A 128829-nucleotide genomic window follows, 5' to 3' on the forward strand; every position below is an offset into this window, starting at 1 on the left:
CCCACCCAGCCTGATCAGCCTAAGATGAAGTTAGCAGTGCCTGCCCCGTACTGATTACATGCCTGGGTACATCATTTCACAGAGATGGCTCTTTATCATGGACAGAGTACTGCTGGCTCATTCATTCATCATCAGTGGAACTCTGTTTGGCCTTCCTGCAACACAGCTCAAAGCATTCTGTATGGCTCTTGCTCTTTTTTGGAAAGCTTCGACAGAAGTCTGTCTTGGTGATCAAAAGCAAGCTTTATTTTATTTATGATTGCATTTATATCCCACCTTTCCTCCAAGGGTTCTCCCCTTCCCCATTTTCTCCTCACAACAACCATTAATCAGAAGATTAAGCTGAGAGACCACGATGGGCCCAAAGTCACCCAGTAAGACTTCATGACTGAGTGGGGATTTGAACCTTGGTCTCCCTGGTCCTAGTCCAACACTCTAACCCCTACACCAAATTGGCTCTCCAACACTTTTTCAAGTCTGTAGATGGATAGAACCTTACCATAGGAAGAAGGAGCAGCTCCTTGAGCTTGTTTCTCAATTGACATATTCTTGTTTCATGTTCTTATCAGTTCAGTGAAATTACCTAACATCTGCAGATTAGATGAAATCTCTAGCTGAGCATCACAGATTCAATCCCTATTTAAATAAATAAATAAACTTCAGGTACCTTGCTAGGTACACATATCATGTAAAAAGGTAAAGGGACCCCTGACCGTTAGGTCCAGTCGTGGCTGACTCTGGGGTTGTGGCGCTCATCTCACTTTATTGGCTGAGGGAGCCAGCATACAGCTTCCGGGTCATGTGGCCAGCATGACTAAGCCGCTTCTGCTGAACCAGAGCAGCGCACGGAAACACCGTTTACCTTCCCGCCGGAGCGGTACTTATTTGTCTGCTTGGACATTGGGCATTGGGGTGTATTAGTTCCTCTGAAGGGTGTTAGGCAATGAGGTCTAGCGGTCCCTCTGCCAGATGCTGGGCCATGGTTTGGGGATCTCTGACCTTTCTGATGATATTGAATTCCAACTCCCATCAGCCTTAGTCAGCATTGCAAATTGACAGGGATGATGGGAATTGTAGTCCAACAACTTTGGGAGGGCCACAGGTTAGCCACCCCTAGACTAAGTAATGAAAAATATCATATATTTAGGATTGATGGCTAACACATGTGTCAGCAGACTAGTTGAGAAAACCAATCAGGCAGTGTGTGATATTAGCAGCCCACTATAACATGGCACAAGAGCGTGGATAAAGGATGCCCCTTGCTCCTCTCCACCTTCCCTGAAAATGATTGCCTTAATGAAAAGTTATTTTCCTCCCTGCAGTGACTCAGTATGTTTAATGCTGTCTGATAACTAGAGTCCATCTCTGAACTATGGAGGGCCTGGAGTTTATCTGTTGGTGGCGATGAGAACTGTAGAGGATAATTATTTAGGACAATAGCTGATAATTTCAGCTAAGCTCAGCATTGTCTTGCCTGGAATTATGGCTATCAGTTGCAAGGTGAAAGGATGGAGAATATTGGCCGGGGGAGAGGGGAGGGGAATGGAAGACTTTCAAGGCAAGGCAATGGCTGTTTCCATGGCAAAATAACCAGATATCTTAAGGAATCAACAAGGAGCTTAAAATCTCAATGAAAAGGAGGAATTATAAACAAGACAGGCACTTTCTCAAAGACTGAGCTCTTTGGAGCTCTTGTAAAACATGTTTGGGGAAAATAGAACCCCATGAAGGGAGAAAGAAGCTGGGTGGGGGCAATTTGGATCAGGGAAATAATGAGCACCTATTTTGCCCTCTTTCTCTGGTGCTCTCAGAGCAGACTTTCATGGGGGGAAAGAAGGAGGGTTCTAGGTTCAGTGATATGCATTAGCTAGTGTGTAACATGTAGTTTGGCCTTAATGTATTAGAACATAAGACAAGCCTGCTGGATCTGACCAATGAGCCCATCTCGTCTGGCATCCTGTTCCCACAGTGGTCAAGCAAATGCCTGTGGGAAACCCGCAAGAAGGGTCTGAGCACAAGAGCATTCTCCCTGCCTGTGGCCTCCCGCAACTGGGATTTGGAAGCATTATTGCCTCTACCTAATAGCCATTGATAGCCTTCTCTATGAAATTGCCCAATCTTCTTTTAAAGCCATCTAAGTTAGCAGCCATCACTGCCTCCTATGGGAGTGACTTCCAGAGTTGCTTTCTTTTATCTGTTCTGAATCTTCCAACATTCAGCTTCATTGGAGGGCCATGAGTTCTAGTGTTATGAGAGGGGCAGAAAAACTACTTCCTCCATCCCATCCCATGCATATTTTAAACTTCAGTCATGTCACTCCCGCTTGCCTTTTCTCTGAACTGAAAAGTCCCAAATGCTGCAACCTTTCCTCATCCCTTTTGCTCATTTTGCTTGCCCTGTTCTGAACTTCACCTTATCCAGTAATATCCTTTTTGAGGTGAGGCAACCAGAACTGTACACACAGAGGCTCTCTGACTGCCAAGTGCAAGGCTGACTTACATTGCTTTGGCTTGTATCTGAGGAACCAAGCACAACACACATTAGTATGTGTGTTTGTTGTCCCCACAGAGGTCAGGAGTGCAGTGTTTGTAGCCCAAATTTGCTCTCCACCTCACCCTTTCCCGCCACCTCATGGACAAGCTCCCTTGTGCCTGACTACATTCAAGCACTATTTGTGTTCATCGATTTCACAAGCCGGATGTTCTTTAAGGTCATATCACTTGCCCTTGGGCACACACCCCATGATTGAGAACATGAAGGTTGAAAAGTGTACATGGCACACATTGCTGGGCCTGCTTCTCTCAGTGGCTATTTTAAACAAACAAACAACAACAAAACAATATGGCAGGCTTCAGTCTTGAGTGCAGGATGTAGGGGGGGGGGGAGTCTGCTTACCCTTACCCTTCCAGATATTTTTTTTTTCCTGTTCCAAAGGAAACAGGTCCCTGCTGGTAGAAACGGAGCTGATTTAGAGCAGAAAGAAAAGCAGAAGAGGAAAGGATTTTGCAGCCCTATTCCAGTCAGAAGTGGCAGCCAAAGTGCAGTGGTTTGTCTATGCAGGCCCCATCACAACACTGCCCCGCCCCACCTCCACTCTGATATATGCAGCTGCTGCTGCTTCTTTGGCGATCACTTGTAGCCGTGTAAGATTGTTTTCCATAAACATGGTGACTCCGTAAGTGACTGTGGAGGCCAATTCTGGATCCACACGACCTTCCACAGTGGGGACATACGGTAGGTTTCCGGGTGGGAATTGATCACAGCAAGGGTTTGCTCAACGTGCCTTCCTCTTAGCACATTTCTCTCTTTCATCCTGAGTTCAAGCACCTTCAAAGCCCATGACACCTTTGGTAAAGGCTGTTCTCTAGTTGCAGCACTTGCAGGCCAGTGTTTCCAATTTTGGGGCGTTTATACTACATTTTTAAAGATTTGCCTTCAGAGAGTTTTTAAACCTCTTTTGTTGACCACCAGCATTACGCTTTCCATTTTTAGGTTTGGAATAGAGTAGTTGTTTTGGAAGATGATCATCAGGCATCCGCACAACATAACCAGTCCAACGAAGTTGATGTTGAAGAATCGTTGCTTTGACACTGGTGATCTTTGCTTCTTCCAGTACACAAGCAGCAGCAACACTGCTGGGAGGGGGGGGATTAACAGAGCACCACCCCTACCCCACCAACTGCTCCTGAATCTCATCCCAAGATGGCTTTCAGCAATTGCTTTTGGTTCAAAATGCCTCTTGGCAAAAACATATATGTAGCAGTATGTGTGTTGTACATGGTAACAGCTATTGATTTAGATGGCTTTAAAATGGGGAGTCAACAAATTCGTGGAGCATAAGATTATCAGTGGCTATTAGTTGTTAAGGCTATATATGCCATCCTCCATTAGTGGAAACAGCATCCTTTTAAATGCCAGTTGCTGGAGAGCAAAAGAGGGAGAGGGATAGTGCCCTCCTGTCTTGCTTGTGGGCTTCCCCAAAACTGTGGCCACTGTGAGAAAAACAGGTGGCTGAACTATTAGGCCTCTGGTCTGATCCAGCAAGGCTCTCCTTATGTATGTCCTGCAGCAGTCCCCAAATCTAGATTTATACAAGTTATTTGACAGTGGTGATAAGTTGTCTGGATGTGAAAGGAGTATTCACAAGATCACAGAATGCAGATTAGTTATGCCTAAACTTAGTAATGCCACTGGAACTCATGATTAGCCCATTTGTACAATGAATCCAGTGTGTTCATAATGCCAACGTATGCCATGAGTCCTGAGTCGGATGCACTGAAATTGTGTGATGTTTGTCCTTAAAATGGGATGCATGACCTACACAGCTTGCATAACTAAGGCTGGGTACACATTGCCAGCTTAACATGCAGCCAAGTCATTGTTTTTCTCAGTTTTGATTGAAACTAGGGGGTTTTCGGGGGAGGGGGAATAAAAATGTAGTATTTCATAAGAAACGAGAAGATAAATACAGGATAGATATGGATTGTAGCTAATGTTATGTGCACTTCACTTCCCCGGGAGTGTGGACACAGGCTAAGCTGAGAGACATTCACTTCCTTCGTTCATGCTCAGATGGTGTTAGATACTTTACACTGATGTAGTTAATTTGCCAACAGAAGAAAATGTGGCAATGGCCAGAGAATGCTACACGATGACACATTTACGTATTTTGTTATTTTTTATTCTGTGTCAGCATCATGACACATGATGCTGCGATTTATTCCTAGTAGCAGAAAAGGAATCTCAGACACTTCAGTATCACACTTGCTGCAGTAACAATAAAGACATACCCAAGCATGACCTGAAGGCTTGCAATAAAGGAGAGCTCACTTCCAAGTAAGGTAAAGGTAAAGGGACCCCTGACCATTAGGTCCAGTCGTGACCCACTCTGGGGTTGCGGCGCTCACCTCGCTTTATTGGCTGAGGGAGCCGGCGTACAGCTTCCGGGTCATGTGGCCAGCATGACTAAGCCGCTTCTGGCGAACCAGAGCAGGGCACGGAAACGCCGTTTACCATCCCACCAGAGCAGTACCTATTTATCTACTTGCACTTTGACTTGCTTTGGACCTGCTAGGTTGGCAGGAGCAGGGACCGAGCAACGGGAGCTCACCCCGTCGCAGGGATTTGAACCGCCAACCTTCTGATCGGCAATTCCTAGGCTCTGCGGTTTAACCCACAGCGCCACCTGCGTCCCCACTTCCAAGTAGGACATCCTTATTTTCATTGGAGTAATGTTTGGGTGTCCTTATTTTTGTCTGAGAAATGTTGGAGGGTATGAGTTTTTATTTAACTGGGATTGTAAGTCATGGGTGGTTAATTAACACAATAGAGTCACTTTGATCACTGCTACTCTGACCACCAGGGGCGCACAAATTTGTGACCTAGCAGGCCAGACATGGCCTACCAGCCATGATAAACTCACCAGTGGCTTGTGGAAATGCACATTGTTGTGTACTGCTGTGGACTATTAAAACAGGGCAGGAAGTGAATTGACTTATTTACTTAGCACCTGCCAGAACACCATAAGTAGTCACTGGGCTGTGTTCAGTTTGGCTGTTACAGGTTCACCTAACAGACTAGTTAATTATGCTAGTATCTGTGTAGTCAGAACAGTCTTTTCCTGTGGGCCCATGTGCTAAATTCTACTAGTGTACAGTATTAGTATCTGTACCTACCTATGAGGATGCTGTTTTAAAAGTAATGGGTATGGTCCAGATAGTTGTACTTTAAGTACATCCACTGTTCCATTGTTCTCCAAGAAATACGTAGTTTGTCTGGGAAAGGAAATATCGCAAATACAACAGTCATGTTATATATTCCCCATGTATAGACATTTTACAGGGATCTGAAAGAGTATAAGGAAAATATTTCAGTCAATGGCCATGACTGACTCTGAATCCAGTCTTATGTGCTGATGCTTCTGAGGAAGGTTTCCTGTATACTCTTTTCTATTCGAGGGATATATGAACATGATTGCCATCTTTCCTGTCCATGTAAACTGATCTTTTGGAGAATGGTGGAACTGGTGCAAGGTCTACATGAGAAAGAGATGGGGAGCGTTACAAAGATTTGGCAGTGGCCCTATCTGTACCAGGCCTCCCTCTACAATGTGAGGCTGAAGGGACAATCACAGTTTAAGGCCCCCTTGGAGAATCCCAATCATTCATTGTTTACAGCTGATTCCCACTTCTTTGTGGGAACACCTTTGGCCCACACAGACCATTTAAGAGTGGTATGGAGTTGTGAGATCGCCTGTGTTAAGCCCTGGGCTTTGCTCCTCCTTCTCTCTCTCTCTCTCTCTCTCTCTCTCTCTCTCTCTCTCTCTGTGTGTGTGTGTGTGCAGCAACCTGCACAAATGTTGGCAGCAGTTTTCCCAGCAAGATAAAAACATCTAAGTCAAAGGTGCAAGTCCAATCTACAGAATAAAATTAAATTGCAAAACTACCTTGTTTAATCATTTATCCATGAACCTCAGAAAGCTCAAAAGGTTTTGTGGGGAAATCGCAGCAGAATAACAATAATATGAACCAATAACATGTTTTCTGTTCTGGTTGCTTAGATTATAATAATGAAACTTAGGCCGGCATCCACACATATCTCCAGAATGCTGAACACTCTCCCCAGTGACATGTAATGAAATAAGTAACAAAACTGTTTGAATGCATTAGAGGAAGCCAAGAGAAATCCATTAGGTTTTCTTTCCCTCTTCTTCTCCTGCATCAGAAGAGGAAAGTGGAATAGTGGATTCCTGTGATGGGGATCTTTAAAAGCAGGATTCTGTGAAAGCTAAATTCACACAGTGTGTTCACTGAGTAGTTAACAACAAGATGCAGCTGTTAAGAGATAGTTTTATCAAATGTCAAGGCACTTGTTAACGACAATAAGATGATCATCACCATTTAGTCTTAAACTGTAATTTTTAAAATTTTGAACGAGGGCATATGATGACAGGTAAAGTCATCTGTGGTCAGGGTATTTGGCATCCCCAACTAAAAGAGCAACAACAAAGGACTCAGTGTATCAATTGGCACTTTATAAATATGTAACTAAACATTGGCTCCTTCCCCAATCTAGAAGTAACAGTTCTGGGCACAAACAATGCAAGTTCTGTTGAAATTGGTCGGCTTTTAAGCTTCCACGTAGAAACAACAGGTGGTTACTACAGACAGGCGATCTGCAACATATTGATTCCAGAGCAATCCAATTTATTAATTAACAGGGTAACTCTGCAATAAATGGATTATAGATTGCTATGAATAAGGTCAACAAAATAAGCATATTAGATACAGGATCCAGATATTCTAAATGGCATAGGAGCAGTGCCAACAACAACAACAGACAACCTACAAAGATCCTTTTAAAAATGCCAGCAGACTGGAAGGAAGCTGACCACATGCATAAGAGGAGGCACTTCCTGTATCTTTGCTGGTTGTACAGAAGTGAACATATTGAAAGGTAAATTGGTAGATAAATCTTGTCACAGAGAATGGCTTACAATGTTTTTGAAAGTGATGCTAAGAGAAGCTGGACACGGTCAAATGCCCTCTCTTGCATCTGATCACTTCAACTACAGAGTTATGGACTCTTTCTCTTGTTCTGTAGGTAACATGAATAATGATTTCTGTATCTTAACCCGTTTGCAATCTTTCCATAGGAAATAATGGCATGTGCTTTGTGCTTGGGTAGCATTTAAACACGCTATTGACAAGAATAGCTTGGAATGGTGCTGAAATCTGTAATTAACTAGTTAAGTATGTTAATTTGTCAAGCTAGTTATGCTTGCCTGTATGAGCAGCATATCATCTAAAAGTTCTTCCCTCCTTCTTTTCAATTCTCTGACTCAGAATTGAAAAGATTATTTGTACGCCCCGTCAGTGTCCAGCAGACCAAATGCTATAGGGCTGGCCATAGCTCAGTGGTCGAGCACCTGCTATGTAAGTAGAAGATTCTAGGTTCAGTCCTTGGCATCTCCAGGTAGTGTTGGAAGAGAATCCTGCCTGAAATCATAGAGATCTTCTGCCAGTAGACAATACTGAGCTAGATGGCTCCCAGTACATTTCTGAGCACAATTCAAAATGTTGGTGCTGACCTTTAAAGCCCTAAACGGCCTCGGTCCAGTATACCTGAAGGAGCGTCTCCACCCCCATCTTTCTGCCCAGAGACTGAGGTCCAGCTCTGAGGGCCTTCTGGTGGTTCCCTCGCTGTGAGAAGCCAAGTTACAGGGAACCAGGCAGAGGGCCTTCTCAGTAGTGGCGCCCGCCCTGTGGAACACCCTCCCACCAGATGTCAAAGAGAAGAACAACTACCAGACTTTTAGAAGACATCTGAAGGCAGCCCTCTTTAGGGAAGCTTTTAATGTTTAACAGACCACTGTATTTTAATACTCTGTTGGAAGCCGCCCAGAGTGGCTGGGGAAACCCAGCCAGATGGGCAGAGTATAAATAATAAATTCTATTCTATTCTAGATGGACCAATGGTCCAATTCAATATAAGGCTATGTTCCTATGTTGCTTGTTGTAAATAGACTACCCAGGGCTAAATGATGGTTTGGCTTAGCATTATGTCTGAGCCCAAGCTTGTGGTTTGTTTCCCCTAGACAAACCACAAGTGGTATACAAAAAACAAACCTTGGTTACAGCTCAACATTTGGAGTGAGATAAACCACAAGCCTGGGTTCAGATGTAAAACTAATCCAAACCATGGGTAGCTCAGCAACAGCAAAACCAAGGGACAAACACTGAACCTGCACATTTGCTCATTCGTGGTTAGCCATAATTTGGCTTAGTACTAGGTGTAAACCAGATCATTGTGTGCTACAAAATGCACCCACACCCACACCCACACACCCCTAGACCAGTGTCATCAGATTAATGTTTGTGCAGCTCTGAAGACAAACTTCTCAGTCTGGTTCCATTACACATACAGCGTCCAGGGAATACTGTACTGCAGGGATGTTTATTTTCAGTGACAGTAACATATCTCTCAGTCTGCAAATAGCCACTGCAGCAGTTCATTCTTAGCTGCGTGTTTGTCCTTTGCCTTATATCTGAGTTGGGTTTCAGAGCTTGTGGGATGTGTAGCAAGGTGTGTGCAGGTGGAACCAGCAGGCATATTCTGGTGTCATTGGCAGGAATTCATAAGACAACATCATTCCCCTGCTTCTACTTAATGTGTGAGAGGGAGCAGCTTTGCATCTATCTGCTATCTGCTGGCCAGTAGCTACACATTCAGCATTAATGTGAAAGGGTCCTACATGCATATCAATATGTGTAGTGGCTGCTGTATGTGAATGGGAACCAGGGTGGGCCAGAGTTGCTGCTTGCATTGAGGAATTGCATATGCATATTGTTGTGTGCAGTGTCCCTTCATACCAATGCAGTAGGTACAGCCACAGGAGAAGAGGGCCCCCTTTTGGGGTGTTGCCAGTAGTCATGATCATGTTGTCCTTGTTGCATGTATGGGGAGGGGTCATTTGAACACCCCTTAGTCCTCTGCTCTTTTTAGAGTAAAAATTCAGGAAGGTGTGTCCTGTTTCCTCTAAGAGCTTCTATCAATTTATACAAATAGTGTTACCTCCAAGCTCCACCAAGCATAGCAAAATCCCAGGTAGTTACAGGCACTTACCCAGGGTTGTGTTTCAATTGGGAATTCAAGGCATGGTGGAGGCTTGTGTCTTTAAGAAATATGGTTTACTTTACACATATTTACACCTAAGGTTTTCAGTAGAGAGTTGCAGAGTTTATAGCATTCACATTTTGAAGGGCTTGTTCCCCATAGTATCGGATTCCAGTACATCTCTGTGCCTCTGTCCCAGCCTGCCTAGATGGTTCTGACCTTCAGCACCTGCATGGAGTTCTACTTATTTCCCCCTTCTTGTTCCCAGAACACTTTGCTCCAAGAAACTCCTCCCCATCCGCTCACTCCCCTATTCCAAGCCTAGTTTTAAAAGGTGAGAATTTTAAACCGATTACATCATTCACCATAACTTTGGCAACCTCTGCTGGCCCAAGGATTTCTCTGTGATGAGCCACCAAGACCTTTCATCATGTTAGTGATCTCTATCCCACGTGAAGCCCTGGCCTGTATTTTTCCACTGGCCTGGAATCTTCCCTTCAATACTCCAAAAATTATCTAAATTCTGCCCTTTTACTAATTTCTAACATTCACTAACTCTAGATCTGTAACAAGATTTATGATCCAACCTTGGCCTTGTGGTTCCTGGTACTGGAGATGCCTTCATTAATAAAATAATCGATGGGAGAGGGAATTGCCACTGCTGTCCTTTTTGGGGAGCTATTAATTAGAAAATGCATTTATGTTGCTTTTTCTGAGAGATGTTACAAGTTGCTTCAATCTCGGCATATGATGAAAGCCCATACATCTCCTCTGCCCGAGATGAATGATTTATACCTGTTTGGGATCAAAGTTGTGAGAGTTCTCTGTGGTTTCTCATGTTCATTGCTCAGTAGAAGCAGGACTGGTCCTATCATTAGGCTGAATGAGGTTGCTGCCTCAGGGCAGTGGGCAGTGGCCAGGGGTAGCAGCCTGCACCTTCCACTGTTCCGCTTGAGTTTCCTTAGAGAACAGAACTGTGTGTGCCATGCACCCCTGAGCCTGTTGTTCTTAAGTGGAAGGTGCAGTCCCATTTCCAGGACTGAAGTAAGATTCAGCTGCAAGTCTTTACAGATTCTGTAAATGGAATTGAGGGGGCTGGGGAGAAGAGAGTGATATCTAGGGCCAGCTCTGATATATGGTTCAAATTCATCAAACCAATTTGGACTGGCAAAGTGTGTACAGGAAGATTTAAAGTGCTGTGGAATTCTCTACCCGTGAGGGGCTTGTAGACAGATAGTTTGACTCCTTCCTACACACGGCATGTGCAGAACACAGCTCACCAGTTATATATGACAGCCCATTCGGAGCCAGATGAACTTGCTGTTTATGCTGCTTGCTTGGAACTCTAAAAAATAAAATAAAATGGGACTGTCAAGCAGCTTTACATGGCTGGAAGTTTGTGTTTGACTCAGAAGGTCACAATTTGTGCAGGGCTGCACTAGAGTAGGGAGAATGGCCTTTGACTCCTTATGCTTCTGGTTTGAGCAGGTGACCTTCAGGTCCATGCTAACTCCATGTTTTTAACTGAGAAGAGCCCTGGTGAAGGAACAAACGGCTTCCTAACAGTGCTCTTACCAGAGTATCAAAATGCCTTGTGTGCCACACTAACAACTTGATTTCCTTCATGGGCAATCTTTTTACTTTCCAGGCCACGCTCTCTCAGGGGTAATGTGTCAGGGGCTGCATGCTGACAGAGTGGCTAACTACAATTGTAGGTGGTGTTGGAGTCAAAACTGGGTGGAACCACTCCATTTTTTTCTCCCTCTTTCTATTACTCCCCCTCTTCCTCTCCCTACGTAGTGGGCCGCTGGGGGAGGGAAAGATCACATTTGCCAGAGGCATGAACTGATCACTTGCAGAGAGCTTTTGAGCCTAGGCACAAGCATCGGGCCAGCTCTACATCACTTTCATACCCTCCAACATTTCAAATCTGGGAATGTCCCTGGGAAATAGGGGCACTTGGAGAGTCAGCACTTTCCTGGGTTGAGAGATGAGGCGTCAGACTAGTGGTATCTCTCCCATTGTTCCCTGACTCTTTTTCTATGAGATGCCAAGCTCTTGAATGTGATGGAGTCTACCTCTTGGGTGGCTTCATCCCACCCCCACCAAAAAAGATCAGCCCCAACTTGAGACCCAGACCCAGCAACAGCACAATAGCCACGGCTAATTAAAATAATGCTGTGCCCCGGCCTGAGCAGAGCTTGGCTTTTACTGCAGATGACTTCATCAGTGATAATGAATGTGTGAACCTGAATTCTTTTCCACTGCACTGTTTATATATGCAAGCATGCTGTTGACACAGATCTCTTAATCCCTTCTCTGTGTCCCATGGACCATGCTTGTACAATAGCAGCCCTCGGCCTATTGCTGGCATTGCACTTTACTTCTCTGCTGAAACCCCTTTTACCTCAGACTCGCTGACCAGTTGCTGACAGGGTGTTATTGGCAGGGGAAGCAGAGAGTTGTTTTGCTGGGAATGTGAACTGTGCAGAGCTGTTTAAGAATGAGAGGAACAGGACAGGCAGAACATAGACTTCAAAATATGGACAGGGAGAGTGTAGACTCTAAAACAGGATTCAGAAATCCAGGAATGTTCTTGAGAAACCCGGCTGGACATCTGAATTGTTATTGCTTTCTGTTGGATTTATCTTTTTCACATGGAGTGTGTGTGAATATTTCATATCCATTCCAAGAAGAAAGATGGATGTTCCTAATTTGAAATGCTGTATTTGTTATGTGCTAGTTTAAAACATTTCTAAACCAGCCCTTAATCTTATGGATACCAGGACAGTGAACAGTAATAAAATATGAAATGGTATAATGTAATTTAATGAAAACGACAACCAGTCTGGGGCTGTGAGGGACATTAGCAGCAGCCAGCCAGTAATAATATCCTGGTCTGTGTGGGACTAACATATAACTGCTTCAACAGTTATTTGCAGCCCAGGAAACTCTTCTGCAGAACGGCAGGGAGGTGCACTGGTGTAGTGTCTATTGTATCTATATATTTCTATTTTATTGTGTTTTTAATATGTTGTATGTCTCCTCAAGAACTTTGATTAATAAGTGGGGTATACATACCCCAAAATAAATAAATAAATGGCCATGATTTCTGAAGCTAATGGGATTTGGGAGTTGGGAGGTGAACAATATGTGCAGTGAATCATGTTGGCTATCCCCGCCGTACAGTGTAGAAACTGGCAGTTCCACAAATGAAATAAAAAAAATACTTAAACAGCAAAAAGGAAGAGAGAAGGCCCAGGGCACAGGATGGACAACAAAGGGTGCCTTTGTGGCTGCATGTTCTTTCTGTATTGCCAAATGACTGGGGAATCTAATGAGTTCCTTCTCTTTCCCGTCAGCGTTTGATGACTACTCCAGCCTGTTACCTAAGCATGGAGAAAACTGTCATTTTTATAGTTCTCTCAATTTCTCATTTGTGTTTTTCTTATCTGGAGAAGCACACTGCAATATTTAAGTAAGTGTGAATTATGAAGGATGGCTGTGTTTCCGTTGGTGCATTCTTTTGGAATGTGTGAATTTGGTAAATTCACCTTTAGATGGAAATGGAATTTCTAATTGCACCTGAAAGGCTTCCTTTGGGAAACTGAAGCTGAAGCAGCTTGGTGTTTTCACAGATTTGGCATCTGCCTGCCCTTTTGCCTGAATTCCTCAAGGAAATATCACTACCGGTGAAGTATGCTGCACAAAGGTGCTGTGTGCAGGCTCTAGAGGAGGAGGGAGGGTGTGGAAGAAGAAGAAGAAGAAGAAGAAGAAGAAGAAGAAGAAGAAGAAGAAGAAGAAGAAGAAGAAGAAGAAGAAGACAGGGCTGAGCAGGAGGACACCTTGAATATCCGGTCAAAGTAACGCTAAAGGAGGTAGGAGTGATTCAGGACCTGCCTCAGACATTTTGGCACCTGAAGTGACACACCAAACAGTGCCTGTCCCCTGCCAGGGAAGAAGGAGTGGATGAAGATCTACGCCAGGAGCAAGGGAGGAATCTGTTGCCCTCGTGGATCCCGCTGCCAGAGGCAGTTGCTGCACTTAACCACATGAGTGGGCCAGCCCTAGAGTGTCTCCCCATGGTAGAATGTATAGGGACGTGGGTGGTGCTGTGGTCTAAACCACTGAGCCTCCTGGACTTGCTGATTGGAAGGTTGGCGGTTCGAATCCCCGCGACGGGGTGAGCTCCTGTTTCTCTGTCCCAGCTTCTGCCAACCTGGCAGTTCAAAAGCATGCCAGTGCAAGTAGATAAAGGTAAAAGTAAAGGGACCCCTGACCAACCCTGGGGTTGTGGCGCTCATCTCGCTGTATTGGCTGAGGGAGCGGGCGTACAGCTTCCGGGTCATGTGGCCAGCATGACTAAGCCGCTTCTGGCGAACCAGAGCAGCACACGGAAACACCGTTTACCTTCCCACCAGAGTGGTACCTATTTATCTACTTGCACTTTGATGTGCTTTCAAACTGCTAGGTGGGCAGGAGCAGGGACCGAGCAACTGGAGCTCACCCCGTCGCAGGGATTCGAACCGCCAACCTTCTGATCGGCAAGCCCTAGACTCTGTGGTTTAACCCACAGCGCCACCTGCGTCCCTAGTGCAAGTAGATAAATAGGTATAAATAGTGTATAGGAGTTCCTTAGCATATATACCACATGCTAAGTGATTTGCACCAAAAAGTGAGCCAAGCCAAGGGCTATACATGCAACTCCCCATTTACATGCATTCAAGGCACATGCGATTGCACATGTGCGCATCACTGCAAACTTGGAAGTGGCACAAAAAGGGGCAAAAACAGCTGTAAAAGAGCATGAAAAGAGCAAAAATTGTGTGAAAACAGCAACTAGCAATCCAATGAGCCTTTGCAAGTACAGTCCCAGGAGCCCTTGCACCGACCTTTGAGGCCTGTGGAGAGTTTGAGTTTGAGCAAGAAGGTTTGGTGGGTGTTTGCAGGCTTTTTCAATGGTGTTCCTGATATATGCGATTTCACTTAAATGTGCAGGGCCTCAGAACATAACCCCCATGTAAATGGGGAGTTGCCTGTAATTGAAATTAATGCTTTGGTACAGAAATGGAGAAAGTTCTGTTTGCTTGTTTCCTAACTCAACCATATCCCTTGTGCAGAGGCTCAGGGCCACAAAGGAAACAAGGATTTATGTTTTCTTCCAATTCAGCCTTTTCTGGTTATACCCATAGAGGGATTTCACAGTTTCAGAATAACCACGAACTGCTCACTGTCCTATCAATAGAACTTCTAGGTTAAGAGAATTTACAGGCATTCCTATGCAGAAGGACACTGGCGGATTAGGGCACTTCTGGGCTTCCACTATTTTCACATTCTGGCAAATGTAGGCTGCACATTTATAGTTCATTAGGAGGTCTTCTGCAACACACCTACTTCCCCAAAAGATCGGGCTTTTCGCAATAAGCAAAGTGATGTGAAAATACACTGGAAAGCATAGGATAACATTTGCATCCTGCAAATAAATCAGAATGAATGCTCATTAAATAGCCAGCATCTTCTGATGTCACTGCAAGCAAATCAGGAGGAATGATCAATAAACACAACCTATTCCTTAACAGGGCTTCCTTCCTAGTTAGTGTTCTCAGAATTGTAGCCCCCAGAGATCTCTGTGGAGCATCTTCAGCAGTTCCTGAATTAGGTGTTTGTTGTTAGGCAAGTTGCTGGAATCTGAATTCTGGTGCAGCCAGGAAACTTTCTAATGCAGGGGTGGGCAGAAGGTTGATCCAGATCTACTGGTAAATCTCTGAGTGTTTTGCAGCAAATATGCAAAGATTCTGACAAACAACTGATTAGCAACACCAGCAACAGAAAGTTTTCTGCTCCTCCCCCCCCTAAAATAATTAGGCTACTGAGATAAAGGACACTTGGAAGGAGGAAGGGACACGACCAGAAATAGGGTTTGTGTGTTAGAACACTAAAACTTTGCTCACTGTCCTATCTGTGTTTTTATATTTGATTTTAAAAGTTTCTTATGTTATTTCTATTGTCTTGCTTTCGTAAGTTGTTCTGAGACACTCGTAAGTGTAAAAAGCAATGAATAAATGCATTAAAAACAGTACTGAAAAGAATATTGAGATCACACACCCACACCCCTGACCCTGTTGTAACGAATAACAGATCAAAACTGTATCTTAGAACTTTTCCAGGAACAGAAGAGCTTTACTCTGAGTGCTGTGTGCCAATGCAACATCAGTAGTGCAATATTCTGCTTTACGTAAGTCGTTGTGAGAAGGGAGACACAGAGGCGCACACAGCCTCTGAAAAACGAAATGAAGGAAGGAAAAATGAGAAGTTTTCAAAAATGGGTGGGGTATGGCTGTGGCAAGGGAATGATAACACTCTTTGGGGGGTGGGGACTTTAAAAAAAAGTTTTGGGAGTATTTCTCATACAAAATAAAAGAAGAAGATGGCATGAGGAAAGCAATGGAGTTGGTGTTTACCTCCAGTAATGTGATGGGCAATATTCAACTGCTGTTTGCAACAGTTTATAGAATTGTAGACTTGGAAGGGACCTTGAGGGTCATCTGGTCCAACCCCATGCAATGGAGGAATCCTGCCCACAGCCGCCCCTGGGTAGGCTCAAACCACCAACCTTCTGGTTAACAGCCAGATGCACTGACCCATTGCAGCACATGATGGATTGAACAAAATCGAGGAGCTCTTTGTCAACAACAACAATAACAACAACAAAAAGAATTGCCAATCCCTGGTTTAAGTTCCCAGAAACATCACATATCAGGACCTTAAATTGTGTGCTGGAATGTATTAGACGTCAAAGGAGATTACACAATAATAGTGCAGCATTTCCCCACCAATCCCCTCTCTTAGAAGTGAGGCAGCACATTTCAAACCTGCTATATTTTCTGAATGATAGTCAATAGCAGGCTCACATAAAGCACAATAGAAGCAAGGATGCTTCAACCGTTGTTAATGTGTTCTGTTGACTGGAACAATGTGGTCCGAATTCATAGGGCAGATGAGCTTGACAGACTTGTATAGTCAATATAACTAGGTTGAGTTGATATCTGGCATTGGACCAAACGATCCATGGACACAAAGTCAACTTCACACACTTCTTCATTAGGCGAAATGATCAGAACAAAATACAAAGAACATGGACTGTGCCAGGTTGTGTGGGTTAATTATTAGTACATCAAAACTTCTGGAACAAAAGAGAATATTCCCAGCAAGAGGGCGTCAGTTTACCAGAAAGATTAGATCAAGTGTCTAGGAGCATCATTGTTGAACAAGGAGGTCACTTTCAGAGTTTATCTATTTTGCTAGAAGTGTAACATTAATGAAGATTATTTTAATAATGGAGCAGATGTCAAGGATCTGAGGAATATAAGGGTTTTTCCAAGTGAGAATCCAGTTTACTGTCTTGTGTTGCAATATTAGATTTTTAAAAATCCAATAGTGAGATGCACCATTTTTAATATTTAGAATCCTTCATGGGATTTGTTAAAGAATCTGAGGGCCATCCTTTTAGACAATTTTTGCAAGACTGTTACTAAAAGGCACAAAGGTGGGTAAGATTATTGTGAATCTGCCACTACTGTTCACCACTCATATCTGTCTGTTGGAAATACAGTGGTACCTCAGGTTAAGTACTTAATTCATTCCGGAGGTCTGGTCTTAACCTGAAACTGTTCTTAACCTGAAGCACCACTTTAGCTAATGGGGCCTCCTGCTGCCGCTGCGCCGCCGGAGCACGATTTCTGTTCTCATCCTGAAGCAAAGTTCTTAACCTGAAGCACTATTTCTGGGTTAGTGGAGTCTGTAACCTGAAGTGTATATAACCTGAAGCGTATGTAACCCGAGGTACCGCTGTACTGCTGTTTAGTTGTAGCTGAGGATTTTCAAGAGCTAGCAGCCATCAGCTGTTGTAGACTGTAACTCTTGATTTCTTGCGTTAAGCGAGAGGTTTAACTGGATGGGCTACAAGTCCTGATCCAACATCTAGTCCCAGGACAGGGTCACCATCAGTTTGGAGGTTTGCTTATGGACTCCCCCAAGGAGACTTCAGGTTCCAGGGTTGAACCCTCATGGACCCCTGGATTTTTGTGCTGTGATAAAATACATCCCTGGCCCACAACCAGGCAAACCTCTGAGGAAAACCTTCCACAGATAGGACACTGCCACTGAGAAGGCCATCTCTCTAGTAGCTAGTCACATTACCTCAGGGCAATGTTTGGTTAACTGATCCAATTTGCATATTTAACCTCCATTCTAGTGGCTTCTGTATCACTTATCTTCTATATGAGGATTATGTACAAGACACTTGTTTAGAAAGTAACAATTGAAACCAACCCTGAAACTTTTTCCCCTCTGTGTGAAAATTCAGATTGACTACAATGTGTTCAACTTGTCATTAGTTCTTCACAAAGCAATCTAACAACAAATAATCATGATTAGAGAATTCAATACATAAATGCATCGTACTGCCTTGGTCCCAGGCATCTCAAGGAAATCTGAAAGGGAGGCAAAGTCTGTAAAACTTTTAAAACACTCCATTTTGCCTCACAAACATAGCACAGTAACTCTGTGTTACTGATTCCAGTTGAGTAATTTTATCAATTTTCAGCCAAGAAACCTGCATGGAGAGGAGAATGTGGGAAGTAAACCTAGCAGAAAAGAGGTTGAGTTAGTATGTAGGTTGCTAAGCTTCAAGAGTGTTTATACTACAGTCTGCCTTTATCTTTTGTCAGTGCCGGCCTTCTTGCAAATAAGTACAACCTGGACAGTGTTTGCGATTAGTAAACATCCCCCCCTTAAAAACAAACAAACAGTGATGCTTTAGACAATAGCACTTGCAGTAAGGATGCAATCCTCTGCAAACTTACCTGGGAATCAAACCCACTTAAATTCTATGAGTTGTATCTAATATTAGTCCAACTCATAATAAATCAACTGAAAATAATGAACACGACAAATTTAGGCCCATTAATTTCAGTGGGTCTGCTCTACCTAAGTTGGATACAACCCTAAGTCTGCAGTTGTATACACTCTTACCTGGAAGTAGGAATGATGGAGAAATGTGATTCCATTAACATTTAAAGGAAAATCTAACAAATTTAAACTTTTCAAAACAGTTTGAGAACTGAAACATAGCTGTCCTTCAAAATGCACATTTATTCAAATTTTGCAATGCAGTTCTCCAATCAACCAGTGTTTACAAAATGCATGTTAGAGGAAAGTGCACATAAAAATGAATATATTAGTGAAAATAACATACAAATGTGCATTATATTATAATATCATAGTAGGGGGATTTTTTTGCAAAAATATGTACATTAGTCAAAAGAGCATACAAAAATGTGTTTGTTAGAAGAAATTCACATTAAAATGCTGGTGCATTTTCATGAAGATTTTTGTTTAGAAAAAATCCAGAAATATGAAGAGCTGAATTTAAGATGGGGAAAAATAAGGAAATGAGGGAACCAAAATCAACAATCTTTTCCATCTTTGAGAGTAAGCTCCACTGAATTCAGCAAGACTTACTTTTGAGTACCCGAATGCAACTAAGTAGTCTAGAAACAACCCCATGGGATTTACTCCCAAGTAAACATGCATACACTTGTCTGGACACTCAAAAATTGTATGAAGATGGGTAGTTAGATCCTGTGAAGTAAGTTCCGCAACCTTGAAGAAATCTTACTCTCAAGAGTAAGAGTGCATGTATGTAGTTGTGAAGCACTGGATTGTCTCACCTTTATTTTTGTGGTGTACATCTCTACACCTTGCCTTACCTTTATGGTTTCATGCCAGTGGCACTTGAAACAAGTTTCCAGTCATTAGGAAGAAAGCTCTACTAGAACTCTTTGAAATGCATTTTGTTCATTCTCTTCTTTTCGTCTATGGAGCTAAAAGATCTGCAGGTTGCTCTAACAATTTACTCTTTCTTTTTCTGCATTCCTGTTGTTGTTTGTATAGTCATTAATATTATATGCTATCCCCCCTCCCTGAGAATTCTCAGAAGGGCTTGGTATAAAAAAAGTTTTTTAACTAGCCATTCAAAAGAGCTAAAGCATACAAAAACAAGTAAGAAGCCACAGCAACAGAGAAGTTTAATAACCTTGATCTGTACGTTTAGCTGCATTCCATGAGGTTTCTGCAAGGATGAAGTCAGCTGAATCGACAGTAATAATTGTATGAGGAACTTGAAGGGAAATATGGTCTTAAGAGGTTAGGAGAAATGCAGACATGTCCTGATCAGCCTGTCAAACTAGTTCATGAGGACCACTGATTTCTTTCAACTTGGACTCAACTCATTTGACTTTCCCTTTTATTATTGGCCTATTAAGTGTGGAGATGCAAATTGGTGACAGAACCATTGTGCTAACATACAATCAACTAAATTACAAGGCACTGTGCATTTGTAATTATTGATTTATTCCTATTGTTGTTATATGGCATGCATGAGTCGGTTGAAATGTTTGTGCATATTATACTGTACACTATATACCTGGTGTGTGTGTGTGTGTGTGTGTGTGTGTGTGTGTGATTTTTGACCTCCAGGTATTGTTGCACTCCAGCTCCCATCAGCCCCTGTCTGATGGCCAATGGTCAGGGGTGATGGGAGATTGTCATGCCTTAGCCAGGGGACTTCTCATCAGAAGACCCGCCCTTACACCAAGCCCTGGGTCAGGCTCTCTGTCTGAGGGCCAGGATCCTGTGATGATGCTGAGGAGTGGCCATCCGCACCCAGGATGAGTTCAGTCTCTGGCCTTAAGGCTGAATGGGTCCCAAGGGAAGGGAAGGGCCTTAAGTACCAAAGGGAAACCTGGCCAATCCAAACAGGAGTCTGGCCACAGGCAAGGACTCATCAAAAGTAAACATCTCCTCAAGAGTGAAGCTTGGGGGAATCGCAAGGTTTGAAGAAATACAACAATATTTAAGTAAGGAAAGGAAGGGGGGTATTATCCAAAACCAAGACCGGACTGAGTGAGCTCAGTGGCCATAGAATGCTGACTAACTTTGGGAATAGGAATAGGATGGAGTAGCTGAGACCCCACAATATAGGCCCTGGAAGGTTGCCCCTAAGGGAATATGACTATTGGGCTGAAAAAGGTTCTATAGATTTAGTTCAAACTTGCTCCTTTATAATTACAGATATGTCTCAGTAGCACACAAGCATTAAAATATGGGCCCAGGGCTTCTATTTTCTTGGGGAAAGGCAACTGCAATATGTACACAGTGGAACTAGAGTCAATGCAGTTCAGGTAACGGAGCACTGGCAAATCTCAAGACAAAAATTGACCAGATTCAGGCATCTGAAATAGAACATTCACAGAAGGGAAGAGGATGGAGAGAGAATAAAATCTAAAATAAAATAAAAATGGTCCTTTAACGCATCCTCTCTGTCAAGTTTTCTGCTGAAAACCACAATCCAAAACTGGTTTACTTGCATTGCACGTGTGTGTGCAGGGAAGGGGAGGGAGCGAAAGACATGCAGATACTCATATCCCTCTCACCCCCCTATAAATCATCAGCATTAGCATCAGCATCTGACAACATAAAGTTCACGTCAGATGAAATGGATATTTGAATTCACCCTATAAAATATAGATTCAGAGCTGACCATATCAAAATGTCACTTTTGGGTCCCCCCCTCCTTTTCAAACTACTGTACAGTGATCAGGTTGTTCTGGTACAGATCCTTATCTTCTTTTGTTAAATATACACCTAAAAATTGAACAGGTCGTTCTGTCTGGCTGAACTTACCTAAATAAATAAATAAATAAATCTCTGGATTGATTTTTTTTTTTACCTATTACTTCTGTTTTCCCTAATCCAAATTAGGTTTTAAAAAAACCAAAATAAATTCATAGGTCTAAATAAGAGCATTCAAGACTACTTCTGACTGTTCTACATTGGAAAGACATAAGAATGTCATCTGTTTGTAATATTAGTGCTGTCTCTCAGATGGTTTAATTCCCTTATTGTCACAGAGGCTATATGATATCTATAATATGAGTGGGAACCCTCAGGCTTGGATGGAGGGCTGAATATGGCCCTCTAGACTTCTTCATCAGGCCCTGGGAACTTTCACCAGGCCACACCCTCTATCCCCAGACCACACCCCTCACCACTGGCACACTTTTCCAATTGTTGCTTTTCCTTGGTTGAAGTGTGTCCTTAAATGCCTTTTGCTTGCCTGAATGGTGATAGGTGTGTGTATAAACATCTCACTTATGTGTGACTGAAATGTAGTTTACTGTACAACAGTAGTGGCCATACTTTGCTCCACCCACTTTTGCCTCTGGCCCCACCCACCAGAAGATTGTCCATCAGGGAACATGGTGCTTGGCTGAAAAAGGTCTTCCCACTCCCATCTCTCTATCAAGTCATAAAGCTCATCTGGGGGTTTGGAGTGAGGTGTCAACAGCATGCTGATGACAACCAGTTCTAGATTTCTGTGATCAAGCACCTGGAATCTGCCATTTCTGCCTCGAACCAGTGCTTTGTCAGATGGATGAGGCAATCAGGTTGAAACAGAATACAAATACTGTGGGCGAGTCATCCTCAGACCCTGAAAAACTGCTCTTCCTCTTAGAGCAGGTATAAACTTTTCTCAACTCCCAGATCTCTGATAAGCAGATAATTATCTCACCAGATGCATTTTATCATGTAGGTTCTGCCCTTTCTTGGACAGAGGTGATCTGACTATGTGATCAACTTCAAGGCTTGAATGCACTTTGTGCTCTTGAAGGCTTCAGTGGATAGAAAATGCAACTGCCTGGCTCATTTGAATACTGAGAGGTGTGAATATGTTTAGCTAGCATTATATTATCTGCATTGGCTGCTAGTGTGTTTTCAGCCAAATCAGTACAAATTTGGAGAGCTTTGAACATATTTCACCTATATCATCCACACTTGCTGCCAGTTTGCTTCTGGTTTAAACCTTTAAAGCCCTTCAGGGTCTGGGACTCATACACCTTAAGAGACCACCTCTCCTGTGTCAATTCCACCCCAAATGAGTAGATCAAATGAGGGTCTGCTTTGTATTCCATTAATAAGTGAGACCTTTGGCTGCTGGGAGCAGGGCCTCCACAATGGTGGTTTTGATGCTGTGGAATTATTTCAATCCCAGATTACAAAGTTGTATGTAGCTGGTTTTAGGAAGACGTGCTGATTCCCAATGACTTTTTAACTGTCTGATAAGGGTGTGATTTCAGCCAATTCAGTTGGAAGCCAGTGGAGTCTGTTATCTTTTGTTGTCTTACATAAATCTTGCATGCTTTGTTATTTTATTTTGCAGTTTTAAATGCTATTTTAAGTGTCAATTTATTCATTGAAAACCACTTTGAGCTTATGGAAAAGCAATGTGTAACATATGCATCTCTTGTTTTACACCTCTCTGAAAGTTAAAGTTTTAATATGTAGCTATTCGTCAGCAACCTTGTTTTCAGAGTTGTGTAAATACTGACCCACAGTATACAAATGTTTCATTTACTATTGTTGCTGGTAGCAGATGTAAAGCAAGTTTGTGTGATGCTTGTCAGTTACTCCACATCAGGAAATAGTCATTTGATGACATCCTTTTCTTCCCAAAGGTGGGTTTCTATGGGGCCTAATTACTGCAACTGACAGATTATTCTTGTTACCAGACTAGAGATGGTGTGTACATGACAGGTAACTATAAATGAACTGCCAGAAAGAAGCTAGAATAATTTGTAAATGCTGCAGGCATTTTTCATAGTTTTGTAGTTCTCTTCTGATGGATGTCTTCAACAGTCTAATTTTTATCTGAATCAGATTTTGAAATACGAGCTGTTTCTATAGGTATCAGAATGTAGGTGTTGCTTGTCAAAAATTGCTGTTTGATGCTCCTCCTTCATTACACATCCCAGAGTTTTCATTAAGGTTATAAGGTGGTTTGGTCCAAGCAGCTACCTTTACACTGAGACATAATGCAATATTGTGTTGAATCCATATTGCCTCCCTTATTTAGGAAACGGACTGGTTAGACTAGCATATTGATATTCAATGGGAAAGTCATAATCTATCAAGTTGGCCGTTAAAGCAGAAAGAAAAACAAACACGGATAAAAAGTGAAAAGTAGGAGCTATGTTGTAGACTGGGATTAAAGGTCTCCAGTTTGAAATGTCTGTGGTCAACTGGCTTAACTAAACTGTTTAATTTACACCTAGTTCTTACTGATGCGGTAAATCCATGTCTTTGTGGTACCACTGCAGGGTGATGCAGAAATTTCCCATTATGTTACTCCTTTATAAAAAAAGAACAAAAATATTTCCGTCAAATACAGCGCAAAGATACATTTAGCAAACTAATAATGTGGTTCCGGCATTGTTATATGCTACTATGTACGTAATAATAGTTTGTCGGAATTAAAACAATTGTGAAATGGAGGCCAGAAATTCACTGAGGCAAAATTGCATTGTAAGTTTTTAGTATTGCACCTTCCCTTTATCAATTTCCTTCCAGATTTTCACTAAAAGATTGTTCATGTCATTCATGGGATAGGTGTAATCCTGGAAACCAGATTCTGAGGATCTCTCTCCCCCTCCACCACCTCTAGTAGGTTATCTGCCTAAGTTCCATTGATGGACAAAGATCCAGTAGGGCCAGTTAGAATTATGATTTAGTGTTAAGACTAGGACTGGGGAGACTCAGGCTCAAATCCCCATTCATCCATGAAGAATGTCAGGCTGTGTACAAACCAAACAATTAAAACACATGACTTCCCCTGAAGAATCCTGCACATTGCAGTTTGCCTGTCACAGAACTACAGTTCCCAGGAGAGGTTGATGGATCCAGCTAGTTTTGCAATTGGAAGACGCAAAGCTAGACGAAGTTTGAATGTACAGAAGAGGGGAAGATGCTAATTAGGAGGATAAAGGAAAGTGGGAGCCAGTAGATTCCCCTCTGTGGCTGACGGCTACCTGCTCAGAGCCTTAAATGGCTCTGAAGGCTGCTACCGAGGAAAGAAAGAAATGCAATCCTATGCACAAGCTTTTGCATTTAGCGGGATCTACTCCCAAAAGGATCCATAGGATCCGGCCATTCGGCAGGCTACGTTATTTGGTTACTCCCAAAAGCAAACAGCTGGAAGGACTAGCTAGCTAGAGCTTCGCTGGAGCCGAGCAGGCCGTGCTCTGCCTCCCGAGGGCTAGCCGGAGCCGGGAAGCAGGGTGGCGGCGCCTGCGCAGAGAGGCCCCAAGTCGGCAACCGCGCCTGCTTCGGTCCCTTTAAGGAGCGTCTCCTCTTTCTCGCCGAGTTGCATCAGGCACGCGCGCGTCCCGTCCCCGGCGCACCCACCGCCCTGAGCTCGGGCTACCTGCCCGCTCGCTCGCCGCCCCCAACTTCCTAGGCGCGCTCGTGGCCGGGACCGGCGTGCGCGCTCCCGGGGGCCTCTCTAAGGCGGAGCTGGCTGAAGGGCGCGCGCTCCCGCCCGGCCAGTCGCGTGGTCTCCTTGCTTCTCCATATTGCTGCGGCGGCATTAGAGGAGACGGGGAGGGGGCACGCCGGGGTTGGGTTTCAAGGGTGGGGGGAGGAAGCCGGCGGCTCGAGCCCCCACCCCGTGGCTCCGGGGTGCGCATCTGACTGAGGAAGGGGTTGGGGGGCGCAGAAAGAGAGAGAAAGAGGGGAGGCAGGAGAGCTCCGGGCGAGGCGAGGCGGTTTTCGGGGGTGGGAGGGGGAAGTCGGCAAAGTTTGGGGCGGGCGCGTGTTGTCCGGGGAGAGCCTGGAGCCGGGGGCACGAGGCGGCTCCGCGGGGGCGCAGATGGCTACCCAGGTGGAGGCTCTCCTGCCCGCGAACCCCCTGCTGCCCTCCGAGGAGCACGGGCTGGTGATGAAGAAGCCTCCTCCGAGGAGCACGGGCTGGTGATGAAGAAGCCTCAGGAGAAAGGGGAGCAGCACCTCCTGCACCAAGGAGAGAAGGCCAACGCCGACGAGGGCAAGGGGGGCGGCCCCGACAGCTGCAGCAAGGAAGGCGGCGGCAACGTGGGGGAGCAGCATCTGCGCCGAAACGGGGCGCTGCTCAAGCCCCCCAGCATCAAGCAGCAGAAGGAGGACAGTAACAACCAGGAGAAGGAGAACCTGCTGCACCAGAGGAGCGGCGGCGGCACCGACTCGACGCGGCTGCCCAGCGAGGCCGGTAGCAGCAGCAGCGGCGGCGAGGAGGGCGGCGAGCCGGGAGGCGTTGGGCGCAAGGAATTCATCGAGGCCCCCCCGCCCAAGGTGAACCCTTGGACTAAGAACGCCCCGGTGGCGCTGGTCACCCTCAACGGACAGTCGCCCCCAGGTGGGTAGCAGCGGGGGACCCGGGCGAGGGAGGGAGGGAGGGGCGGTGCTTTCGGTGATGGTGGTCTCGTTTGGGGCAATCGGCGAAGGAAGAGCGTCGCGGCCACTGGCGGAGGGCGATCTTCCCTCCGCAATATGGTGACATTTTCTCTTCTCCACACACACACACACCCGCCTCCCCCCCCCTGACGGTGGAACTCCACCCCGTCTTTGTCCATCTGCATCCACCCTGCTTGTACCTCACCTCGCCCTCCGCTCCTTGATCCGCTTCGTTGTAAGAAAAATTAATGGGGGAAAAGAGCGAGCGCGGGATCGATGGCAGGCAAATGGAGGGTGGATGCAAGCATGGTGGGACGGGGCTTGCGAAATCGAGCGTGAGACGTCCAAGGCCTTGCTCGCTGGGAAACACGCCCGCGCTGGGCATGGGTGGAACTACCTTTATTGAAGGGAAAGAAAAGAAGGGGGGGAGAGGAAGGGTGCCACCCCCGCGTGCCTCCCCATTTCCCGCGTGAGTGCTCAGGGAATCGGGCTTTTCCTGCGGGAACTGAAGTGAATAAATATTTTAAGACTTAATCGGGCACGGAAGGCACCCCCGCCGTTGCAGCATTGATCGGATCGTGAATGTTTCATGAGCGATCTCCCCCCCCCCCACACGCCGCTTCCTTTCCCCGAATAGCCTCGCTTTTTAAATGGCGTGGTGGTTGGTTGGCTGAGGGGGAGAAGAGCTCGTGAGGCTTAGACGTAACCCCGACCGAAAGTCGGCAGGGAAGCCCGGCATATTTGGGGTGTGTGGAGTGTGACTGTGACCTTTCAAAGTAGCCGGAGAGGATTTAAAAATGCAGGTTGGCTGTTGTAGTTTAAAACTGTCGAACGTTTATTTGTCTTCTACACGGTGGGGGGGGGGGGACCGACAGCTGGGGGCCCCTTTGGAGAAAGACCCCTGAGGAGAGCATGTTGTATGCAAATAGGCATAGGAAAGGGAAGGCCCCAAAGGCTGGACGCGGCCCGGCGGCGGCGGCGCCGTGAGGTGGGGAGCGGGAGGGAGGGAGGCGGTGCGTTTCCGAAGGTTCTTCGCCGCGCCGCTCTAGGCCCCGGTGCAAACGTGCCTCTGGCGACGGTTTGAAAGCTCCCGTCGCTCAGCGCCCCGCCGCCCAATGGCCGGGCGTGGGTGTGTGTGTGACTCTGTGCGGCGCCGTGCTCGGCGCTTCCTCCCTTTCCCAGCATTCCGCTGCAGCAAAGGCAACGTGGTTTTTCTGTCGCGGAGAGCATGTGATTTCTCTTGAGCTCGCCGTGGGGCCTTCCCGTTTGGACCTCTCTTCCTTTCACTCCCCGCCAGTCCAACAACCCCCCCCCCCGGGCCGCCGCTCGCCTTTCTTTTGACAGGCGGCTCCGAAGAAACCCCCACTCCACCCCCTTTCAGGGCCTCAGCGCGTATTTTTCCGAGGGTGACAGTGAAACCCTCCCCCCCCCCCCGTCAAGCGGGTGAGCAGGAAAAGATGAGCTAGGCCTCTGGTCTGTGACCGTTTTTAATAAATTTGATTTGATTTGAGCTAGGCCTCGCACATGGAAGCTGGGCTTCCCATGTGCGGCCCCGTCCTCTGCAGTACCGCCGCCTCCCTTTTAGTAACCCCGAAACACTCGCGGACACGTGTTACAGTGCTACTGGAGGATCCATATGGTAGTGGATGTGGGACAAAGGTCTTCCAAAAGTCCACGTGGGCTTATATCCTTTGTAGGTTAATGCTGCTGGGCCTTTTCACCCTTTGGCGTTTGAACTGGGCCAGTACTGTGACATTTAAACCTTCGGTCTGGGTTCTCAGTGTGTTCATAGTTGGAATTCAGATGACATGCTCTAGCCCTCTATTTCTAGCTTTGAAACCGGGGGAAGAGTGGAATAGAGAGGCTGGAGACTTGCCTGTTACACTGAGGCGGTCGCTTGGAATGTTACAGCAACTTTCTCTCCACCTTTTGACATATATAGATGGCCTTGGAGAAATTCAAGAGAGTATTGCATAATCAGACCACTACCAGAAAGCTATTTCTTATATGCCACTTCCATATGTTCCTGGATGATATGCAGCGAGGGCGGGCATAACTTATTACAGGAGAGATAGCTAAGCTCATGTTTAGCTTATGGAGGTGAAATCTGAGCTGCTTTTTGAGGAAACAACAACAAAAGGAGCAGTTTTAAACTACTAGCTTTATTGAGTCCAAGTCTTCAAAATTGTTTATATTATTGCCAAACGTAATACTAGATTGCTCATGAATGCTTGTACTATATTATATGATGAATCATCAAGTTTTACTGACTCCTGTAAGACGCACTGCTGTGCAGCACCTGGCTCAAATGCTATTTTTCTCCCTTCAAAATCAGGGAGTGGTAGTGCTTATTATCACAAATGCAAGATCATTAGAATAGATTTAATAATACTGTCCAGTCTGTTCAACTGTGTCAGCTTAAAGGTAAAGGTATACCTGCCCGTACGGGCCAGTCTTGACAGACTCTGGGGTTGTGCGCCCATGTCACTCAAGAGGCCGGGGGCCAGCGCTGTCCGGAGACACTTCCGGGTCACCTGGCCAGCGTGACAAAGCTGCATCTGGCGAGCCAGCGCAGCACACGGAAACGCCACCTCACATATCCCCATACTGATATTCTATCATCACCTGATGCAAGCGCAGCTAACTTGCAATGCATGGAGAGGGAGGACTGGACAGGGATATTGGAAGTACTTGCAAATCTCCCCCCACCCAATTGACTTGTTCACAAGTGCCATCTCATGGTGCAAATGGATCATACCCATAGTGTTTCAGTAATCCACCTTTTGTAGGGCTGTCTAAAAAGCCCCCTGGTAAAGCAAATGCTGCAAAGATTTCTGCTTCTTGGCAGAAGTGGCCATAATTTGTACAATACTAGCTTTGGCAAATTATTCCGCTCTCGTAGCACTGTTTTTTCTGCTGCTTGTTATTTTATATATAATTTGCAACATAAACATGATGTAGTTGGAGAATACCAGATTGAACCATGCAGTGATTGAGAACTATGTGATAGGCTTTGGTTTATGGTGGCTTTCTTTTATAGCATGTTGCACAAATTTAAAAACTTAATATGGGAGTTTTCTCTGTTTAGTACTTTCTGCTTGAAAGTATATGTGTAAGCATCCTGAAGTTTCTGTGCTAAGAAAAAGCTTTGTGCGTTGTAGTAATGATTTCTAAAGCTTAATATTGGCAAAGGTGATGTGGCAGCTGTTTTTCTATATTTGGGAAATTTGCCCACAACTGATTTGGGGGGAAATGCTACTTGCAAATAAGTCTATAACTTGTACCAAACTGCTAGTGTATAAATATATATGTATAATTTTCAGCAGCTTCTGGTTTTGGCACTGACTTAGTCGCAAAGTTGCTGCATCATGCCCCTCTGGAGCATGCCGGAGGCTATGTTTCAGTGTAGCCATAACACCAACTCCTGGTTTGGTTCCACAAGAATTTTGCTTGACTTGAATCCAGGTTGCAAACCTCAAAGCAGACTTGTAATCCTGGTTTCAAGACAAGTGCAAAGCATAATTTTCCAGCTCCCACATAATTAAAAATAATGGTTTGTGATAAAAAGAAAGTCACATTGACTTAGCACGTATAGGGGGAGGGGAAGTGTGCTAGCACAAGGCTCATGCATGGAATACCAAATCATTGTTTGGCATTATGTGTGAACCAGCCTTGTTCTTGATTACCCAGAACAATGGATATGACATCCTAAAAGTATAATTGAGCTTTTCAGCTTGCTGTTTGAATTTTGCCTGTAGTATTGGGCAACAGACTGAAGGGTTGTAAGATAGAAGTGCAACATCAAATGTGATGCCAAATATAATGATATTTTAAATTGTGCTGCTTACAGGAATGTCTTTAAATAATGATGCTACACTGAATGGCACAAACAAGATTTTATCTGAGGAGCTAAGTTCAGTCCAAGGGTGCATATTGAGAATTCTGAAAAGCATTTGTAGGTGGATTACAATAGTTTGTGGAAGGTACAGTTGTAGATTATTTATTTTGACAACCTGGTATGGTCAGTGCATGTTTGTGTAGAATCCCACTGTTTTCAATGGGATCAACATCCAAAGAGCATAGTAATGGACTTGCTATTAAGGCTGGTGGCAAGTAGACTGGTGACTCTCAAACATTGAACGTATTTTGATTTTAAAAAGCAATTTTCTGCATGCAGTTAGGACAAGCGAAGGTGCTGCATGTCAGAGCTTGATTAGCTAGGAGGAAGTTGTCTTATATCTGAGCTTTGCAATAATGGGATATAGGCCTGTCTGGGAGCTTGCTGGTTTTTGAGAAAAAGTTGAGAAAGCAGCCATTGCTTTTTGTACATCCATGCTTTGTTTTATGGTAATACAAAAGTAACATAAATTCAGAAAGCGGTTGAGTATTGTGGTTTCCCCCAACAAGTCCTGGAAATGTGTGTGTCTATAATCTCTGGGACTTTCATAGTTCTACATTTGGATGGCCGCTACAGATTAAGTTACAGCAGATTAAAGTGGCAGGCCAATGCATGGTTATTCAGTAGTCAGTGAACAGAGCTTGTTCACAAACATGCTAATGATCAGAATGTAGAGAGTGATCACTGGAATAGGATAGTGTGATAAATCATTGTTTGACTTGTGAGGTAGTTGCAGGTTCACTTAACACAGATAAGTAATGCTTTAATTGCTGTTCCATCCCAATATGGTGATGTGCGAGATGGTCTTCTGTGTTGTTGTTCCCCAAATCTGGAATGTCTTTCTCACTGAAGCTCAGACAGCAGAAACTCTGGTAGTTTCCGCTGACTTGTAGAAATAACCTGCTTTTCCAAGGCATTTGCAGTAAATCAGTAAGTACTCTCTGGTTTAATTCTCATGCTGTTTCTCAATTAATTATTTTATTATTGGGCTGTTTTAAAATCATGGTTAGATTTTTTGCTTTGTTGGAAATCACCCTTGGATCATGTAGATGTGATGAAAGCTGGCCTATAAACTGGAGGACTAAATAAATAATAAACAGAATATTTGGATCTTCTAGTCTGGAAAACAGTAGACCGTGCAGAGGAGGTTTATGTGCACTTTACTACTATTGCAACTGATATATAAAAGAAACCGCACAATTTTGGATTCTATATTTCTGAGAAGAGCCGTTTTGTGTTGCCTCTGAGGTTGCCTGGTGTATGAATCTGATATGTCACAGTTGCTCAGTCAATTAGCCAAAAATTTTAAAATCACCTTATGGTTTTCCATGAGTTGAACAAACACACTTTTGTGTCTTGTGGTCTTATAAATTAATATATGAACTATACTTCTTGAGAAGGTAGCCAAGTGTTCTATTCTCCACCCCTTTTTGCATGATTTTGTAGGATAAGGTGTTCCTCCACAGGGACACACCTTTATTCACCCTAATCTTAAAAGTTTCCATCCTAATTGTTTTCTGTTTGAAAAGGTTATTAAAATAACATGTGACTCAGCTGACTGCTGCAGAAAAGTGAGAGCTGAAGCACACTTACTTCACTTCAGTTCAACCATGAAACTAATTTTGCTAGTTGTGAGAGAGCTGACAGCAGCATGGTTCCAACCTTTTTTCTGCAACATGTCACAGCATTGTGGGTGGGACTAGATAACATATCAGCAGCATGTTTTGCCTCTTTCTGTGACATACTGCAGTATTGTTCGCTTTGATTAACTCTCCAGAAATCGTAGGGCTGCAACATCCATCATCCCTGACTATTGGCCATGCTGGCTGGGGCTGAGGGAAATTGTGATCTTAAAACATCTAGAGTAGGCTTCCTCAACCTCGGCCCTCCAGATGTTTTGAGACTACAATTCCCATCATCCCTGACCACTGGTCCTGCTAGCTAGGGATCATGGGAGTTGTAGGCCAAAAAATATCTGGAGGGCCGAGGTTGAGGGAGCCTGAACTAGAGGGCACCAGGTAGGGAAAGATGGTTTCAGAGTAAGGGCAGAATTGCAGTGTTGGAATTCATCACCAAATGTACATGCAGCTTACTCCAAAATTAAAGGATATGTTATTTAAAAAGTTGGTTTAATTATCATCTACTACTCAGGAATGGTTTTTCTTCTTAATGTTTGACAGAAGTCATTTGGGTGGAATTTCTCCTTTTGAAGTGCATCAAAGGTCATTTATTCCCTTCACTATGCCCTTCAGTTTTATTCTAGACCTTTGCTCTGTGCACTGTTTGTTCAAGAGAAGCTGTGGAATGTAATGTTTGAGTGAAAACTGATTCACATCACATTGTCTGGTCCTCCCTAGAATAATCCTAAATCTCTAGGATTTCCAACTCTAAAGGCTCTAGTTGCCTCTCATTCAAGTTTTCTACCCTGTTCTTTGGTTTGTTTTAACTGGAACTGTCTGGGCACTTGCATCCCAAGCCTAAATATGTTTGTTTGGAAGTGAGTACATTCATTTCTGTGTGATTTCCTCCCAAAGTAGCTATGTTTAGGGTTTTAGTCTTATGGTCATTTTAAGATTAATGTATGAATATATTTGGGACGCGGGTGGCACTGTGGGTTAAACCACAGAGCCTAGGACTTGCTGATCAGAAGGTTGGTGGTTCGGATCCCTGCGACGGGGTGAGCTCCCGTTACTCGGTCCCTGCTCCTGCCAACCTAGCAGTTCGAAAGCATGTCAAAGTGCAAGTAGATAAATAGGTACTGCTCCGGCATGAAGGTAAACGACGTTTCCGTGTGCTGCTCTAGTTTGCCAGAAACGGCTTAGGCCACATGACCCGGAAGCTGTACGCTGGCTCCCTCGGCCAATAAAGCGAGATGAGCGCCGCAATCCCAGAGTCGGTCACGACTGGACCTTATGGTCAGGGGTCCCTTTACCTTTATGAATATATTTCCCAAGAACAGTATGCAAGGGTGCTTAATGTTATTTTAAAAGGAGGAAAATGAAGGATGTTCCCAGTTTAGAAAACATTTTTACATTGAATCTTAATGATAATCAGGGTGGATTGTGACTTCTGCAAGCCCTCTTCAAGTCTCAAACGTAAATTACTTTGAATGTAAACAAACTGATAATCACATGTTCTGTTGGTGATTTTTACATGGTAAGAATTGACAGATTTTTGACATTAGATGGTGTAAGATGCATTTTTCTTTAAAGCAGCTTTTCCACTAGGCGAAAGTGACATAAAGACAGTAATTGTCTTGTGTAAGAATAGGAATTCTTCATTACCTGCACCTGTATGAGACTCAAGATTCAGTCTCTCGCATTTTAAGTTGAGAATTTTATTAATAGTTATATGGCATTTGTTGCTAAATAAAAGTGTATCATATGCCCCTTTTTAGTAATTCTTGTAACACCTGTAAGATAGGCCAAGGTCTCCCATTTTGCTGATGTAGGGTGTTCGCTGAAATAGGGTGTATCCAACTAACACATCCTGTCAGCACATGCATTTACATTTGCACAATGGAAATTCCCCCTCCTCTTCCCACAACCTCCTCAAATTTCCTTTAAGGGTTAGGAGAACCCCTAGAACAGATTTAGGGATCATGCAGGGGGAGGAGAGAAGTTCCATAGCACTGATGGGATACATCATAGAATCATAGAGTTGGAAGAGACCACAAGGGCCATCGAGTCCAACCCCTGCCAAGCAGGAAACACCATCAGAGCACTCCTGACATATGGTTGTCAAGCCTCTGCTTAAAGACCTCCAAAGAAGGAGACTCCACCACACTCCTTGGCAGCAAATTCCACTGTCGAACAGCTCTTACTGTCAGGAAGTTCTTCCTAATGTTTACGTGGAATCTTCTTTCCTGCAGTTTGGATCCATTGTCCGCTTTTCTGGAGCAGCAGAAAACAACCTTTCTCCCTCCTCTATGTGACATCCTTTTATATATTTGATTAATATATCCTTTTATTATATATTTAGTTGGATATCTCCCATAGTTGTTTACTTAAAAACACTTAAGTTGAAATTTCAATTGCTGTGGATCAGCTTTTCACTTCACCATATCTTTGAAGGAGCAGGATGGGCCAGTAAATTGGATTTTACATTCCCACTCACCCCTGTGTTTTCTGATTGGCCTTTGGCAGGATTAGTGGAGTTGGTGACTCATGAAGCCGTAGCATGTACTATGCAAGTTGGATTTGTGTACATGCTAATAAATATCTCTGCCTCGGTTCTAGTCAGCAGGACAACAATATTAAGGTGTGACATTTTGAGGAAGCATGTGAGGTGAAGATAATTTAATGTGTCTTGCCGACTAAAAGTGACATAGGAATCATAGAAATTTTATAGTGAGTTTGTAGAAGACCTGACTGAGACCTTGCAGAATTGACTTCAACACATCTCCCTACTCTGAATGCTCCTAGTCAATACAGTTGTACCTCGTGTTGCGTAACCTCCAGGTTACGGAATCTTCGGGTTACGGCCATTGCAAACCCAGAAGTGGGTTTGCCGCTCTCACATGCGCAGAAGTGCTCTGTGGCGCCATGCACGTGCACAGAAGCGGTCCTCCAGTTACGGAATTTTTGGGATACAGCCGGGCCTCTGGAACAGATCCCGTTCATAACCGAAGGTACCACTGTATTTTGTCTTGGCACAAGATTCCTCCTTCTGGTCTCTTGGGCTACTTGTATGGTTTTCTTTTTTTATATAGATAAGTCTTATGATGGGGAGAGCAGGCCAGTTGTGTTGTGTACTGTGATGCATATTATACGTTATAGTTACGGGAAGCTTGCTTGTTAATTTGGTCATAATTTTGATTTTTCTGGCTTGCTGTGGCTTCCTCAGTTTTGTATTTGAAGGTGCATAAATAAATCAATAATTAAATCACTGGCTTAGGAATCCTGGTATAATGCACCTTTTAAAAACAGAGAAATAACTGAAATCCTGGTGATTGGCTTCATGCAAATGATAGAGGCCCACATTTTATTGAGTAGTGAAGGGATTAATAGTGAAAAAACGGCTTCATATTGTGGCCCTGCAGTGCAGTTGTTTAACCAGCAGTTTCTCTGGTCTGAGCAGAGACAATAGCTGATAGGACCTGGGAGCTGTGAATTTCACTGTTGAATGAATTGATTAGCTTAGCATTGTGGAATTACTGGTTTATTTGCATAGGAATATATTTTGAAGTGCATGGAGGGAGGCATAGGATTTTTCACCAGGAAGAGGGGACTCAACTTTGAATCATTTGGGGGATTTAGTTGTGTCAGTCATAGTTCCCTTTGTGTGGGACTCCACATATGCTAGTGAGTTTACATGGCAATTGGCTACATTTAAAATATTTTCAACAAAGAAGGATGGTTTCCCAAAGCAGCTGCCAGTTGTCCAATCTAGTGTGTGCAGTCTGTTTTAATAGGGTGATCTTGTGTGGGTGGTTGTTAGAACTGCATGTCTTAAAATCCAAGAGGCTTGTTCTTGCATCCATAGGGCTAGCTGGTGTTTTTAAGCTATATGGGCAGTATCTTTGGTGAGAATTTGATAGTATGGAAGAGTGATTGGAGGACAATAATGGTAAAGAGGGTGCAGTTGCATAGATATTCAGTGTTAATCTGTTAACAGTTTATACTAATTGTTTTGAGCAACATCCTGGAAGTTGAGCTGCAGTTGACCTTTCTTACACTTTGCTTTTTGAAATACTGTTGGCACTCTAAATGGGCAAGAGTCATTCATCTTGTAGCCATAGCAGGCATTTTTGTCTTACTTATTTTCTGTGTATTCAGTAGTGTCAGTGAAGCACTCATATTTAATCAAGTTACTTCAGACTTTAGTTTTGTTAGTTAGTTCACTTGCATATAAAGTTCTCTGAATAAACGTTGCTTACTTTATATGTGGCTTGTACCTAAAACAAATGGCTCTCATACTCAGTGTTAGAGACTCAAATATATAAGCTAATTCTCAAATGGCACCTTAAACTTGCGTTATGGTTGCCACAATAGAATGTCTAGGTGCCTTTTTTGCATTGAAGTTTATTATTATTAATTCATTTTTGTACCGCTTTGTATTTTAAAGAACAAATATCAAAGTGGGTTACATTACAACACATTAAAACATCAAATAAAACAATCCAGCCTAAAGCGGATTCAACCTTGAAGGAAAATATTTCAGATCCTTTTCTAAGTGACATTTTGCTTATCCTATATTTCTTTACCTACTTAATTTATATAGCAGCCCCATAGCAAAAGTACCCTAGGAAGCCAGTGTAATGTGGTGGTTAGAGTGTCAAAGACATGGGAGATCAGAGTTCAAATCCCCAATCAGTCATGAAGTGCACTGGTGACCTTGGGCCAGTCACAGCCTCTTAACCTTCCTCATGGGGGTGAACCATGTACTCCTTGGAGGAAGAGGTGGCCTATATGGTAAATGCAATAAATAAGCTCTTCTGCTTACTTGCTTGGAAAAACTGGAGGGGCCAGACAGATGGAGATGTCAGTCGGCAACCTGGCACCCAGAGATCTCCACGTGATCACAGTTGGACCTGTGCCAGTTGCAAAATGCACCTGGCTAATTTCTGACACCGATCCTGAGCATTTCAAGTTCCTCATTAGCTCCGTAAGGGCCCCATGGGCACATGGTGTATATGGCAGGGGTGGAGGAACTTTTGGTATTTGAAATGCAGGGTTCTCTCAAGGCCCCACCTTTCACCTTGAGTGCTTTAGCCGTTCTTATCTATGATAATGCCTCTTGCTTGCTTAGGAGGATAGAAAGAGTTGTGTGCAAAAAAACCCCCCACCTTTGACTTTTACTCTTCATAGAGGCTGCTCTCTCTCTCTCCTTGAATTTGTGCACAGAATCCCTTGTTAGTGTGTAGTAAGAGCCAAGAATGTCCCCCAAAATTTCCTCAGTTATGAATTTACTGGATGGACTTGCAGAGCTGTAAGGAAGGGTTAATGAGATAGTCTAGGTAAAGAATGGGCCCGCATTTTGTTCATTCAGTGTCATAAAGCAGTTTAGTAAGGCTAAAACCTGTCATTCTCCTTTTAAGAACAAGGTCCACATTAAATGGCATAACAGAGCTTCACTTGCAGTTTCTGTCACAGGTGAAGGTTTGTCCTTTTGGAAATATTTGCTGGTGAAAGAGCAAGATAATCTTTTGCTAGGTGTGGGACTTCCTTGTCTATGAATGTCACAACTTCTGAAGAGGAACAAGGGCCGACATCTTGCTGCAAAATAGCCCCAGTCTTACTAATATTTGTGGTGCAGTCTGTGTGAGAAGGTGTTTAGCAGAATGGCTGCTTCCTGTGGAAATCCATTGGAGTGCCCAGTACATATGGCAGGCATAGGCAAACTCGGCCCTCCAGATGTTTTGAGACTACAATTCCCATCATCTCTGACCACTGGTCCTGTTAGCTAGGGATGATGGGAGTTGTAGTCCCAAAACATCTGGAGGGCTGAGTTTGCCTGACATATGGCATATGACAACTTAGTCTGCTCTCTGCAGGATGTGAGGAGAGGGCGCTTTATGCTAGAGTGAGTTCTTGTAGCATTATAGGACTGATACTTTGTATGTGTTCAACAAATGTATCTGTGGGGCTTTCTAAGCATCTACAGTATGTCATGCTTGTGATAAAGTGTCTGGACATTGCTGAGCTGGTATGGTAGCATGGACATTCTCATTATTCAGAGAGCAAAGCTGTCAGTTCTTGCAGTCCTAAATCTGTGAAGGAAGAAAATGTCATTGATTGGGTGGATTTAAAACCTTTTAGACTGTGTAGGCTGTACTAGCTTTGTAGGGTAGACCGAAGTGTGAAGGAGGTCCTGGGCTGTAGAGATGCTAAGTCAGGTTGGTTAGTGTTGGACCATAATCAAACCCCCCACTATCACTTTGAAAACTCAAAGTCCTTCTAGCATAGCAAAGTCACATTCCCCTCCCCCAAGGCTCACTCATGATAACTATCCATCTTGTAAAGATTGAGTCCATGCACCCTTATCAAGTGCATTAGTGATTTCAAGCAATCATTAACACCACCATATCTGGCTGAAATAGGGGGAAATAGAGTTGGAGGTCTGCATACTGGTGGCAGCTTACTCAGTTACTAGACAGCTTCTCCCATTAGTTCCATGTTGAGACAAGATGTGGAACTTTTAGAACTCCTTTGACCCGGTTATTGTAACTGATAATACACTGCCCTAAACTGTCAAATGTTGCTGTGGTGCTACTACTGTAGTTTAATGGTGGCACCATAACCATTTTTTTCACTTGGAAAAATGCAGCAGTGGTGTCTTACTGCTTATTGAATACTATTTGTCTAGAATTTATGGTGATCTGACAAAAATTGGAAACCTTGGAAGCTGCCTTACAGAGTCAGATCACTGGTCCATCTACCTTAATTTGGCAGTGGCTCTCCAGGGTTTTAGAGAGGGAGTTTTCCCCAGCCCCCTAGCTAAAGTTAATAGGGACTAATCCTGGGACCTTCTGCGTGGATAGCAGATGTTCTGCCACTGAGCTGTAATTGGCCATGGAAAACTGCTTCTTTTGATTGATTGTTCACTCACAGTGAACTCAGCAGAAATGAAGAATCTGCCCAATGAAAAGTTATTTGAAATCCAAGCTTTTGTGTATCATAGTTTAACTTTTGCCTCTTTTTGTGGTACCAGCACATTCGTCAGAATGTACGTGCTGCCAGGTTTGTATTATACTCTTTATAGTGATTCTGCAATTACAAAGAGATTTCTGTCAGATCTGTGCATCTTACACTTCTATAGAAGATAATTATATTAAGCAGGGTTTTGTTTGCAAATATCATGACTTGAAATGACTACAGTGGTACCTCGGGTTAAGAACTTAATTCGTTCTGGAGGTCCGTTTTTAACCTGAAACTGTTCTTAACCTGAGGTACCACTTTAGCTAATGGGACCTCCCACTGCCGCTTCACTGCTACTGCACAATTTCTGTTCTCATCCTGAAGCAAAGGTCTTAATCCGAGGTACTATTTCTGGGTTAGCGGAGTCTGTAACCTGAAGCGTCTGTAACCCGAAGCGTCTGTAACCCTAGGTACCACTGTATTGTTATCAAACTGTTTCCTGTATAAAAGAGTTCTGTATACTGTGCTCTAAAATACCCTTAAGCATCTTTTTTAAAGTTTGAATATTAGAGCAGCTCAGCTATAAGATTCCCTTATTTTTTTAATTTCTTGAGGAAGCAATAATCTTGCCACCTAATTTACCCAATGACTGTGATACCAGTAGGAAAACAGCACAAAAACGAGCCTCTTAAGGAAGCAATTAAAATACTCTTGCCCTTAATTTGAAGGAGCTGCTATTCTAGAATGCTATTCAAAAAGAGCATTGAAAATAAGTATTGCAGGTGTGATTGCTTACCCTGTTCCCACTTAGCCTGTTGGAAGCTGGCACCTGCAATAGTCAAGGCCAGCTGGGATGGGATAAAAAAAGTCATATCCATGAGCACAGTGGGTACTGTTTCCCTTTGTGCCTGCCAGAAGAGAGAGTATGAGTGCAGTTAGATACAGAGGCAGTTGGAATGTTCCTCTGTTTTATCTCAAGATCTGTGGTTTGTGTGTATGTACTCCTCCCTCCCATATTTTTTTGGTGGGGAGTGAGAGGAGTATGGGGGCTGGAGGTCACTTTTACTTGCTGCACATGACCAAATTAAAAGGTTGCTCTAAATTACCATTCAGAAGTTATCTTTTGTGGTCACAGTAATGGCACACTCTTGGAGAATATTAATAATTCAGCCATCCTAGTAGTAGGTAGAACTCCTGAGAAGTATCTTTGTATGTTTTGGAGAGAAGTTCTACATTTTTCAATACTTTTGGAAGAAGCATTAAAAAAGCATGTGATTAAAAATGATACTGACTGGAATAAGTTTTAATGCTGTCTTTAGCCAAACAGTTGTTGTGAAGTAGTAAGTTAGGTTGAGAGGGGAAAACATCTGGCCCAATCATTGATGACATGGAATTCTCTTTCAATATTTGTTATATGAGGGGGAAACATCTGGCAGAACCATTATTGGGACAATAAAGTACTGCAAACACTCCACGTGTGACCAGCATCAAAACAGGACAGTGCTCAGGTGCTGTAGGATATCCTTAGAATAATCTATCTTGTCCCAGTTTGTCCTCCCAGTGGTACTTTTATGTGGCGCATGGCTACATAATGAGAAAATTCAATAGGACTGCTGCATTTCTTCTTTACAGATAACTGATTTGTACAATATTGAAAGTTCTCCCTGTAGTTAGTTACAGGTGTTGTGCAAACGAAAACATATTTCCTTGTTTGATTGCAGTGCCTTCTTTCTAACTGGAATGGCCATTGAAAGGTTTAGCTTAAACTGAATGTCAAGTCTGTTGGCCCTCTGTATATCCTGTATTGCCTACAGGTGACAGGTTTCCTTCATTTGCTGGCGGAAGGGCAGTGAAGCAGTATATCTGGCTCATTGTATCTCCCTCCCCATGGCTCTGTGTGTCTAACAGTATCACTTAAGGCTTACTGGTGATTAAAAGGCAGAGCACAGGAGCTGGGTCACCAGCTGCTTCACTGGACTGATAAATGGGCATTACTTTTCTCTTGTTCATTCTTAATCCACCTAGTACTTTCTCCACACTGACAGTGGGGCACTTGGTCTTGTGGATCAGGCAAGGATTTTGCTACTTATCCAATTTGCACAGTTATCAGGAGGGTGGGGGCTACGATAGGGAATGTCCCGTTCTCTCCAGGTACAGATAAGTCGCTGAGAGAAAAAGCAGCTGTGACCTTTTATTTTATATATACCTGTATATATGTTAGCCTTCTTAGTAAGTTCCTAAAAGTTACTAGCCTGCATTTTCTATTTATTTGTCTGCTTTACCTCAAATGGGGAATTTCCCTAAAAATCAGGCTGGGGAATTCCCCCTCTCCCCAGGCTGGTCTGGAAATGCAGCAGGTTAGTAGAGGAGGCATGGATTGCTACCTGTCTGCTTGATTTCAAATTGGACGTGCAAGAAGGGGCTTTGCTTCCTGTACATCCAGCTTAGAAGCACAGTTGGCTGGTGGATTGCTCCATTCCTCCGTATCTTGAGTGTTGTGCTTCTGCTTCTCTTCCTTTGTGGCCTGGGCGGAAGCCAAGTGGACTTGTGAAAGATGGACAGATTGCTCTGCTCCTCCTTTGCCAGACTACACACTGGGGTGTGGAGACAAGATTCCACGTTCTCTCTAAGGTCGCCAGTGGCATCCAGATGAGTGGTTAAATGCAAGACTGGTGTATATGTTTTATCACAGTAGTAATTGTTGGAATAAATCTTTTCATATTTATTTTCAAATCTTAGAGCCAAGTTCAGCAGTTTGGCTTTTGTTGCAGGTTGGGTCAGGTTAAAACTGTAGCATCTTTATGGTTTACTGTTTCATTGTGTTTTTAAATGTTTGCTTGCAGGTAAATTTACTCAAATCAAAGTTTGGACATAATAGCTACCATAGCTTAACCTCTCAACCTTCACTCTCTCTCTCTCTCTCTCTCTCTCTCTCTCTCTCTCTCTCTCTCTCTCTCTCTCTGTGTGTGTGTGTGTGTGTGTTAAAATGAGCTAAAAGCACTGCTGTTTTAAAACAAATTGCACAAGCCTATACTTGAATTGCAGCATGCGTGAATGTCATATCACTTGATTATAAACTGAATCTTAATGCACTGTATTGCCTAACACAAAATAAGAAGGGATTGTGAGGCATCTTTTGATCTGTATGTGTTTAAAATTGATATTGTACCAGCGGTGTTGGAAATTCGCTGGGCACCAGTCACAATTTGTGACTGCCAACCGGCATTTTGCAACTGGATGGAGATGTCCGGATGCCATCCTTGGTGCCTAGCATCTCCCCCTGCCTGGCTGCAGTCAGCTGGTCTGCCAGGCACAGTGGCAGCAAAAGAGACCCGTCTTTTGCTACCACGCTATGCCGCCAAATGCCTGATTTGCCCGGCAGCGCAGCAGCAAAAGATGCATCTTTTGCAGCCATGCCATCCTGCATACCGCCTGATTCACTTGGCAGCAATAAACAAGTATTTTTTTTTCTGCTGCTGTGCTGCTGGGTGAATCAGATGTTTGGCAGGGTAGCGCGAGATGTGTCTTTTGCTGCTGCGCTACCCTGCAGACCATCTGATTCGCCCGGTAGATTAATTTTTTTCCAGCAAGGCTGCTTGGTTTCCACCCTCCCCCTCAAAAGGCACCTAGATATTTTGTTTTGGAGCCCACAACCCAGGTCCCAGGAGCCACATGGCTCCTAACATTCCTATCCCAGTTTCTAATACTGTGTACCAGGCTATTGCAAATGAATCAAAAAAGGCAGAGAGCAGTGTTAGAAACTGAGATATGAAAGCTAGGAGCTAAATAGCACCTTATGTCTAGACTACCACTACATAATGCTTTATGGGGCTGCCCTTGAAGGATGTGATTTTCTTTGAGTTTTTTTCTCCCCTCATCTTCTTTTCTCTGCTCTTTTTGTGGAAATGAGCGCTTGATGTCTGCTTAACACTGGTGGACATAATAATTTTCAGAATAAATAATAACTTGTTGTACTATAATGTGCATGATTTCTGCTTTTATTGTTTTTTCCTACTTCTCATAAAATGGCAAAATCAAAGAGTTGCTAGGTTCCTTTACAGTTCAGTGGCTTTTAGCTCCATCTGTAAGAAAAACTTGAAATAATGAAATCAGTTTATAATTATTGTCTGAGTAAACTATTTTTAATACACCAGACATGACCATTCAATAGTAAATCAAAGTATGCATAATGCATTTTATGTTCCTGAATTAACAAAATGACTTTCAATAGCAGTCATATTTCCCTAATGTCAGAGGTTGAATAATATGGAGATCAGTGATGTGACTCACTGTTGAAAAGTTTGGTGTAAAGAGAGATGCAAAGCCAAAGCCCCCACAATTTCCATTGTCCTGACAGTGTCTTGCTTTGCGAGCCTCTTAAGAAACTTGAGGCAATCAGGTTGCTGCATTTGAGGCAACTAAAACAAAAGTGATGGAGGTTGTTTACTTTCCTGAAATGGGCTCGTTTTGATTTTTTTACATATGCTTTTGCAGGAGCAGTTCTTAACAATCTCCCACCTGCTCAGCTAGTGAAGGTGTGTCCTTCAAGCAGTCACTTGAGGCCTGTTGAATGTTACTATTGTGTGTCTTTTGTTGACTTTTTTAAAAACAAACAGACAAACAAAATATATTGGCTATGTTTGCCAGCATCTGTATTTTCCCATCACCTTACACGTTTTTCCTAGGCAGGACTAGCCATCCCTTCAAGTAAAATGAAGCAGGTGCTTTGGCAGCAGATTCCAAAATCAGTGTAACTATAAAAGGGATGTCATCAAAGTTCCTGGAGATTGACCTCTGGTGCTGACTGGCTTAACTGGATGATTGAGGTCACACTTTTCAGTGTTCAAGTGTAAGAACTCCCCTAACAGAACTACTTTGCAGATAATGTTTTAAAATAGGTGGCTGTCATTTAAAAAGTGCTAGGTCCTGGTTGGAATATTCTGTTCAAGAAAGGGAAAAAAACACACACAACAGGAATATTCTGTGGGCTGACATTTGAAGTTGATGTTTGCTTAAAGGTGCTGATAAGCTTGGGCTCTCTGTGCTCTGTTGCCAAAGGACCTCTGGCTGTATGTCAACCTCGCCCATATTCTTTTGAACTTCCTAAGGCAGGCTTTCAAAGGTTTTATTACCCTTCACAAATGCTACTTGTGTAGCCACATATTACCAAGAGCAGAAGTTTAAATGTATTTAGACTGTGTTTTTGTCACCCTGAACATGTTGCTTAATCCTTTTCCAAAAGTGGTTTCTGTCTGTTCAATAAATCCTAGGTACGGTGTGCATACACATACATGTTCACTTTTATATTAAAATACCTGCATGCTTTCTGCAGAATAAAAGCTGTGGCCTTCAGGAGTGTAGAACTTGGTTGTGTAGCACATGTGCACCATGTACAGAAAGCCGTGGGTTAAATTCCAGGCATCTGTAGTTAAAAGGATCTTGGATTGCAGAGTTGTGAAAGCCTTTGCCTTAACCTCTGTTTTTTGTGGCTTTATTTGTACACATCCTTGAAGGTCAACTTGGAATACTTGTGTAACCTTAATGCAAAGTCTAATCCCCCCCCCCGTGTCAGAGCCATTATCCCTGGAATAAAAGTGTGCATTAGGGCTGGGCAGTATATCAATATAATTGTTCACATCGTGATAATTTTATATTATTTGAGCTGGCAATATATTGCAAATCACAACATTTGTAAAGACTAGGTGATATCTGGTTTTCAACACTGCGATAGCTCACCAGCTAAACATCGCAATGTCATAGTGAATACAAATAATCTGGGACTGCCATCAGGCCTGCTAGGAGGCAGAAGCAGCAGTGGCAGAAACAGCTCACCCTGACCGTGATACGTATCGGCAGAAGTGGCAACAACCTGCAAGGCCTTGTGCTGGTGGCACAATCAATGGTGGCCAGCGAGTACTTGTGGTGGCGACAGGAGCTGGTGACACAAGTGGTGACAGCCTGTGAGGCTTTGCGATGGTGGCACAAACAGTGGCAGCGATAGAGAGTGACAGCAGTAGCAGCAGCGGCCTGCAAGGCCTTGCAGGGGTGGCAGGAGGTGGGGGCAGTAGCAGCGGCCTGCGAGGCCTCGTGGTGGCGACAAAAAGTGGTGACAGTAACGGCAGCAACCTACAAGGCCTCACAGCAGCGATGGGAAATGACAGCAGTACTGGTGGCAGCCTGCGAGGGAGTGATGGCATTAACTGCACCCTGCAAGACTTTACAGCAATGGGAGGTGGCAGCCAGTAAGGCCATGCGGTGGCGGCGACAAAAAGTAGCAGCAGTAATGGAGGCGACCTGCGAGGACTTGTGGTAGTGATATTGTGGATTCTGCCGCCGCCGGGCTGCTGGCAATCTGGCAGTCCCAGATTATTTTTATACACTGTGACTCATCACCATACTCTGGATTGTCCTGAATACTACAATTTGGTAGGCAAGTCCAAAACCAAAAGTCTCATTTGGATGCCTTTTGGCTTGCCTGTTGATGAAAGTGACCATGAGGTGATTGATAATATCAGTTTTAGACCCTTAAGTAGTAACAGTTGCTAGGACATTGTCCTGTTCAGCTCTGCATGGTTCCTTCTTTATTTCAGATATCTTGATATATTGATAATATTGTGACATTCAGCTGGTGATATATCACGATATTGAAAACCAGTTATCGTTCAGCCATAGTGTGCTATTGCAAGCTGACCACATGGATTTTGCTCACCTGCTTGCTAATCTTTCTCGTGGCAGAAAGCTGGTCAGGTGGAAAAGATCCACATGATCGGTCTGATCGTATGGATATTTTTTTCCAGTGGCATGGGAATGCATTATAGGGATGTTGCTCACTGTACTTAGAGAGTATTCTGGATATCCTTTGGCTTTGAAGGAGTAAGGATTGGGATTATTTCTGGCTGGGCAACAACTCTAGACCCTGCTGGTTGTCCTTGCTTAATTGTCCCTTTTGAGTTTGCAGCTGCTTGCATGAGCCAGAAAGCAAGCAGCAGTTTGTTCTGAGAATTTCTTTTGTCTGTCTTTGCAAAATTTAAGAGTTTATTTCATGTTTGTTATCTTGGTAACATTAAAGCTGCCTCACTGACAAACTGCTCTGATGCAGTTTTTTGTGTTTAGCCTGGTTGAATAGTATCCATCTCAAATGTTAGTGAATTTGAGGAATAGGTTGCTGATGCTGATGACACAGTATGGTTATTAAAGTTTCTTAAAAGGAGAAGGGGTGTGGATGGTTTCTTAAAACAGGTGGAGAAACCAATGGTCTTCCAGATGTTGTTGGACTACATCTCCCACAATCCCCGATCATTGGCCATGCTGGTTGGGGCTGATTCAAGTTGCAATCCAGCAACATTTGGAGGGCTTCAGGTTCTCCAACCCTGCTTTAAAATACATTTCAAAAGATGTTAGCTTTTTCAAAGTGGAGATAAAGAGATGTTTATTTGAGCTATACCTAAATTCAGTTACTTTTGCTTGGACATAAATGCTGTTAGAAATCTTTACTCTCTTGTAAACAAACAAAACTGAGCTTGTATTATGGTTTGGGCTCATAGATAGCTCCTAAAGCTGCAGCTGGTGTATTGAGAGAGACAAGCCAAATGCTATAAAGTGCCACATGGTTTTAAACCACGATTAGCGATGTAGGCTGACTCAGCAAAAATGTGCAAGGTTCTCCCTTTATCAGTAAAATGGGCTGTTTTGAAAACTTACATTAAGCTCCTTTTCATAGTTCATTGTTTGTTGCAGATAAAACGTTGCAAGCCTTACAAAAATAATGGCCAGAAAGATTGCTGTTTTAGTCTGCCGCATCAAATAAAACAGACTTAAAAACTAACAAATTTGTTGTGGGATAAGCTTTCATAAAGTCTGCTTCATCTGATGTATGAGGTGCTATCATAAATTGACATGTAATTATAATAATTTGTATAATGAACGACCCAGTTAACATGATTGTATGGGCTCCTAGAGAGGAGATTGTAGCTGTTTTGCTGCTCTCTGGTCACCAGTCCAGATGCTAAACAGGCTTGGAGCTGGCCTCAAACCATATCATTAAATATTAGCTATTTGTATACTGTTTTTGATAAGTGATGTACAGCACAGGTTCGATATATCTTTTTAAAAAGATTTTCATATTACCATCAATGGTTCCCAGGGTGGCTAATGGTATTTCTGTGCATTAAGATATAATAAATATAAAGCAATAGTGTCAAGTACTGTCAATTATAGGAATAGGGAGCTTAAAATACCAGATATATTTTTATAAATCCTGGGCAAATAAAGTTTTTGCATGGCACTTAAAAGATAAAGATAAAGAAGGAATTAAGTGGGTTTCATTGGAGGGAATTCCAAAGACACTATAACACAGCCATAAATGTTCTTTCTCTAGTTTCCATCTCCCTCTCAATTGGTGGAAAATGTCACTAAATATTGATATATGGGTAGTAGGGAGTAGGTGTTCTTTTAGATACCTGGATCCCAAGCTGTGAAGGGTTTAAAAGTGAGCACCTTGACTTGACATTGGAAGTTGATGAACAGCCAGGAAAGGTCATTATTATTATTATTATTATTATTATTTTTTTTTTTTAAAAAAATCATATTTCTAATTAGAGATCCCAGTTTTTCTAAAATGTAGCTGCTAGAATTCTAACTGCAGCTTGCAAAATCTGTTCAGGTCCCTCCTAACACATTGCAGCAAAGTATGGATAACTGGATAGACTGTCTGTGTCCAGGTTCATCAGAGTTCTTCCATTTCTCTCTTTAAAAACCCTGGTAATTTCCATGCTAATCTGAGGAAAGCTTGGGAGATCTTCCCCATCTCTAGTAATTAGCCATGAGTGGTAAAGATCAAGTGAACAAAAAGTAGGTTACATAGCCCCAAGCACCTTGTCTTGCATTTTCAAGCTGCATCAACTGAAATTCATCCCACAATGCTACATCAGACAGTGCTTTTGACACATCCTCGGACTGAACTGCCATAATTGTGGCATCTAGACTCTGATGAAGCTGAAGGTAAATGATTTTGTCTTGACAACATGTTTAGCAAACATGTTACAGCAGGTGCTGAAGGTTTTTTGAATCCTTTCATGTGGTACTAAGCCATGAGCTGCTTGGAATATCTCTGCCGGACACCACTCCCAAGCATGTGATGGTTAGCAGAGAAGTGTTTCCTTGCTGTTATGGCCACAGAGTAGGCTCAGTAGTGAACTTTTACCTGTGTTTAGTCATATTCGATGTGAGCCTTCTACCACCTGCATTCTAGTAGTCTTGCTGCCTGCTTCCTTAGCTAAGTTACTAGGTAAACCAGGGACCAGGCTCTGCCCTGTGAGAGAGAACCCTTAGGAACAATTGTGCTAACTTCCTGAGCAATCAAGACGAAGGCTTGGTGTGCTGGACATGCCAACAGGACTCCTTGAGGACTTTTTGGAAACCACTGAATTAAGTTCATTTTTGGACTGTCCTACTGGATTTGCTGCTCCTACAGAGGGTAGTAGTTGCTGCTGGCTTAAACCCAGCAGGAAGTGGTCTGAACGTGACTGGGGAGGTACTGAAAAACCCTCCACAGCACAGTGCAGTTGAGAACTCTAGGTCTGTAGTGTGGTACACCATAGTAAGTCGTCCTGCCCCAGAACAATTTTGGTGCTGCATCAATACGGCAAGTGGGTGTAGCTGAGAGAGTTCCCTTCCTTCAAGAATAAATAATGAATAGTAGTTTAGTTATAATTTACCTGGTATTTAACTGGCAGGTCATCTTTTGCAGCCTGGGTGGCCAGCCTGTGGGACAGCCAGCAGTTCTTTATTGCATGCAGGAGTAGAAGAGGGTGCCTCTGGCATAAGAGTCCATCCAGTATGCCTGCCACGTTGCAGTCAGATCTCTCGCTCAGTATGCTTGAGGCAGAATTGCAATGAGGCATGGAGGTTGGATCTGCATTGAAGGCTTTGTCATTGGGTTTGATGACAAAAGTGGTTGATGAACTGTGTTTTACTATTTGGGTGTCGAAGGCAAGAGTGGAAATTGTCCAGAACAATTAAGTGAACCTGTAGGTGAGCAGAGAATTAAGCCAGGTGCTTCAGAGTCAATCCAAAATCTATCAGTTTTGTATTTTTAGATTCCACTATTAATCTCCAGATTCTCCAAATTTTCTGTGTGGTCCATACAGTAAATAGGATTCCTGTTCATTTGAATTTGCAGGCTGTGCTAGCTTGTCAGAAAATAAAGGTTTACTGTGGATGAATGCATCTGAACAGTGTTGTTTATAATTTCAGGGAGGGGGGAGGATAACTGGTAAAAACAAATTGCTAAAATTTCAAATCTATTTTCAATTCTTAATTGTAGTATGTATTCTTCTTTTTGCTTTGCTTTACATACTCCTAAACTGATTGACCTCAAGACTACCTAATCATTTTGAGAAATACTTGCTACATTCTAATTTTATTTTTTTGTATACTGCCTAGGGAATGTGATTGAAGGGAGGTCTACTCTACCATAATAAATAAAACAACATCGTAACTCGGGACTTCCACACAGTTTCCTCATTTCAAAGGCATCTCATCTCCAAACTGGGTTTTCTTAGAAGTTGAAAAAAGAAAGCAATGTGTGTGAAAATCAGCACACAGAAACCATCCTAATGCATAGTTATAGTCAGTTTGGACATCATGGTCAGCCATAGTTGAGAATGCTTAACTACAGTCTAGCATGGTTTCTGAAGATTTTGTGTGGGCTACCAAAGTAGAATTAGAAGCCATGGGTTGAGGTGGGTTTGCAAATCATGATGTGGCTTGCAGAGAACCAGCTCTGGGGTAGCCAGGTTCAGATTCTCCTGTTTGGCCATGAACCATGCTTTCTGATCTTGAGCTGGTTGTGGTACCATCACAGAATTGTGAGTGTAAAGTAGAGACGAGGGTGGAGTGAACATAAAGCTTAACGCAGAGTAGATAGAAAATGCAAGCACAGAAGTAGCTCTGAAATTATTTTATATATTATTGGGCTACTTTGTGTAAATCGATTGAGAGGAGTTTATGTAATAAAATCACAAAATATAACAATAAAAAACATAAGCAAGGCACTAAAAATTGCAGCAACAGCAATTGGACATCTGAAAACTGCAGACCATGAAACATTAAAAGTTGTGTGAAACTTAAAAAATGATAAAACTAATCTAAAAACAGAAAGAAAAGAGGCCATTTATCCTGGGTTTCTGACCCTTCAATGGAACATTTAACAGTAGAATCTAATGCAGGTCTACTCAGATGTTTAAGATTGCAGCCTAAGGCTCACAGACCTCAAATCCCAGATCATGGAGTTAGCCAACCAGAATTAGCAAGTTCAAAGCATATTTTGATTCCAAACAACCAGGCATAATGAACCACCTCAGTCTTTAAGTTCAGCTAGGGACCCTGCTTTCTGTCCTATTATTGTGAGAAAACAGGTGGCAAGTATACGAGACAGGGCTTTCTAAGTGGTGCCACTAAAGCTCTGAAACACGTCCTTACATCAGATTTCTTTTTGGCAGGACTATAAAGCTGGAAGATGGATATATAAAAATACTGGCACTTGAGAGGTTAACTTTGCAGTGATGGTTGTGTTTTGTCAACTATCCATGTTGGATTATAATAGATTTATATTTCATGGTATATTTATATTATATATTTGTACCAAAAACTTTATTGGTTGCTACACTAACTAAGTTTTGTTGCTATTGATTTAGAATTTTCCTTTTTAGTTCTAGGACACATACTAGATAGTACTTGAGCTACAGGCACAGAGGATCTCTTTCGCATGCCAAAAGAATGCAACTTTCTCAGGCTTTGCTGCTTTCTTCTGCTTTACTTTTTTGTTGTTAATCCAGTTAACCAGTGTTTAAAATTAGAAACATATATTATTGAACAGTATAGGTTTCTACACTTATATCATTCAGATATTTGAGTGAGTTGTGAGTTGTGTCTTGTGTCGTTAATTGCTTACACCTAAGCCATTTTAGCATGCTTCAGAGCTATGTTTTGCTCGTTTCAATGCCCTAATAGCAACTGTTCAAAAAGAACGTTGTAATAATGCATCCGGGGGTTTCATCTCTGTTTCTTTCCAGGCATGGCTGACCTTTGGACGGCCCTGTTATGGGATTTTAAAAATCTGTCTGTGACTAATGTAAGTTACGCTTTTCTGCTCGAGTTCTTTATTTTTGTACAGTTTTATGGTACCCTTCCTGAATGGGAACTGCTTGTCTTTGCATATTAAGTTTTCAGTTTCCAGCAGTAAGTAGGATTGTGTCTGGTATGGAATGCTATCTATCTGAAGAAAATGAACCTGCATCAAAACTGAAACCCTCTGCTACAGGATCTGTGCTTGGACAAGCAGCTAAGGCACTGCTAAAGGTAAAGGTACCCCTGCCCGTACGGGCCAGTCTTGACAGACTCTGGGGTTGTGCGCCCATCTCACTTAAGAGGCCAGGGGCCAGCGCTGTCCGGAGACACTTCCGGGCCTGTCACGTGGCCAGCGTGACAAAGCTGCATCTGGCGAGCCAGCGCAGCACACGGGAACACCGTTTACCTTCCCGCCAGTAAGCGGTCCCTATTTATCTACTTGTACCCGGGGGTGCTTTCGAACTGCTAGGTTGGCAGGCGCTGGGACCGAGCAACGGGAGCGCACACCGCCGCGGGGATTCGAACCGCCGACCTTTCGATCGGCAAGCCCTAGGCGCTGAGGCTTTTACCCACAGCGCCACCCGCGTCCCGTTAAGGCACTGCTACTACATTGCAAAAGGGAGAGTGGTCACTCTGGCTCTCTGAGGCTCCGAAGGGAACTGCAAGCATTTTAAATTAGATTCTGGAATTCGGCTGCCAACCCCTCTGCGCTTTTTGCTCTCCTTGTCACGGTGGCTGCTGCAGAACTTGTTGCTCTCATTTGCATGGGCCAAGAAGTAGAACAGATCGCCTTGTGTTGCTGGATTGCAGCCTGTCACTCATATGCAGAGTGCACCATTCTCTGCAGAGTTGGGCACAGGCCAGTTACCTTGGCAGAAGGGGATGAAAGATATCTGACAAGAGGGAGGAGATTGGCTTTCCTTTGGCGTGGGACAGAGATAGGTGGCCTCTTTGGGTTGTCATGGAGGGTTGAGGGTGGGAATGTAGGCATTATTTATAGCACTAAATATAGTTGACTCTGCTTTCATAGAACAAGATTTGGGTCATGTGACCATTTTCCTCCTTCCTTGGCTGCTCGGCTGTGCTGAGATCATGTATCTGAATAGGTAATAATTAACTGTTAACGAGCTTTTCATTAGAGGCCTGACTGTATATGCTCAGGGAGGCAGAGCTAAGGCTCTGTGGAAAACCCTGCTTTCTCTCTCAGGACAAGGTTGCAATGCTTTTAGGCTGATGCCCCCTCTTTGAATGCTCGCTAGCGTTCATTCCCTGAATAACTTGTGTGGCAGTTACTCCCATACTGCAACACTGTTTGGAGGTACAACTTCTCGACAGTGAAGCTTCTTGGCTTAAGAGAGACGTTGCTTGTAAGAGGTGCTATTCATTTTGAGTATAAAGAAAGCCTGACCCACATACCTTTCAATTACTTTTTTGCTGCTGACTTGTTAAGCTGCTGTAGCTATTGGGTGAACTTGAGCATAGCTCTGTGAAGTTGCCCAGGTGAGGATAGTTGTTAGAAGCCGGCATCTTGTGTTCATGGAGGTGCATTGTGACAGCTGAAAAATATGTAGTTTTTCCCAAGAAATGTCATACAGTCCCTGCCCATGGTCATGATAGACAGGCACAGGTGGAAGGACTAACGTGGCATTCAGCTGGGTTGCAGGTCTCTTCCGGAAGTGACCAAAACCAGCCCACTCTTGCATTCCCTCCTCCCTCTTTCCTATGTTAACAGCTTCTCTTACCTTGAGTGTGTTTCCAGATTAGACTACAGTGGCAAATGTAGGGTTCTGATATGGCATATAGCCTATAGATATAGAGAGCTGCTAATTGATTAACTTACCTGTTTTTGGAAAGGCAATCAACCTTTGGATTTCCCACTGAATTGTTTTCCAGTTTAATATGCTGCAAGTGAGGAGGTACATTTGTCAAAAAGCTGTTATTTCTTTCTCTGTGTTTCCGTCTCTAGCCTGATTTGAAAAGACACAGTGACCTAGCCTAGCTGAATTTAAAAAGATGTTTGTGGGGGGTGCCCTTTGAATTAGAATGGGAGTGAAAACCTTTGAGCATATGACCTTGAGGATGTAAATTATTTGCCTTCCCTTGCTTTTAGCTCAGAGGCTGTGTGTGTGTCCATGCATGTGTGCTAAATATGCATTTGCTGCTAACATCAGACTGGTTTTTATAAGCGTCCCTCTGTATCTTTCGGGAACTGGTGTTTTTTTAGTAGATCTGCCTTGTTAGTGCAAGACTGAAAGGGCTGGTAGTGCATTTACAGTATGCTGCCATCTGGTGATAAAAGGTCTATAGATGCTTTTTGTGAGCTATTTTGATGGCAAGTTAGAACTTTAGAATAATTCACAATAGAGGTGGGCAGGCTTCAGACTTTCAGAATCTATTCTGTTAACTGGATTCCTGAGAACCCACCACCTGGAGCCAGGTGCAGCATACTGGCTGAGGTGGAGCCAGAGGCAAAAAGATGGCTCAAGGGAGAGCCTGCTGCCTACTGCATTGGAATATTTGCATTTACCACTAAAAATCTACATGAGGAGTTACTACAAATCCTGGTATGGGGGTGGCAGAAAAGCTTTTTTTCTTTTCTTTTCTTTTTTACAAATGTTAACCATTGCAAAATGGAAATCCATTACATTACATTCATGAGAATTCTAGCACTGGGAATGCTATCAATATGGCTTTCACAACATCTAAAGCAAACAGCTATGGCAAAAAAAATTACACTACACAGCAGTTGCAGGATACTAATACCCTGTAAGGTGTTTTACTGAATGCCATTATGTAGGCTTTTTAAAAGTCTTTTTTTAGGTTATATTTGTTTAAAGAACTGTGATTTACAGAACAGTTCAAACCACTGATCTGCTATACTGGAGGGGTTTGTATGGTGTGGAAATATCTATCCACCTTTGCTTTGCCTGGCTCCAGTGCAACTGGACAGTAGTCACAAGCTATTCTGCAGCAATAGCCAGTGGAAACCCCCAAAGGGGGTGATTAGAAGCTGGCACAGGATCTGCTGGATCTTGAATAGACTCTGCTGTTGCCCTGTCACCGAAACGGGCCCAATCCAGGCCTCTTTGCTACATCAGCTTGGGAGCAGGTGCGACAAAGAAGCATTTCTTAACCCCTCCCTTTCTGCCCTAGCTGGTGTGAGCAAGCAGCAGAGATATAGATGTGGCTGTGCTACTCCATCAAGCCCCACTGCTGTTAGCAGGAGTGGGGTGGAGCGGGGTTGGGATAGTAGAATCATAGAATTGTAGAGTTTAAAGAGACCACAAGGGTCATCTAGTCCAACCACCTGCAATGCAGTAATCTTTTTGTCCAAACGTGGGACTCAAAACTCATGACCTTAAGATTGAGTCTCATGCTCTATCGACTGAGCTATAGCAATGCAGCCTTAACAATCAGTCAAAAGTGAGACAGCTCCTGCCCCCTCTCGCTTACAGTCCAAAATATGCAATACAAATGGAAGAAGTGATGGAGAGGGAACAGGAAAGCAAGCAAACTCAGGTATCAGTTCTTTATAATGTTACGTAGTTCTTACAATGAGAAACTGGGGGAGAAACAGTTGAAGGAAGAGGAGAAACCAAATAGAATTGGTCTTCCAGCAGAATTGGTGGGAGTTCGGCTGCTTCCCTTTTCTTCCTCTGCTGCAGCCTGATGGAATGGTTTCTGCCAGATGATAGTTGTTTTTCCTTAAGGGTGGAGCTACAGCTTCCACTCATCTGCCTAATTTTACTCCCTTGCCTTATGCTCTAATCTCTCATTTCATCAACAGCACATCATGCTTTGAGAATTAAATTAAAAGTGAAACTAGAAGCATAGTAAAAAAAAAAATCCACTTTGGATTTTGGGTGCATGTGTTTGTTTACAATCAAGTGGTGTATAAATATAAGGAAACGAAATGGAGTCCACCATTGCACAAACCTTCTACTATAGGAGAGCATCGGCGGAAAAGATGGACCTGAACCATCTCTTCCTTGGTGGGGATATGAAAACATGAAAGTATTGGACCAGTAGAAAAGTAGTAAAGAGTAATAAAGATAAAGTATTGTACCAGTAGTAAAGAAGTCCTTAAGTTTTTAGGTGCTTTGTTATAAACAAGCCCAATATAAATGAACATAAACTATAATATATAGGTAGTGATGGGGAACCAGTTTTCCCCAGCCCCTGGCCTACTTTCATTTGACGATACAGCTGTTGCAGACCAATGTTGGTCTTCAATCAGCCCCTCTGGGAACCGCTTACTTTTATGCATTGTGGCTTGCAGTGAGCTGTAGGATTCGGGGAGCATGAAGGGAGAGAGAGAGATGATGGGGGGGCAGGGATGGAAATGGGTGGAGTAAAAATGAATGGATTGATGCAGGTGCGCATATTTCAACCCTGTGCTGTTGGAAAAGGTAAAGTGCGAAGCGTGAACCAGATATAAAAATGGAGGAAATGGGAACACAAATAAAGGATGTTAACCTGCAGCATTGCAAATTTATTCTGGCTCTACTCATTGCTGGCATGTGGCCCTAAACATGCTCCCCCTGAGGGAATGTAACTGGAGACAAATTGTTACAGCTCTGTGTACTCTTTTTAGGTAATAGAATCCCACATAATGGCTCACACAGACATTTGCATCACTTGATCGCTTAACACTTTGATTATCTACACAGATTTAAAACAATATTAAAAGTTCTGTCTGTACGCTTGTATATGCAATTGCTCATTCACACATGCAAATTGTTCTCTGCTTCAGAAATCAAGTGATGAAATCAAGTGCATGAACTGGTTATGAAAGTTATGAGTTCTCCAGCAATAATGTGCTCTTTTCTCTAGAGCAGAGTGTTTCCCAACCTTGAGTCTCCAGCTGTTTTTGGATTACAACTCCCATCATCCCTAGCTAGCGAGACCAGTGGTCAGGGATGATGGGAATTGTAGTCAAAAAACAGCTTGAGATCCAAGGTTGGGAAACACTGGCTAGAGCAGGGGTCAACAACTTTTTCAGCAGGGGGCCGGTCCACTGTCCCTCAGACCTTGTGGGGGGCTGGACTATATTTTGAAGAAAAAAATGAACGAATTCCTATGCCCCACAAATAACCCAGAGATGCATTTTAAATAAAAGCACACATTCTACTCATGTAAAAACATGCTGTTTCCCAGACTGTCTGCGGGCTGGATTTAGAAAGCAATTGGGCCTTAGTTTGCCTACCCATGGGCTACAGCATGAATTCCTAGTGTGGTGCCTGACAGTAGTTGCTGGGAGGCTTTTACCACACTAAGTGGATTTGGTTCCTGGAATCTCAGCAGAGAGTTGCATGCCAAACAGGAGTTGGTATACTATTGCGTGGCGAGTTCCTGCCCCCCACCAGGATAAATAAACACACGAGACACCATAGTTAAGGTTAATTGGGCGAATTAGGCCACAACTTTATTGAATTCAGGAATGAGAGGCATTGGTCCTAACGACTATCCGGCTCCAGCCCATTTGCTGGAGACATGGGGAAGGGTTAACACTATATTGGGGGAGTCTCCCGCCGAGGCACGTCGACTAGGAGCTCCCCCGGGTCACCGCTCTGGGGCGTGCCTTTGGCCCACACCTCCATAGGCTTCGGACAGGGCCACGCCCCCCGGAGTCCTTTAAGGGACCACCCTTCACTCACTGGGGGGAGGTGATGGCGTTCCTCCCCCCCCACACACACATCCTCTTAACCCCTTCTTACCAATGCCTACCGCCACACAAGCGCATCGCTCGCCGCCAATACTCTCATGCCTGAATCCAATCCCTTATCCGCTTCGCAATTTCCATCAACCAAACATCATTACCAGCATCCGAAAGATGCACGCCATCAAACCGGTAGAGGGCCTCATGGTTGAAACGAATGCCCGGGTGTCCTATGACCTTCCCCCCCAGGGCTGCCACTCTACGCACCACCGCCCGATCCAGGGCTTTCCTAGCCCTATTCATGGCCATCGGGCACCTGCAATCTCTCCAGACCCGCCTCTCCATCAACGAGGCCCAAATAATTGTGAGGTTCGGGTAAGCGGCCTTAAGCTCCCCAAAGTCACTAAAAATGTGCCACTGCAAATCAACTGCCTTTCTGTAGGCTAGGTCATTTTCTCCTAATTGGATCAACAAAGCGTCTGGGGGACCCTCCGCCGCTGCTCTGGTCTTAATTGCGGGCAGCATCTCAGCCCAGCGCATTCCCCTCCGGGAGACCCAGGATATGGTGATGCCAGGTGGTAAGCCCAGGCGCGGCCCGAGACCGGAGTTGATGGCGCGGACCCTGGCCCAATGCACAATGCTGTGCCCGATAATCCAGACGTGCACCCCCATATCTCCTGTAAGAAATTGAGAGAACAGGCCATGGTCAGTCACCGTCACAAATTATTCCTCAGATAGCATTTGTAAGCGTCAGATTTCCAGCGACCTAAGTCCCTAATCCTCTCCGTAGTAAGGCTGAGGTGCAATGCTGTGGTGGCTGCTCCTATCCTGAAAGAGTGTGCTGTGAAATCAGCGGGGGGGGGGGGAGGCCACACGCTGCCAGTGTTAGGCGCATAACCCGAGTGAACTGGTGCCGCATCAAGGGTAAGCCATCTGCATGAATCAATAGCGGCCCTGCCGCATTGACCCTCAGGGATAAGAAGCGCCTAGTGTCCTTAACTGGGCAAGGGCCTGGCCTATCGGTAGCCAGGAGCCGAACCAGAGCCCCCCTCCCGTACTGGTCTGTTTTGGAGCTACGTATCCGTAAAACCAAATCCTCCCGTGAAAGGGTAACATCGCTTAGAAGCAAGCCCCGGGAGGAACCATGCTGACCCTCTTCGTATACTACTTCAACCACGCGCATAGCGCCAAAAAATGCGATGGAGTATGCCGCTGAGAATAAGCGGGCCTCATATTTCGACCAACAAACTGTTCTCAACTTTTTATGGATTTGGAGAAGGATGTCGAATGATATGGGCCTTCTCCTATCGCAGTTAGAGGGCTGTAACCTACGCCAGCCTTCTAAAGTCCTACGTATAACAAAATCGGCACATGGGTCTGTGGAAAATACTGCCTTGGAAAAGAATGAGATTGCTGCGGCTTGAAGGTTAAGGGTTCTAGGGGCGCGGCCCAAACGCCTCAGGTATACTAAGTAGGATAGCACCTCTGGCTTGACGGGAGGGGCGTTGCTTCTGACGGCGCGGGTCTTACTGCGGAATTTTAAGAAATCCGACCAGGCCTTCTTATAAGATCTCAAAGTGGAAGGTGCCAATGAGGCCAATACTCCCTGAATCACTTCTGGCTCCCAAGACTCTGGTCCCCAAGACTCCACAGATGTTCCGGGAACGGCTGGGGAAGCAGCTGCGCGTCCGGTGCTAATGAGCAGAAGCGGTCCATCTGAAAGCGAGATAGGGTGTCCGCAATGTCATTGTTTACACCAGGCACAAATTTTGCAGAGAAGTGGATATTGAGCTCTAAGCACCGGAGAACAAAGGAACGTAGGAGGGCACCTACCATTGGGGACCGTGCAGCCTGCCTGGAAAGGACTGCTACTACTGTCTGGTTGTCGGTGTGGAAGCATACCCTACGGTTACTAAAGGCCTCAGACCACAGATGCACCGCCACTACAATCGGAAAGAATTCTAGGAAGGTTAAATCTCTGGTAATGGGGCCCCCCTGCCAGGCAGCGGGCCAGCGCTGGGCACACCATTGCCCCCTAAAATAAACGCCGAACCCTAGATAACCTGAAGCATCTGAATGCACCTGAAAGTCGACCTGCAGTGACAAGTTACCCTGCCACAGGGAAATCCCGTTGTAGTTCTCCAAAAACTTCAACCAGACCTCCAGATCCGACTTTACTTCCTTGGATAGCCGAACCCTATGATGAGGGGAACGCAGGCCTGCTGACAGCTTCGCGAGGCGGCTGCAAAATGGGCGGCCCGGGGAGACCACGCGGCAAGCAAAATTTAAGTGGCCTAGCAGTGACTGGATTTGCCTAAGTGTGACCTTTTTTAGGGGGAGTAGCTGCCGAATGAGGTCGCTGAGTGCGATCAGTTTTTCTTTGGGAAGTTTTGAGGTCTGAGCGACAGTGTCCAACTCAATACCTAAATAAACCATGGTTGTGGAAGGGCCCTCTGTTTTATTGGCGGCTAGAGGAACTTCCAACTCCCCCGCTAATGACGTGAAAGCTTCAAGGAGCTCTGAGCACTTACGTCTGCTATCGGCCACGAGGATAAAGTCGTCCAGGTAGTGCGACACGCCCTCGCAGCCGGTTCTAAAGCGAAGCGCCCAGTCTAGGAAGGTGCTGAATGCCTCAAAGGCTGCACAGGCCACTGAGCAACCCATGGGCATTGCCTTGTCCACATAGTACACCCCCTCAAATTTGAAGCCGAGCCACATGAAATCCTCCGGATGAACTGGGAGGAGTCTAAAGGTTGACTCGATGTCGCATTTCGCCAGCAGCGAGCCCTTGCCGAAATTGCGTATGAGTCTGACCGCTTGGTCGAAAGTGGCATATCTCACAGTGCAAAGTTCCTGAGGTATCGCATCATTGACGGACCCTCCCTTTGGGTAGGAAAGGTTGTGAATCATGCGAAACTCGCCAGGCGCTTTTTTAGGAACTATGCCTAACGGGGATATGTGAAGGCCTTCTATTGGGGGAACTGGAAAGGGGCCGGCTACCCTTCCCGCTTTAATTTCTTTCCTACGGCGGAATTTACCTGGTTCTCTTGAGCCGACATAGCTGCAATCAAGAGTCTAGTTTAATCTAGTTAGCTAAAGTCTGTCAAACAATATCGCCGTAGTTCAGTGTTAACTGCACCTGGCAAGTTTTAATGAGAACCAAATTGCACGCCCAACCAACTACGTTTTATGCTGCAAGCAGTATCACAGTGTAGCTCAGTATTGTCTGCACTGAATGCCTGCACCACGAATGAAGAGCACACTGGGGCCGATGCGTGTTATAACTCAAAGGCGCCTTTATATACTCAGAGTACTTCGCGTCAAAAAGTGTCTATTATGCTAGACTATAAGCAGCTACTATAGTGTGGCTAATTAGTAAGCATCCAACCACCAGCAAATAAGAAGCTTTTATTTATTTATTTATTTATTTTCTTATTTTATTTTATTTATTTGTTATTATTATTATTATTATTATTATTAAACTAAATTCCTGTTTTATTTTATAATTTACCCTTATTATTACTGAAGGGTAATTGCGCCTAATAATGTTAAAAGAGGCTAAGCAAATGAATTGTTAATGCTGCTGAAAGCACTTGAAATGCAGCTAGGCGTTCCTGCAAAATTAATTGAAACACCCTATAAAATAATTATTTAAATTCACACCTCAATTAAAATAACTTTCTTTAAATTCAAGGCGAAATAAGTTGCCCTGTGAATTTAAATGCCAGATAAATTGCCTTAACAAAGCCAAGCACTTTAATTAAACCGGTCAAATTATATTTCTGATGAAATATCACCTTGGAACACACAGCCTTTTATTAAACTGCTGTAATAAAATAATTGGGCCGGATCTATATAAGCTACCAGTTATTGCTGATGTAGCCGGGTTAAAGCTTGTGAGTCTGGCAGACCACAACGATGGAGACCTCAAGCAGCCTACTGAGACCAAGCTCCTCCCACGCTCGGCTGCCTCTGGCAAGATGGCGGCCCTCGCAGTTGGCCACGTGGGCTATTAAGATGGCTGCTGGGATAATCCGGAAATATGCGGGATGGAACCCCCCCCACACACAAAGTTGTTCTCAGTAACAGGCTCTACACACGTGTAATGCCTTCCCAAATTTGCAAAATTAAAGGCTGCTGCTGCCTATGGCAAAATCGCTATTACAACCCCAGAACAAAAAGAGAGGGGGGGTTGTGGAAAAGGGGATTCCCACGCTAAATTGCCTCTGGTAAGATGGCGGCCGCCTAGGAGGCCACGTGGGCGGTAAGAATGGCGACCGTGGGCGTCCCGTCGCCAGGCAACGGCACAGACGCTCGTCCCAGCGATCCCTACTGCGTGGAACAAGAAAAGAGTAGGCAGGCAGAGGCTTGAAAACACAAAGCTACTAAGGACAACACCAAATATAAACAGCCGCAAACGGAAGCAAAATTAGCCGCGACGTATGCCAAGGAAAAAACAGACCGCTGAGGCGCCTCAAGCCTCCCTCTTTCAACCCTGCAAGCCCCTACAGCCCCTTGCAAATACTTTCCCTAAACCCAAACTCCGCGCTTAAAGCAAAAGCTACTGAGGAAACCTCCACAAGAGCCGGTAAAGCAATGAACCCAAATGCTAGCACTTCGCCTTTTGAGCAGCTATCCCACCCCCCTTACGATCGGAGGATTTCTATGTCCCAGAACCACTCTCCGATCCCTCAAGCGCGCAGGCAATTGTGACCGCGTTCTCCACCAAGCTTTCAATACGTTACCACCGAAGCTTTAACGAGAAGCTGAAGGATGCTCCGCTGAAAGGAGATGTATCCGCTTTACAAAGGCTAACGCTTGCTGATAGGAAGCTCCACGAGGTGAAAAAGAGAGCGCTCCGAAGAAATCCCTAAGATCCAAAACGTGGGGGCTAGCCGGCGAAGAGAGGGCGAGCCCCCTCAGTGCCGGCCCTAAATAGGGCAGGCCACGCCCCCCAAGCCAGCCGATTGGCTGGCTGGGGGGCGGGGGCGGCCGGGATTCCCCTGTTCTCATGGGGGCTGAAGCCAGCCCCCGCTCACGTGGGGTGGGCGTGAAGCCCGCAACCCCACCTCCTGGGCAGGCCGGAAGTGGCTTTGTTCATATACAGTACTAATCACTGGATTTTGCTTATTGCTAATGTTATCATGCAACATTTACATAACCATACAAAATTGGTGAATGCAATATCATTCCCTAAATTAAAAAGTAAGTCTTAATTAAAAGTTGCTAGGCTTTTGATAGAAGTTCCTTGACTTTCTTATTTACTTGGGTTCTTTTCAAATTCAAACCTGTTCAGAGGGGTGAATGGCAGTCTTTTTCTACCGCTGTAGGTTGTTGTAGTTTTACGTTTAGCCCAGTGGTTTTCAAACTATGGCTTTCCTCTCCCCTCCCTTGGGGGAAGTTCAGAATGGATGGAAGGGGAAAGAAAGCTCTAGGGAGCAAGAGGTTCTTGTGACTATCACAGCCTTTATCTCATTAAGCCAGGTGATATGAAAGATTGTATGCACTTTAGCAGAAGACTGTTTAATTCATATGATTTTTGAGGGTGAATGGCCGATTGCTCCTGTCATTGCCCCATAAGCTCAGTCTGCTTTTGGGAAGAAGTGCTACATTGTTCTTGACAGACTAGGAAAACTTGCCCATATTTTTTTAACGCTTCCTAGAAAGTGATCCTCAGCAGTGGTTGTTGGAAGTGGCCACCCTTGGAAACCAACCATTGGAACGTTTTTCCATCCACCAAGCAAAATCTGAATTTTTGCTGCCTCAGCTTGTTGTGAATAACTCCCTGCAAGTTACTATATCATTTAGGATCATCCAGAGTCTCGTGTGGCAGTGTCCCGTTCCATTTTTGTGAAATAGTTTGGCAGAATGACTGGCTGGTTCTGAGTGCCTTCTGCTTTTTCTCGTTTTGAACAGGGACTGTTAGCCTTTTCATTGTTAAGGGAAATTAGCTGTTCCTCTAGGTCACTTTGTGGCATGTTAATTGGGGGTTTGCTCCTTTGTTAGCCCTCGGGGTTCTGAGTTCTTTGGGATCAGAAAGCAGATTTTCCTTCAATCATGAACTCCTTTTCTGTAACCCATGAGGTGGATTGATTTGTTCTGTACTTTAATCCTCAGAGATACTCACATAGTTTAGAAACAGGCGCACGTGGCAGGAAGACAGTATTGACAGTGGAAATGTTAATGAACTTTAATTAGTATAACTGTTTCTTCATGTGTAGAGTGGCACTTTCCTAGCTGCCTATGAAAATCCACATAAACATGTCGTAGAAGGAAAAGCTATATATGCTGAATTTGTATAAAACCAAGCCACAAGAATTACTACAGTGTCAAGTTTTATGTTGTAAACAACTTTTAAATGAACAGTAACACTGCAGTGAAAAAATGAGCAACTGTAGCAGTGTTGGTCTGTATGAAACAAACCCTCCAAAATCCATAGTTGGGCAGTACTTTTATTGCTCCAGTGAAGGTATTGTTCAGCTGTGGGTTTTAGCATTCTTTCTCCCTCTACACTAGATTCTCCCAGCAGCGGTGCTGCATATAGCTGTTCCTGATCTGTAACCAGAGACTTTTGTATGGTACAAAGTCAAAATAGCAATTTATTTTTCATGCACTGGTCTTTTCTGATTTAGTTTATTTGTTGCAGGTTAAAATTGGTGGGACTAGCCCATGTGTACATGGGGGTAGGGGTTGCTGAAATCTGCTATGTGGACATTTTAATCACCCTGCAAACACACACCGGCAAAAATATCCCCTTTATGGTTGGATGTGCTGAATAGCAATAGAGCTGGCTTTAATTTGAGTGCTTTGAAGGGTATCAGGATACTGAACAAAAAGCCAGTGCCAGCCTCCCCACTTGCATGCCCTTCTCAAATTTGCCTTCCCTGCTTCCAGTTCCAGGGCCATAACCAATCACTAAGAAACACAGGAGTGATATTCCTCAGCTATGGTCTCATTTCATGCATACAATAATAGAATCATTTCTGCTCAACAATGTAATTTTTAGTAGCGTTAAGTATCTATGCTAATTCAGATCTTTTAGCTGACACCCTGCTTTTGGAAAGCCTGGAAGTGAGTTCCTTTTTTCACTTTAAAAAATTGCCTTCTGTCCATGAGGTGCATATTGTGGATAATGTTGGCAGTCTATACGCTATCCCTTCATTAGCACATGTTGCATACTAGGATTCTTACAGCAATGGTGATTTTGTGCTACTAGCAAAGTTCAGGAGAGACTCTAGTATCATTCTGCCTAAAATCTTTCTCAGCATTGGTTGCTGATCCACAAAAAAGTGGTGGGCCACAGTAAGCTTCTTACCAACCATTTTTCCCCGTTGGATGAACAAAGCAAAACTGTATGCTCCCTGTTTAAGGATGTATTTCTGAAGACCCATACACAACCCAAATACTGGGAAAACCATACTAAGGGAATGTAATAGAAGCTGGCAGGAGAGCTTGGGAGAGTACTCTGCAACTTGCTGTTTTATGGCTTCTACTCAGCTAGCTTTTGCCCTGCTTTGGTGGGGAAGCCTGCTTATTTTGAGATTTTGATTTCTAGGTAGTTGCTTCTAATACGTTTTGTTGCTGCTGCTGTTGTATTCAGCAGCTTTAGGGGATTTAAATTATTGGTCTCGTGGATTATTTTACTAGTGAAAGAAAGGTATTCTCTCAATTTGGCATTGTCCAGCTACTGGGATGCTTTGTCACACCCTCCACTAGGGGGCAGGCTCCTCTGAAGAAAGAATTGAGAGAAGGTAGGAAGCACTGCCTACTCCTGCCCACTCCTGGGTAGTGGGCAGTACCTCCTACTTCCTCCCAAGAGTTGGCATTTTTCCTTCCTTTGCAGTGAATGGACACAGCAGGTTCACAGCCTGGCCTTCGAAGCCAGTTATAGCTAGTAATAACTCCTCTTCATGCCAGGCTTGAAAACACAGGTATTGCCTATGGGTGGGTGAGAACTATTTGAAGATAAATGCTGTCCATTTACTCTCAGATGGAACATTGAGCGTTTTCTGGGTACAGAGTGCTTAGAGCAATCTATTAAGAAGGGGGGGGGGGAATCTCAGTAGAGTCATGGCTCTACATATTGAACTTGAATATCATGTTTCAGTCTACTGATCTTCCCAGTTGTTATGGAAGAGAGACTTGATTTTCTTAGAGACTGACCTGGTCGTTCCTTGGAAGGTAGATGAATGTTAAGTGTGATTGCATGGAGTGATACAATAGGGACTAAAAACCGCTTCAGTGACCAACTTAGCATATTAATTTTTTGGCTTTTCTTCCCTTTCACTAGAGCATTCAACCCCAGCCAAGGTGGTGAAAGCTGCAAATCCAAGGCAACGTAAAGGAAGCAAGGCAAGTACTAATGTTCATATTTGTGAATACTCCAAAGTGTGGGAAGAGGTGGAATGTGACACTCAGTTGTGTATCAGAATGCATTTGTGGGACTGTTTCGGTTTTATTATGTGGGTTAACGGTGGTTCTCAGAGATATCTTGCTTTTGGTTTCTTGACAAAACTTGAAAGCAGCTTTAGGGGTCTTTATTTTTTGTTTCCAGCTCTAACTTTCATGATCAGCACCTTTTTAGTGTATCTGTTCCTAGGTTTTCCTTGCTTGTGCACCGTCAGTACTTGTGCACCTGTTCTGTGCTTGTGGCACTTAGTGGTCTGCAAGTACATGGCTTAATCTGTGTGCAGCTGCTGGTGAATGGATGTTTCTGTCTTACGACAGGAGATTTATCTGGAAAGCCTTTTGCAAATACGTTTTCAGCTTTGACTCAATTTGCCTGTTATTGGTTTGGTAACAAACAACTCCTGTTAACTGTTTTTGGGAAGATGTGTCAACATCCTTCCCACCCTCCATCACTGGCTGGTTTCTTTAACCCTCTGGGCTTCTCTGCTGTTTATTCCTTGACCATCAGTACAATAGGTTGCCTTCTGCTACACTTGGTGCCCACAGAGCATTTTTAGTCTGTGGTAAAAATGCTTCAGTCTACAATGCTGCACATCAGAAAAACTGATGTTTGCTTGTTGAAGTTGCATGTCTGGTTTTAGCTACTATACCTGTACCGAGTAGGCTTGGGTTTATGCTGCTATTTTTTCCTGGGCACTAGAGACTGCATTATAAGAACAGACCTGTTGAATCAGACCAGAGACCCATCCTGTTCTGCACAGTGGCAAACTAGATGTTTATGGTATGTCCACAAGCAGGATGTGAGGGCAATAGCACATTCCTGGTGTTGAATGCAATTTTTGGTCCTGGAGGCCAACAATACTAGTAGCTGTGTTTAACTTCATCCCACCATTAATTTATCCAATTCCCCATTAAAGCAAAAGATGGGGTGTGACTACTTAAATAGTCCCCTCAGGCACATGCACTAGAGATCCACTGCAACATTTTGTTGCAGGGGGCCCTCTTTGGGATAACAAATTAATAACAAAAATAGTTTCCCTAGTATAACAAAAGTAGTTTCCCTTGTATGTTTGCTATGGGTGGTAGGCAATAAAGTTTCATTATTAATGAAATGCCTTCCTTCCTAAAAGTGTGCTCTCGTGTTGTTCTTGTCCAGCTTCATTTGGCCTCTCTGCAACCTTTTTGCTTACTTTATATGTAGTTTTTAAGGGGACTTGACACCTTACATGCAGGTTCTGTTCTAAATTTTAGAGAGGTCTTTAAGGTGACATAATTCAGGCTAGATCAGAAGAAATCTCAATGGAATATCAAGGGTTAGAAAATGAAAACAGCTGGAAGCAGGATATGCCATTGATTTGATCTGCAGTCGCAGGCTCTGCTAGAGGGCAAAGCTCAAGATGTGCTTGCAAATCAAGAGGCTCTGCTAATTTAAGCTCAGTCAGTCATGGCAAAGTTCATTGAATTATAACATTTATGTGACATCCGGTATTCCTAGGCATAGACTGTGATGTTTAATGAATAAAAATATTACTGTTTGAAAACATAATGGCAGTAATGCAGTAAGCAACCTTGGCTCAGTAAGGGAGAGAGCTGGTGATGGTTAACTTTATGCAGCCAATTTTGCAAAACAAAAAATGCCGTGTCATGTGTAAGGCTAGCAAAATCTTCCCCGTGTAAGACTAATCCATTGTACAATATCATGCAACTTCCTCTGTCTTGTAAGGATATCATTGCTTGCTATTTCCTCCTTTTTCTAGTGACTGAATTCCTTCTTCCCATACTTACTTGGGAAGCAGCATCTGTCCTTGCTCAAACCTGCTTCTCTTTCCACATCCCATATCCCCATCCACATAAGAATAAAGTCAACCTTTTTTAAAAAAGAAAACCTATAGTATAAGTCAGTTTTATCTTAAGGTGATGTTGCATGTTGCAGACAGTGTGGAGAAACAGATGCACAAATGACTTGGAGATCCACTTAATTATTCCAGGGCAGCTGGAATTATTCCAGGAGAATATACAAATGCTCCTTGCATGTGCATCTGTTGAGCTTGTGTGTATTTGCTGAAATGCACACACAGGAATATGTGTGAGGCACTTGCATATCTGCTTTTGGCGCTTTCTAAAATATGTGAAACTGCTTTTAGGCCCCAGTTGAAGTATCCTTACAAGGCAAGAAATGTGGGCCAAATCGATTAGGATTGGCCTTTGAGATTTCTCCTTATTGTATGTATGAGATTCTTGTCATTTAAACCCCAAATATCACTATTTCTGTTTATTTATTTAATTTTGTTTTTTGTTTATTTGCAACATTTAAAAATATGCCCTCCACTGAGTTTTAAAGGTGTGAAAAATGCATTTGAAAACCAAAATTAACATAAAATACAGCAACAACCATATAATCTAGACTACAGTCACAGAGCAATAAAGCCATGGAGCAGCAACAACAGCAAAATGAAGTGCTAGCAATACCCAATGCACCTCATCTCTCCTCAAAGGCCAAGGTGAAAAGGTGTGTCTTCAGTTGCCATTTAAAAGAAAACTGTGTTGAGGTGAGACACAACTCAGAGGGGATGTAATTCCATAGATGTTGGTAACCATAGACCTCAATGGGTGTGGGAGCTCCCAAAAGGGTTTCCCCAGAAGATTTTAAAGACCAGGCCAGTTGGTATGAGATGAAGTGTATTTTCAGATATTTGAGTCCAAGTCATTTAGAACTTTGAATCTTGCCATTCGCACCTTAAATTGGGCCCAGAAGATAATCGGCAACCATTGCAGTTGTTTCAAAATAGGTGTTTTATGTGAATGGCTAGCCACACCCCCAGAATTAATTATCGTCCCAACCTTTCATAGCACCTGTGTTGCTAGTGTAAACAATGTTCACTAGGTGGCACTGTGTTTGCAATGACAACATTTAGTCATGCCTTAATTGCTGAAACTGAGTTGAAGCCCCTCCTTCCATTGCATTTTAAGGAGGAACACAAGACTGTGGAAACTGCAGCATTGAAATGTGTCAGGAACAGTTCAGATGACAAGAGAACAAGAATTTAAAGAAGGCAGATTAAATGTACCCAGCAATGCTACAGCAGACACACCTGCTCTTTTTAAAAAGTGTTTTGTGCAGTTTTAATTTCTAAAATGCTTGTGTGCATTTGTATTGCACTCAATACTTGATATAAATAGTCTTAAGAATTACTCTCTCTGGCAATTGGTGTCACAGGGTAACAAAGTCAAAGATTAATGGGCCTCTAGAGAATGGGTTGCTTTCCAAAGTTGGATTGCAGCTTCCATCAGCCCAGCCAACATAGCCAATGGTCAGGGATGGGGGGAGTTGTAGTCCAACAACGCCTCAAGAGCATCATGCTAGCTACCCCTTCTCTAGAGAATGTAAGATTAGGCGCTGCCCATTTACTGTACTCTGTCATGGCCTTTGAAATCTGAAATGTTGTTCACCATGAAAAAGGACAGAAATAGTAGGTGCTTAATATGGATTTTTAAAGGAGGTGAAAAGTTCTCCTGCTGGAAAAATATTACAGTTTTACAAAGGGGAACTCCTTGTTATATGATACTCCGTTGATTTGATATCTCTGCTTGTTTTACTAGGTTGGTGACTTTGGGGATGCCACAAACTGGCCAACGCCAGGAGAAATAGCTCACAAGAGTGTCCAGGTAAAACACCCATTCTGACTTGAGAAGGAAGGTGCTTCTGTTCTTTGGCATGCTTGTGGATGACTAGGGTTCCTGAATGAATAGTGTTCTGTGCAAAAGCAAATGATTCCATGGGCCTTTGGGAATTTCCTTGTAGTGAAGTGGCTTGCTATGATGGTAGCATTACAATCCTATTCATGTCTACCGAGCAGGAAGTCCCATTAAATTAAATAAGACCTACTCTAGGTAACTGTGTTGAATTGCAGCCTTGATATATATCTTTCTTATGCCTAGGCACCAATGTGAAAGTTTGCCTAGTTTAGAAGTAAGGTTTTTTAAAAAGGTTTTTAGAGTCAGAGTTATATCCAACTAAGTGATTGTGTGTGCAGAAGAACTTATTGCACTGTGGAACCTCCTATTCTCTGTGTGTTCCCACAGCCCGAAAACTACTCTTGGCAGTTCCCTCATCCCTCTAGAGCAGATTTGGGGATGATGCAGGGGGAGGAGAGAAGGGGAAGTTGTGTTGCAGTGACCCAGAATAACTTTAGGCTTAAATTTCTGCAGTGCATCAGGATTAACATTTGCACCCTTCTATAAATGCAGTGTCTATTTAGTCTTCCTTAAATCCTGCCAGTTAAATAAAAGCTGAGAAGTTTTTTTTAAAGAATATATAGAGTAAGAAATCCCTTCAGATTATTTTGTGTGTGTGTGTGTGTTTTGAAAGGGAAGTAACAGGGTGGTAAGAACTATGTCCCCTTACACCCAGTAATGAAAATTGAGAAAAATGGGGGGTGGGAGGGAATGGTACCTTAATTGCCTTAATTGCCTCCAAAGATCAGTGTTCCCTCAATTTACTGTTTGAAAGTGTTTATTGGATTCAATAAATCACATAATTATGAATGCTCAATTAAAATGGTGATTTAATGTACACACAGATAGATAAACATACAGTATCCATAGTTGATGGAAAGAGGTAGAAGATTACATTGTTGTGCTTAAAATGAATTGGCATTGTGGAAGCGGGCTTTATACTCGTACAAAATTATTTCAGTAACCAACAGTCCCTGTTAGGTAAAGGCAGTTGTTTATGTAACCTGAACCTAAGCCTTTCAGGGCTTTAAAGTAGTGGCTAACACTTTTTATTGGGGCTGGAAATGCACTGGTAACCAGTTCATCTAATACAAAATTGGTATAATGTGTTCTGATCTTGTGACCCGCTGGACAACCACATCCCATACTAGTTGAAGCACCTGTGCTGTCTTCAAAGGCAGTTCTGTATGTACGACACATTACAGTAATCCAATCCATATATCATATAGGTGGATAAATGAGGTGAAGTCTGATCTCTCCATATAGGGCCACAGTTGGTGTACCGGACTAAGTTGGTAAAAGGTATTCCTGAGTACCATCAGGACCTGAACAGCAAGGAATCTAGCAGCACCCCCAAACTGGGAACTTGATTCTTTAGGAGGAGTGCAATCTCATCATGGACAGGTTGAACACCTCTATTCAAGATTGCCAGATCTCCTACCCACAAGACCTCCATCTTGTTTGGATTAAGCTGCTGCTCAGTCTTCTTCCTGATCCATCCTCAAAAAGTCTTCAAGCATTGGCTCAGAAGTTCCACAGCCTCCCTAGGTTGGATAGATTGAAAATAAGTGGTGCATCATATTAATGCACAAACAAATGACAATTCAGCCCAAACCTCTGAATAGCTTTCCCCCATTGCTTTATACAGACATTAGATAGCATGAAGGACAGGATAGAACTGTGAGGCACACCATCAAACATGGGGTAGGATATTTGTTACCCAGGCCAGGGTAGTAAAGCCTAAGGCCAGTGTGAAGCTGAAAACTTTTTTAAAAAAAATGTACTAGGAAAAATACCGTATTTTTTCGCACAATAGGATGCACCTTGTTTTAGAAGAAGGAGAACAAGGGGGGGGGAAATCTCCCCCTCTCTGCCCAGTGCCCCTTCAGCGAAGCGGCAGGAGGCGCTGCGCAGAGAGGGGGAGAATTTCCCCCCTCTTGTTTTCCCCCTCTAAAACAAGGTGTCGTTTAAGGTGCGTTCAGTCGCCTTCAGGCGGCTACCTTGGAAGCCTGGAGAGCGAGAAGGGTCGGTGCGCACCGACCCCTCTCGCTCTCCAGGCTTCAGGTTCCTTTCGACCTGCTCTTTGGGGCTGGCGGGGGGAAGCCCACCACCAGCCCCAAAGAGCAGGTCGGGGAGCAGCGGAAAGGCGCGTAGCGGAGAGGCTGCTGCCATAGTCACGCGTCACATCTCCAGCTGGGAGAGGGTCGCGGGGCTATGGGTTCTTTAGCCCCCCCTCCCCCGTGCTCTCCTGGCTGGAGAGGTGACTCGCAGCTAAAGAGGCTCCTGCCATAGCCGCGCCTCACCTCTCCAGCCGGGAGAGGGTCGCGGGGCTATGGCGTCTTCGCTTCATAGGACGCACACACATTTCCCCTTCATTTTTGAAGGGGAAAAAGTGCATCCTATAGAGCAAAAAATATGGTATATACCACTCAAACACTTCTTAATTATTTTAAGATAAGAAAGACCAAGAAACAAACCTCCCCAGTCCCTCTTAAAGGATTATGACTATCTTGTACGCGCTCCCCCCCAAAAAAAGACTGTGGACCTGTGTATCTGCAACTTGGCAGGCCTAATCTGCACTGCAGGAACTCTTGCATCTGTAAATTTCATCAACTTGGTCAAAAGGGGGGAAATATTGCCATATTTAGATTTTCCATTATAGTTAATTGGCCTACAGAGCTTCATTTTATATGGAGTGACTTGGAACCTGAGACGTGGATTCAAGAAAAATATCATAGAAACAGATCAGAATTTATTTCTGAAGTGCACAGGTGATACAAGGTGAAACTTGGCCTGTGTACACATCCTAGTTTTTGTCTTCTTTCAAATCCTGTAGTGACTAAGGATGAGGTTGAATGCCTTGAACTTGATGGTTGTTTTGTTTTTCTAATGGTTAGAGAAATGACCTGTGTTTGTTCATCTAAAAAATCTAGGCTTTAGGATATAACTTTGATCATTTCTTAACTTAAAAGAAGGAAAGGGGACAATTTGAATTCATTCCAATTCCTCTGTAGGTTGTAGAGGTATTTATGCCTACTCACTGAAGGTTTTTTTTTTTAAATAAAAAAGATACAGGAAATCAGTTACAAAGCAGGTTAAAGAATAACCCTTTGTTCAGTGGGCAAAGTGTCACTTTTCAATAACAGATTCTCAATTGCTGGGAATTTACCACTGTCTCTGCTTCTGTTAAGTGGAGAAAGCCAACTGTCCTTTGGCTGGTGTTGCGATAGCAGAATTGCAACATGGTGCTTTGTACAAAATGACAAAGATTAAAGGATGTATTTTCTTTTTCCAGGGAATTCCCATTCTCTCCACAGCATTTATTTATCTAGTTCTTTTTAGTCCTTGAAAGTGATTTTCAGTTTGGTTTTACAGGTGGACCAATTTTCTGCATTTTCTCCTTGAACTTTAGTTTGGTGCTGCATAAGCTGCCCAGATAACTTGGTTATTGGATGGCATATAAATATTCCTGACAATTTGTTTAAAAACACAGTGGAATCACCAGGAAGCAAATAGGGTGTAAATTGTGGTATAAATTCCAATTCTTCCTATTTTATGCATGAGCACAAACTGACCCGCCACTGATACAGTTCAGAAAGAGAGAACAATTAGTTTACCTATCAGGTAAGCTACAATTTTCTAGGAGTCACATTCCATTCCCTTCTTGGTTGCGCTCTTCCTTCTGAGTGCTTCCTTGTTGTTGCAAACCCTACAGCATTGAGCTATTTGAGCAACCCCCAGTATACTTACGAAAAGTATTGAAGTTCATCTCCTTTAAAAGAAAAAAGTGCTATATTTTTAAAGATTAAATTGAAGGAAGGCAAGAATATACTTACTTTTACCCCCCCCAAAAAAAACCCTGCACGTGCACACACATATGCAAAAATGTGTTTATGTTCGATTTTATCTGTATGTTCTTACTCTTACTTTAACGTAACCAACATGTCATAAATTAAAATGATATTCCCTACCATGAGCGTATTTGGTCAAATATGCCTAAAGATGTATGCATGGGTGAATGTTTGAAGGGGTGAAGAAGTGTGGAAACATGATAATTCATGCTGCGGCACAGAGTCTGTTGTTTCCCCCCATATTGCTGAGAGTTCAGTTTGAGCAACACTTTTTGGGGGTGCTAAATCTCTGCTTAGGAGAAAGCCAGGAATAGCTCATTACAGATCCCAGGCAGATGATTTCCTTTTAGGGTTTCCCTGCCCACTATGCTCCCTAGCTCAGCGGTGCTATTCTGGGACATCAGCTTGGAGCCCATTCTAAAATCTGGCCACAACGGAGAAGGTAAATTTACCAAGTCTTCAGGCAAACCTGGGATTGTTCTTACGAGGAGATGAAGCAGGTGGGCTGGTTAGCACCAAGCCAGGCTTCTGGAGCCGGTGCCTTGTCTGCTGTATGGCTTTATGGTGGGTGGGATAAGCACTCAAAGAGGGACACAGCGCAGATGCAGAAGTGCTTAAAGCATACTTCTATTTTTGGGCTTCCCTCCCCTTTGGCAGTAGCTTTCCAGCATCATTATCTCTTGTCAGCCAGCCCCTTCTCTGGGTCTGGTGTCCTGCCTTGTCTTCATTCACCAAATTTACCATGTCTGGTTTCTGCATCATTCAGAAATCATTGGGATTCATTCTGCAGTGCATGTGCCTGAAGTACTCACTTGCCTTCTAATTTGACTAAAGTCTTGCTCTTGTAACCTTCTTAACTTCGGAACATGCTGCTCCTATATAACTATGCAATAACTACTTCGGCTTGAAGTTGTGCTTTATCAAGAAGTTATTGCTCATGAATTGGTGCTCTCTCTTGAGGGTAACCAATTGTTCTTGGTTTCTAGACTCTTCAGGTGGGCTCATAAGAGTGATTGTGAACGCAAGTGTGATTGTGAGCACATCAGGCAGCTAAATGAACTTGTTGTGTCAGTTGTGACCCACCTTTGCTCAACCGCCATTTTGATTCTCAGCTTGCATGTCTGATTGTCATTTTCAGCAGCTGCCACACAAGCCTCAATCTCTCCGGAAGGTTCCTATTAAGAAGAACATGAAGGAGCAGGAGAAAGGGGAAGGGAGCGATGGTAAAGAGAACATGAAAGCCCGGTCAGATGAATCGGGGGAGGAGAAGAATGGAGATGATGACAACCAGAAATCAGCTCAGAAGAAGAAGGGTGAGAAGAAACTATTTGAAAGTGCTGAAGCACAGTGGTCTGGGATCTCGGGGACTTCATCAAGCTGATGCCCTCCAGATGCTTTGGATTACAACTCTTATCAGGCCCCGCTGTGCTAACTGGGACTGATGGGAGTTCTGGTCCCAAACTTCTGAAGGGCACCACGTTGGTAAAGGCTGACGTATGGTATGTCCAAGGTACGATCTGGCAGAACTTTTATTATGTTCTTTACACTTTGTGCTGGCTAAGGTCAGTTACGAAGACCGGAATGATGTGCCTTCTCTCCTTGTGCCTTCCTGGGTGAGATGTTTTGTACTTCCTCATAAAGATTTGTAACAGCCGGTCCTTGATGCCTTGCAGGTAGCAGACACAAATGGGTCCCTCTGCAAATAGACATGAAGTCTGAGGTTCCAAGAGACAAAACAGCTTCTCGCAACAACAGACAGAATGAGCAGCACCGGCACCCTTCCAACAACCGAAGTGACTCAAAAGGTATTTTTGGTAATGTATTTTTTAATTATATTTTTCGTAATGTTCAGGCTGTCATGTTCCTTCAGCTCTTTCATAGGGTAGGCTTCTAATTTCCACGTGGGCTGCAGCTTAGCCTCAAAGGCTTAGCAGTTTGACTGGGAGTTCCCTTACAAGTAGATGAGTGCATGCTATTGATACTTCTGAGTGGTGGTGTTGACTCTTTTTAAAAAATCAAAATAATATCCCAACTGAATTCTTGTGTACTTCATGTAAGGAACTGGTTTGTTCTCTGGCTAAGCCTCTGTCATTGTCTGCATAATGTGTATGAGGGAGATAGAATCCACCAGCCCTCCATGATTCAACCAGCATCTCCCAAGCATTTCACAGCTCTTAGGGGTATGCTCATCTCTAACGTTCTCTTGCAGGTTGGCATCTGGATAACAAACATGAACAAAGCTGGCCTGACCATGATGAAACCTCTAGTGTCAAGAGTGAGGGAGCAACTGTACGTGGTTCCTTCCGGGGCAGAGGCCGTGGTCGGGGACGAGGGAGAGGGCGAGGAAGAGGAGGTACTCGCTGTACGTATAAGACCGTAATATTTTTTATAATTGTGGCTTTGTGTACAGGATGTGGTTGTTGCTATAGAGCTGACAGACAACAAATTTCTTCCCCCACTTGGAATATCAATGGCTAGGGATCAACTGCATTGTTTTGGCTGGACTGTGACCCAGCACAGTTTGAGTAGATGCACTAAAATAAATGTACCATTAAAGAGCATTGTTCATGTTTGTGTAAATTTTGTGTAAATTATTGCCACTGGAAATGCAACCATACTAGCTAACTGAGTATTTTGAACTAAAAAGCTACTACACTAAGAAAACAAACTTTTTGTAGATTCTCAAATATATATTGCAAATATAATACTCATTCAAGAAGTGGCTAGTTGTGAACCTCTGTTATTATATAGTGCAACTTTGTTTTGCTCGGCCAGTGCTAGATGCACATTTTCTGTGGATCTCGCATTGCAATTCTGTTTAAAACGGTCTTTCCAAAAGAAAATGTCAATGCCTTTTCCAGTTCCTAAATTAGGCTGCTGCAAGCCTGGTTCTCCTAATCTGTGGATATTGACAGCGTAGAGTGGTCTTAGAAAAGTTGAGGTCTTAAGAAATTTCCTTTTGCTTCTTTCCCCCTGCAGCTCACTTTGATTATCAGTACGGTTACCGGAAATTTGATGGCTCTGATGGCTCACGCACTCAGAAATACACCAGTAATATCACTTACTATTTTGACAACATCAGTAGCACTGAGCTGTACAGTGTTGACCAAGAGTTGCTCAAGGACTATATCAAACGCCAGATGTAAGTGTCAGTTTTGATTCTAGCAGTAGCTAACCAAACAGTATTTGCCTTTTGAAGAGTTGTAGCTAGTTTTATACCTTTTTGTAGTAGATTAAAAGTTGGGAGTTGTGCTTGCAAAGACAATGGTCTTCATCCTCATTCTTGCTGTTCTACAAAGTAAAAGTAGATAGAATGGGGATTCTTGTACCATCATCACAGCCTATGAATATGTGCCAGTGGGTACACTGGCACAACTGTTTATAACAGGGTGGCCAATTGGAAATATGCAAGATTTTTGCTGGCCCCTGAATCAACGGTGGCAGTCTCCATAGCCATGCCCTGCACTTACAGTTAAGACTCTAGCAGGAAAAGTGAGCAGCCTCTGACATAAATTGCCTCTCTAGAAACATATCATTGTACTTGATGCCCGCTAATGCCTCTGTTGAATTGGTGGTAGTAGTGCCTGCTTCCTAGAAAAGGAAAGCTTGCCTTTTGGTGGAAGTTGCACCCTACACCTTCAGTATCTGCACTCTGTCCTGATGTGCAGAGGAAGAGAATGAATCGCCTTTTTCATGTGTTGAGACCTGGTAGAATTGAGATTGGCTGCCCTGAGGAGACTGGTAGCCTTGCTTTCCCCTTCAAGGGGTAGCCTGGACTCCCTGGGCACTGCATAGCTAAACAGAGATGCCCCTAAGTGTTTGGTTCCCATGAACGTCAGAAGTTGGCAGCCCATTAGTTAGAGCATGACATGCAAGTTGGACTACTTACCAAATCCTGGAACAGCTGAGTTCAGGATTTGCATCCTTCAGGTGTTTTTTATTATTATTATTAGAATGTCGTTCAGCTTCTTTTACTCATGTATGCAGAATTAGCTTAGTTTGAGCTAGTGTTAGTTGAAACTAGAGAAGAAAGGAGGAAATGATGAGTTTTCTTTTGCCCACATGAATACATTCTGCAAGGCTGAATCAATATTTTTATTTGTATTCAGGGGATTTTCTGCTGCTTGTTTGATATTTTATTGTTGATAGTAAAGGATTCTGTTAGAACCTTTTAAAATGATAGATGTATTAGTGTGTATTAGATTATGTTGTTAAATGTTGCAGTTTGTTGTTCAAATGGTTTTAATTATTGTATTTCATATTGGGAAAAATAATCCTGAAAGGGGGCCTAAGAATATTGAAAATACAGTATAAAAATATATACTTATTCATGTGGACATGTCTTGTGCTATGGTCCTGGAATTTTTCCCATAGCATCCAGTGCTGAAAGAGAGCTTGGGTATTACCTATTTTTGTAAAGTATTAGTAAACAGAAAGACGGGTCAGAGGTATTTCTTCTGTTAAGTGTTACCTGGTGTGTGTGTTTGTTTCATCGTCTACTATTTGCTGTGTTCAGAGAGTACTACTTCAGTGTTGACAACTTGGAACGAGATTTTTTCCTGAGACGGAAAATGGATACAGAAGGCTTTCTTCCCATCACCCTGATTGCCAGTTTCCATCGGGTGCAGGCCTTGACTACAGATGTTGGCCTCATAATTAAGGTAAAAAATTACCCTGTGTTTCTTATTTGGGCGACTTGTAGTGGAGTGCTGGGCAGTCAAGACTGAAATGTGCTTTTCAGACCCTTGGGCATGTCCTGATATACCTCAGAGCAAGATGATCAAAGCAGAGTGGCAAATGTCTCAGCAGGCTTGTGGTCTTTGCAGTTATGCAAAAGGTAGTTCATGCATTCTGCCAACTGCATGCTTGCAGTTTTCAGGATGCACTTGCATTTTGAAGACTGAGGCTTTAAATAGCTGTAAGACAGGGCTTGCAGCTCTGTTCTGCATTGATATTATTTGCATACTTCTGCAGGGATTTCTTTGTCTGCACAATCAAGGGTGTTAGAGAAATTTTTTTGTAAACAAACAATGGTCTGAAGAAAAAGGAAGGTGAACCTTTATACGCAGTATTAAATATACGTCTCTGTTTCTGTGGGGAGTAGGGACTGGGGAGAGGGTGTGGGAGGAAGAGAGGGAGAAGGGTATCTTACTTTAGTATTAATGCTGACAGTGATTGTTTTTCAGGCATTGAAAGACAGCAAAGTGGTAGAGATTGTGGACCAGAAAATCAGGAGAAAGGAAGAACCAGAAAAATGGCCTTTACCTGGCCCTCCCATGACAGACTATGCACAGACTGACTTCTCTCAGCTCATCAACTGCCCAGAGTTTGTGCCCAGGCAAAGCTTCCAAAAGGAAACAGGTTTGTTGATAGTGTTTTAGAAACTCTATCCAAGCAGTTTTATTTGTGTTGGTGGTGGTGAATTTGAGACCAGGACACCATTATGTATCTTGCATAATGGTTAGCAAAACTTCAGCTTTACTTAACTAAGACGTGCACACAAAGTTGACTGCACTGTTCTATCAAGACTTTCTTGAACATGTAATGTGTACATCCTGTTTTTTAGTTCTCAAATGTTTTGGCTCCTGAACGACTGAAACCTGGAAGTGACTGTTCCGGTTTTCGAAAGTTCTTTTGGAAGCCGAACATCCGATGGGGCTTCCGATTGGCTGCAGCCAATCAGAAGCCGCACTTTGGAAGCCGAACGGACTTCCGGAACTGATTCCGTTTGACTTCCAAGGTACGACTGTATTGCTATCCAGTCATGTAGATAATGGGTGATCTCAATCCATTAGGAGATAGATTCTTCTAAGAAAAATAATGTCTGATTCCCTTTGTGTTGGCTTTGAGAGCTTATTGGAAATAAAATTGATCAAGACCTTGAAAGGTACAGCCCTATGCCTCACACTCAAGTTGAGTGTGTTGTGTGTTGCTGAGCAGGCATTGTGTTCTGTTTTGTTCTTGGTGTATGCCTGATGAACACAGTATTGGCCAGCAAAGCTGTTTTAAATGGTGAAGGGAATGTTAAATACTAGTCCCCAAGGTAAAGAGGAGGAACCTTAGGCAGCTCGCTGTGGCCAGTTGACAAAATAATTTGCCAATAAAATTGCTTATATCTGAGCTGAATCTATAGCTCAGCAGTTCCCAACCTTTCTGGGGTTATGTACCCCTGTGGGAATCTGATGAAAACTATGGAACACCTCCCCAGAAAAATACACATACGCACAAAACAATGTATTTTTTGCATTGGAATTTTTGTGTGTTACTGGTTCACCCCCTGAAGCCCTCCATCGACCACCTAGTGGTTCCATGGACCTCCACAGGTTAAGAACACCTGATCTAAGACGTCTGCTATTTTAGTGACTTAAATACTGAGCTTGAGGATGTGGACAAATCGCTTTGAAGATAGGGACACGGGTGGCACTGTGGGTAAAAGCCTCAGCGCCTAGGGCTTGCCGATCGCATGGTCGGCGGTTCGAATCCCCGCAGCGGGGTGCGCTCCCGCTGCTCGGTCCCAGCGCCTGCCAACCTAGCAGTTCGAAAGCACCCCCGGGTGCAAGTAGATAAATAGGGACCGCTTACCAGCGGGAAGGTAAACGGCGTTTCTGTGTGCGGCTCTGGCTAGCCAGAGCAGTGATGTCACGCTGGCCACGTGACCCGGAAGTGTCTCCGGACAGCGCTGGCCCCCGGCCTCTAGAGTGAGATGGGCGCACAACCCTAGAGTCTGTCAAGACTGGCCCATACGGGCAGGGGTACCTTTACCTTTACCTGGTTCACCCCCTGAAGCCCTCCATCGACCACCTAGGGGTTCCATGGACCTCCACAGGTTAAGAACACCTGATCTAAGACGTCTGCTATTTTAGTGACTTAAATATTGAGCTTGAGGATGTGGACAAATCGCTTTGAAGATTGAGACCAACCACTTGTGTTTTAAATCCATATACATCTTCGCTGAGTAAAAGTGCTAGAGGAGGGCTGGCTGTTTGGATTGCAGAGACTGTTAATGCTTCTCTGGATGAGAGCTGCTTTCTAACTCCATTAAAGGAAACAGTTGTAAGGTTTTTATTGACAAAGCCCCCCTTGGATACTACCACTCTTGGTAGTTATTGGTTAGTCTAACTTAATTTCTGGTGCTCATTTTTTCTGACCATTAAAATTGCACTTCCTTTCAGTTGATTTCTAGGTCCAGATAAAGGTGCTGGCTAATAACTGTAACACCTTAAGTGACTTGGGGCCAGGATATTTCAACAGCTTCTGTATGAACCTGCCCATCAGTTACAGTAATCTTTAGCATAGCTCTTCCATGTATTGCACCACCAAGGCAGGTGCACTAGGTGGAGATACAAGCTGTTGTTGTTGTTGTTCTAGCGCTCTCATTTTGGAACTGCCTCCCAAGGATGGTTAGACTGGCCCCTTCTGTGTTGTGCTTCAGGCAGGTGGTGAAAACATTTTATATATTTCTAGCATTCTTCCCTGTAGAGAAATGGGAGTCTCAGCTGGTGAAAGGAAAGCCACTGAATATCATAATTAGCCAGGGCTATGTAAGGCTCAGGCAAAAATTCTAAGGATCATATAATAGAACCAACAATTTTTCATGAGTGCTTAATACAAATTAAGTAGAAAATATGTAAATAGCCAAAGCTCTTCCACTCATCTCAGATGTTCATGATAGCTCTGTAAAGGGAGGTGAAAGTTGCCACCCATACTCGGTTGCAAAGCACATGCTATTCACAGCACCAGGCTTATCCTTGTGAGTGTTTTGTAAAGGGCTGTTGCCTGCATGTACAGATATTTATCTTTTACTAAAATACCATGTTACAGAATCTGCTCCTGGGTCTCCCCGCTCTGCTAGTCCTGTGCCAACGAAGACAGAGGAAGTTAGTAATCTGAAGACAATGCCCAAAGGCCTTTCTGCCAGCCTGCCAGACTTGGACTCTGAAGCATGGATTGAAGTGAAGAAGAGGCCTAGGCCTTCTCCAATCAGACCCAAGGTAGTTGGTGAATTGCATTAGCTGACATCCTCATGTATGTCAGACCTGCAAATGGACACATTTAATGCTCCTAGACATAGGAGGTTCTGGAACAGGGGTCAGCAAACTTCTTCATCAGGGGGCCAGTCCACTGTCCCTCAGACCTTGTGGGGGGCCGGACTATATTTTGAAAAATAGAAATACCCTGCAAGCCGGTCCTGCAGCTGCCTCAGGACCTGGAGGAGGAACACACACTGCATGTGCTCAGGAGCACGTCTCGGCACCGCCCGCTCACCGGCATTGTTGACATGCAGCAGCTGTTCCATCAGCCTGTCCCTGCGGAGCTCCCAGGCGGTATGCACCACATGCTGTGGCCCATCGTCCGAGGCCAAGTCTGTGGGCAGGCAGCGCATGCAGAGTGCCGGGCAGGCAGTGTGCAGCTCATCCTCCAGCTGCTCCAGCTCGGCTGCCAAGCATGCCACCAGCAGCAGCGCTGAGCCAGGCACAGGGCCAGCATGCGTGCCAAGCTCCAACTGAAGCCCCACGACGCGCTCGTCACAATGCCCATGGCACGGCCCAGACCTGCCGCCCGCCCACCAGCCTCTCCATCCATGGCCGTGCCAGATTTACCTCAGCGTGCGCGTGGCAAGGTTTCGGATTGGCTGCAGGAACTTCCAATCTGAAGCCGCGCCAGCGTCACTGCCCGCCCAGAGGTGTCCGCGGCTTCTTTTCAAGGAAATGCCACACCGGTTTAGCTCAGTGCGGGGACTGACTGAGCGGGCGGCAGGGTCTGCAAGCTGGATTTATGAGCCTGGTGGGCCGCCTCCGGCCCCCGGGCCATAGTTGCCGACCCCTGTTCTAGAACGTTTATGTGGCACTTTCTCCCCTTAGTTGTGTCAAGGGAGGTGATGTTTCTGCTCTTTCCCAAAAGAGTTATTCCTGCACACAAACTACATCATAATTCCATCTATCCTTTTTCTGTAATTTGTACTATTGAATTTTGTGAGGTTTAGATGCTGGTTCACGTCTCTTGGAGTTATAGCTGTGCAGGGTTCTACTTTAAGGCCCCAAGGCTGGTTTGCTATGCTTGAAGGATGAGCATCTATGGAAGGGTTGCTGTGCCTGGAGGATCATGATGGGTGGAAGATGGTCATATGGTGGGCTGGGCTTTATGTGACTAGGGTGTGTTTGGTTTGTTAGGCGTTGACCTTTGTTTTGAGGTTGAACCTTTGCCTGTCTTGTTTTGCTGCCTAGGATCCCCTAGATAAGTCTTCTGTGATCAGTGTCCCAGCAGCTTCTGTCTTAACAGTATTATCTATTTTGAAACCAGAAACCAGAAGAATCCAAAACGCCAGTGAAGCAGAAAGATCAGGATGAGCCTGAGGAGCTGGACTTCATGTTTGATGAGGAGATGGAACAGATGGATGGCCGAAAAAACACCTTTACAGATTGGTCAGATGAGGATTCAGACTACGAAATTGATGACAGAGACGTGAATAAGATTTTGATTGTAACACAGACACCCCCTTATCTGCGCCGGCATCCAGGGGGAGATAGAACGGGCAACCACACATCCAGGGCGAAGATGAGTTCAGAGTTGGCTAAGGTGATCAATGATGGGCTGTACTACTATGAGCAGGACCTGTGGACAGAGCAGTTCGAGCCAGAGTACTCTCAGATAAAGGTGAGAACCAGGGGTGCACCACCTTAGCGCAAACAAAAATGGTTGTGTTCTGAAAGCGGGAAAAGGAGTTGTGTGTACTGTGTCTTAATCATATTTTTAGTTCAATGGTGGTTTAATTTTCACAATTTATGAGATAATATTACTTGTGCCTTGCGCAAAAAGTATTAAATCACTTGCCAACCCACCTGTATGTAACTGAGTTGGGAGCATTGCAAGCAGTGGATCTGACAAGCATCTGTTTGCCCTGGGAACATGACTAACATGCAAGTTGTCTCTGCTACCTTTTTCTGCTTCCTTTGTGTGGGAGTGACTGATGAAAGAAGATAGAATTGGAACCAGCAGTCATTAACTATGTTCCTATATGCTTGTATCTTGAGTATGAAAGTATTGTTCAGTTTCTTTTATTGTATCCTTTTCAATATATGTATAATATATGATAACCCTGGTTATGGATTCCAAACAATAAGTACCACCACCTATTTGTAAGAAGTCTTCACACGACGTAATTGTTTCCTTCCACCTTGCATCACACCCATGCCTTGCTTTTTTGTTACTTAGGCCTAGTTTTAAACATGATTCTGGACTTGCTGAAAAATAATACATGTGCAGTTTTGAACAATGTGTTGTTTAGAATCTGAATTGACAGTACTTGGGCATGCCATGTTATCATGCTTGCATTGCAGGCTTTCTGGTCCCTGACAAACTAACATGTTTTGGCATACTCTGTTTATATACTTCTGAGTATGTGTAGTACCAAACAGGTAATATTCTCCCCTCCCAAACATTTCTGATGTATTGTTTAAACTGGCCCTTAATTTTCAGCCTTTATTCTGCCATTGTGCTTGCAACCTATTATGCCTCAAATGCTTTCACGTGCTGTCTTGTCTTCCTCTCTGGAGCAATTGCTTTTAAGACTTTCTGTTGTGCTGTTGTCTCATCTTCCCTTGCTTGGGGTGGTGAATTTTGGCAAAACTGACTTTTTAGGTGCAAAATTCTATGAGTGTAGTCCATAGGCACATACTGGATGAGGACTTTGTCTCCTTAACCCCTTGCAGTTTTATGCCACTTGTTTGTTAAGACTTTATTTGAACCCTGCTCGTTCTAGCTCTGGAATCTGTATTCACTCAATGAAACAGTGCCTCTGAGCACATGTCAAATGCCATTCACTTTTCCACTGAGTAATCCGGGTAAGGAAGAAGGGCTTTCAGGCTTACCAGCCAGCAGATTGTGGTGCCTCTTATTTTCAGAAATGAATAGCTGCCAGAGGTAATTGCTCAGCTGCTTCCCAGAGGGAGCTCTTGCAACATTTGAGAGCATGCAAAGATCAGCTACTAAACACAGACCTACAACTTAAATATGCAGTCCTTATTAAGGCTGGCCTTGGATGATCTGGTGGCAGATGTTTGAGATGGGAACATAGAGTTGCTGCTGAAGGGACTGCAACTGTTCAGTGCTGGCTGCAGCAAATCAGAGAATCCTTCTGTATTTCCTACCTAAGGGCTTACTTTACAAAAAGATGTTCAGGATCAAGCATACTATACATTTGCTTCACAGAGAGGAATTATGTTAGGTGTGACTGCCTAAGGAGGCTTTGTGGAGCATTTACACATTACTAGAAGGTGTTTCCTAATGTGCAATTTGAAATTGCAAGTTACCATAACTACAGGCCTCACTGGCCTGTGGATGCAAGGCCTTCTTGTAAATGAAAAACATGGGAGAGAAATATGCAGAACCATCTCTCCTCCTCTGGCTCAACTTCCCATAATTGGTTGCTCTTGCCCCCCTTCCCCTGTCTGGCTCTGGGTGTGTATACACACCAGACTTTTAAAACACATGGTTTCTCCCACGCAGAATCCTGAGAACCAGTTTGTTGTGGGTGCTGGGAATTGGAGCTGTGGGGGAGGGGTAAACTATAGTTCCCGGAATTCTTTAGGCTAAGCCGTGTACTTTAAATGTAGGGTGTGGTACTGGAAGTGAGCTGGAAATAAAGAGGAGTAGTAGAAATAACAGCCGGAGGGAGGGCTAGGCTGTGCGCTCCTTTTACGAAAATAAAAATGTGTCTACCATCTCCATACCTATTTTGGCTTGGTTATGCTTACCAAACTCTGCACATGGGGGTCTGTATTTCTGAGTTGTAATGAATCCTCCTACAGGCAATGACTTGTGGTCATTCAAAGCCCACACAAGTTGCTGCAACTCGGAAGTGGTCTTAAAAAGTGGTGGCGCATAACAGAGCAGACTTGCACGCGCTCCACAGATGTGCGCAGGGCCGAAATACAACCTCTGCACAACACGGTTGTTGTCTGTATATTCTCTATATATTCTTCAGTCAACTCAATATACAGTGGCCTCTAGTATGTCTGAGTTCCACATATAATTATTTGTAATCTGCACCCCGTTTTTATTGTTGGGTCTCGGCTGACCGACTGGTTGTCTCCATGACTGGGATTGTTAATGAAAGTTTTGCCTTCCAATGAAGAAAGCTTTGCCTCAGAAGAAGTTTTGTGTGATGTGGGTGGCTGTTTCACCAGATTTTTTTTAAATGTTGCAAACATCTAGTGGACTGACTTGTAGATTTTGTCACACTTGAAACTGGTGCATTGTTCTTCAACACATGTAGCCTGTGATTTGCCGTTTCCTTGGGTGGTGGGTGGGGAGGGGAAAAACACGAAACAGAATAATAAGCTATATTTTATTTTATTTATTATTATTATTATGTATCCTACCACCTCCAGATATAAGTGTTTCATTTCTCTGTGATTCCTCCTTCCCCCAAATGCAGCAAGAAGTAGAGAACTTCAAGAAGGTCAATATGATCAGCCGAGAACAGTTTGACACTTTGACTCCTGAGCCTCCCATTGATCCAAATCAGGAAGTTCCTCCAGGACCACCAAGGTTCCAACAAGGTAGGAGACCAAACCCTTTGCAGAATGCTTGGTGTTATCTTTTCACTTTTAGGAGGGTCTCGCCCAATAACACTTCCAACCATTTAAGTTACATTTCCATATTCTCTTATCTGCTCTGTTATTCCAGACTTTGGACGTGTTAAGTCTAGCAACTAGAATTACTTCAGAGTTGTGAGATTTGCAGTTGCAGCCCCAGAATTGAGGGAACATTTATTGAGGATAAATGTAAAGATTTAATTGGGACTGTAAAGATTTAATTGGGAATGAAATATAAAAACCTGTATGTATTTGTGTGTGTGTGTGTGTGTGTGTGTGTGTGTGTGTGTGTTGGTTGATACTGTGTTTTAATGTTGTATCTATGTATATATTGTACAGGATGTGTGCGTGTGTGTATATATGTATATATTTCAGTGGTTCATATGACCATGCTGGTTAAAATAACAACAAATAGGAAGTTACTCTAGTATGTTTCTTATCTTTACAGTCCTTATCCATCGTTTTGGTGGTGCTTTTATTTTTTATTTCTAAAGCACTCCCCGCCCCCCGGAAACGTACTATAATCAGTGCTATTTTTCTAGAAAAAGACGTGGCAGAACTCACCATGAACTTCCTCCCTTGTTCTCTTACAATGGTAATGGCACCCACCTGAGAGGTGCCAGAACTGAGTTCCAGTGAATTCCGGCTGGAAAAAAAGCCCTGACTATAATTTATTTTCCCTTGTGGCAGGTTATTAAGAGTCAGAAAGAAGTGTGTTTATATGGATGTTGGACATATATGCAGGAGAAGCTATAGAGATTTTGGTGTTGTTTTTTTAGTTCCTACAGATGCTCTGGCAAATAAGCTCTTTGGTGTGCCAGAGCCTTCAACCATTGCCCGATCTTTGCCAACAACTGTGCCAGAATCCCCAAACTATCGCAATGCCAGGACTCCCAGGACTCCTCGCACACCTCAACTGAAAGACCCAACACAGACGCCCCGTTTTTACCCAGTGGTTAAGGAAGGCAGGTTGATAGATGCCAAGGTAAGTCTTGCATACCAAAAGCTTTGCCTGTGCCAAATGCATGTGATTATGCTCAATGTATTTGTGATTCTTCTTGACTTGGAGACCATAAGAAATACCAGTCTCCATTATGTCAACTGAGCCCTTGCTTCTTGCAGACGCCCCGGAAGAGGAAGACACGGCACAGTTCAAATCCTCCAATGGAATGTCATGTTGGTTGGGTGATGGATTCCCGGGAGCATAGGCCTCGAACTGCATCCATAAGGTACTACAAAGACAGGCAGTTGATAATTCTCAGTGAAGTTTTAAAACAGGTGGCAGGGGGCATTAGATCCAGATGAAAACAGATTTATTTATTTTTTTGCAAAAGTTCTCTGTTTTGTTCACCCCCTCTTCTCCATATTGACTTAGTTTTCAGCATTTTCTCAGAAACATGCTTGCAGTCAGAGAAAATCCCCTTTTGAAGTATAGTTGAACCTTATGTCATTTCTGTAGCTTTCTGAATACTTCAGTAATGCTTCTGAGTGCTTCTCTGACTCAAGTGTTTTCTCCTTGCTCAGTTCCAGCCCCTCAGAAGGCACACCAGCCATTGGCAGCTATGGCTGCACTCCACAATCATTGCCCAAGTTCCAGCATCCCTCCCATGAACTCCTCAAGGAGAATGGCTTCACACAACATGTCTACCACAAGTATCGCCGGCGCTGCCTTAATGGTGAGTTGTATAGATACACTTGAAGTTGTCTAGATACTTGGCTTTTATGCAGGCCTTGATAGCAGTCAAGCTGGTGCTGAAGACAGCAATCATTTTTCTTAGTACAGTCAACTCGTAACTTAACTCATGCAATTTCAGCTTTATGCAGCTGGAAGCCTGCCAGTTGAAATCACACAAATTAAATGCACAGAAGGCAGGGAGCTTGAAAGCTTTTTGTGCAGGGTTTCCCAATGTGAAAGTAACTTTTAAGCGCTCTGCCCTGCTCTGGGAGGCTCTCGTGAGATCTTGTGTGGCTGTCCAAGATCTTGTGAGAGCCTTCTGCAGCCTGGAAGGGCTGGGGGCATGGAGGATGACCTGTTTGGCATGCTGGCTCCAGAAGGTAAGATTGCTTATGCAGGAGCGATTTCAAGGGGTTATTCTGACTATGCCCCATGCGTAAGATGCGAGTTGACTGTAAGGCAAATGCTAGAACTGTATGTTTATGATATACCGTATTTTTCGCACCATAGGACGCACCGGACAATAGGACGCACCTTGTTTTAGAGGGGGGAGAACAAGGGGAAAAAATTCTTCCGCTCTCTGCCCAGCGCCCCTTCAGCGAAGCGGCAGGAAGCGCTGCGCAGAGAGTGGGAGAATTTCCCCCCTCTTGTTTTCCCGCTCTAAAACAAGGTGCCGTTTAAGGTGCGTTCAGGCGGCTACCTTGAAAGCCTGGAGAGCGAGAGGGGTCGGTGCGCACCGACCCCTCTCGCTCTCCAGGCTTCAGGTTCCTTTCGACCTGCTCTTTGGGGCTGGCGGGGGGAAGCCCACCACCAGCCCCAAAGAGCAGGTCAGGGAGCAGCGGAAAGGCGCAGCGGAGAGGCTGCTGCCATAGTCACGCGTCACTTCTCCAGCTGGGAGAGGGTCGCTGGCTATGGCTTCTTTAGCCCCGCACGCGCTCTCCCAGCCGGAGAGGTGACGCACGGCTATAGAGGCTCCTGCCATAGCCGCGCGTCACCTCTCCAGCCGGGAGAGGGTCGCGGGGGGCTGCTTTAGCTCCGCGCGCGCTCTCCCGGCTGGAGAGGTGCCCGCGGCTATGGAGGCTCCTGCCATAGCCGCGCGTCACCTCTCCAGCCGGGAGAGGGCCGCGGGGCTATGGTGTCTTCGCTCCATAGGACGCACACACATTTCCCCTTCATTTTTGAAGGGGAAAAAGTGCGTCCTATAGAGCGAAAAATACGGTAGTATACTTCCTGAATGGGAATGATAAACTCACCAGAGCAGGAATAGCGGGTGCTCCTCTAGCAGAATGTGAGCAGATAATCAGATGGCATCCAAAACTTGCATTCTTGGGTCTGTTTTGCAGCACACTGTCTGGTGCTGAATTTAGCTGCTTTTCAGCATTTCTGAAGAAGTTTAGTGATCTGTGAGCAGCACATCTGCATGATCTACAGCAGACATGGACTCTAGTAATCTGGAGGAAGGACATGTGTGTTCTACACAGTTCTGTGACAAGAATGTGACTGAGTTGGTTATATTATATGATGTTTGAAGCCTTGCAAATCTAGTTTCTCCTTAATTTTAAAGCCATTCTATTTCCAGTAGTCATAGGATAGTTTCAAAGGTAGCTAGTCTTTGCTCCTTGCAGAATGATGACGTAGACTCAAGGAATGTCTACATATACTTGACTCCAATATGGAAAAGGATCGGGCATTCCCTGTGCTAAGGAATAAATAGAATACCAGTGGTTTTTTTGTTTGAAAGGGGAGATACTACGATGGAATCGTGGAGAACCAGGGGATTTTATGATCCCCACTTTCAGGACAGGATGCAGTGTTTTAATTTGGGTGTACCATAAGCTGCTTCTTATGAGGTTTGCCACTTTCCCCTTGAACAGAGCGGAAGCGACTGGGCATTGGTCAGTCCCAGGAGATGAATACGCTCTTCAGATTCTGGTCGTTTTTCCTTCGTGATCATTTCAACAAGAAAATGTACGAAGAGTTCAAGCAGTTGGCCTTGGAAGATGCAAAGGAAGGGTACAGGTAGGTCCTTGTGTCTTCAGAGCACCACCAGAAGGTGGCTTGCATATTAAAGGATGGAAAGGAGAAGTGTGGGCTAGCTTAAATTGGTGAATATGGGGGAGCCCTTGTCTTCTGCAGGAAACATGAGGTGTGTAATTTATCGGGACTTAATCAGGAAGAGAAATGCAGCGTGGAAGGCTCTTGGGGAGGAAAAGGGTATGGTTGGAGGCAAATGTTGATGAGGTGGATGTCATGGTCTTGCAGGTATGGACTGGAGTGCCTTTTCAGATATTATAGCTATGGACTGGAGAAGAAATTCCGACTTGACATATTTAAGGATTTCCAAGAAGAAACTATAAAAGATTATGAAGCTGGTAAGTGGGGGGTCTGACTGGCTGGTATTCCAGGGGCTTCCTTCTGTGCCATTGCGGTGGCAGTGATCTGTGAGGAATGATGCCTTCAATCGTTCAGCCTGTCTTTCGACTAAAAACATTCTTCTGTGATTCCAGACCCCTAATATAATGGGGGTTCTGAGGACATTGCGTGGTATCCAAATCTTTATTAAAGGATCTTGAACATGTTACAGCAGCCTGTCTTGTGGGGACATGATCACCCTTCTTGCTTTTAGAGAAGTCTCCCTTCCAGCAAAGGACTGGCACATTTCTTGACCCTCTTCTTTCCCTTCAGCACCACTGCTTCTAGCACTCTTTAGATACTGTTAACGTTCAGCAATTTGTAGTTGCAGAAGAGTTCTATTCTGACATTTGGCTAGATTGCCATTGTTTATTCATTCCAGCTTTTTCCCGAAACTTGATAGTTACAGCTTTCCTCCTTTTCCCTTCCACTGTTGCTAAATGAGAGATTTTGGAAACTTCTTTGATGACAGGGTCTGACTTGTGTCTGTTTTGCTCCTTGTCTTAATAGGGCAGCTTTACGGGCTTGAAAAGTTTTGGGCCTTCTTAAAATATTCCAAAGCCAAAAACTTGGACATTGATTGCAAATTGCAAGAATACCTCAGCAAATTCCGACGCCTTGAAGACTTCCGAGTGGATGTAAGTAGAAGTAACTGTTTCTTGTAGTTTTCTACTAGACACTTGTAATGGATGCATCTTGTAGACCTGCAGGGGTCCATGGTGAATGTATCTTTTAAACAAAAGTTTACCTTAAATTGAGGTGTACCAAAAAATATAATCTCAACTTTTATAATCACATATTATAAACAATCTCAGTAAAGCCACCTATTTAAATCTGCTTAAAAGTTAGTTTGTCAGTTAATAAACATTTTCTGAACCCTCAATTTTTATATTTATAACTATTTATGTATCAAATAGTTATTGTGCCTATCCTTTAGCACAGAATGCATATTTAAATGCACACATTTTACAACTCATTATAAGTGTGAAATTTGAAGGATATTTGTGTTTTAATCAGTATATTGATCTATGAGGTGTGAATGAGATCGGTTCTCTTTAAAATGGAACAAAATTCTCATCCAACCTTAATGCGCGGACACTACTAAAATATTGTGTTTGAGGTAACAGACTTCCATATAACTTGATATCTCTGATGGCTCATTCCTATATGAAAGTTGGCATTCATTGTTGTGATCTTCAGGTGATTGTGCATCATTGAACAGCACCCTAAGTCTCTCCCTGTGGTATTGCACTGAAGGGGGAGAAATTACTGCTTGAACCATCTCTTTGCTGTCTTACTGATTAAGAAATCATCTCTGGAGCCATGTGCTCTCCCACCCCCCTCCATTTGCCCAGTTTTAGTATTGTGACCATCTTACGATTTGGTCATAGTCCACGTCCACACCAGAAATAAAAATGGGTTAATGATTCTGGCTTGAAGGCAAACTGTGGTTTATGATAACTGTAGTTTGTCCAATTCAGACACCACAGCAAAATCTCTTTGCTGCAAACTGGTAAGTGAGGTAGAAAATCATAGTGCAAAGAATGCATAAGCTCAAAGCGCAGTTCCCAAGGGCAAACCTGAACCCGACTTAATTCTGTAGCCTGTGGCTAGAAGTAGTTGGTCAGATTAATTGGAAGTACAGTAGCAGCAGCATCCACTGGCATGGGGACTGATTACAGCTCTGTTGAGAGGCACAGTCCAATTCATTTCAGTCACCTCTCACATTCATCCCCTCTCTCTCTCTCTCTCTCTCTCTCTCTCTCTCTCTCTCTCTCTTTCTCTCTCTCTCTCTCTCTCTCTCTCTCTCACACACACACACACACACACACACACACACACACACAGTCCACTCCTTAAATTTCACCTCTAATATCTTCATATTGTCCATTGCCTTATATAAACGTTGCTTTAGAATCTCAAAAAAGCCTTCCTAAAAGAACACACAGGGCAGTTTGGTTACTCAGAGAGGTGTTCTTCAAAGCCTTGTATTCAGCTGACACAACTGGAGCTAATTGTATCTGGTATTCTCACTTGCTTACCTTCTCTCCCTTTTCTATCTCTGTATGGGAGAATCTTTCATCTCCTGTACTTATCCCCAACCCAAATTGTATGGTACTTTTGCATCATTACTTTAGCTGCTATCCACATTGTGTGTTACCTTTAGTTCAATTCCTGCTTGTTAGCTATCTTCTATTTTGTTTTTGGTGAACAACCAGGATTTGGGGAACCTTTACTTTAAATGAAGCATGCTTGAGAGGGATGCCCAAGTGTTACATAATTATTTATTTTCTGTTTCAGCCCCCTATAGGGGAAGAAGGTGGCCACAAGAGATACCCAGCAGCATTGGGAGTCGATGGAAGGAAGCGATACCCATCTCAGTCTTCCAGCAAACCTGTCACCCAGACCCCATCCCATCAAGTCTCTGTCTCATCCAACCAAGTCCCCACCTCATCTAGCCAGCCTGTGCAGGAGGATGCCAAAAACCTGAGCCAGCCACATGCAGTTTCTACAGCGACTGTAGAAACGCAAACAATAGGGAAATAAGACACACCAGAACTTCCAATGGAAAGGGGGCAGGGACACTTGAGGGAGTTGGAAAACCAGGCTGCTTACCAGAGGTGGGGACTACAACGCACACAATTTCTCTTGTTGGCTGGGAAAACAAGACGAAGCAAGCTGAAAGCATCCTTTTCTTCTCTGTGATTAAGTTACTGATTGGAGCCACATCCACACATTTTCACGTCTTAGCGCCTTTCTGGGGTAGGGTTGGGAAGGGGGAGATTTTTATAAATATAAATATATATATATCTATATCAAGTTTTAAATTATTGATAGAAGTTTGTTTGGATAAACCAAAACAATTCTGCATCATGCGGCGACATGATCCAGCTCCTCTTCATCCCACCGATCAACTATGCAGCCCACTTGAAAGAAGCTGGAGGCGGTGGGCCGGACAGTGTGGTTCCATTTGGAATTTGCCTTCGGCTTTCTAAGTCCACCAGGCGCCTGTCATTCAGGATATGACAATGCACAAGGAGTCCCTTTACCACCATCACAAGTATCACTTCTGTTACGGCTTCCCTTCCATGCTGCTCACCTTTTCCATCACAGACTTGACTACTGGAAGTCAACCAAAAGACCCTAACTGAACATGGGCCCACCTCGCATTGGGCTCGCCCAGTTCCTTTGTGTGATGGGTAGAACATAAACTCGCACAGTGTCTCCCCTCACATAGGAATGCTACTCTCATGATGAGACTTCGCTAAAACAGCTTTCTCTTACAAAACAAAACAAAACAAAAACAAAAAACCCCACAAAAAACTTGTTTTAAAAAAAAGTCTGTCTTTGCTTCCTTCCTTGAAAATAATAAGTTGCCTTATTGTGGAGTTGGGAAATTGGAGGCATCCCTGACTTCTCTGAGCAAATTTGGAACATGGCATCTGCTTGGGACTCATCCGGGCTGTGATAATACCTACTGTTTCCCTGTCCAGTAGTGACTCTTGTCTGCAATGGCTGGTGATCTCCCCTCTGACCCAGCTGTGATTTGCATCGACTGGAACAGTACTGTTGATTTCTAGGTGAATGTTGTCTCAAGCCACCTAGACAGTTTATCTCTGGAGAAGGGGGTACTGGAGCACTAAAATCTAAGACTTCTGCTATTGTGTAGTTGGTGCTGATGTAAATGTGTCAACTTTTCTAGTGCCCTTCCTGCTACAGCAACTACACATGCTATTGCCTCACTCAGACCTCCAGGTGCACTGCCATTTTCCTCCCTCTCCCACCAGGGCAGGCCAGGCCAGGAACTAGCCTGTTGATCTCATGAACTCTTCCTATCCCATGGCAGGCAGGCAGATGTGCCAGGAATAGGTAATTGCACAGAGAAGATCCACTGGCACACATCCTTGCTCTTTAATATATATGGTTGAAGAATGTGTGTACAGAGAAATGAGCTTTAAAGCAAACAAGGTGGGATTTTTGTGTGTGGTGGTTTCCAAAAAAGAGGTGGCTTGCTAAGTGTTAACTTCCCTATGCAGGCCCTCCCTTTCTGTAGACTCTTGAATTACTGGCATGCTAGCCTGCCTGCCTGCCTTCCCTGGGTTGACCATGTAGCCACGGAGGACCCAGCTGTGTTTAGACTCTTCTCTAGCTACCAACACCTTGACTGTCTTGCATCATGAAATCACTTCATGTATTGGAACCATGTCCACTCATCCTGTGTCATAGAACTTTATACAAAGCACCATGATTGACTTAACTGCTCTTGGGTTAACTGCTTGGAACTAAGTCTGAGACTATTGGCAGTGTGTGACTGCATGGCTCTTGACATCTTAAAAGCAGCTGGTACTGGAGCTATAGAAGTGAACTTCAGAGAAGATGGAAGCATATGTGTACAGACAACTTGTTTCTGACAACATGCTTTATTGTTTCCTACATTTTGTTATATTGCCTAATGTACTGTCCCTGTTCTGCAAGCCAGAGATTTTAGTAGGAGATGGAAGAGCTGTGATTGCTTGGTCATTATGCCACCCAAGCTTGCCCTGTGACTCTAAAGAGGGTTGAATGGTGGTGGAGATGAATGGTGGTGGCAATATTTCTATGTGGTCCTACACACAATGGCCTGGCTCCAAACAGTCTCCACCCTTCTTTCCCAGTAATGCATGATGCTGGAGGCACTTCCATGATGCTGGAGGCTGATACCTTCCTATCTGCAGCCACTCACATGCTCTGCTCTGGAGGATCCCACAGCCTTTTCTGGGTGTGGAGACTTATTGCCATAAAGGGTGCGAAGGAGCACCCTTACGCTACTTTGGATCCTAGACCATTGTTAGGGGTGGGGAGAGGAAGAGAGGTGTGTCATCAACACACATTTTAGAGGTTACATTCTAGGCCTGTTTCTCAGATTTTTAACATGCTGCAAAGACTGTGGCAATGAGGCCTGTGTCAGGTAAGGATGTTTTTATTCCCAGCCAGTTGGAGCAACACTTTTTTACTTTAGGAATGCAGGGGATATGATGCTAGGGCGGTTGGTTGATTTCTGTCACTCCTCTTCTAGGATGTTGGTACTGCAGATGTAGATAATTGAGGACATGGGCCTTACTGCCTTAGGAGAGCCTGATGTGTCTAGCTAATGTTATTTCATTTTAGCTGTGTCAAGCATGCTATTAATGGGAGTTTGTTATGGAGCAGTCTTGGGTGACCATGCAGTTAACTTGTGCCCTGTGGTTCTAGTTTTTTGCTGCATAAGTTGTGATCCTGTATTATATCAAACCCTCAGCCTCTCATTGTGGTACCATTAAAAGACATGAGCATTTCACCAGGTGTGGCAGAATACCCACTGTGAGCTTCGCCGAGTGCATTGCAGTGGCAGAACCATGTTAACATGGAATTGGCAATCAGAACTACTGCTGTCTTCTAATTTCGCTAGTACAACATGGTGCAATGAAGCTGCTTTTCTTGTTTGGCAGGATTTCAATTGGTAATGGGCTGAAATCCTAACTTTTGTAACTTGATCACAATTCAGTTTTGAATAAGGCAAAGCATGTATTGGGGAACTGCTGCTTGTGAGACAGGAGTATTTGTTCAGGCTTGATGACATAGTGAGATTAACCAGAGCATTTTTGTGTAAAGGTTTCATCTTTGAAAGGAAATGGTCTTTGAACTTTCATCCAAGTGGCGATGAGTGCTGAAGTCTTGCTCTAAAAATGGTTTGTCTGTTTCATTTCAGTGATAAGCTGCTTGTCTTTGCTGATGAAGAACTGAAGGCAAACAACTGTTGGTGGTGTAGAAAAGCATTCTGGTGTGGTATAGGAGATCAGTTAAGGATGCAGGGTTAGTTTGTGGAAAGAGGAGATAAGAATCACATATTGATTCCTCTGTGGATGTCCCAGGATATACCATGAAATTGGACCACAAAGTTCTTACCTACCATTCAAGCGACAAGCTGAAGGTACTTGCTTACTTGAAGGGAGCGTAGCCTTTTGGAACCTTGATGGGTCAGTCTCCTGCATCATCTTGACATGACAATGGCCGCATGTGTTTGTAGACACGTTACTGTTAGTATGCACATCCAGTGCCTTGGCTGTTCAGTGCCAGAAAGTCATAGCATTATTCCTATAAGGATGGTATCCAGCTTTCTGTGTGGGTATTGGTACAGTCAGTTTTCACCACCCTGGTTCAAAGTTTCCCTACACTTTGGGAAGAGAGTATAGTAACGATTTTGTTTCAATGTTATGTCTTGGTTTTTAAAGCAGACCAAGTCAATGGACAGTGGTATCCTGTCCCTCAAACATATGCAGTGGTAGTTCTAGTCGTGTTGTTTTTAGGAAGCCACCAGCTATTGCCCAATGTATGAGACTTAGGTTAAAACAGAGAGTGTTTCCCAGTGGGAACTCAAGCAGTCTTATAGGTAAGCAGTATCTTTAAAGAAGTGTCATCCTGGGGAGCTGACCTCTGGGCAGGGTAATAGGGTGGGGGTCTGAAATCTGGTTGAGGACATACAGGGAAAGTAAGTGACCTTTATTAGGTGTTGGTGCTCAGTCTGTCCTTAGCCCCTTTCTGCTCCTTCCCCCACTTTTGCAGCTGTTGGGTTGCTCCAGTTCTGTACTTGTCCATCTTGCTTCTAGTTGGTTAGTTGAATGTACCGTTACACATGACACAGTAACCTCAGTACTCTGCCATAACATTTGTGTTGTTGTTTTTAATAGAGTAATGGGATGGGAGCCATCTTTCATGCCTTGCTCATTTTTCTTTTAAGCAAAAACAATCAAATCTGTTAACGCAGCAAACTCTGCCGTGCTCTATTATCTCTCCATATGGATCCTCTTCTGAAACTTGGATTTGTCAATAACTTTTTAAAAATCAGCTAGGTTTTTAGAAGGGATGGGTAGCTACATTGTTAAATGCCTCAGTTATTTTTTTTAATCAAATTTCATATATGAGTGGTTTTATGGGGGGGTGGCGGGAAATTTCATCTCAGCAACATGGGTTTGGACAAAGTGGTTTTTTAAATTAAAAAATTCTAAGGATAACATTTCTGTTAGTTTACATTTTAACTTTCTGAAGACACTTGAACATAGGACCGATGTATCTGTGATGAGGACACCCTATGGTTGGAAGCATCGAAAGGGCATGGGTTTAACCATCCTTTTTTGGTTTTACAGACTTTGTTCTTCCAAGTCTGGCCTTCTGTTGCCCTTCTTTTTTGTTTATTTCCTCAATGGTATTGTTCCTGTATCTATTTGTCCTCCTTCCCAGAATATAGATCTTGGTACAACAGGGTGGTCTGGGTCACTGATATCCTTTGGAAAATGGATTTCAATGTCCTTGGCAGAAGCTTTTGCCCACCAGAGCCTTCCTGCTGTAGCATTGCCATGTGCTATAAAACAGGAATGGCTGAATTCTCCTATCATCGTTGGCTTTGTCCCTGCAGTGGTGCACTACCGTGGTGGTTGGGATTTCCAGCCTATGAAACTGTGACTCAGAAGTCAACACTGAGCTTTAAATGGTGGTGGTTGGAGCTTCCTTAGTGTGAAGTTGTGTTAAGCTGCTAAAAAAAAAAAAACCCTTCAGATGAGGAACCTGCAAAAAGATGCAATGATTGTTTTGTATAGATGTCTGATAACGCCATCACAGTAGGAAAAGAACCATCAGTTTGTTTGGTTTGCTTGCTCTGCCTGAGCAGGCTTGTATGTATTCATGCTCCAACCTTGCCCCTTCTGCTAAAACAAAACCCCAGAAGTGTTTGTAATCACTTTCAGCTGTATTTATTATTGAGAGAACTTTTAAACCAACTGTTACCATATATCACCTGGGAGGAAAAGATCTTGTTAATATGGCCCACCATACACAATCCCATCTGTTAATAGTATGTAAATCTTAACCCATGTGCTAGGATCATCATCACATTGGGGGAGGGGGAGGGGGGACAGGGGAAGGAAGAGGAAACAAATTGTAAAATACTTGAATGAGAGCCTGTATTATAAACAGTAATATTATTCAGAGTATCTGCTTTCTAGGCTGATGTGACTCATTATTCTAGTAGTGCTTTAGTCCTTTGTAATTTGTGGTAATTATGCTTTTTCCTTTTTAATACAAAAATGTATAAAAATAAAAACCTCAAAAGACCATGCAATTTGCACACTCTTGTTTCTACCTTGAGGCTATTTCTACTAATGGCAACCACATGTGGACCAGAGAACTGGGAGATGCAAGATATGATGATGTAATGGCAGGATAAGTGTGCTAAAAATGTTACTTTTCAAGATGAATGTCCTTTTTCACTTTCAGTTTTATGTACTCTAGCAAGATTCCTGGTTAAACTGTTCTTCAAAGAATGAAAAATGAGGCAAAGAAGCAACCTGTGTGTATGCCACTTTTGATTATAGACTCAAATGACTAAATGGGCCTCCATACAAAAATAAGTATTACTGCACACCGACAGCTAAATATTTGGAATAGATCATTGTACTGTAGCATTCTCCAGGAATGAATAATTAAGCTCTTAAGTTTAGGGATGTTTTATTGTAGGACTCAAGCCTCTTGTATGTCTTCTGCCTAGAGTGGCACCTTGATATTTATTGCCTCATTTGCTGTTCCTTGAGGACTAGGCCCGTGTGGAAGTAAAACAAGAATGGTGGTGTTTGCTTTCCATTCCAGGGTCACCAAACAGCTAATTTTTCTAATGAGTTTTAGTGAATATAAAAGAAGATCATCATAATGCTCTCTTTGGCTATGTTAATTAACTCCACTATCTCTTTAAAAATCTTCAATTGTTACTTGGAGAGGCATGGCTTACAATGATATTTATTTATATCCACATTTTTCCCTGATGGATTCAATGTGCCCTACAGCTAAAATAGAAACATCTGCAAACATAAGGAAAAATAGAAGTAAAAAAAATCAATTAAACATAGATAGAAATCTTTAATAGATCATATAGAGTGATAAAACTTTACCCCCCACCGCCTTTTTTACAGTTAAGCAGCACAAGAATTTCTTGCTATACAACAGCATGATGCCTTACATTGTACTGTTCAGTAGGACTACTCATTCAGCTTGGTACTCTGGGAGAAGGCAGATTTCAGTCCCCTGCTTTCTTCTGAGATTAGGAATACCGTATTTTACCGTGTATAAGACACCCCCATGTATAAGACGAGCTCCATTTTTTAAAACCGAAATTAAGTTGTTTAGCTTTTTTGGGGTGTGGGGAGGGGGTCAATTGCTCACCCGCCTGCCCGCCACTGCCAATCACTTGCCACAACCACTGCTGATCACGCACCTTGCTGCAGCCAATTGTCTGCCCACTTGCCGCAACTAACAGCCCACTTGCCACAGCCAATTGCCTGCCCAGTTGCCACAGCCAATCGCCAGCAGGCCTTGCAGCCACCAATCACCTGCCCAATCCCCACTGCCAATCTTCTGCTTGCTGCTTCCATTAATCACACGTCCCCATCTGCATTCACTATCCATGTATAAGATGACACTCAATTTTTGCCTATTTTTTTTAGCAAAAAACCATCCTCTTATACACAGGAAAATACGGTAAATGCTCTCGAATGTCCCTGCTCTTGGTCCTTTGTTGAGTCGGGCTGAAATTCTAACTTGGAATTCTATGAGAGTTGGTTGTTTTCTGTAAGCCAGAAAGTATATTCTCTCACCTCCAGCACCCTTTGTTATACAGTACTTTTAGCTTTCCTTGGTCAACCACAACCATTTCTGTAGATCAGGGGTCTGCAACCTTTAAGACAAAAAGAGCCACTTGGACCTGTTTCCGAAGAGAAAAAAAACTGGGAGCCGCAAAACCATTGCGACATTTAAAACAAATATATCTCTGGAGCCGCAATCTGACAGCAGGCGGGAAGGTGACGTCACAGCCAGTACAGCGCCCGCCACAGTGGGGAGTGTCGGGGCGCACAATGCGCCTCCTCCCCTCGCTAGTATCTGCCCCGGAGCCGCGGCAAAGGTGTAAAAGAGCCACATGCGGCTCCGGAGCCGCGGGTTGCCTACCCCTGCTGTAGATGCTACCATTCATTCATTTTCTGTCATGGTGCTCTATAAACATGAGTGTTACCCTGATCCTTTTCAGAGGCTGTGTTATAGGTCAAGCTGTCTCTTGCCAATGAAAACATGAAACCTGCCACAACACTCTTGTAGAGTGCCTTGCGAGAAAATCTGATATATCCTGATTCTTGTGATTATCTGGATGATGGCGAAGGAAATAAGCTGCACTTAAGGGTCACTCTGATTTCTTAGGACAATCAGGAATGCTTTCAGTGAGGGGGGTGAAGCTCAACAGAACTGTGTGTCTCTCGTAGGCCTTTGATTGCCTGAACAACAGATCTGTTCCATGCAGGCGGTCCAGCACACCCAAGACACCATAGCACTGATTGAATCTGGTGAAAAATAAAGGGAAATAATTACATACTTTTAATGGTGAACATACTGTAATAATGTAAGCGTTTCCCTTCCATTCAACCCTGACTTAATCATTTAAATTTTGATCCTCCATATTGTTTTGTACCATATTGTTGCTTTGAAGCTCTCTGTCATCTGAAAGCAGGATGAGGTGGGGCGCCTTGCATGTTTAAATTTTCTAGTTTTTTAGTATCATTTATTACGGCCATAGGCCCATACAGGTAAAAACAACACATAAGTGACAGCTTGTGCCGTAGGGGAAAAAAAAACAAAAAAAACCAGTCGCTAAAACACCACTATAACAATAAAATACTATAAGATGGGAAGGCATACTACGCCTTAATTAGCTTGTAGTGCTCCTTGTCGTCGCTTTTGGGAAAGGACAGCGACCAGGAACCTAGCCACCTTCAGGGTCGTGTGGGCATCCTTGTCCTGCAAGATTTGGGCAAGGTGGAATTTTGGTGGGGTACCCTCTAGTTTCTGAATGATTGATCCCAACAAATTTGCCCGTGGCACATTGAACAAGGGGCAAAAGAACATAATGTGCTGGAGCGACTCCGGCGTCACCTTATCACATTCGCACACGGCGGGGGCTTGGCCCTTTGAGAATCTATGTCTCGGGACATTGGAGGGAAAAACGTTAAACCTCGCTTTGGTGAAGGCCAGTCTATGGGCAACAGTCGAAAGGGAGGAGAGGTATGATGGAACGCAGTAAGTTAAAGTGATACCAATGTTCTGGACTAGTGAAGTTAAAGTGATACCAATGTTCTAGTTTTAAATAGATATGTTTGCACAATAGTGACTTATCAGGTTTGTGAATGTTGTATACGGAAGGTTTTTTAATTTAAAAAGCCCAAAGTTTTTTTAAACACCCCACCCCACCCTGCAAAAAACAACACCCAACCCCATAAAACTGCTATTTGCATTGGGAGGGAAACTTTCTATTGCTGCTTCCCCCACCCCCAACACAAATAACTCTGGCAATGGCTTTAGTTGCAAAGAGCATATTGGAAGAGTAAAACGCTGCTGTTATTGAAAGTAGAAACACTACACTTAACTGTAATGTGACTCACAGAGCCAGAGTAGGAAATCAGTGGACCTCTAGATATTGTTGAAGCTCAATTTCTACCACCCCTGATCATTGGCCATGCTGGCTGGTGCTGATGGGAATTGGCAGTGATCTGGAGGGCCACAGATTGCCTTAGAGGTAATATTTATATGAGTGCCTGTTGGGGAATATTTCATCCCATGGATAGCAATATAGTTTGCCTAGACCAAATTCATTTCTGGCAGCGTGAGACCAGTTACATAAAGCCACAATAAGTAGCTGAGCGCAGAAGAGTATTTCCCCCACCCCCACCCCAGAAAACAAGATATGCCTGAAGATTTTGAGTACTTTCATATGCTAGGATAATAGTGGGTTTGGGGGGGAGTGGGGTATGGAAAGCATTAGAATAGATATTACAGAGATGCTGTGGTGAAAAGTTAGAATCTTCTTGTGTGTTGAACTTCAGCCAAGGCTTAGACAATGGTCCTAAGAATGCTGACAAAATTAAGTGAAGTCCGTTCCAGCAGCTGTATGCATCAACCCGCCCCCCCCCCCGCCCCTGGTCCCCATTCTGAGTGAGGGAAATGTGGCCTGTAAGAACAAAATCTAATTACTTGAGGTGATGATAGTCATGGAACTCTGGTGAGGGCAGGAAAGGTAAATGGTAGCCACAGTGAGAAATGGTGGTGGCCAGAAAGGCAAGGGAGTGCCAAACCATGATGAATGTAACATGAGATCCCATGAGGATTGGGCCAGTCATCACAGGCAGCATGTTGGAAACCTGGAATATAAGTGCAGATTCATAATGGTGAACATGTACACAGAAAATATTCCTAAACAGAGGGTGGTGAGCTTCAAAGATTGATGCTCCACTGTTGAAAAGCTGGTGCTTTGAGTGTCATATATATTCTATGTGCAGATAAAAGGGTTTATTCAAAGAGATCTGCTGGGCGTTTTAACATCTGACGCTGCATATTGGTTGCAAATCTCCTTTGACGTGAAAGAGGAAGCTGTGTCAAATTAATGGAAGGAAGAACCGTAGGCCTGGTCTCCCTCATACTTCGTTGATATGCCAGGGTGGGTGAGTAGCAATTGAAGTCCATAAGCAGGAACAGGAGACTCGTAGGGCTACCTTTTGTATGCCTTATTTTACACCATCTTATTCCCAGAACCATGATTGGCTCATATTACTTATTTTTGTCTGACATATGTCATCTATTCTCTTCTCAGCCTGTTGTGAGAGATCCCGTTTGAGGCAGCAGAGGAAAAGGAAATCATTCTGGATAGCTCAATTGGTTAGAGTATGGTGCTGATAGCACCAAGGTTGCAGGTTCGATCGCCAGATGGGACAGCTGCTTATTCCTGCAATGCAGGGTGTGGGATTAAATGATCCTCAGGGTCCCTTCCAACTCTTTAATTCTATGATTCCTGTAACCCCTCCGATTTTTTAAAAACAGTCAAAAGAGACAGGTTCTTACAGGATCACCTAAGTTGCTGCGTAATTCTACTAGGGTGAGATGAGTCGCTTTAGAAATAGTCACCTTACTCAGTAAGGAAAGCTGTTCCAACTCAAATGGGCAGACCAGTTCACTTAGCCCCTTCCCTGTGGATATGGCCAGCCAGAAGCAGTGGCTTAGAGAGGTCCTTAAGAATGTTCACACTTCAGCTCTCCCCACCCCTTTCCACTATCTCTCTTCTGTTCCCCCAAAGGCCATCTGTAGCCAGCTACCTTCTGGTCTTTCACCCATTAGGTCATCCAGCTGAGTCATTCAGTTCCTCCCAGTTTTCCTGAGATACTCAAGGCAGCTTCTAGCTCCCTGGCAGAAGTGCACTGCAGAGGGTTTTCAATAATTAGTACTGCTATCCTTGCTGGCTAAAGGAGTCATGTTGCCCACCTGCAATAAAACGGCCTCGGTCCAGTATACCTGAAGGAGCGTCTCCACCCCCATCATTCTGCCCGGACGCTGAGGTCCAGCGCCGAGGGCCTTCTGGCGGTTCCCTCATTGCGAGAAGCAAAGCTACAGGGAACCAGGCAGAGGGCCTTCTCGGTAGTGGCGCCCGCCCTGTGGAACGCCCTTCCAGCAGATGTCAAAGCGATAAACAACTACCTGACATTCAGAAGACATCTTAAGGCAGCCCTGTTCAGGGAAGTTTTTAACGTGTGATATTTTACTGTATTTTTGGTTTTTATGGAAGCCGCCCAGAGTGGCTGGGGAGGCCCAGCCAGATGGGCGGGGTATAAATAATAAATTATTATTATTATTATTATTATTATTATTATTATTATTATATACTTTTTAATATCCCCAGACAGACAACTAAGGTCTCCTAAGAAAAGAATGGGAAATGCAGTACTTAAACTTGTTTGTATATTTTAAGGGACAGTAGTTCCACTCTAGGGACGCGGGTGGCACTGTGGTCTAAACCACTGAGCCTTGGGCTTGCCGATCAGAAGGTCGGCGGCTTGAATCCCAGTGACGGGGTGAGCTCCCGTTGCTCTGTTCCAGCTCCTGCCAACCTAGCAGTTCGAAAGCATGTCAAAATGCAAGTAGATAAAGAGGTACTACTCCAGCAGGAAGCTAAACGGTGTTTCCATGCGCTCCTCTGGTTTCATTGTTCTGTTGCACCAGAATCAGCTTAGTCATGCTGGCCACATGACCTGGAAAAACTGTCTGCGGACAAACACTGGCTCCCTCGGCCAGTAAAGCGAGATGAGCACTGCAACCCCAGAGTCATTCATGACTGAACTTAACTGTCAGAGGTCCTTTACCTTTACCTTTAGTTCCACCTTGCCTTAAAGTAGAGTCCTACACCTAGACCGTATCATTTTGGTTATAAAGCAGAGGTGGTTTTGAGAGTCATCCTCCTGCGTCTCTCTCATTCCACTGTGGTCAGTGAATGGGAATGTCTGACTGGCACCTCAAAGGAACCGTCCTGAAGCAGACAGAAATGCCTCTGAGAAGAAGATTCACAGCTAAGAACATTCTTTTCTGTGGTCTCTGTGCAGTCTATACAGATTTTATGCCTATGCAGAGGTATATTGGAACATTTTATTTTTTTTATATGAGCACTTAGCAATTGTCTAAACCACTGAGCCTTTCGGGGGGTGCTGATAGTAAGGTCAGCAGTTTGAATCCATGCAATGGGGTGAGCTCCTGTTGCTTTGTCCCAGCTCCTGCCAACCCAGGAATTCAAAAGCATACCAGCACGAGTAGATAAATAGGTACCACTGCAGCGGGAAGGTAAACAGCGTTTCCATGCACTCTGGCACTCATCATGGTGTTCTGGGCACCAGAAGCATTTTAGTCATGCTGGCTACATGACCCAGAAAAGCTGTCTGCTGACAAACACCGGCTCCCTTGGCCTGAAAATGGAGATAAGCACTGCACCCCATAGTTGCCGTTGACTGGACTTAACCGTCAAGAGGTCCTTTACTATCAATAATCAACAAAACTCAATTTTTTTTACTTCATTATGCAAGGAAATTTTCAGTTAACACAGAATTGCAGTATTTCTACTAAAAATATTTCAAAACCTACTTGAATTTTCTTTCGCAGGAGGTAATTATTTTTTCAATAATATTTTATCAAGGGCAACCAGTTTTCCCAGAATTGCCAATATAAGTAAGCTGCTTAAATAAGATGTTGTTTTGCCAATATTACCTAATCCGAAACTTAAGCCATGCAGCTCAGGTGTTGCAATGGTTCATTAGACTTCCTTCAGCAGCCAGTTGTGCCACTTACCACATGCTCAATTGGATGAGCATAGATAGAAACTACACCGATAGGAGCGGTCCATTCATGGTGCTTTTTATGAATGTGTTTGTATAGGAGAGGGTGATGAAGAAGCCTGCAGGTGAAGAAGCAGAGACAATGTGCCATATTTTATCTGTGGGCAGAACAACTGGTGTTGAGGCACCATGCAAGGCAGCTACCGTATTTACTCGAGTCCAATGCACAATTGAATCTAATGCGCACCTCAATTTTCAGAACCTTAAAGCCAAAAAAGGTATTTGCTGGTGAATGTAAATGTGCCATCAAATCTAATGTGCACCTTAATTTTCGCAATGTAATTTGGCCAAAAAAGGTGAGCATTAGATTCGAGTAAATACAAGGAGATGGGGATAACAGTATGATTACTTCACACTACATGTGCAATTGTGGCAACTGCACTTCAGTAAAACAACCACCACCACTATCTAATCTATCACATCCTGTTAGCTATGTTTAACTAGAAAATAACTTTTTTGAAGCATGGAAACCGGAGCCTTAAAATGCCAGTCTAAATCTAGCCTGTAGAATACTGCACATTAGAAGAGGAGGAGGAGGAGGAGTTTGGATTTGATATTCCGCTTTATCACTACCCTAAGGAATCTCAAAGCGGCTAACATTCTCCTTTCCCTTCCTCCCCCACAACAAACACTCTGTGAGTGAGGCTGAGAGACTTCAGAGAAGTGTGACTGGCCCAAGGTCACCCAGCAGCTGCATGTGGAGGAGCAGGGAATCGAACCCGGTTCACCACACTGGCTCTCCCAGGAGGGGAGCCCGGCATGTTACCTCAATGTAATGTGCGCCTTACCGGTGAGAGTAATAGAAGAGAATTTCCTCCAATAGCGTAATGATTGCCAGCTCGAGAAGAAACCTATGGAAAGTGGGCAAGTGCAAACTGCATGGCTCCCCCCTCCATTTCATGATAGGGAGCATGAGGATAATCATGGGCAGAGAGATGAAAAAATCATTGAACAGGGCTGTTCGTATGGCATTCTGCAGTTTTTTTCTGTCCACCTAGGGGGAGAGGCAAAATGAACCTGGGTCAAAATGTGAAACAGCACCGCCTATGCTGGGAGGAACATTCTGCAAGCCTGGAAGACTCTTGGCTACAGTTAGAGGCTTGAAGTGGCTTTTCCTTTCTACTTGCCAAATAAAAAGGCTTTACCGTATTTTTCGCACCATAACACTCACTTTTTTCCTCCTAGAAAGTAAGGGGAAATGTCTGTGCGTGTTATGGAGCGAATGCCTACGGATGGCGGGGGGATCTGCTGCAGTCGTGAGCAGAGGATCCATGGTTCCCCTTCCTTTCCTCCCCGTGGCTCGCTTTGAAACAGCAAAGCAGGAGAAGAGCCACTGAGTTGGGAGGAGAGAGGGACAGAGAGCCTGCTTGCTTTAAAGGAGCAAAGCGGGAGAGGAGAGGAGAGGAGCCACTTACACGAGTGTAAGCGGCTCCTGTCCGGTTGGCTCCTTTAAAGCAAGCAGGCTCTCTGTCCCTCTCTCCTCCCCACTCGCTAAATAGCAGCAAAGTTTTTCGCAAGCAGGCTCTCTGTCCCTCTCTCCTCCCCAATCGCTAAATAGCAGCAAAGTTTTTCGCAAGCAGGCTCTCTGTCCCTCTCTCCTCCCCACTCGCTAAATAACAGCAAAGTTTTTCGCAAGCAGGCTCTCTGTCCCTCTCTCCTCCCCACTCCTCCTATAAGAGCCTTCTCCTCTTATACCCCTCTTCTGCATGATTAACAGCATCCTTCTCCACCCACCCCACGCGTGTTCCTTGTCCCTTGAGTGCTTTTCCTTCCCTCCCCACTTAAAACGTGGTTACAAAGCACGGATCCACATGGATCCTCAGGATTTTTGCACTGGGTCACCCCAAATTCACCATCAGATCACATAGCATGTCCATGGCTACAGCTTGCACCAAAAAAATCACGCACCCACTGTTGCCTGGGGCTGCAGTGGTGCAAAAACGTGGTTACAAAGCACAGATCCACATGGATCCTCAGGATTTTTGCATTGAGCTACCCCAAACTCACCGTCAGATCACACGTCTGTGGCCACAGCATGAACCACAAAAATCATACATCCACTGTTTCGTTTAGAATATTTTTTTTCTTGTTTTCCTCCTCTAAAAACTATGTGCGTGTTATGGTCGGGTGCGTGTTATAGAGCGAAAAATACGGTAAGTTCTAAATCTTCAGTCACTGCATATTCAGGCTTCATGGTCCTTGTGGAGCAATTAGGATAAAGGCACAGGAACAACACTGATGCTTTTTTTGTGGGGCTGGGAAACAGTTCTCTTATTTTATTGAAGGTACATCTTCTGTTAGGACAATTGGGACGATAAATTTACCCACCACTATAAAGAAAATGTTAGAATAACTAGCAGTCACTAAAAATGCCGCCGCCTCCCGTTCCAATTTTTAAATGCCTGCTGAAAACATTTTTATTCCGTAGGGCCTATGCAGGGAGTTGAAGCTCACTCTGAATGTGACCTTGGGCCAATCACTTTCTATCCTCAGTCTACACTATTGCACAGAGCTAACGAAGGGAAGAAGACACTTCCTGGAGAAACAGATAAAAATAACAAAATGATATCTACCCAAATCAACATATTTTTAACTGCTGGATGTATCCCCTGACAAAGGCTAGAAAGGCTATCTGTGATGGGGAGGAATCAACAGCTCCCACTCAGAACAAACAAACACAGGGCTGCCATATTTGTGCAAAAAAATACCCACAGGATCATTCTTTCCCGACTGAATGCGGTATTGGGTGATGAAACTCGGCTTCCCAGTCACATCTGCTACCATCAAGATTCCATTGAAGCTCCAGAAAACCAGGGCAGGAATTATTCCAGTGCCTGTAGTACAAGAAGAGGGAAAGAGTGAATGGGGACAGGAGGGCTTCTTTTGGGCACAGACACAAGAGATGGAACCTAAACTTCCTAACCAGAGGACAGCAGCTCAATAAGAAAAGGATAAGAGCAGGAAATGAGCGGCATGGGAAGAGACCACAGTCATAGATGTTGTTCAAATGGACAAGCAGAAGGGAGAGACTAATTCTATTTTTGTCGACTGAATTTCATTGTGGCTTTCACTTGAGCAATTGCTAGAGCTTACGTTGCTAGAGACTCTTACGTTAACGCCTGATGCTTCATAGTAGGAGTAGGGAACTTGTGGCCCTATAGATATTCTTGGAGTACAACTCCCTGAGCATTGGCCATGCTGGCTGGGGCTGATAGGAGTTGTGGTCCAACATCCTCTGGAGCAGGGGTCAGCAACCTAAGGCCCACAAGCGGCCCACAGGGGTTGTTTAACTGGCCCACGAGCCGCCCGCTCGGTGAGTCCCCGTATGCTGCGCTAAACCGGCGCAGCGCCGAAAATTGCATCTGCGCATAACGCAGATGTTGGAAATTGTGCGCGATCCAGCCCATGGAGGGATCTACTGAAGTGAACCAGCTCAGGCGAGGTAAACCTTGCTGACCCCTGCTCTGGAAGGCCACAAGTGCCCCTGCTATTTGCATTATACCAGTGGGCTACATAGGAAGAGATGCAAAAGGTTCTTTGGTGAGATGCAGCACCATAACAACAACAACAACAACAACAACCTTATTATTTATACCCCACCCATAATAATAATACAGCAACAAAACATCAAAAATTAAAAACTTCCTTAAAAAGGGCTGCCTTTAGATGTCTTCTAAAAGTCAGATAGTTGTTTATTTCCTTGACATCTGATGGGAGGGCGTTCCAGAGGGTGGGCACCACTACCAAGAAGGCCCTCTGCCTGGTTCCCAGTAACCTCACTTCTCGCAGTGAGGGAACCACCAGAAGGCCCTCGGTGCTGGACCTCAGTGTCTGGGCTGAATGATGGGGGTGGAGACGCTCCTTCAGGTATGCTGGGCTGAGGCTGTTTAGGGCTTTAAAGGTCAGCACCAACTCTTTGAATTGTGTTCAGAAACGTACTGGGAGCCAATGTAGGTCTTTCAGAATTGGTGTTACATGGTCTCGGCAGCCACTCCCAGTCACCAGTCTAGCTGCCGCATTCTGGATTAGTTGTAGTTTCCATGTCACCTTCAAAGGTAGCCCCACGTAGAGCACGTTGCAGTAGTCCAAGCGGGAGATAACTAGAGCACATACCACTCTGATGAGACAGTCTGTGTGCAGGCAGGATCTCAGCCTGAATACCAGGTGGAGCTGGTAGACAGCTGTCCTGGACACAGAATTGATCTGCGCCTCCATGGACAGCTGTGAGTCCAAAATGACTCCCAACTTCCTTCCATGAACAATGAGTGTTATATCAGTAGGCAGAGTACTGTTGTGAGTTTGTAGGGTGTGAGGCACCCTAATCTTCCAATCAAATTAGAATTAATGAAGGGTTGGAGAGTTAATCTGTGCCCTGGCCACAGCCCCAAACTTTTAAATTAAGTCACTTCACATAACTCTGCATGTTGTGAAGGAAAGGAGGAATAGGGACAGTATGTATTACTTATTACTGGTCAATCAGGATGTTTTGCCTAACTTGGGTTAGGCAAGCTTGGGTTCAATGGGGCACACGCCCAAAGGTGAACAGATATGACAAGGTATTATATTACAGGAATACTTTTATATTCAAAACCACCCTTATACATAGATAAAAAATGAGCTTATTATTACTATTATAAGTATTACTATTTCTGCCTTTTCCCCCAATTTGAGACTCAGGCAGCATACACAGATAAAATAGAACAAGTTAAAAACATAGAAAAGACCATTATTAAAATGGAATTAAATACTAACAGAATTGAAAGAGCCATTAAAAACACAGACAATAACTGACTTCAGTTCAAAGTGACTCACAAACTATGAAAATCGCCCATTCATTTCTCCCTAGGAGGTGGTACAAGTTCTCCCACTGAGTCTGCCAGAACAAGCCAGAGGCTCCCCAGAATTTCTCCAGGTGCCTGAAACACAAAAGAGATCCTGTGACAGTAGTAGTTGCTGCTTTCCTTTTGGCCAAACCATTATTGAGCTCCAGGGACCTGGTGGACTTACCATGTGACTGAGTTCCTGAAAGCAACAAACATGAGCAGGGCAGGACCCAGTATAAAGGCAGCGATCTTCATCGAATCCCAGAACTTCCATACCTGAGAATACAAGAAAACACAAGGACATATTCAATGTCAATAAGCCAAAAAATGGAGAGAATGAGAGGCACAGAATATGGGAATCTAGCAAGTATGAATGTACATTAAAGGAGTTATATAAAACCTTCAAAAGGTTGACAGAACTTACACCCCGCTCATCCACTCTCCAAAAAGCTACTGCTCCTTGCCTTGGGGAAAGACAGACTGGAAGCTCTGTAGGTGTTTGCTCTCAACCTCCTTCCATGAACGACGAGTGTTATATCAGTAGGCAGAGTACTGTTGTGAGTTTGTAGGGTGTGAGGCACCCTAATTAGAATTAATGAAGGGCCTGTGGTTTGGATGCAGTTTATGTTGATTATTAGGTAAGGAAAGCCTGGTGATAACCTGGAAGATGAATCATTAATCCAGGCCCATAAAGTGCAAGGCCATGGCTAGAGCCCCCCCCCCCCGAGCCCTGGGTTAGCCAGAAAGACAGTGCCAGAGTGGGGAGGGGGTAGGTTCACGATTGCTGTGGACAACAATGCACTGTATTTTTCACTCCATGAGACGCACCTGACCAAAGGACGCACCTAGTTTTTAGAGGAGCAAAACAAGAAAAAAAATATTCTGAACGAAACAGTGGATGTATGATTTTTGTGGTTCATGCTGTGGCCACAGACATGATATGTGATTTGACAGTGAGTTTGGGGTAGCCCAATGCAAAAATCCTGAGAATCCATGTGGATCCGTGCTTTGTAACCACGTTTTTGCGCCATTGCGACTCTACGAAACAGTGGATGCATGTTTTTTTGGGTGCAGGCTGTAGCCATGGACATGCTATGTGATTTGATGGTTAATTTGGGGTGACCCAATGCAAAAATCCTGAGGATCCATGTGCTTTTACCTCCCCTCTTCCAGGCAGCCTCCTTTATCGCTAGCATCCCTTATCTCTCTCCTGATCGCTTGCTGATCAGCTGCGCAGTGGCTTCGTTTCAACACCCCCTTCCCTCTTGTTTCCCTAGCATCTTTTCCTTAGCTGGAACAGTTTTATCCTCCTCCTTTTCTTCTAATTTCTCTCCTCATTGCTTGTTTTAGTACAGTGGTACCTCAGGTTACATACGCTTCAGGTTACATGCGCTTCAGGTTACAGACTCCGCTAACCCAGAAATAGTACCTCAGGTTAAGAACTTTGCTACAGGATGAGAACAGAAATCGTGCTCTGGCGGCACGGCAGCAGAAGGAGGCCCCATTAGCTAAAGTGGTGCTTCAGGTTAAGAACAGTTTCAGGTTAAGAACGGACCTCCGGAACGAATTAAATACGTAACCAGAGGTACCACTGTATTCCTGTCTCCTCTCCTTGCAAGTTTGCTGTCTTTACCTCCCCACTCCCAGGCAGCCTCCTTTCTCGCTAGAGTCCCTTATCTCCCTGCCGATCAGCTGCTCAGCGGCTTTGTTTCAACACCCCCTTCCCTCTTTCTAAAAAAAAAAAGGGCATGATCTGCTTTTCACCCCGGGCAATTCAGCTCCAGGGACCACACACTCGCTCCATAAGACGCACAGACATTTCCCCTTACTTTTTAGGAGGAAAAAAGTGTGTCTTATGGAGCAAAAAATACGGTAAGCTAAAGGAAAAACGGTTGTGCTTTGCAGGAGTTTCCAAGCTGTAGAAAGGGGAATCAGAGCAATGTGGGATGACAGTTTGAATCCAAGCAGCAGCCATGGAAGAAACGGAACCCGCTTGGAGGGTAATGTTTTTTACCTCCTAATGTAGGCTCAGGTATGTATATATGTGCAAATATACCATATATTATAAAGACACCACAGTCCCCATGGTGCCTCAGTTCCTAAGGAAACTCAGGCCCTGGGTTAAGTGCCTGGACCCCTGGAATCTCACACGGCTGTAGAGATTGGGGTGGTGTGTCACAGGATTGTTCTGAAATGTTGATGAGAAATTATTAGCATTGATCTGCTGGAATAAGCAGTGGACTTTAACACCAATTCTATTGACCGGTGAAAGTGACACCCTAGTTTAGTTTAGCTTCCATTTCATCAATCACACCCACACACACACACACCATAATTAAATGGGTGACTACAGGGCTTGAACTAATTTCCACTGTTATTCAATATACTGGAAATGGTTATTAGGAATCTTGCAGGGAGGTGCCCTCAGAATGCAAATGACAAGCTGTTCTATCTCTCCACAGCAATCTGAACAGAATGTACAGTTTCTGAGAACAACAAGCTGAGCTTGAATCCTGGAAAGACAGAGGCACTGTGGGTAATCGTTTCCACGTCCAAGAAATTGGTCAACTGCCTACCTACCCTGGATGGGGTTGCAATGCCCCTGAAGGAGCAGATTCACAGTTTGGGGGGGGGAGTGAGCTTCTGGATCCAACTCCAGAAGGTAGTTGGATCATTGGAGGTAGCCTCAGTGGCTAGAAGTGCCTTTTACCAACTGAAAATGGTACAACAGCCATGACCATTCCTGAACTGGGAAACTTGGCCAAAGTAGTTTATGCATTGAATAGTTCAAGACTGGATTACTGTAATGTGTTGTATGTGGGGATTCCCTGGCACCTCCATTTAGTGCATGTTATTGTTTTATTCTGTTTGTAAATCTCTTTGAGGTTTTTAAATATATATACAATCAAGCATTAGATACATTTTATGAAATAAATGAAAATAATGGAAAGCTATCTTGCTCTCCCTGCCCAAATCCAGGCCTGCATGCCCCAAAGGAACTGTTACTGTGTATTTTAATTCTGTATTGATTTTGTAGTTGTACACCAGTTATATTTTGGGATATAAGTGGTATATAAAAATGAATAAAGAAAAATAATGCAGCGAATTCAAAAGGAAGCATCAGGACTGCACTCTGAGCGCATTCCAAAATTCCTTTGTAGCTATGGATTGAATTCTCTGCTTTTGGAATTCGGCACCTTTCCCTATCAACTTTAAAACTGTACCACTGAAAGCTGTGGGAGTGGTGTTGGCTATTTGCAGTTAAGAAGCGCTGCAGAGAGCTTGCTGGGGAGACCATGCATTAAAAAGGGACTCAAAAATAACTTAAACAAGGTTTTAATAAGAAAAACAAAAACTCCATTTACACTAAATACATCAATAAACCAGACCCAACCACCAACCCATCCCCCAGGGTAATGGGAGAGCTAGGTGCTGCTCCTTATATACTACACCCAATTGCTGACACAACCCAATCAATACAACTCAGCAGCACCTGCTATGTTTCACAGCTGTAAAGCTGGGTCTCGTTATTTTGCTCTGGCCCTTGCTCTGGCCCCTTAAAGATATACACATTGAGTGGAACAGTGATGAACCTTTACATTTAAAGAAACCATTCAACAAGTGGTACCTTTTACCTGTCTCTGATGTCCTCGAGAGCTAGGTTCCCAGCATGTAGCACCTTCCTTCATCATCTGAAATGCAAATCAATACACAAAATTAAACTGAAACTGGGATTGAAGATGAGGGTTCATGATTTATAATCTGATTGTGCCAGTCAAGGCCATGGGAAAAGCCTATACAGTGGTACCTCGGGTTACAAACACTGCGGGTTATAGACTCTGCTAACCCAGAAATAGTACCTCGGGTTAAGAACTTTGCTTCAGGATGAGAACAGAAATCGTGCTCCGGCGGCGTGGCAGCAGCAGGAGGCCCCATTAGCTAAAGTGGTGCTTCAGGTTAAGAACAGTTTCAGGTTAAGAATGGACCTCTGGAACGAATTAAGTTCATAACCAGAGGTACCACTGTACTCATCTAGCGGCCTCGTGGATTGCTGACACCTGGGGCGGTCTCACCCCCCCCCATAGACTGGGCAGCTGGGGTTGGGGTGCGCACTGCCAGGGTTCCTTGCCTGTCATGGGGGCACCTGATTGCACCCCTTCAAAAATGTTGGCTCGGGGCCATGGCCCCAATGTCTCTCCCACACTACGCCTCTGTAATTATCGAAACTATACCAATCTTCAATGAGTACACAAACCCATTCTCGTCCTCATAAACAGAACATGTCTTGAGAAAATTCTCTTTCAAAATCCATTGTCAGGTTATGGGAGTTGCCTAATTGTTTAAAGCAATTTCTTACACAGTGTTCCACAAGAGTTTTGAAAGGAAGCCATTCCTGCTCTGCTACTGGCATTCACGCCAGTTTTGCCTACCAGGTGCCTGTGGGAAGCCAGTAAGCAGGATACGAGTACTATAGCCCTCTGCTGCTCACGATCCCCAGCAACCAGTGTTAGAAATTAGCCAGGCGTGTTTTGCGACTGGCAAGTGTCAAATTGTGACCACATGGAGATCTCTGGATACCAGGTTGGTGACTGACATCTCTATCTGGCTGGCCCCTCCAGTCAGCAGGTAAGCAGAAGCATTCATTTACTGCATATATAGCCCACTTTTTTCTCTAAGGTGTACATGGTTCGCCCCCCTCCTCAGTTAATACCTACAACAACCCCTGTGAGGTAGGTTAAGACGCTGTGGCTGGCCAAGGTCACCCGGTGAACTTTATGACGGAGTGGGGATTTGAAAGCTGATTCCCCGCCCAAGTCCTAGTCCAACATTCTAATCACTACACCATATGGGCTTCCCAGGGTACTTCTACTGTTCCGCCAGGCCTTTGGGCAGGATGCAGTTTGGCGTGCTTTTCTTTGTATAAAACAAGCCCGAAGGAGGCCCCCAACCAGCTCACAGGTCCTTGTATGATCAGTGAAAACAGTTGGTCCTGGCAAAGTATTAACCACTCTCAACTCCAACCTGACAATTGCCACCTGCCCAGATTTTAACTTGTCTGAATTAATTTTAAGATGTATTTTAATTAATTGATGTCTGTTTTTATGCATATTGTGTTGTTTTTATGATGTTAGCCGCTCTGAGCCTGGCCTCAGATACAAATAAAAATTATTATTATTTTATTGTAGGGCAACTATATAAATTAAGTAGGTAAATAAATATGGGGGAAGGAAAATGTCCCTTAGAGAAGGATCTGAACTATTCCCCTTGAAGATTGAATTAGTTTTTATTCTGCATTGATGTTTTATTGTGTTGTAAACCACTTTGAGATTTTTTTTAGATCAATAAATAAACAAAGTGGTATAGATGATGATGATGATCATCATCACCACCACCACCACTGCTAAACAGGTGCCTAGATATTCTGTTGTGGGGACTGTAACCTTGGTGTAAGTTGCCATTTGGTGGTTAGCTTATATATCTGAGTTTCTAACACTGTTCACACCTATTCTGTGTCAGTGCCATTGGGGAGAGAAAAAACATTGGACATCTCTCAACATACAAGAAGAAGAAGAAGAAGAAGAAGAGGAAGAGGAGGAGGAGTTTGGATTTGATATCCCGCTTTATCACTCCCCTAAGAAGTCTCAAAGTGGCTAACATTCTCCTTTCCCTTCCTCCCCCACAACAAAAACTCTGTGAGGTGAATGGGGCTGAGAGACTTCAGAGAAGTGTGACTAGCCCAAGGTCACCCAGCAGCTGCATCTGGAGGAGCGGAGACGCGAGCCTGGTTCCCCAGATTACGAATCTACCGCTCTTAACCACTACACCACACTGGCTCTCGACCATCCCTTAGCATTACACAACAGCCTTCTAGGCAAAACTACAGCAGTTTCCACAAAGAACAAATTCATATGCATATTTCCCCACTTCTGCTATTGTCTCAGATGCCCATTATTGATTCATAAACACATGCACACCCAAGGTTCTCCTATGACTCTTCCTATATACAGCCGTACCTTGGAAGTTGAACGGAATCCGTTCCGGAAGTCCATTTGACTTCCAAAATGTTCGAAAACTAAATTGCGGCTTCTGATTGGCTGCAGGAATCCAAGGTCCAAGGTACACCTGTACTTCAGAACGTGGGTTAGACAACATGAATATTTGAGCATGAATGGTGGATGCCAGTGATGTCATTTTGAAGATATGGGGGTAGTTTATTTTGTGAACGTGCTTTATATTCTCTCTGAATCCTGAACCTTTTGCATTCCCCTCTGTGTCAACGGAATTTCAAAGACAAAGCAGAGAGCAAAATCAGGTGCATTTTCAAAGGACCAAAGAGAATATATTATTTCCAGAATATATTATTTCATAACACAAACGATCTGGATGTTGTTCAACTAAGTTTTCCTCAGAGTAGACCCATTAAAATTTATATCATTATAAGATCACCCTGGAGAATAAGTGGTTGGCCTAGAAGGCAAAGATGTCTGGTCTGATCTTTAGTACACTTTCAGAATACAGAACACGGATTTTCAAAGGACCTCATCTGACATGCCCCTAGATCAGGAGACAGCCACGTGTTGGCAATCCTGACAGAAATACAAGGTCAGGGAAAAGCGCAACCTGCCTGGTTTCTGTGCTGGACCAAAAACTGTCCGAGAGAACCCCGAAGGCCCATAAAGTGACAATTGACTTGTTTTCTTCTGAACTTTGTGCTCTGTTTGCTGACTCATATCTTCTGAGCCAAAAGGCTTTTCACTAGAAAGAAAACTTTAAAAAGGGAAAGGAGAAACTGCTCTGGTATGGACACATCTGCTAAAACATATTCAATTACATAGAATAGGCCTAATCTTCCTGCTGAAGTAAGGCTTTTTTTCTTGATTAAAAAAGACCTTTTACCTCATTTTCCATAAGTCCCTTTGCCCATTATACTGCCTTTATCAATGCAGATTGCATTGATGTGCTCTCTGTAAATATAGATATGTTATCTCTGAAAGAAGATAAGCTAAGCTGTTTGCTTTAAGAATGTGCATACTTAGCAAAAAATAAAATAAACCTGGGAGTTTACGTTTTCTACCTGATCCCTTCATTAATTTCTCTAACAGTCAAGGATAAATTCCTGTTTGGGCCTCATTCAAGTCAGGAGCTACTTAGCTGACTCCTTTCCGTTTATAAGAGGGATAAGAAAAAACTCTATCCCATGCTAGCAGATGGTAACAGAATGGAAATAAGTGCAAATACGTCTTTGCTTATTCCTCTGTCTGATACATTTGTCATTTAACAAATTTATAGACCATTTCATGACATAAAGCCTTCAAAGTGGTGGAAAAGATAGAAACAGAAGGAGACCAAACACATGCTCTAAAAACAATAATTCCATCATTAAATTCTAAATAATAAACCCATTTCTGGAGACACCTCAGGGAAAGGCTTCCTAAAGCAAAAATAGGCATCTGTTTTTGGTACCCAGGCATCGTGATACCAGGGGTCTGTCTAATTTTGGCTGGTAATTATCTCTATATGCAGGTAGTATTGTCCCTAGCATCATTAGCTGCTTCCTTCCCCAAACTGCTAGCCAACATTTTAAATGTCTTTCCTTTTGTCCCTGTACTTGAACAATTCTTCTTGTTACCCATTTCTTACAGAAAACCCATGCAAGTTTCATTAAGGCAGTATTTCTGGGCTATCACATTTCCTCAAGTATTCAAACAGCGCTGATAGATGTTATGATAACATTGTATGTTAATGCAGTTTTAACCACAGCTTTCTACCCAACACCTCCATTCCATGCTGCAGAGTCAAAAACACTCATGGAATAATGCCTCTCACATCATTTGCGACTTGTGGCAATGCCTCTCCTCCCTTTCCAGTGCCGTTTTATGAACCATTTAAAGGTTTCTTTTCCCACTGGACCATTCAGCCATGCGCCCCTCCAGACTGGTGTTTATTCTGCAACATGCTCTTTTTGTCACTATACAAGAGCATTAGTGGTGGATTTAATCTGCTTTATTAGTTTTGTGATGTTTCGCCAAGGCTGTTGCCCAGAGGGGCTATAGGAAAACAAAAGCGAGGCAAAAATAAGCTAGAACATTTTGTGGTAGTAAAAAGTTATGGGATTTCAGCCAGAAGTTGCAGGATATGTGATGATTGGAAACAAGGCAGTGTAAGAGCCCCAAAACCTTTGCAGGTATGAACAGTACTGGAAGTGGGATTGCATACGACTGAGCCAGCAGCAGCACAAAGCACCAGGAATGGGCAATAAATAGGACATCTGGAGGGGCCAAGGCATCTCTTTTACAAGGGAAAGGGAGAATATGTCTCTCCTCTCCCCATGTGGGAAATCAGGAATATATTTTAACATCTCAAAGCATATTTTTTCTGTATGAGCCCCACTCTCTATTCCACATACCACCAGCCTGCTTCTCTCCCCCAGGTGTTGCTAGTATAAGCATCAGTTGCTGATCTGGAGTCTGTTTGGTTTCTGCAAAGCTACACAAGACAGTTTCTAAATAAAAATGCTAACACAATCAAAAGATTACAAAAGAGAACAAAGCGGCTGAATGCTTTCAGGCCGTTGGTACTATAAGGAAATAAGCCACATACATACCAAACCACCTGTTTTGCTTGTCAACTTTTGTTAAGCTGTGCAACAGCGTTCATTCTTAATCAAAAGCCTTAATCAGTACATCAGTCAAAGACATCTGAGTAATCCAGAAGGCATAGAATTATAGAGTTGGAAGTGTTCCCAAGTGTCATCTAGTCCTGCAATGCCAATTTAGTCCTCCTGTTGTTTAACACACTGAGACATCAGTTGTAAGGATTACAACCAAAGTATATTGAGGCAATTCTGTTGCTCCACACCAGGCATAGAGTCAGTTCATTTTTTAAAACTGCTCCTATGCTTTAGTAGATAAAATTAAGGGTCTCGCATGATCACTGTATGTCCCTTTCAAGCAAAATATCATGTGCTAGATGAAGACGACTTCAGGGACAGTCTCTAAAATGCAGAATACTTTCCTAATAATTGCTTTGGGATTTTTATGAGGCACAATTAATAAAATGAACAAATAAGACACTTAATACTACCCTGCTGTCACAAGGAAATGTAAGCATGCTCAATTATCACAAAAGCATATGAGAACTATTATCTTAATTATGCCATGATTTATTCTCCCCATGATCACAGTAATTTCAGGTAGGCTGGAGGGAACCGCCCTGAGGTGGCTTACAGAGACATAAAAAAACCAATAAAATACAATGTTAAAACAGTCCAAAACTCAGATTAAAAACAATAGCTAATGACCAGTGAAACGATCACAAAAACACTGAATGAACAGGGTTAAAAGAAAAAAAAGACAGATACAGACAAAGCCATATAGGGATAGGATTCTAGAAATTTGGGAGCACCAATGAAGAGACAGTTTCTCATACACATCAGTCTGATGAACCCTGGTTGGTGGGCTAGAGAGCAGGGCTTCTGATGCCATTTCCCAGGGGCTAGGCAGGCTCATAAGGAGACAGGTGGTCTTTCATGTAACCTTGGTCAAAACCATTTGAGACTTTAGAGGTCCAAATGAGGACTTGAAATTGATCCCAGAAACACATAGGCAGCCAAAGAAGCTGGCATGTTATTAGGTATGGTAAGATCAAAATGCTCACTGGAAGGACAGATCCTGAAGCTGAGGCTCCAATACTTTGGCCACCTCATGAGAAGAGAAGACTCCCTGGAAAAGACCCTGATGTTGGGAAAGAAGGGGACGACAGAGGACGAGACGGTTGGACAGTGTTCGTGAAGCTACCAACATGAGTCTGACCAAACTGCAGGAGGCAGTGGAAGACAGGAGTGCCTGGTGTGCTCTGGTCCATGAGGTCACGAAGAGTCGGACACGACTAAACGACTAAACAACAACAACAAGATCAAAATGCTTGGCCCCCATGGGCATCTTTGCCATGCTGCCTCTGTAGCTGGAGGCTATTGAAAACCATCACAACTAGTAACTGCAATATTCTGCACAATTTAATCTACAGTAATCGCCTTTTAAATCTTTCTTAATTTGCTAACATTGTTTAGAAAGAAATGCCACAGTTTAACCACCCAGACTGTCAGCTTTCCTACACACCCTTTTTATCTGGATTAAGATTCAGCTTGCTCCCCTTATCCATCTCAAAAGTGCCTCCGGACGATGTGGTGATTTCCAACAGCCTCCCTGGGACTAGCAAATGGAATTCTGTATCATTTGCATACTGGTGTCACTGCAGCCTAAGCCTCCTAATGGCCTCCCCCAAGGATGTCAGATAGGTGTTGAAAAGCATAAGGGACAAGATAAAATCTCCTCCTAGCTAGCTCCATCGTTCGAGAAAGAACTAGAGTCACTATAATACTGTTAGTTTAAGGTGGAGTAAGTATTCTGACTTTCAAGCTGCAAAGAAATTTTCCAAACTGTCATTAAAAATATACTCTGCCTCCTTCCCCCCCGACTGTCCCAGCTCAGCTGACAGAAACTCTGAGAATTTACTGCTTTACAGGAAACTGCCACGGGGATAATAGTCATTCCCTAATACAAGCCTCAGTGAAATGACTGAGAGATCTAAGTAGGCAGTTTGTACTGGAAAACTGCGGGTTTACTCAAAAGCAACTCCCACTGAGTTCAGTGTTACTTACTTCCAAGGAAATAATTATAGGACTGCAGTCGTAACACCTATCACTAGTTACAAATCTGCAAAAGTTGAATTATCCCAGTTTCTCTCTCTCAAAGCAACGCAGCTACTATTCTTAAAATATATTTAGGTACTCCAGAGTGAAAACAACTGTTTTAATTGTGCTTTCTCCGTTCCAATTTCTAGCTTCCCTAGCTATTTACCTAACCAACCTGCGCTCGCCAACTGCTCCGGCAAGTATTTCTGCCTTCTGTCTCGTCTGTTGTTGTTGCTGGCTGCTGCTTTCAGCGAGCTGAAGGAAAAGGAGGAGGGGCGAGCCTGCAAGCAAGCAGATAATTGGCCTCTTTCCTTAAACATCATGCATGGAGTAATTACACATAAAGTAACAGATACGTCCATTATTAGTGCTGGCAAACATGAATGGCTGCTTATGTATGAGGTTATAGCAACATGTCATCCATGTATTAGCGTGTCAGCAGTTTTCAGTACCTTCCCCCCCCCTTAAGTTTAGTAAACAATGTAAGGGAAGTGCATGCTTTTGCCTTTTTACAAGTATTCATATATATATATATATTCACACACACACTATTTAAATCTTAGTGTGTGTTTTAAAACCCCCTCAAATATTTCAGGTCAAATACCAATGGTATAATGGGGGGGAATTAACATGGGGTACTCTGTTTTATTTGTATTTAGTAAACAAAGCTTTAAAAAGCATGCTAAATTAGAATGCTTTTTAGAATTTTGTCTGATGAAAACTGACTCTTTTCCTGATGAAATTAGCACATACAAATAAGCCAAATTGTCCCTCCTCTTCAGCTATGTGCAAACATATATCTACATACCTTGGAACTGTTTATATTGGGGGAATGGAGATAATGGCATCAAACAAACAACCAACATTGCTCCAGCTTTACTTAGGGAGCCTCATGAATTTCACTAAGGCTCCTGCATTCAATCCTCCTTTTCCTATCTCTCCTGCATGCCTTCTATAGATCCTCATCTGCACTGGGTGCCTATTTGTTTTGAAATCCAAGTTGATTTATAAAGCCTAAAAAGGGATTGGGACCCAAATATCTGATGGAGTTTTGTCCCTCTGTTCCCCATATTTACACATTGGCCACTAAGATGTGCTGTGGGGAGTCTTCTTGTGGTACTTTTTACTGCCATAGGATAATTACGTAATGAACTGAGTGGTGCTGCCTTATTTAGGGAACTCCCTGTCTTGAGAGGTTTGCCAGTACTTTCACCATTAAGACACACCTATTCAATAGGGCGTTTGTGACCTCTTGATGCATGCAGAGCAGAGTAGGCTGTATCACAGGTATGGGGAACCTTAGTCCAGGAGTCAGCAACCTTTTTCAGCCGTGGGCTGTCCACTGTCCCTCAGACCATGTGGTGGGCCGGACTATGTTTTTGGGGGATGGGGGGTGGGGGGTGGGGAAATAAACAAATTCCTATGCCCCACAAATAACCCAGAGATGCATTTTAAATAAAAGCACACGTTCTACTCATGTAAATACACCAGGCAGGCCCCCCAAATAACCCAGAGATGCATTTTAAATAAAAGGACGCATTCTACTCATGTAAAAACACGCTTATTCCTGGACTGTCCGCGGAACGGACTTAGAAGGCGATTGGGCCACATTTGGCCCACGGGCCTTAGGTTGCCTGCTCCTGCTTTAGTCCTACAGAAGCTGTTAAACTACACTCCCATCATCACCAGCCACACTTGCTGCAGCTGATGGGAAATGTAGGATTAATGTAGGATTAATCCTACACTATTGGTGTAGGACATTCACAGGGAAACCAAAATTCTTGTTTACAAAGCTATTGTACTACCAACCTTCCTGTATGCTTGTGAAACATGGACCACTTATAAACACCATCTCCAACTCCTCGGAAGATTCCATCAACGGTGTCCCCAAATTTTTTTACACATCACTTGGGAAGACAGGCGAACAAATACCAGTGTACTGGAAGAAGCAAAGATCACCAGTGTTGAAGCAATGATTCTTCAACATCAACTTTGTTGGACTGGTCACGTTGTGTGGATGCCTGATGATCGTCTTCCAAAGCATCTACTCTATTCCAAACTTAAAAATGAAAAGTGTAATGCTGGTGGTCAACAAAAGAGGTTTAAAGACTGTCTTAAGGCAAATCTAAAAAAAAATGTAGTATAAACACTAACAATTGGGAAACACTTGCCTGCGACCCCTCCAATTTACCAAAGGTGTCATGGGCTTTGAAGACACTCAAACTCAGGACGCAAGGGAGAAACATGCTAAGAGGAAGGCACACTTGGCAAATCCACACTGTGAACGACTCCCGCCTGGAAACCAATTTCCCCACTGTGGAAGGACGTGTGGATCCAGAACTGGCCTCCACGGTCACTTACGGACTCATTGTTAAAACTGTGTTTATGGAAGACAATCTTACTCGGCTATGAGTGATCACCAAAGAAGTCTAGTATGTATTTTACTTGATGTTTGCGATTATGGGTTGATTTATTTGGATGTCTATGTGCCTGTTTATACATCATTTTATGGTTTTATTCTGTTTACTACTTTGTGATGTTGTAAATGAAGAGTACCACATAAATGAAATAAAAATAATTATATTGATGATAGTAACAATGCAGTGATTGTTAGAATTTTGCAGTGCAATTTATTGGTTTCTGTGTTGTTGCCGTGGTTTCCTGACATTCTGGAAAGTATGTGGGACGCAGCTTGAAAAGCTTCTGCATTCAAATACAATTCCTCCTTCTGAAGCTTGATGCAGCTGAATGTGGGTGTGGTAAAATGGAATGGGGTGGTGTTTCTATGTGGGTGCTGTTTTGTATTATTCATCATATCATCAAGGCATTGTTCAGGAAGGGCACTGCTCTTTGGGGCTGGTGAGGTAGAACTTTCATTGTGGGTTTCACTATTGGCTTTGGGTTGCTATCTTACAGAGGGCTTGACAAACAATACGTTCAGATTCACTGTGCTAATCTAGGACACTGGGTGAAAGGAGATGGAATGAGGAAAGAGATAAGAATACAGGACATCAATTCTCTAGGAAGCATTATTGGAAAAGCAGAGGAGGCATACAGCCTCATAGATCTACTAGGTGGAGTCCCAGACGGAGGCAAGGATAGTGGTGATGACTCTATCAGACAGTCCCTCTTTCAGGCTCTGGTGTTTAGTTTCCATGCATGAAGCTGTGGACACTCCAGATCCAGATGAAGAATGGACCTCTGAGAGAGGAGATGTAACCTCAAAGGGAGATGCCAGGGTAGGATGGAGCTGAGGTCCATCCCAAGTCCAAGAAACTTGGAACCACTTGTGTGTGAAGAAACTGGACTCTGCTTAGAAACCTGGGCAGAAGTGGAGGGGTCACAACAACCCCTGTGGCCATTAGGGCAGTGAAGGCATCCATGTCCTCTGCCCTCTGATAATGGACTTGGAATACGTACCTGTCCCCTTGCATATTTGTTGCTGAAATGAACAGGGCTATGCACAGGAGGCCCCACTTCTGGGAGATCTGGAGGGACTCCTCCCTGTGCAGAGTCCACTTATCCTGCTAAATCTGCTGGAGACTCAGCCAGTTGGCCTTGTTGCTGAGTATCCCCTTCTTCGCATGAATGGCTGAGATGAATGTCAAATGTCACATTTGAATAGAGTGGTCTCATCCTGGAATGTCTATCACCACTCCTATATGTTGGAGACATTGGTTGGGGATCAGTAGGGTCTTGCCTCTGTTTATGATGGAGCCATGTTCCTTTGGGCAGTGGATGGTTGTTCCCCAATCCTTCTGTGCTCCCATGACTGAGAAGGTTTGGTAACCATAAGGTTGTCCAGATGTGAACATATCAGGTGCATTGGTGGGCAACCAGGTGCATAGGTGGGCTATCATGAATTTGGTGAAAACCTGGGGTACTGCGGAGAGGTCAAATGGGAGTTTCTCCTGGCCATGGGCAAAGTGCAGGAAGTGATTAGGCTGTTGTAAAATGGGCATATGGCGGTATACTTCCATGAAGTCTATTGAGACGAGGTAATCTCCATGCTGAAGAGCCTCTGAAATGGATCAGACCTATATGGAACAGTTCAAGAAAGCAGATCAGAATGGTGCAGAAATCATTATTTTTCTTGAGAACCATTAGAAGACTCTGGAGGAACACTGATGCTGTGGAACTGGTTCTATGGTGCCTCTCTTGTAGCAGGAACCCCCCCACCCCAATCATTCTGTTTGTACAAACTTCACACACACACACACTCACACACTACATTCGCCACATTTCTGTTATAAATTCATAGAAAATCAACCATACATCGGATTTGCACTGTTCCATTTTATTTTACTCCATATGACAAGAACTATCAAAGGGGGGTGGCTTGGTCCTGGTCAGCCATAATCCCTTCACCGTCTCAGCACATCCACAGGAGCCCTGCCCAGTTGCTATGCCAACCTTGATGATCCCAGACAGAAGACAATCAAGATCACAAAGAAGTTGCATATGGGAGTGGATTCAGCATGGACTGAAACAAAGGACAATGATCAGATCTTCCCTCTGGGGGCAGGAAACTGCAAACTCCCCTTTGTCTCCTGGAAGTGACTCATGGGGAGGGGGGAAAGGAGGAACTAGCCAGGTGACAAGACACTCAGGTTACCACCAACTCCTCCCTCAACCCCTCCTTTCTGTAATGTATGCATGATGTTTCTGGGGGTGGGCTTGACCTAGAGGAGGGGAATTTCAAAAAGTTTTTATAAGACCTTGCACACTATTTTTCGGGGTCTTTCCTCTCTCTTGCAAGTGAGGGGAACACCCTGTTGCAACAGTTCAATAAAGGCCAAGCCTACAGGCTGCTGTTTTGCTCCAAGTTATCCTGGTTGGTGTCTTTACTTTTTGTCCAAGGGAGCCCTCGGATATTTCCGGCAACACTCTCAAGGAGGTGTAAATTAGCTTTCAGGTTCTCTGGAGCTTTTATGGGTTCCATGATGGCAGAGCAGCCCACCACTTGTCCCTCGGGGTGCTCTTGAATTCTATGGAATAGCCCCTCCAGATGATGTCCAACACTCACCATTATGGTGTGGAGTTCTCTCAGGCTCAGGAAATGCCATTTATCTTCCTGCCGCAGCACTACCTATTTATCTACTTGTACTGGCATGCTTTTGAACTGCTAGGTTCGCAGAAGGTGGGACAGAGCAATGGGAGCTCAGCTTGCTGCATGGATTCGAACTGCCAACCTTCTGATCAGCAAGCCCAAGAGGCTCAGTGGTTTAGACTACAGCGCCACCCGTGTCCCTTTGTCGTAAGTGGAGGTATGCTGCAATTATTGCAGATCATAGTGCAGATGCCATTCAGGGCAGAGGCACACCCAGAAGAAAACATTCTGTTTTGATCGCTCTCAAGGGCGGGGGACACCTCATGCTAAGTCCAACTTGCTGATCTCTTGCTAAGACTTTGACTTAACTAACATCAATAAGTTTATCTGCAGTGATTAGATGATGTGATATGAGTGTCACTAGATCTAAGATCATGGACACTTTCCCATATGCTTCACTCTTTCACTGACCGAGAATAGCACATGAACAACTATCTCCTATTCTATGTAAAGAAGGCATTGAAATTTTGCTGAAGGAGTGGATGTCAGTGTGTGTGTGTTTGTTGATATGAAATGATAATCTACACCCTCATCTGGTACATAGGTCAATAATCCTTGGATTTAAGCCAATTTAATTCCATTTAAACATAAATCAGTGTCATCTATGTGTGTGGGGCTGTAATAAATTGAGTGGAAAGAATGGTTAAGACCTTTTCCTTTGAGCACAAGGGAGCAATGAAACATCATTTAGAGAGAAAAATACTTGCATGAGAGGGGCATTTAGAGATTTGAGAACAGATGAAGGAAGAAAGGAAGTGAGGTATCAGCATAAAGGTGGCACTGAAAGCCATGGGGTGTGCTGAACTCACCTACAGAACAAGGAAATTATCAATTATTTTGGTTTTGGAATAGAATGCTCAAGGCAGAAGTGAGTTGGAGAAGAAAAACTCCAGAAAACTGGAGTAAGCAAAATACTCCATTTCTTGGAGATAAAGGGTGAAGGAAAACTGGGAATAATGGGTCATAAACTACAGGCAAGAAGTGAGAGGATGGTGCTTCAGAGAAAGCCACTGGGTCAATGGACTGAGGTAACAGGAGCAAGAGGCAAAATGTGGGAAGGGTAGGCAAATGAGCATTGTTGAAGAGGAGGTAACGACCACACAGAGAAATTCCATACCAGAGGAAGAGACAGAAAAAGGCTACAAAGTATGGTAAGTGCTCAGGGCAGTATTGAAATAAATATTTAATTGCCTCCCCAAGGGGCCCCTGCCTCAGAAGGAGGACCAGGACCTTGGAAGGAGCGCAAATGAAGGCTCTGTACCGGTCGGGAAAAGACAGAGACCACACCAAAATTTGGAAAAAGCAAAGCCTGATCTTTATTGAAAGAACAGAAAAAAAACCAACAACACAAAAAAAACTGTTGCAACAGGGTCCCCGCTCACGCAATGACACGGAGTCAGAGACCCCGAACAAAAGGACTGCCTTGATTCTTATACCTTTTGATTTTCATTCAGATCAATAGCAAGGAGGTGGGGGGGAAGCGATATGAGGGGTGTGAAGAGTGGATTAACATAAAGTAAGCAGGATGTTGAAAGACTTTCTGGAGGTGTCAATTTGCTGAAGGGCTCAGGTGGTATGTGTCGATCTTTGTGTTATTTAATTTTGGATCTGCTTAAAATGGCACGGAGCCACCAGTGTGGTGTAGTGGTTAAGAGCGGTAGTCTCGTAATCTGGGGAACCGGGTTCGCGTCTCCGCTCCTCCACATGCAGCTGCTGGGTGACCTTGGGCCAGTCACACTTCTTTGAAGTCTCTCAGCCCCACTCACCTCACAGAGTGTTTGTTGTGGGGGAGGAAGGGAAAGGAGAATGTTAGCCGCTTTGAGACTCCTTAAAGGGAGTGAAAGGCGGGATATCAAATCCAAACTCTTCTTCTTCTTCTTCATCTACAGGAAAACCTCCACAACTGCTGATAATCAGCATGCAGATGTGAGGTTGGATGTTTGAGAAGATGTTCAGGAAATGACTTAAATGTTAATGTGAAATCCTATTCTGCATTGCTATCAATTCTGGTGTGATAGCCTGATGTTTGCATACTTTTTGGAAAATAGGACTGCTTTATTTTGAGCTCATATCTGTGTGTATTCATGGTATGGTTTGCAGACCCAGTAGGAGGCAGTGTGGTGGATTGAGTTTTGGCAGCCTTTTGGATACAATATTGAGTCAAGTATATACATTTTGAAATATTTAGATTGTTACATTCTTTAAAAACTACATTTTGGATACATTCAGAAAAGTACAGCACAGTACGGTATTTCATTAAAGATACATCCACGAATACATTTTAAAAGGATAGCTTCATGGAGAAAGAGGTACACAGGAATGGCAACAGGCACGTTACGTTAAGATGATGCATTAAAAGGCACACATTATATTACATTCAATGATACGTGAAAAGACACAGTAAAATGGCATATTCCCAACAATGCATTCTTTAAGGCACAGTTTATTATTGTTGTGGGACTTTGGGGTAGGATTATATCATTAGGATCATTTTTCCTTTATTCCCCTCTCTGACCCTGATTCTCTTATGACAGTATCAAAGGTGGAGCTATGTGTGGGATGTAATCCATTGGAGCAGTCAAATACAATATTCCTTGTTTGCCTAGAGTTGTTACCGGAAAAATCCGAGGACTCCCTTGGACAAAAGTAAAGACACCAACCAGGATAACTTGGAGCAAAACAGCAGCCTGTAGGCTTGGCCTTTATTGAACTGTTGCAACAGGGTGTTCCCCTCACTTGCAAGAGAGAGTAAAGACACAGAAAAATAGTGTGCAAGGTCTTATAAAAACTTTTTGAAATTCCCCTCCTCTAGGTCAAGCCCACCCCCAGAAACATCATGCATATATTACAGAAAGGAGGGGTTGAGGGAGGAGTTGGTGGTAACCTGAGTGTCTTGTCACCTGGCTAGTTCCTCCTTTCCCCCCTCCCCATGAGTCACTTCCAGGAGACAAAGGGGAGTTTGCAGTTTCCTGCCCCCAGAGGGAAGATCTGATCATTGTCCTTTGTTTCAGTCCATGCTGAATCCACTCCCATATGCAACTTCTTTGTGATCTTGATTGTCTTCTGTCTGGGATCATCAAGGTTGGCATAGCAACTGGGCAGGGCTCCTGTGGATGTGCTGAGACGGTGAAGGGATTATGGCTGACCAGGACCAAGCCACCCCCCTTTGATAGTTCTTGTCATATGGAGTAAAATAAAATGGAACAGTGCAAATCCGATGTATGGTTGATTTTCTATGAATTTATAACAGAAATGTAGCGTATGTAGTGTGTGAGTGTGTGAAGTTTGTACAAACAGAATGATTGGGGTGGGGGGTTCCTGCTACAGAGTGGACACAGACATGGGCATGTTGATCAAACTAGATTGGATTACTTAAATAAAGAGATTCTAAGAAAAAACTGCTCCTTTTTCATTATGGGGTAGCCAAGAGCCCCTACAGAGCCCTTATGTAGGTTCTCTAAAGGTAGGATAAAATAACAGAGGCCAACCAGAGAATATTGAGAAGTAAACCAGCAAAGCCTGATCTTTATTAAACTGTTGCAACAGGGTGCTCAACCCCCCCTTGCAGGAGGGAAGAGGAATCCAGAACAATGGTGTGCAAGCCATTATATAGACTTTTGAAATTGTCCAGCCTGTAGCTCAAGACCACCCCCCAATACATCATATATACCGTATTTTTCACCCTATAGGACGCACTTTTCCCCCTCCAAAAATGAAGGGGAAATGTGTGTGCATCCTATGGGGCGAATGCAGGCTTTCGCTGAAGCCTGGAGAGCGAGAGGGGTCAGTGTACCCCTCTCGCTCTCCAGGCTTCAGGAAGCTATCTGCAAGCCTTGGGAGCCTGTGGGAATTCCCACCGGGCTCCCAAGGCTTGCAGATAGCAGCCTGTTCTGGGGGCTGGGGAAATAATATTTTTTTCTTTATTCCCCCCCAAAAAAAACTAGGTGCGCCCTATAGGGCGAAAAATACGGTACATCACAGAAGAGGCGATCTACAGCAGAAAACCTGGCGTGCTCTGGTCCATGGGGTCACAACAACAAATTGTAGTTAGGGAAACTTTCAACT

General features: G+C 43.8%; 2 protein-coding genes across 7 annotated transcripts; one reads left to right on the top strand and one right to left on the bottom strand.

Moving 5' to 3' along the window:
- The first annotated feature begins 25099 nt into the window (after positions 1-25099).
- On the top strand, positions 25100-91480 carry LARP1 (La ribonucleoprotein 1, translational regulator). Of its 5 annotated transcripts, none has more exons than XM_053377092.1 (20): positions 25100-25460; positions 25496-25903; positions 64497-64558; positions 68216-68281; positions 73340-73514; positions 73875-74015; positions 74411-74554; positions 75181-75343; positions 76718-76862; positions 77388-77562; positions 80023-80192; positions 81502-81855; positions 84638-84761; positions 85577-85782; positions 85920-86026; positions 86322-86473; positions 88347-88491; positions 88735-88844; positions 89395-89522; positions 91186-91480. In XM_053377092.1, the coding sequence occupies exons 1-20, from the start codon at positions 25382-25384 to the stop codon at positions 91429-91431; spliced, it is 3300 nt and encodes a 1099-aa protein (XP_053233067.1). In that variant the 5' UTR covers positions 25100-25381; the 3' UTR covers positions 91432-91480. The 5 variants fall into 5 exon arrangements, with proteins under 5 accessions (XP_053233067.1, XP_053233065.1, XP_053233064.1 ...); XM_053377090.1 differs by having other exon boundaries at positions 25101-25460; positions 73343-73514; positions 74411-74563; XM_053377089.1 differs by having other exon boundaries at positions 25102-25460; positions 74411-74563.
- Positions 91481-98212: 6732 nt separating this feature from the next.
- On the bottom strand, positions 98213-119885 carry FAXDC2 (fatty acid hydroxylase domain containing 2). 2 transcript variants are annotated; one of them, XM_053377094.1, is made up of 9 exons: positions 119821-119885; positions 112597-112653; positions 109146-109237; positions 108951-109054; positions 106851-106972; positions 104927-105132; positions 104092-104197; positions 100963-101129; positions 98213-99278 (listed from the first exon to the last, which is right to left on the bottom strand). In XM_053377094.1, the coding sequence occupies exons 2-9, from the start codon at positions 112651-112653 to the stop codon at positions 99122-99124; spliced, it is 1011 nt and encodes a 336-aa protein (XP_053233069.1). In that variant the 5' UTR covers positions 119821-119885; the 3' UTR covers positions 98213-99121. The 2 variants fall into 2 exon arrangements, with proteins under 2 accessions (XP_053233069.1, XP_053233071.1); XM_053377096.1 differs by lacking the exons at positions 112597-112653; positions 119821-119885 and adding an exon at positions 109386-109554.
- Positions 119886-128829: the final 8944 nt, after the last annotated feature.

This window comes from Podarcis raffonei, chromosome 2 (genome assembly GCF_027172205.1).
Source record: "Podarcis raffonei isolate rPodRaf1 chromosome 2, rPodRaf1.pri, whole genome shotgun sequence".
NCBI classification, from domain to species: domain Eukaryota; kingdom Metazoa; phylum Chordata; class Lepidosauria; order Squamata; family Lacertidae; genus Podarcis; species Podarcis raffonei.

What these genes read in the sequence shown, in the direction of transcription:
- LARP1 (XM_053377089.1), top strand. Translation starts at nt 25,382, where the DNA reads ATGGCTACCCAGGTGGAGGCTCTCCTGCCCGCGAACCCCCTGCTGCCC. An exon ending in AAGCTTCCAAAAGGAAACAG is followed by an intron (nt 77,563 to 80,022) that starts GTTTGTTGATAG and finishes ACCATGTTACAG; the next exon opens with AATCTGCTCCTGGGTCTCCC. An exon ending in CTTCTCCAATCAGACCCAAG is followed by an intron (nt 80,193 to 81,501) that starts GTAGTTGGTGAA and finishes TTTTGAAACCAG; the next exon opens with AAACCAGAAGAATCCAAAAC.
- FAXDC2 (XM_053377094.1), bottom strand. Translation starts at nt 112,653, where the DNA reads ATGATGAAGGAAGGTGCTACATGCTGGGAACCTAGCTCTCGAGGACAT. An exon ending in CTCGAGGACATCAGAGACAG is followed by an intron (nt 109,238 to 112,596) that starts GTAAAAGGTACC and finishes TTGTATTCTCAG; the next exon opens with GTATGGAAGTTCTGGGATTC. An exon ending in ATGGGCGATTTTCATAGTTT is followed by an intron (nt 106,973 to 108,950) that starts GTGAGTCACTTT and finishes CTTGTACTACAG; the next exon opens with GCACTGGAATAATTCCTGCC.